This window comes from Mesocricetus auratus, unplaced genomic scaffold (genome assembly GCF_017639785.1).
Source record: "Mesocricetus auratus isolate SY011 unplaced genomic scaffold, BCM_Maur_2.0 Super-Scaffold_6730, whole genome shotgun sequence".
Taxonomy (NCBI): Eukaryota; Metazoa; Chordata; class Mammalia; order Rodentia; family Cricetidae; genus Mesocricetus; species Mesocricetus auratus.
The window spans coordinates 15,823,613-15,945,664 of record NW_024429184.1 but is presented as its reverse complement, the minus strand read 5'-3'; the positions used below and the strand labels follow the sequence as shown (position 1 = coordinate 15,945,664).

General features: G+C 49.0%; 9 protein-coding genes across 16 annotated transcripts; 4 read left to right on the top strand and 5 right to left on the bottom strand.

Annotated features, from left to right (window-relative positions):
- Positions 1-1,889: 1,889 nt before the first annotated feature.
- Npr2 (natriuretic peptide receptor 2) lies at positions 1,890-21,117 on the top strand. The gene is given in 23 exon segments (XM_005078785.4): positions 1,890-3,247; positions 3,956-4,161; positions 10,120-10,233; positions 10,494-10,629; positions 10,866-10,960; positions 11,122-11,211; positions 11,214-11,256; positions 11,460-11,544; positions 12,896-13,016; positions 13,171-13,245; positions 13,447-13,524; positions 13,726-13,830; positions 13,944-14,015; positions 16,162-16,321; positions 16,591-16,746; positions 16,822-16,990; positions 17,141-17,287; positions 17,728-17,851; positions 17,982-18,050; positions 19,851-20,025; positions 20,096-20,194; positions 20,590-20,681; positions 20,793-21,117. Coding segments are annotated over 23 exon segments (3,144 nt in total). The 5' UTR covers positions 1,890-2,580; the 3' UTR covers positions 20,859-21,117.
- A 90-nt stretch (positions 21,118-21,207) lies between these two features.
- Spag8 (sperm associated antigen 8) lies at positions 21,208-23,425 on the bottom strand. The gene is made up of 7 exons (XM_005078892.4): positions 23,265-23,425; positions 22,496-23,177; positions 22,197-22,371; positions 21,978-22,023; positions 21,786-21,900; positions 21,616-21,678; positions 21,208-21,527 (listed from the first exon to the last, which is right to left on the bottom strand). The coding sequence occupies exons 1-7, from the start codon at positions 23,294-23,296 to the stop codon at positions 21,333-21,335; spliced, it is 1,308 nt and encodes a 435-aa protein (XP_005078949.1). The 5' UTR covers positions 23,297-23,425; the 3' UTR covers positions 21,208-21,332.
- Positions 23,426-24,036: 611 nt separating this feature from the next.
- Hint2 (histidine triad nucleotide binding protein 2) lies at positions 24,037-26,233 on the bottom strand. Its single transcript, XM_005078784.4, has 5 exons — positions 26,086-26,233; positions 24,698-24,838; positions 24,496-24,600; positions 24,335-24,407; positions 24,037-24,220 (listed from the first exon to the last, which is right to left on the bottom strand). The coding sequence occupies exons 1-5, from the start codon at positions 26,164-26,166 to the stop codon at positions 24,129-24,131; spliced, it is 492 nt and encodes a 163-aa protein (XP_005078841.1). The 5' UTR covers positions 26,167-26,233; the 3' UTR covers positions 24,037-24,128.
- Positions 26,234-29,266: 3,033 nt separating this feature from the next.
- Positions 29,267-38,030, bottom strand: Fam221b (family with sequence similarity 221 member B). Of its 2 annotated transcripts, none has more exons than XM_040739340.1 (7): positions 37,746-38,030; positions 35,255-35,933; positions 34,958-35,101; positions 30,410-30,520; positions 29,951-30,148; positions 29,702-29,821; positions 29,267-29,551 (listed from the first exon to the last, which is right to left on the bottom strand). In XM_040739340.1, the coding sequence occupies exons 2-7, from the start codon at positions 35,931-35,933 to the stop codon at positions 29,370-29,372; spliced, it is 1,434 nt and encodes a 477-aa protein (XP_040595274.1). In that variant the 5' UTR covers positions 37,746-38,030; the 3' UTR covers positions 29,267-29,369. The 2 variants fall into 2 exon arrangements, with proteins under 2 accessions (XP_040595274.1, XP_005078948.1); XM_005078891.2 differs by having other exon boundaries at positions 29,267-29,339.
- Positions 38,031-38,315: 285 nt separating this feature from the next.
- Positions 38,316-69,028, top strand: Tmem8b (transmembrane protein 8B). 7 transcript variants are annotated; one of them, XM_040739315.1, is made up of 13 exons: positions 38,316-38,335; positions 43,450-43,639; positions 43,998-44,205; positions 51,121-51,254; positions 51,481-51,749; positions 53,773-54,098; positions 55,681-55,774; positions 55,907-56,030; positions 56,113-56,255; positions 56,431-56,609; positions 64,002-64,148; positions 64,269-64,385; positions 64,614-69,028. In XM_040739315.1, the coding sequence occupies exons 5-13, from the start codon at positions 51,692-51,694 to the stop codon at positions 64,968-64,970; spliced, it is 1,545 nt and encodes a 514-aa protein (XP_040595249.1). In that variant the 5' UTR covers positions 38,316-38,335; positions 43,450-43,639; positions 43,998-44,205; positions 51,121-51,254; positions 51,481-51,691; the 3' UTR covers positions 64,971-69,028. The 7 variants fall into 7 exon arrangements, with proteins under 7 accessions (XP_040595249.1, XP_012975079.1, XP_005078838.2 ...); XM_013119625.2 differs by lacking the exon at positions 38,316-38,335 and adding an exon at positions 38,610-39,175; XM_005078781.3 differs by lacking the exon at positions 38,316-38,335 and adding an exon at positions 38,610-39,175 and having other exon boundaries at positions 64,610-69,028.
- A 2,142-nt stretch (positions 69,029-71,170) lies between these two features.
- Positions 71,171-72,595, bottom strand: LOC101829363 (olfactory receptor 13C2-like). Its single transcript, XM_005078780.3, has one exon. The coding sequence runs from the start codon at positions 72,408-72,410 to the stop codon at positions 71,292-71,294; it is 1,119 nt and encodes a 372-aa protein (XP_005078837.2). The 5' UTR covers positions 72,411-72,595; the 3' UTR covers positions 71,171-71,291.
- Positions 72,596-80,054: 7,459 nt separating this feature from the next.
- On the bottom strand, positions 80,055-81,028 carry LOC101829100 (olfactory receptor 13J1). Its single transcript, XM_005078779.2, has one exon. It carries the CDS (start codon positions 81,026-81,028, stop codon positions 80,090-80,092), a length of 939 nt encoding a protein of 312 aa, XP_005078836.1. The 3' UTR covers positions 80,055-80,089.
- Positions 81,029-105,954: 24,926 nt separating this feature from the next.
- Positions 105,955-107,967, top strand: Hrct1 (histidine rich carboxyl terminus 1). Its single transcript, XM_013119587.3, has 2 exons — positions 105,955-106,221; positions 106,655-107,967. Exon 2 carries the CDS (start codon positions 107,197-107,199, stop codon positions 107,533-107,535), a length of 339 nt encoding a protein of 112 aa, XP_012975041.1. The 5' UTR covers positions 105,955-106,221; positions 106,655-107,196; the 3' UTR covers positions 107,536-107,967.
- A 1,058-nt stretch (positions 107,968-109,025) lies between these two features.
- On the top strand, positions 109,026-111,961 carry Spaar (small regulatory polypeptide of amino acid response). The gene is made up of 2 exons (XM_021232290.2): positions 109,026-109,982; positions 110,708-111,961. Exon 2 carries the CDS (start codon positions 110,902-110,904, stop codon positions 111,127-111,129), a length of 228 nt encoding a protein of 75 aa, XP_021087949.1. The 5' UTR covers positions 109,026-109,982; positions 110,708-110,901; the 3' UTR covers positions 111,130-111,961.
- The last annotated feature ends 10,091 nt before the right edge of the window (positions 111,962-122,052 follow it).

The following is a 122,052-nucleotide window of genomic DNA, read 5'->3' as shown; positions in this document are numbered from 1 at the left end:
GGTTATTTCTAAATAAGAAGATTGGAGCCCTTCTGCCTCTGGCATTCTGTGCGTCGTCAAAGTAGTTTCATTTTTAAACCTTCTCATGAGAATAATGATTTGGTTGTCTGGTACACACATGTCACTCCAGCATTTAGGAGATTGAGGCAAGAGCCTCATGAGTTGGAGGGCAGCCTGAATTACGCTTTGAGATCCCTGCTTATAAATAAATAAATAAATAAATAAATAAATAATCGAGAGTTAAGAGCCATTTTCTTGGAGACATGCTCTTGCTACTTAGCTCAGGCTGTCTCTGAACTCACTATGTAGCCCAGGCTACTCAAATTCGTGATCAGTTTGCCTCTGTCCTCCCATTCCCGAAATGACAGACTTGAGAGTCACGTCTTTTTCATATTGTCACATCACCCTTGTGACTGCGATTCTTTTTCTTGCCCAGATAGAAGACAATTCCTTTTCACCAGCAGTGCAGCTTGGGGCGAGAGAGCTCTTTCCTTGGTGTTAAAGAAAGGACCGCCCATAGGCTTCTGTCTGTATGGATCTTCAGGCAGGAGAACTTGCCGCTGGCGCCTGCCCACCGCCTCCGTGTTCTCTTGTGGACCAGGGGTTTCAGTTGTACGCCCCCAGAGGTAAGGGTTGAAACGGTTAGCTTCTTTCGAGCTGGTGCCTAAAGCAGTCGGAGCGCATGCCTTTGAATAAAATGACCCCCTTCTTAAGTTTCTACCCAGGCCACGAGGTGTCGCCTTCACCTCAGAGAACGAGTGTCGGTCCTCAGTCTGCAGTCACTCCCTCTCTGCTGGGGCGCTTCTAGCTTCTTGGCGCTGTGAATTCTGGAGAAGAGGCTTCAAGGGGGGAGAGAAACTGGCTGTCAGCACGGAGGAGAATGTGTTTATGTGCATGTCCTTTATGACAATTTGAGAACTCCCCAAGGTCCCATGGCAGTCTGTGCAGCAATGATGTCATCCCTCACAAGCTGTTCCTCCAGATGGGGTCAGCACTCCAGATGTGGGGTACCTGGATGAACTTTCTAGTCAGGAATCTTAGGAATGGGGTGGAAACCAAGGTGAGGCACAATGGGCCTTCATTGCTGGGGTCTGTTGGGCTTGGTCAATCTATACGCTCCCGTCCAGTGTGGCTCAGGGACACAAAAGGACGAGGCCCTGGTGAATCCAATAGGCACGAAGTACGGGCATGGAGACCAAAACAGAGTGGGGAGTCGAGTCCTCGGTAAGAGGAAGACTCGTGGACTTCATAAAGGCTCGAGAAGAATGTGGTCCTTTGGACCCACGAGGGCCTGTCTTTCAGCTGTCTGAGGAAGAGGCCCCCAGTATTTAGGAGCTTGATAGAGTTTTCCCTACCTAGGGATAGATAAACGGATACCCAATGCTTGGGGATTCCTGACAGCTTCCTGGAGACTGGAGCGTCTGCGGAAATTTGGTTGAGCGAATGGACCCCCAAGAAAAGCGGGGTGTCCCATCCGGGCAGGAGAAAGACAGGCCCAGGGGTCCCCGGCATGAGTGAGATGGAAGCAGCCCTGCGGGCAAGGGACTTGGGGCAAGCAGAAGGCGGCCCTTACAGTGTTGGGACTCCCGGGGACCTCGGTGGCCTAGAGGCCCGGGTGCGAAGCCCCTGGGGCGCTCGCCGGGTGGTTTGGGGCCTGGGAGGTCCCTGGGCGCCGGGCAGGGGTGGGGGGGCAGGCAGCAGCAGCCGGAGGGTGGGGCCGGGCCGGGCGGGGAGGGGGGGGAGGGGCGGGGTCGGGCGGCCTGCCGGGGAAGTCACACTCGGCCGCCGCCGCGGGCGCAGCGAGCGGAGACGCGCCGGGCCGAGGCGACCTGACCTGGACGAGCGGCGCGCGCGGGGGCCCAGGCGGGGGGGCGGGAGGCAGCGCCGGGCAGCGCGGGCCGCCGGGCCGGGAGAAGCGGAGCCGAGAGGAGCTGGGGACACGGGCGGGGCCGCCGCAGCTCCGGATGGGACCAGCGCCCGGGCCCGTTAGTCCAGGCAGGAGCTTCGGGAGAAGCCGTCCCTGGGAGAGTCACCCCGGCCTTTCCCTCCCCTCTGGCCCAGGCCTCGCTTCGCTCCCTGCCTGCCCATGTCCCAATCCTTCCGCGGCGGGCGCCCTCCCACCTCAGCCCGGGGCTCCGGCTTTTCGCAGCTCTTTGCCCTCCCGGCCCGGCCGGCTGTGAGGTGCCCCCAGGCCGTTTCTTTGTACCAGCCTCCCCCGAGTCCCCACCCCATCCCAGCCTTAGATCCCCCGCTTCTCGGCTTGGGATTGTCAGGCCCCTTCGCCCCTCGCTGTCCTCATCCCGGTCGCAGGCCCCCTTGGTCCCTCCCTCCTTCTGCCACCCTATCCTTAGTCCATGGTCCTTGCTGTAGGCTGGTAGCCCACTCCTTCCCGACCCAGGCTTCCCCCCAGCCCCTTCTTGCGTGGTCCCCAACACTTTCTGTGTCCGGGTCGACTAAGCTTGTCCCCACTTCTCTTCTTGGCCCTCTTCCCCAGGATCCAGGCTGGGTGGCGCTTGTGCCTGCCCACTAGGCCAGAGCGGCCCCTGGTTCGGGGGGCCGTGGGTCAGCTGCGCTATCTCCATGGCACTGCCATCACTGCTGCTGGTGGTGGCAGCCCTGGCAGGTGGGGTGCGTCCTCCGGGGGCGCGGAACCTGACGCTGGCGGTGGTGCTGCCAGAACACAACCTGAGCTATGCCTGGGCCTGGCCACGGGTGGGTCCTGCTGTGGCACTGGCTGTGGAGGCACTGGGCCGGGCACTGCCCGTGGACCTGCGGTTTGTCAGCTCCGAACTAGACGGCGCCTGCTCTGAGTACCTGGCACCACTGCGCGCTGTGGACCTCAAGCTGTACCATGACCCCGACCTTCTGCTGGGCCCCGGTTGTGTGTACCCTGCTGCCTCTGTGGCTCGCTTTGCCTCCCACTGGCACCTTCCCCTCCTGACTGCGGGTGCAGTGGCCTCTGGTTTTGCAGCCAAGAATGAGCATTATCGTACCCTGGTTCGCACTGGTCCCTCTGCTCCCAAGCTGGGTGAGTTTGTAGTGACATTGCACGGACACTTCAATTGGACTGCTCGGGCTGCCTTGCTGTATCTGGATGCTCGCACAGATGACCGACCCCACTACTTCACCATCGAGGGCGTCTTTGAGGCCCTGCAGGGCAGCAACCTCAGTGTGCAGCACCAAGTGTATACCCGAGAGCCAGGTGGCCCTGAGCAAGCCACCCACTTCATCAGAGCCAACGGGCGCAGTAAGTGTGGCCCGGTCTGTTTTCGGAACTGGGGAGGAGGGCCAATGTGTCCCTGGAGCGTAGCACAGAAAAGTAGAGAGAGAGAGACAGGCATGGAAAAGTCGCGTGCAACGGTTGGGATGGAGGAGCTTGTGAAAACAGAGCACCTGGGAGAGGCCTGGGTTCGGACAGAGCTTTCGAATCATAGGCACAGATGGGCAAGGCTGGGACTCGGGGAGTGAAGGGTTTGGGGGAGCGATGTGGGTGCCTTGGGTAGTAGATATGGGTGGTAGCTGCTCTGAAATGTGCACCTGTCTGTGAGCAGAGACTCCTTAGCCTGGTGCACCAAGGTCTCCTTGCATAGAGATGACTCTGTGGGTTTGGGGCTCAGCAGACTTGGTTGGGAAAGCAGATAAAGCTCACACAAAAATTGTGAGCACAAAGTGCTAATGAGCCTAGCGAGAGGCAGGCAAGAGAGGAACGCCCGGAGCTGTGAGATGGAGCTAACACAACTCTGGGGGAAGGAGTCATCACTCCTTTCTCTGGGTCTGGAGTCGGGCTCTGACTTTCGCCAGATGGCCCGTGTGGCCCACGGGCACTTTATGACACGGGCTCCGGGGGAGGATGGGAACATCTGTTGGGTGGTCGATAGGCAGGGCTGACCCAGACAGGGGGTGGTGGGGACCTGGGTGCTGTCTCAGGGTGCTCTTCTGTCATGCCCATTCCCAGTCGTGTACATCTGCGGCCCTCTGGAGATGCTGCACGAGATCCTGCTTCAGGCCCAGAGGGAGAACCTGACCAATGGCGACTATGTCTTCTTTTACCTTGATGTCTTTGGGGAGAGTCTCCGCGCAGGTCCCACACGTGCAACAGGCCGGCCATGGCAGGACAATCGAACCCAGGAGCAGGCCCAGGCCCTCAGAGAGGCCTTTCAGGTATCTTTGTAACCCAAACTAGAGATGGGGAGAGGCACTGGGTGGAAGGTCTTTCTCTCACGAGACCACAGAAGCCCCAGGAACAGGGCAGGACTTGTGAGCAATGGAAGGGTCAGAGAGTGTCTATGCCTGGTGTTTTTTAACTCTTTCCCTGGACTTGTGACTGTTACTTAGAGAGTTTGCCAAGGGCTGACTGGGCCCCTCCAGATCTTAGGGTGCTTTCCCGAGTGTCAGCAGGGAGCAGAAGGTCTGAGCCTTGCCCTGGAAAGGGCCGGGTGAGATTATAACACAGTAAGTGACGAAAGGAGACACATTTGTGTGTGAAGCAGATCTCGGGATCAGTGGGTAAGGGACAAAGTGGGGATATGGGATGAGGGAAGGCTTTAAAGGAATTTAGACTGTTGTAATTTTCATGGCAGATGCCATGTTCAGAGTGTCGGGATAGGGATCTGGAAACCCATGCAAGGGAAAGATAAGAGTTTACATGTTTGACCTGGTAAGAAAGGCGGGCTCACTTTAAAAAATGTTTTTGAGACAGGGTTCCACTCATGCCTTGACCTGGTTGCCCCAGCCTTCCTTCTGGAATCTTAGGCACGGACTTCTCAAAGTGTCCACCTAAAGCACATCTAGGAAATAAAGTGACAAAGACATAGATTAAAAGGATGTTGGCTGTTAAGGACTAGAATTTGAGGTTTAATTATTTATTTATATTTATTTTTTGAGACAGGGTTTCTCTGTAGCTTTGGAGCCTGTCCTGGAACTGGTTCTGTAGACCAGGCTGGCCTGGAACTCACAGAGACCCGCCTGCCTCTGCCTCCCGAGTGCTGGGATTAAAGGCGTGCGCCACTACTGCTGGCTGGATTTGAGTTTTTGTGTAACAACCCAGGTAGTGTTAGAAGAGCAGATGAACTGTAGGTTGTCAAGGGATGAGGTGATATGGCTTGAAGAGGAGGCCTATGCTAGGAAGAATGGAAAGAACTTACTTTATGAAAGAACTCGCAGAGAAAGTTGGTGTTACTGGGCATTTCCCATCTCTGCCCCAGACCTGCAACCTGCTCCCCACAGAATAAAATTCCAACTCCTAACCATGACATTTAAGCCCGGTAGCTCTCTGCTACAGTTGCAGAAGTCCAGCTGACCTGAGCCAGCCCAGGCTCCCTAACCTCCTGCCTCTGTGCGATTTGTTCCTTTTCTCTGCATTTTATTTTTCTTCTTCCCTCATTCTGAACCTCCCTCCTGAGATCATGTCCGTGAGTCTCTGTCTGGTTCCCTCAGCAGTTCTTACTGATTTGTGTATATAAGTGTTTCCTATTTGTTTATCCATAGCCCTCAAAGAGTATTTGAGGTGGCTTACGGAATGACCTTAAGATCCTTTCCACTCTGAGACTCTTTGGTTCTAAGCAGAGTGGACAAGGGCTGGGCCTGGGGGACCATTCTTCTCTAGTGAGTAAGTTTTATGCGGCTGTGATTATATATTTGGTTGTGACTGGTGAGCGAGTTTCACTCTGAATGGCATATCTGTTTGCATGCCTGCCTATGAGTCGGTGACTGTCATACTTGAACATGGGCAGTGATAGGACAGCTTTGGTTTATGTTGTAACTTTTTCCGAAAACAACCATCTCACCTGTGTCTATATAATGATTCTATGTTCTGTAAGACTCAGAGCAGTATTTTGCCTTCTAAGGAACAGTTCCTAAATCCCAGCTTGAGCTGAGTCTCTTACTCTGCCCACTATAGAGCATGTTATTTAGTTCTTGTTCAAGTCCCTTAGAGACCAATTCATTGCTAGTGTTCCCTGAGTGTCACCTAACTCAGTACTGGTCTGCAAATACAGAATATACTAGAACACTCTCTGTCTTTTTGGAGTTTACAGTTAGTAGGCGAGACAGACAAGAAACAAGCTTATTCATTGTTGATAAGGGTTACCGTAAGAAGAGAAACACATGGGAAGGGACTGTTCACTTGGCTAGCTCAGAAAAGGCTGGCCGACACCTTCCCTGGATCCTGGGACTCTCTAGCCCTCTGGGTGGGGATTTTTTGTTTCGTTTTTTCTTTGCGTTCCGGTGTTTAACCTAGGGCCTTATGTATGCTAGACAGGAGCCCTGAGCACTACATTCTCACCCTCAGGCTGTAGTCTTTGTGCGAAAGAAAAACTTCTTCCTTGTATGAGAATTACTAGCAGCCAAGAGACCCCAGGACTTAGAGCAGAGGAAGGAAGGTCTAGTCAGCTAACAGCTATATCAATTAATGAATTCTTGGTTCCTACCCTCATTGTAGGCCTCGTTCAGACAGAAAAAAAGGAAGGTGTTTGTTACGACTTAAGATAAAGGAAACAGGCAGGAAAGTATGAGCTGAAGGGAGACCAAGGTTTGGAGTGGCTGGGAGTGAGGCATTTGCAGGAAAAGCTTCTCCCGTTCAGGAAGGCAGTCCCCCTTTCTGGAGACTATTCATGGTTTCTTCAGCATAGAGGTCCGTGGTCAGCTCTGGAAGAACAAAGAGCAGTGAGCCTTTCCTTCAGAGATGCTCGTCCACTTGGGTCTGAGACCAGGCCAGCCCTGCAAAGATGGTAGATGAGGCATGAGCCCTTGTCTGTAGACGTCCAGAGCCTTTGTAAGCAGCTGGAGCTCCTGAGGCAAAGGTGCCAGCGCAGTCTGGTATTAGTCACTGGGGGGGGGGAGGGGGAAAGAACTAAATTCAAGTATTTGTTAGGAATCTTCTTTCCCATTCAGTCATCGATGTTCCAGGGCAGGGATTGTGTTCATCTTTGCATCCCCTGTGCCTAGCATGTAGTAGATATTTAATACATATGTATTGAGTCAAATTGATCTGTATGTTGGGGAGAGGGGAGATAGGCTAAGGGATTATTGTAGAGAGACCTTCCAGGCACTGTAAACCAAGATAATTAACCAGGGCACGTAAGAAAAGTCAATAGAGTAGAGCTTAATAAGCAAGCAGTCAGTCTGGGAGGATTCAGGTTTACACTGACCAACTGAGAATACTGGGTTAGAAATCCTAACCCACGCATGCCCACGATGGGAAACATTTGCCCTAGGCGTGGAGGAAAGAGCTGTGTGAGGCCGCTCTGGTCTGTCATCTCAGCACTTGAGAGACTAAGGCAGGGAGCTTGCTGAACTTCTGAGGCCAGCCTGGGTTACCTGGTGAGATCCCCTCTCAAAGCAAACAGCAACAAAACAACAACTAGAATGGAAGAAAGCTCTAAGGCCAAGGCTATGGAAGGCAGTCCCCCTTTCTGGAGACGATTCATGGTTTCTTCAGCCCATGGCTGGCATCACTTTCTGCTGTGCCCAGAGCAGGACTCAAGGTGGGTGGTGCACTCTTGGCTTGCCCCCCATTGAACTCCTTATTTTTGGCAGTGTTGCTTGTTTAGTTTTCCACTTGGGGGCCACTATGAATTAGTGGGACTCAATTAGCTACCTTTGCCTTCTTTTTAGTCCCTGAGTAAGTACAGAAAGTGTTTGGAGTTGTTTTTGTTTGGGGTTTGTTTTCCTTTTTTTTAGTAGCTAGTTAGTAACCTCAGCAAAACATTCTTGAATAGCCATTTTCTAAGTGTGGCCTTGGGATCCTGGGGCCCCCAGAAATCCTTTTAGGGGGACTGTGAAGTGAGAGTTATTTAAAAATAATGTCAAGATGTTATTCGCCGTTGTTACTGTTCTCCTATGACTGCACAGTGGGATTTCTAGAGGCCGCACAATGTGGGGTGATGTCACCTCTCTGACAGCCATGGAAAACATGCTTGTGCATTCTTGTGTTTTCATAATTTATCAGGCTCAGTTTTAACTTCTCATTTTGTAGCTATTGAGAGATATAACATTTCTTTGGGGTCCTCAGTAAGTTTCAAGAGGAGAAGAGACTCCTCTTAAAGTGGCAGGCTTGTAATCCTAGCACTCTGGGCCTAAAGCAGGAGGATCTGGAGGTTGAGGTCAACAACAAAACAAAGATAAGAGAACAAAACCAGGGCTGGAGAGATAACTCAGCATCCACTGTTCTTCCAGAGGACCCAAGTTCAGCTCCCAGCACCCACATCAAGTGCAGGAGTATCCAATGCTTTGAGGCTGCGTGTGAGGGCGCGCACACACACACACACACACACACACACACAGACACACAGACACACAGACACACAGACACACAGACACAGACACACACACAGACACACAGACACACACACAGACACACACACACAGACACACACAGACACACAGACACACAGACACACACACACACACACACACACACAGACACACAGACACACACACACACACACACACACATGAAAAGGGACTCAGATTTTTAAAAATTCTTTTTCTTTGTTTAAGATAGGGTCTGCTGTGTAACCCAAATTGACCTTGAACTTTCCATCCGCCTGCCTTGCCTCCAGAGTGTTAGAATTAAAGGGGCGTGTTACCACCATGGCAAAAAATTGGATTACTGACAGCTTAGGGGTGACTCTCCAAGCTGGAGAGTCAGTGTCCCGAAAATGTTAAAAACCATTTGTCAGCCTTTTTGAAGTATAAATCGGCTACTCTGATCTTTTCCAACTCTTTTCCCAACTGTCACTTGTCAACAGCACCATTCCTCTCTGTTCTTGGAGCAGGTGTCGGGGAATGAACCTCTAGCCTGGCCCTGAGGAGCACTTCCTGTCCTCCCCTTCCTTCCCTCTGGAGCCTCCCTTCTCCTTTCCCTCCTTCTCTTTCTTCTGCCTGGGAGTGAATATTAAAAGAGTACAACCAAGCACATAAATTCCCCAGTAAGAAACTCTAATCTAATGAACGCAATTAGAAACTGGGTTAATCATTTCCTACCTGGAACAAACTGATACCTGTAGATCACTTGTGATGTGTTCAGTATGTCTGTGTGGCCCACAAGCACGTTCTGTGATGAGAACAAACAAAACTGATAGGAATGGCCAGACTTTTGTTCTGATTTTGTTGTTGTTTTATGAAACGAGGTCTTGCTATGTAGCCCTGATTGGCCTGGAACTCACTCTGTAGGCAAGGCAGGCCTTGATCTTACAGCTTTCTGCCTCAGCCGCTTGGGGGCTAGGATTACAGATGTGAGCCACCATACCTGGCTTGAAACAGCTCGATTTTACTCTATCACTTCACATGGTTATATTTCACAAAATATATTGAAAGACATCTTTCTCTGAAGTTGTAAGACCAATTTCCTGTCTGCGCAGTCTCATTTAGTTGTGTGGTCCAAGGCTGAGCAGTTCTGCAGCTGGAGAAGAGGGGTATGAGGCTGGAGGAGCTAGGCAGGCCGTTTGTCCAGGGACAGAGATACGTTGATTCATGTTAGTAAACTGTGTGCACGGCTGACTGAGGCCACATGCATCATTTGCTTTATCTGTGCAATGTGTGTGGCCATGTGACTTACGCAGCACGCATCTGCTTCTTAGTGAGCATGCCGTTTATGGCAGGTGTTCCCTATATGCACAGTAAATTCAACCCATAGTTTTCACGGATGGAATCACTGCCTCAAAGTATTTCTCATGGGGCTTGAAATCTAATTCATCGAGAGAAGCCACTGTGTGCCAGTGACCCACTATGAAAAAGTCAACTTTTAGTGGATAACATCAACACTTAACACAGATGGGAGGAACTGTAGCCCTGGCTGGCCTGGAACTCACCGAGATTTGCCTACCTCTGCCTCCTGAGTGCAGGTGTCAAAGGGGTACCCAGAAAGTAGGGGCAGAGGAATTCCCATGAGTGTGGTTCCCATGAGCCTGATGACAAGGAAGGTGATGGGCTGAGTTTGTCGTCTCTCACACAGGAGTGCCACTACCTTCCAATCCCCGTACCCGCCACAGAATTTAGTACATTTCAGCCTTCAGACCCCCTCCCCGCCGTGTGCGTTTCAGCAAGTTTTCCTATAATGGTTTTTCTCCCATGCTCAATCTGAACCCTGTTCACTCTTCCCCACGTACCATGGTGTAGACTGTGCTGGTGATCACATACCGAGAGCCCCCAAATCCGGAGTACCAGGAATTCCAGAATCGCCTGCTGATCAGAGCCCGGGAAGACTTTGGTGTGGAGCTGGCCCCATCCCTGGTGAGTAGATCTCTGAGGGTCAGAACAGGCTTCATCACATTTGGGTCATGGAGCAAGCCCCACTTTGGGCTGTTGTGTCCGTCCAGGATGTCACCTCCTCCGGGTGGGACCAGGGGGGTAGAGGTGACCCTGGAGGGGTGAGAGAGGGAGAGGAGTGAGCTGGAGTGTGGAGAGCCAGAAGGTCACTGCGGGGTGGGAAGGGGACCGGGAAAGGGCCCTGCAGGACGTTTGGAGAGTGCTGCTGAAGTCGCTGTCCCCAGATGAACCTCATCGCTGGCTGTTTCTATGATGGGATCCTGCTCTATGCCCAAGTCCTGAATGAGACGATACAGGAAGGAGGCACTCGGGAAGACGGACTTCGAATCGTAGAGAAGATGCAGGGACGGAGATACCACGGTAATGACGAGGCGGGTGGAGGCCGAGGGCTGGCACCAGGCTTAGGAGTGGAGTGGACGAAAGAGGACACTGCAAGGCCACAGGAGAGTCAGTGGGGGGTCAGGGACAGGCACAGTGGACTCGTAAAAAGAACCAGGGCGGGGGAGAGACTCAGACAGGGAGATTGGGTGGACAGGAGGAGGGTGGGCCAGAGGGAGATCTCAAAGTGAGTGACCCCCCTCTTTTTTTAATCTTAGGTGTAACTGGACTGGTTGTTATGGACAAGAACAATGACCGAGAGACTGATTTTGTCCTGTGGGCCATGGGAGACTTGGATTCTGGGGACTTCCAGGTGACGGGGAGAGGACAGGGAAGAGAAAATGGACTCAGTGGGGGACAGCATGAGTGGTTCTGGGACAGGAGCTTACTCCCTTGCTGAACCTGTGTCATGGCGGGAGTCTCAGGGAGGAGGCTGGGGGCAGGCCTGTGGGTCCAGTGCTCTGTTCCTCACAGCCCGCAGCCCACTACTCAGGAGCCGAGAAGCAGATCTGGTGGACAGGCCGGCCTATCCCCTGGGTGAAGGGGGCCCCACCTTTGGACAACCCCCCCCCTGTGCCTTTGACTTGGACGACCCATCCTGTGATAAAAGTGGGTGTGTGCAGGGACTGGGAGCAGTCCCCCCCTTTTACCCGACCCCCTGCGCTCTGCCTTCACTGACACCCACTCCTAGCTATGATTTATCTCTGCAGCTCTCCTTCTTTCCCTCAAGAGCACTGTGCACCCGCTGACCTGTGTCTCCTCCCCTCAGCCCTCTCTAGACTTCCTCAGGGTCTCTCTCTTTCCTCCTTCAGCCCCACTTTCCACCCTGGCGATTGTGGCCCTGGGCACAGGAATCACCTTCATCATGTTTGGTGTTTCCAGTTTCCTAATTTTCCGGTGAGTTCTAGATTTTCCAACTCCTTACCTCCCTCTTGTCACATGGCCTCTCACATGGGGTGAGAGTGGCAAACCTAACCCAGTGTGGGTCTCTTGGGCTGTCACCTTTCTCTCTAGCCTCTCAGTTTGGCTGCCTTTCGTCCTAGATGCTTATTTTGCTGTTATCTGTAACCTGAGTAGACTAGTGATTTTTCTTTTTGATTTTTGTTTGTTTGTCTTGAAACAAAGCCTTGCTATGCAGCTCAGGCTGGCCTTGAACTCAAGATTCTACTCCCTTGGCCTCCTTGTGCTGGGATTATAGATAGGTGCCATAGTGCCATGTTTGAATACTGATTTATTTTATTTTTTTATTTTTTTGAGATAGGGTCTCATCATAGATCCCTGGCTGGTCTGGAAATCGATATGGAGACCAGACTGGCACTGAACTCTTAGAGATTTGCCTACCTTTGTTTTTCAAGTGTTGGGATTAAAGGCATCCTCCACCATGCCCAACTATGAATACTGAGTTTTAAAAATTATTTTTATTTATATATATCTATGTCTATGTGAATGTACAGGTGTCTGTAGAGGTCAGAGAGGCCATCAGAACCCCATGAGTTACAGGTGATTATGAGGTACCTGGAATAGATGCTTGGAGTTGAACATGGGTCCTCTGGAAGAGCAGCAGGCACTCCTAACCACTTAGCCATCTCCCCAACCCTTTAGTACTGACTTAGAGTAGAGTTAGGATCACTGGTTGCCACTGGCTCCCCCACCCCCACCCCACTCCCTCCAATATGCAACAACAACAACAAACTCACAGTTCTGGGTATTTAGGAAATCCAAGATCAAGTCGCCAACACATCCTATGTCTGGTGAGTGTGCACTTTCTGATTTGTGGAAAGTAGTGTTTCATTGTGTCTTCACATGGTGCAAGACTGGATGCCCAGATTTAGCTATAGGTTGGGGATGGAGCTGTCCAACTGTAGAACTCTTGCCTAGCATGTTCAAGGCCATAGGTTTGACTCCCAGCCTGGAAGAAGGAAACCTCTCTCCTGAAGACAGGGGGAGGTAAGGGACAAAAGGGGTGGGGAGAAAGGGAGAGAGAGAGAACTACTGTGTGTGGTGGTATACGTCTATAAGCTCAGCACTTGGAAGGCTGAAGCAGGAAGATCATCGTGAGTTTGAGGCCTACCTGGACCCTTTCTCAAGACCAAACCAAACTACTTTGCCTCTAACCCTGAGTGCACACAGGCGCTTGCTAGAATGTGGTGCTTGTTTCCTTATGTCCTAGTACTGACTCAGCCATAACAGTTGTAGCTCCCTTGCAGCTTAGTGGGTGGCAGCCAACTGAGCTGTGCAGTCCTTACAGAAAACTGATGCTGGAGAAGGAGCTGGCTAGCATGCTGTGGCGCATTCGCTGGGAGGAATTGCAGTTTGGCAACTCGGATCGTTACCATAAAGGTGCAGGCAGCCGCCTGACACTGTCGCTGGTGAGTCCTTGACGCTCTGCCTTCCTCGGAGTCCCTGCTCTCTGTCCTTTCTTACCCTGGACCTCTCCCAGCACACTGGCTTGTAATGATAGCCCCACCGCCACCATCTAATGTTCCTTTCATCCTTCCGCCTCCATGTTGCCCTTGGCCCCAGCGGGGATCCAGTTACGGCTCGCTCATGACAGCCCATGGGAAATACCAGATCTTTGCCAACACCGGTCACTTCAAGGTGAAGAGTCGTCTGCTTGTTCTGGTTCCCAACCATTTCATTGTCCCTCATGCCCATCTGCTACCTCTGCCCCTGAACCTCTTGCCCCTCCGAGTCCCCTCTCTATACCCAGCTAAGCTCTTGGATGTTCTCAGTTCCCAGTGTTTCTCAGACACTCCTTCTGATGTTCAATTCCTTTTTCTATTTCTACCCCTACCTTAGGGAAATGTTGTTGCCATCAAACACGTGAATAAGAAGCGCATTGAGCTGACCCGGCAAGTTCTGTTTGAACTCAAACACGTATGTACTTGGGCGGAAGGTGAGGGTAGACAGGGAAGGGGGAATGGAGACCATGGGATGGCCAACTGGCCAAGAGGGCAAGGGTTTATCTATCACTGGTTCCCAGTTGTAGGTACATGTAGGAGGAAGATCATTTCTCACGGTGGTATGTTTATCTAAATTTTAGTGCTGTCAATTCTCGTTCTCTTGTTTTTCTGCTAGATGAGAGATGTTCAGTTCAACCATCTTACTCGCTTCATTGGAGCCTGCATAGACCCTCCCAACATTTGCATCGTCACTGAGTATTGTCCTCGTGGGAGCTTACAAGTGAGGGACAGGTGTAGGAGATTGTGGTGGGGTAGGGGAGGACCCAAAGTCCATTGTTCCAAGTTATAGCCAATGAGACTTAGGATACTGATCTCTTCCACATCACTTGCCAGGACATTCTTGAAAATGACAGCATCAATTTGGACTGGATGTTTCGCTATTCACTCATTAATGATCTTGTGAAGGTGAGTCTTCTCCACTAAAATGCCTCCATTGTTTAGTCTTTGCTACAGATTCTCTCCTATACCTCAAACAGTCATGCCCTCCCCGTGTTGAGTGATGCTGGGTAAATAGGGGCTCTTGTCTTCCTGCCCCAGAGATCTTAAATGTTTCTCTACTGTCTTTTTTACCTCAAAGGTGGTGCTGGGGATATTAAAATCTCTAAACTATAGCTGTATGGGAGGCTGAGGCAGGAGGAATGCTATGATTTTTGAGCCCAGCCAATGCTTCATGGTGAGGTTCAGACCAGTTTAGACTACAGAACAAGATCCTATCCAGAGAAAGAAAATAAGCAAACAAAAACAATGAAAAGACATCCCTTAGCTGGGTGCAGGCAGTACACACCTGTAGTCCCAGCACTGAGGCAGGAGGACTGGGAGTTTGAGACAGGTCTGAGCATCATAGTAAGAATCTGTCTCAAAACCAAACAGAACCAAATCCCTTGAGCAGCAAAAAGACAAGTGAGTCTTCAAGTGTTTATTTTCTCTTATTTTATGCTTTGGCCAATATTTGGCGTGTCTATTCTTTAACTGTTGAAGACATGTCTATTCTTTAGCATATATAAATTTAACTGATCCTTTTGGAGACTGGGTTTCACTATGTAGTCCTGGCTAACCTGTAACTCGATTTGTAGACCAGGCTGACCTTGAACAATCAGAGATTTTCCTGCCTCTGCCTCCTGTGTTCTGGGATTAATAGCATGTGACAATACACTTGGCTTTGATTTCTTTTTGAGACAGGGTTTCATGATGCCCAGACTGGACTCAAACTTACTATATAGCCAGAAATTGCTTTGAACTCCTCTCTTGTCTCCACCTCCCAAATACTAACACTGTAAGTGTATACCACCACACCTGGTTAGAGACTGAGGTTAACATACACATATATATGAATGAGATGGAAGGAAAATTGTACTAGCTAATTGTTATGGTCTTTGTTATTCCAATGGTCAGTTATCTTTAAGTAACAGGGCATATGGGTGACTATTGTATGACTTAGTGTTCACAGGCAGGTCTCAGAGCCAATAAGCTCAGGAATGTGATCACCTAACTGTGCCTGACTCTGGTTCTGATTTTCTGCTAAATTCTCAGATTTTTAAAATTAATTTGTGCATATGAAAGCTTGCCATGAAGTGAGAGAAAAATATTAAGTAAACACAATGTAGTTCTCAACGAGAAAAGTGATGATAAACATAGGAAAAACAGGACCCCTTCTGCAGTTTTCACAGCGGCAAATTCCCCAGCTTAGGCATTCCTAAAGGTTTCTTGATACTCAAAGGAAGAAAGAGGAAGAGTTCAGAGACCATGAGTGATTCAAGGCCAAAGCTTAACATTTACACCATGGATTCCCGTTACCAGGCAGAGCCTTCTATCCTTTTTCTGACCCGTCTGCTCTGACTAGGGTGAGCTTCCAGAGTTTCTGTCTGGAAAGCACCACCTTGTCCTCCCAACACCCGCCTTGTGATTCCTTGGAGGCAAATGCTCTGACGTCTCAGCCTTCAGGAAGCCACGCTTCTGTACTGGCTTGTCGGCTATCTCCTGCCTGTCTGTTGTTTCCAGTTTTGCTGGTTTGCTGTCCTCTTCATGACTGTCTGGTCTGGCACTTCTCTGATAGGTCCCATTGCGCCCCCGCCACAACCTGCCTCCTACACAAAGCCGCACACTAGACTTCACAGCTGGCTGCTTCTCTGTGGCACATCTGGGGACTGGGCCAGAGTCTTAAGCTGTGTCTTCATTAGTTGCTAGGCGTGTGAAGCCACTTTAGGTGCCATACTAGTTTTGGCTGTTCCCTTTACCATTCAGAAGACTGCCATTTCCAGAATGGGTGGTTCTCCTTATCCCCATTCATAAGCATGCCCCATCCCTTGGGCCTGAGTACCTAGATGCTGTTTACTGTACTGGAAGGGCTCTCCTATTCTGCCTGCTTCCTTGAGTAGACGCTCTACAAGGGGCATCATCTCAACTCAGCATTTTTACTTTTTTCATCTCAAGGTCCTTCCATTTCTAGTGATTTTTGGTTAGTGGTCTGAACATCTTTATGCAGCCAGCTGGGCCATCTCATGGACTGGGGTGGCCCAAGCCACATATGATCCTCTTTCTCTGTATCCTGCAGGGTATGGCCTTTCTCCACAACAGCATTATTGCATCTCACGGAAGTCTCAAGTCCTCCAATTGTGTGGTGGATAGTCGGTTTGTGCTCAAAATAACAGACTATGGTCTGGCTAGCTTCCGATCAACCGCTGAACCCGATGACAGCCATGCCCTCTATGCCAGTGAGACTGCTCCCTTCATCATCACTCCCCCTCCCCCTCTCCTCCCTCCCCCATTCCCATCACCTACCTTTATATTGCTCTTCAGGCCTTGATCACTTCCTCTCAGGGAGATTATGAGCGGTAGACTAGTAGCAGTAACATGGGGATTCCCCCAAGGGAGTCTGTGAGACGCAGACCAGTAACAATAACATGGTAGACCAGTAAGTAGCCTAGGTAGAACCCAGGAACACCTATTTAGACAACCTAGCCAGCCTATTCACTCTTTGCAGAGAAGCTGTGGACTGCCCCAGAACTGCTTAGTGGCAACTCCTTGCCAACCACAGGCATGCAGAAGGCAGATGTCTACAGCTTTGCCATCATCCTACAGGAGATAGCGCTGCGCAGTGGCCCTTTCTACTTGGAAGGCTTGGATCTCAGTCCCAAAGGTGAGTCAGGTGCTATTCACAGCCTCGTCCACTAGGGGAACCTTGTTCTTCATCCAGATTTTCTGTCACCCTCAGAGATTGTCCAGAAGGTTCGAAATGGTCAGCGGCCATATTTCCGGCCAAGCATTGATCGGACACAACTGAATGAAGAGCTAGTTTTGCTGATGGAGAGATGTTGGGCCCAGGACCCAGCAGAACGTCCAGACTTTGGGCAGATCAAGGGCTTCATTCGCCGGTTTAACAAGTGAGAGGGCACTGAGGCTCAGAGGCTCCCAGAGATAGAAACCTTATTCTTAGTGGATGAGGCTGGTGGACCCTGAGGGTGGGGTGGACAGGAAGTCCTGTTAGTCTTGAGAACCCTGGCGCAGGTGTCATATCCTGGCCTCCCCCACAGGGAGGGTGGTACGAGCATATTGGACAACCTCTTGCTACGCATGGAGCAGTATGCCAATAACCTGGAGAAGCTTGTGGAGGAGCGCACACAGGCCTACCTAGAGGAGAAACGGAAAGCCGAGGCTCTGCTGTACCAAATTCTACCCCAGTAAGAACTTTGTCCCCCTTCCGAAATTTCCTTGGGTCCTGCCTCATCTGACTTCTGAGAATTCCTTTGCAAACCTGGGAACCCTACGATGCTAATTCATGCCACAGTGAGCCCTCCTGGTTACAGGCTGAATGCTCTCAATGTGTCTTCAAATGAGCTGTGCAGCCTTCGTTGACCTTCCTCCTTAGGGCAGTCTTCCTCACCTTTGGGTCAGCGAGCCTGCGCAGAACAATTCCAACGGAGCGCTTAGCCCCGCGGGGTCCCCTCACGCTCCCCACCACTGTGCTTCCCACAGTGCCCTAGGCAACATCATCTCAGCTACTCTCCTTTTCTCCCACCAAGGCCACATCTCATGTTACAGCTCAGCTGTGCTGCAGGCACACCGTCTTCCTCGTTCCCCCTGCTCTGGAGCTGCACTGATGGTGCCCCTTTCTTCCTAGTTCTGTGGCAGAGCAGTTAAAACGGGGAGAGACCGTCCAGGCGGAGGCTTTTGACAGTGTTACCATCTACTTCAGCGACATCGTGGGCTTCACAGCGCTATCAGCTGAGAGCACCCCCATGCAGGTGGGAGCCGTGGGCAGGCGCGGGTGGCGCTGGGTCCCGGGCCCCACTGCACTAGTTTGCTCTGAGTTCTTTTATAATGGTTAGGAATGTGGGCACAAATTTCAGAGCCTCTGCTTTCCCATCCTGTTAGGTGGTGACTCTTCTTAATGACCTTTACACCTGCTTTGATGCCATAATCGACAACTTTGATGTCTACAAGGTGAGAGCGGGAGCCCCCTACTTCTAAGACCCGTTTGAAACACGGTTTCCTGGACCCCACATACCATATCCACTCCACAGTCAGTGCTCCCCAGGTTTCTCCATCATCCAAGTGTTCTTTAGTGGATGTGATTCTAGCAAACATGGATACCTGGGTCTGACACCTGTGGTTCTCAGGGCTCCCTAATCACAGCCATGCATGCTTTAATTCCTCCCAGAGGATATGGGGTGAGGGGCAAGAAACAAATACATGTTACACAGCTCTCTGTTAAAGTCATTGAGTTGGCTTAATTGTCCTTGGAAGTAAAACTGTGCTAGATTTGAATACCGATTTTATAGATAATTATGCGGCCTTAGACAAGTACAGGGTTTCTCTGAGCCTCAGTCGTTGCAGTAATAGATTAGGTACATGAAAACAGATGGGCTGGTGAGATGGCTCAGTGGGTAAGGGCACCAAGCCTGAGGACTTAGGTTCAATCCCTGCTATGTATGATAGGAGAACCAACTCCCATAAGTTGTCTTCTGGTGTGTGTGTGTGTGTATGTGTGTGTGTGTGTGCACGTGTGCATAAAAATAAATGTGAGACATATTTCTTTTTTTGTTTTTTTACGAGACAGGGTTTCTCTGTATTATTTTGGAGGCTGTCGGTCCAGCCTAGCCTCGAATTCACAGAGATCCGCCTGCCTCTGCCTCCCGAGTGCTGGGATTAAAGGCGTGTGCCACCACCGCCCGGCTGAGACATATTTCTTAAAAGTATCTAACATTGAGTGTGGCATATGGCAAATAATGATGCTTGGCATGGTGACACCTGTCTATCATCCCAGTATTTAGGAGGTTGGGACAGATGGATCAGGAGGTTAAGGTCAGCCTTGGCTACACAGTGAGATTATATCTAAACATAAATAAGGATATTTTGAAGCTTACCCTACCCTCTCTGATGTTTCCCTAATAAAATGACAATAAACCCTATACCCAATTATTTCTTTACATCAGTTATTTCTATTTTTCATTTTATTTCAGATGTCTGTCTTCCTCTGTCCCTGGAGTGCTTGTGAATCAAACCCATAGCTTTCCCCATGCTAATCTGTTCTGATACTTGACAAAATCCAGGTCCTATTTTTTTAAACTTATATAATTATTATGTGGACCATTTGAGAGGAAGTCTTAGACACAGTTCCCCTTTATGCCTAAATACTTAGTATGGTTCCCTACACATTTCTCTGTGTGCCACAGGTTTGGTACAGTGGCTGTGTCCTACCTCTGACTGTCAGGCTGTCTGACCATGCCACTGAGCCTGCTTTCCTTCTTTGAGCCTTTGGGTTCTTTTGACTAGGATCCTGCTCCTGTCCACTTGTTCAGCACTTACCACTGAGTATTCAGTGCTGGGGTACTGAGGAGGAGTTACGTGCTCCCTGTCTGCCCTGCTCTTAGCTGCAGATCCTCAGGACCATGGCATGTCGTTCCTAGTCCATCTGGCCAGCCTGGTCTACAAGAGCTAGTCCCAGGCTGTTAGGATGGCTCCTGGCAGTGTACATCTTATCTCTTTCTCATTCCCACTGATATAGCTGGAGATGACTTCTTAAAAATAGTTTTATTAAAGTTTGTGTATCTATGTGACTATATGCTACGTGTGTGCGGTTGCCCATGGAGACCAGAAGGTGTCATATCCCCTGGAACTGGAGTTACAGGGATTTGAGCTGCTGTGTGAGTGCTGAGAACTGAACTCAGGTTCTCTGGAAGAGCAGCCAGTGTTCCAACTACTGAACCTACAGATGACCTTTTAATCTTCCCTTTAAATCAGGTGGAAACCATTGGGGATGCCTACATGGTGGTATCTGGCCTTCCAGGCCGAAATGGCCAGCGCCATGCACCAGAAATTGCTCGCATGGCCCTAGCATTACTAGACGCTGTTTCTTCCTTCCGCATCCGACATCGACCCCATGACCAGCTGAGGTTACGTATAGGCGTCCATACTGGTAAGGCTAATTCTCATCCAGCCCTAGTGTCTACTTGTCTGGATCTCTCTCAACCAGCTTGTTTTTATAGGGCCGGTCTGTGCTGGGGTTGTTGGTCTGAAGATGCCCCGGTACTGTCTTTTTGGAGACACAGTGAACACTGCTTCTCGAATGGAGTCTAATGGTCAAGGTGAGGACAGCAGCCTTTAACTCTCTCTCTCTGTCTCTGTCTCTGTCTCTGTCTGTCTCTCTCTCTCTCTCTGTCTCTGTCTCTGTCTCTCTCTGGTTTTTCGAGACAGGGTTTCTCTGTGGCTTTGGAAGCAGTCCTGGCACTAGCTCTTGTAGACCAGGCTGTTCTCGGTGCTCTTTTCTCTTTGCAGAATTCCTCCTGTCTCTCAGTTGAGTAGTCAGTTCTTTAGTGTCCCATCCTTGGGCATATATTGATTCCCATAAATGTGCACTGGGAGAACTGGGGGCTTTCTGGGGGGGGTGGCTGACGGGGAAAGTGCTCTCCAGCATGTCAATTTTTCTCTTGCCTTGTCTTTGACTTCTTTCTCCCTCTGCTCCTGGCCTACACTACCCCAGCTCTAAAGATCCATGTCTCCTCAACCACCAAGGATGCCCTGGATGAGCTAGGGTGCTTCCAGCTAGAGCTCCGTGGGGACGTGGAGATGAAGGTGACAGAGGGGCTTCGGGGTGGATCACGGGAGGATGAAAGTGCAGGGAGAGAGGGAGATAAAGGCACTAACTCAGAAGAATCTCAATTATGCTCACTCCCCTGCCTCCAGGGAAAAGGAAAAATGCGAACCTATTGGCTCCTAGGAGAGCGAAAAGGACCTCCTGGACTCCTGTAAAACCCAAGCCAGACAATCTCCTGCTGCTGGTACTAGGATGGGCAATGACCGCTGTCTCTCCACACAACAGACATTGTCATTTGAGATGGAAAACACACACACACACACACACACACACACACAAACCAAACCCCTGCCTTATATGGAAGTCATAGTCCTCTGCAGCTCAATCTTGTACATATACCTGCCCCTCCTTGGCTTCTTGTAAATATCTGTATCTAGACCAGAATATTTTGTCCAAGTATAAAACAACAACAAATCATGGTGTTATTGTCTGGGACCCAGGCCTTTGCAAGTGAAGAATATTGGGTATGGACACGGCTACTCACAGACTCAATGAATGAGCACCTTCAGGAGGAGAATGCTTTATGTGAACCCCTCAGCAAGCACAGAGAATTAACTCCTCCCACACCTACCCCTGCAGTATAAGCAGAAATAGATTCCAAATCCCATGTCTGCCTCCCTCCTCAACCCTTAGGCTGGAGGTGTCCTCGCCCCTCCATACCCCTGCCCTCCTCCCTGACAGGCAAGGGAAGACATTGCCCCCGTTTGGTGGGGGAAATTATCAAGTTCATAAGGCAAAGGCTGCCCCAGAGACAAGGGCACTGGTGTTGAGAAGCTGCAGTTCTTCCGGAACGGTGTGTCCAGGGTCCTGATGTTACTGACACCCTGGAGGAATGTCAGGATGAGGACAGTGCCACCCTTCCCCAAGCCAGAACAGAAGAGCCTCCCCCCATACCTAGTCCCCCCCCCACACCTGTAGCTGTGGTGCTCTCTGTAGCCAGAACGTTTCAGGCTGTTCCTGGCGGTAATCATGAGGCTGTGGGAGAAGAGACACAGTAACTCCCGGGTCTTGGCCTCTTCTCAATTTCTGGTTGCTGTTTCCCGGTGCTGGGCAGAGCCCAGCCAGGGCGGGCTGGTTCTCACCTTTGTGGGGGCTGGAGGCCCTGTTTGTACCAGCTTTGCTCTGTAGTCACCGTGTGTCACTGACTTGGCTTCAAAGAGCATCCTGGAAGGCTCTTGCTCTGCCTGGACCTCTTTACTGTGTAGCCCAGAGAGGTCAAGGCCAGGCCCAGTTTCCCCTCCTCCCTTCCCCCCTCCCCCTTCCCAGGCTCTCACCAGATCTGGTGGTGCAGGAGCCTCTCCAGCCTAGCTTCCCGCTCCCCTGTGGGAGGAGGCCAAGAAGCAGCTTCAGAAACAGTTGAGAAGGGAAATCCTGGGGTTTGCCCTTAGAGCCACCAAACCATCCACAGTCCCACCAGAAAGTCCTGCCCCCCTTTCTTTCTTTTGTTTTCTGCCTCCTGGGCTCTTTCTGGTCCCGTCTCCCATGCTTCATACCTCGAAGTGGCTGACAGACATATCTTGGGGGCCTGTATGAGTCTTTCTGGATGGTGCTAGAAGGCATGGGTGACTGGAATTGCGTGCTCAGCAGTCCCTGGTGTCCGTGTCGGAAGAAGTAACTTTCAGAACCATCCTGCAGTCTTGGGATTTGATCCAAGTGGTTGGTGGCTCTCTGTGGACCACATGTTCAGTGACTACGAGCTCCCGTCTCAGTCCCACCCTCATCACAAACTATTGGTTCCTCTAGGAAACTGGGGTCGGCCTTCAGGAGAGGGGAGCAGGCCAAACCTTCATACCTCTTCCTCCCAGTTGTAAAGGAGACACTGGCCACGCGGCAGTATTTTACAGAGCTCAGGTTTCCTTTCAACCCCTGGGGGTTTCCATGGCCCTCGGACTCCAGGTTCTCCGACTTGCAGAGGTTCCCAGGGTTGTTGGTATGGCTCATAGTAGCAGTACTGACTCCAAGGGAGCAGATCTGGTGGGATGCTTCTGAACCATTGAGGAATGCTGGCGCTGACCTTAGGTTCAGAGTCAGCAGGCTTAGGGGCAGGAGCAGGCTCAGGGGCAGGAGCAGGAGCGGGTTCGGGGGCAGGAGCAGGTCCAGATGTAGGACCGGAGCCCGAGCCCGAGCAAGGACCAGAGCTGTGATCAGAGCTACAGCAAGGATAAGAAGAGGTAGGCGCAGGGGTTGAACTGTGGTCTGTGGCACAGGGTTTCCGAGGTACATAAGAAACATACAGAGGCTGATAGCCAAACCTCCCATGGCCTATCTGACGGGATCCAGGGCAGGTAGCCTCGAGAAGGCTGTCGGAAGAGTGCTCTGTGAGCACAGGATACGGCCTACGAGCCGACCCACATAATACATCTGGGGCAGTTACGGCCCCGGACCTGCGGGGAGACCTAGGACTGCCGCTCGAAGAAAGGATAGGTTCTGAAGTGCTCTGAAGTCCTTCGGAGCTGGGCTGTGCATCTAAAGATCTGAAAGAAACAAATACGTCAAGGATGTCAAAATCGCTGCGAAATTAGTCCGTTGACCTTCCTTGTTCTGCGATCCAAAGCTCTTACCGCGACTCCTCAGTAGACTCGGCGGTCTCCATTTTCAGACGCTAGCTACCGGGTTGCCATGGAGACGGCAAACAAATCCAGGAGACTGCGCACAACTAGAGCTGGGCGGACCGAGGTGGAGGGTAGGACAGGAGATAAACAAACACTCCAGGGGCGGAAGTCTTAGATTTGGTGCTCCCCGAGTCTCAGCTCCATTCTGCCTCACATGGACTTTTAGGGTTCCGCTACTCTGAACCCTCGGTTCCGTGCCCAACTTGATTCGTTGTGACTAAGGTGACTTACGGGAATGCACTGGAGACAAGTCCAGTTCATCAATATGAACTCTTGTTTGCTTGGTTCATTCCCTAAATTGGAGAGCAGTCTTTTTTTTTTTTTTTTTTTTTAAGTCTAGGGATAAAAATACATGAGGTAGGGTCTGAGAATGCGGCTTGCCCAGTATGGGCCAGGTCCTGGGCTCTGTCCTCAGCACACACAGATAAAGAAATAACAGCAAAAGGAAAGGGAATATGGTAGGTAGATCTCTGTCCTGCCATCCAGGCAAATTTCTACTGATGTTTTTTTTTTTTGTTTTTTTTTTTTTGTTTTTGTTTTTTATCTTCCTAGAGGCCTGGCCATTAGAAACTAGCAGATCTGCCTTATGCACTCCTGTAACCTCTGATTAGGTCATAGGACCTTGTATTCTTACCATGGTCAAGAGAGATTATAACTCCAAATCAACTTCCTTTCACCTTTGTGGTATAAATGTTACATATTTAAGACAGGAATGCAAAACTGATGGGGAATAAGTTTTATTAATGCGACAGGATTTCTTTTCCCTTTCTCCACCCAAGCATCCAGGTCTGTGGTCCCGGGTCACCTGGCGGGTTAGCCAGGTGGCCACTGCAGCTGTCGGCCTCCAAGGACGTGAATATGCAGGTGATACACTGACTGCGCGCCCATCTTCCCATCATTCACCACTGAAATGAGCTTGAGGTTAGTGGTCAGTGTCGCCAGGAGAGGTCAAGGAATAAAGCTCACACTGAGGAACAGGGATTCATAGGTGAGCGGACCAAAGGACAAAAGTCACTCACCAAGTCGATACCCATCTTTTAGACCCTCGGCCTTTGCCATCTTCTTGGCCACAAGGAGTAAGTGTCCTAGAAGCTACAGGGAGAGGAGAGGGAGAGGTGGTCCCTTTCATAGCTTAATCCAGGGCTCCCCCCAGACAGGTCGCTGGCCCTGTTCTCCCCACCTGCTGGTCGTCTTCTTCAGCCTGGCTAATTCGAGGAATGGGCTTCTTAGGAATGACCAGAAAATGCACAGGAGCCTGAGGGGCCACATCACGGAACACTAGACACTGGGAACAGTGACAGGTGAGAGATCACTGTACCTTCATCAGACCCAATGGCACCTATGAAATTCTTAGGAGGGCTGGACCCTACAGGGGTCTTCACCTGTTGGTCTTCATATAGAATGTCAGCTGGGAGGCTTCGGTCCAAAATCCGGGAGAAGATGGTTGGCGCTGCTCCTCCAGGAGCTGCTTTCTGGGCCTTGGCCACTTCACCCCCGTCAGCCACACCTGCATGTCCCCGGACCTTCCGGTGGACCCAAGGGAGAGAGCTGGCAGTAATTTCCCCATGCACTTAGCTGGGGCTGGAAGAAGCTGGGCTCTAAGAGTGATTCTAACGTCATTCCCCTAAGAAGCTGTTAGTGGTTCCACTTAGGGAAAGTCCCTGGGTTTCAAGGCCTGCGTAGCAAAGGGTGGGCCAGATGGTGGTGAGCCTGGTTACAGAGCACGCAGTAATCACTATGAAGGGTTGAGGAGTGCAAGTGTTTCCTGCAAATGTGCCCAAAGAAATCCAGCACTGTAGGAAAAAAGACCCAGAAATCGGTCATGCCAGCAGCACCCGGGATGGGGAGGCAGGAGGATCGGGAACTCTAGGCTAGTGTGGGATACATAAGACACTGTCCCCAAAAGCAAACAAAATGACATTGAGGTCTCAGTTCCTATGCTACCATTAAATACATCAGATACATCCCTGAGAGCTTCAAAGAATGGTTTGAGTCCTGTCCTAGGAGAACTTGAAGCTCTTTATTTACTGTGTTTCCACTTATTTCTACTATGCGTTTTCTGATCTTTAAGCCTTGGTTTTTTTTTTTTTAATATATTTGTCCTATCTGACATTGGCTGAGCTCTCATTTGGGTGTCACATTTGATATCTTATTGTGCTATTTTGCCTGGTGTTGTTAGCCCTGGTAATTTTGCTGCCTCACTCTCTTAAGTGCCGGGATTACAGATATGTGCCACCATGCTCGGCTTCCTACACTGGACTTTAATTTCAGCAACTAGAGTCAGCTGAGTTATGTAAGAATTCAACTAAGTGAACTCGGCTCTACCATAGGGGGCAGGAAGTAAGACTATCCCAGTTTCCCTCCGGTTCAGAAGGCCGGAATCAGTGCGTTACACTGATGGGAAACTGTGGGATAAATTAAATCACTGTTGGAAAATGAAAGAGCAATGCTGGCTCGCGTTACAGGGCTAGAGATTCGAGAACAGCAGGCTAGCTCCCGGAGGGAGAGCTCACTTCCTGGAGGGGGCACAGCAGAGGCAGGCCGGAGCACGCTCCCGGCCATCATCATCACCAGCTCCGTCCCAACCGGGATGCCCCCGGCTGTTCCGGGAAGCGGTCGCCGCCAGATCGCTTCTCGGTGACTCGACCGCACAGTCCCAGACATTGACCCTTGGGAAAGGCAGTGGCTCTGCAAAGATGCGCGACGCGCGTGCCGGCCCTGGAATGCGCCAGTGCCCGCAAGCCCCCTCTTCCCTCCTGGTGCTTCTCACCTGCGCCCCCCGGGGCCACGCGGCCGCCAGGGTTCTGCGCGCAGTGCGCAAACCCACTGCCAGCAGCACGGCAGCAGCCATCTTCCCGGAGCCGGCGGCCGGGCAGGCGCAGCCCCATTGGCCGCGTCCGTTGGGGGCGGATCCCGCCGTGCAGCTCATTGGCTGCCTCTGCTAAAGCAGGGCCAATTTTTGTTTAGTAGCGTGTAAATTCTTTTTCCATTGGATCCCTACTTTCGCTCTGAGATATATTCCTACGCCATTGGAAGAACTAAAACTGGGGGTGGGATTTTTTCTAATGGGTTCAGGTTCACCACCTTGACCGAGCTTTGGTTGAGGATCCTGAGTGGGTGGGACTTGCTCGTTCTAGGCCCGTTCCCTTTTAGCTCTGCCCCCCATTGGAAGAGGGCGAGGCCTCGCCACCTGCTGCACAAAAGGCTAAACGTAGTGCGGACCCTTCTCCGCACTGGCCAGGAGGGCGGGGTTCTCAGGACATTCGGCGCTTATTGGTTCCAGGAGTCACACGGGCGGGGCTCAAAGTGAACGTGGACTAGGTCTTTTTAATCTGTAGGGTAGGTACCTAACCATTCCAGTTCTTTGACCACTTCAAAGATCTAAAGCGTATTGTAGGAAAGTCTTTTTTTAAATTTCGGTCAATTTGTTTTATGTTCTTGTTCCCATTTACATCAATACTATGCAGTCAGTTTTCAGAACATTCCCCCCTCCCCCGCTTAAACAGGCGAGGATAGGAGCATCCTATGTATACTGTATTGTGCATTAATTACCGTTTATTTTTCCCCACTTCATAAGTGGTGTGTGGTGCCGTTAGCTCTGTGAGGCAGCAAGTTTGTTTTGTATACATAAACGTTTTTATCGTTTATGCGTCTGCCTGTGGGTTATGTACATGCGAGTGAGGGTGTCCATGGCTGCTAGGAGGCATAGGATGACCTGGAGCTGGAATTACAGGCTGTTGGGAACCTGATGTGGGTGCTGGTAGCTGAGTTTCAGTGCTCTCCAAGAGCCCTTAACTGCATAACCATCTCTTCAGCACCTAGAGATTGGTGTGTATGTGTACGTCCGCGTGGGTGCCTGACACAAGAGGGTGTCAGAGATTCTGGAGAGCTGGAGTGACATGCAGGTGCTTGGGAGCCGCCAGATGTGGACCACGTTTCAGTACTCTCTAAGAGTGGCAAGCACTGAACCATCTCTCCATTTCCACTTGAGGGGCAGAAGCAGAAGGATCATTCATGCATTGCAGGCCAGCCTGGTCTACGTAGCAAGACTCAGCCTCAAAATAGATCAGTATTTCCCCAAATACTCACCATCTGGTGAGTTCTGGTCTGGCACAATAGTGTAAGTTACCCCTATGTCTCTAGAGGCTGTTTTGTTTTTGCACATGGCCTGTTATATAAATGCTCAATAATTGTTGAGTATTTGGTGTTTCACTTTTCCATTTTCTTATATATAGTAATAAATGGCATGTTTATTATTCACATATTTTTTCAAATTAGTATAGTTTATATATTTTACAATGACTACATACCATGTCCCCAATGACCTGATCACAGTAACTCTTCTATAATTGAATTATTTTTATATGAGTATCATAGCACATACAACCAATGTTGAGAAACTTGTGGCATATTAGCACTCTGTTTTACACAGATACATTACTCGCCCTTTCTTCTTCCCAGGGTTGATATGTGATCACATAATTTTGCTCTGGGGTCCTAGCAATCCGGACTGCAGCCTTTCCTTTTCTAAATATCAGGAAATGTAGGGTCACCTTGCCCCTGAGCCCTAGGAGTGAGACTTGAAACTTGCCCCAGAGAAGGGCAACAGTTCATTGGAGCTGAGATGAGAAGGGGGTGGAAATCTAGAGGGCACTGAGCTGTCAAGCTGGATATTTCTTTGGGTTCTTATGGAGTGCAGGCAAGCCAGGCTATACCTGTCATGGATGTAGCAACTGAGGCCCAAAGAGGGAACCTGGCATCTCGAAGCCCACCAGAGTCAGTCTGTCCTGTGGCATAAAATCACCTGTGGAGTTCTCGTGCTCCCTGGCTTTCACAACGTTGATGCAGACCACAGCCTCCTTATTCCAAACACTCGCCGTCACCTGCAGCTGCTTTCTGAAAGCGGCATGCTCTGCAGACCCCACCACCGTCCCCTGCGCTGCAGCCGATGCCAACACACCTGCTCCCGGACCTCACTAGAGCTTTCTTACTCCCGTGACAGCTGTTGTTTCCCGGCACCTCTCCTCCCCGTTGTAACATCCCTTCACGTCTTCAGGCCCGTTGCTTCTGCCTTCTTTTCCTCACTGTCCTGAAACCATTCCATCAGCAGCCGTTGGCCTAAGCAGTGTTGCCTCTGTCCTCTAACCAGATTCTCACTTCCAACCACAACAAACGCTCAGCTATGCGCTGGCCATGACTTTCTCGGATTCCCCGAATCAGCTTCCCCAGTGCTCACCTTTCTCTTCCAGTCTCCCATTCCCCACCAAGCCCTTTCTCGCTTCACAGAGAGTGTATAATGTCTCCAGAGGGGAACTTCTGGGAGGTCCTACTTTCTGCAGCTCAATTCCCTTCTTTGTCTTAAGAGACGAAGTCTCTCTTCATCACAGCAAATGCCTTCACCTCTGCCCTGGCCTCGTTCCCTGTTTCCTCCATGTCTGAGATCTTGTCTCATCAAGCATCTCTTTTCCCTTCTGCATCCTTCAAGATCTTTTTGTATATGAGCCTCTTCCTCCTGTCCTTCTTAAAAAGTTGCTTCCTTCATTTACAACCTGGGTATCGCCTGATTTCTTTCTTCTAATTCTTACCCAAGCTCCTTGAAGAGACCCCTTTCAAATTAATGGATATTTATTTGGCGTTTACTTCCACCATGCCTGTGTGAAACCACACTGTCCAAAGCCTCCAAACACCTACTAATTGCAATGTTTTTGCCTCATGGAGCCCCAGCTACATCTGAAATCTCTGCCTATTCTATTCTTCAAACATTCTCCCTCCTTGGCTTTCTTGAAGCTAGTCTCCTAGTGTCAGAGCTGGCAGCTTGAATGGTCATGACAGAGGAAGATGGCTGGAGTCAGCCTTCATTTTGCTTGGTGCTGTCTCTTGCCTGTAGTTAGGCCTGACTCTAAATTGAGTCTTGATGCTACCTGTCCCATATAGAGCCAGGTCAGATTCTATTGGCTTCCACTTTTATTGTTGACCTTGGCCAGGCTCAGAAAGGCCTGAGCCAGGTGTTGACAGTGTCTGTCCCTGGAGGAGGGAAGAGCAGAGGTGAATGGGTCAGATATGGGGGTCAGGTTTAGAGCGAGGCTGGAGGCTGCTTGGGCCAGGGAGTTCAGGGGATCTAGGGTGGGAACTGGGCTGGCCAGAGACACCCTGCATCTGGAGGGCCTCAAGGTCAGAGTTGGTGAGGATGACATCTCGGAGGGCAGGCATCTCTGCAAAAGGTACATAGTCTGCTCCTGGGGGTGGAAAGCAGTGCAGGCATGGGCTGTGGGGAGGGCTGGGGATGAGAGACCTGGAGAGGATGGGGAGAGGTGGGAGAGCCTTTCTGCCTGGCCTTTCTGATTACAGATGCTGGCATGGTCCCCTGTCCCATGTCGCCCCCTTACCATAAGGTCTCCCTCCTCTTCGCCTGGTCTCCTCAGTCTCGAAGAAAGTCTCGTGTTCCTCCCAGCGCCGGTCACAGGCCGCACAGAGGAAATTTGACTCAAAACAGTTGCAGGAACACCCTATGGCAAAAGTGCACCAAGAAGAATATAAGGAATTGATGGTGGCCCCACGAGCTGACATGTTCTCACATCATCTTCCTCTTAAATTTGTCTCTCCCCACCCAAGCACCCCTGTGCACTACAAGTTACCGCGGTGCCTGCAGGGATGAGCTCCGGTGGCCGCATGCTCTTCATGAGTATGTTTGCAACGACATTGGGCTCTCCAGGCTTTGGGATCGAAGGTGGCCCGTCTCTTAAGCCAGAACTCACCTACCTCCTCTGGGCGTGACGGGATGAAACAAAACATGAGGCACCTGCACTGGCTCATGCCGCAGGGCACCGACAGATCTGGGAGGATGGGGTGGTAGAGAATTAGACCAGCACCTGGAGAACCTGGCCTCCCTGTAGCAGATCCATGTTCATCCCTCCCTGTGCAGATCCATGCCTGACCCATGATCCTCCCTCCCTGTGCAGATCCATGCCTGACCCATGCTCATCCCTCCCTGTGCAGATCCATGCCTGGCCCATGTTCATCTCTCCATCTCTCTCTCCAAGACATGAAAGAGTACAGTAGCCCCTCCGTACTTGACAAGTCTGGCAACTTCTTACCTGAGAGGATGTGGTGTTCTTTCAACAAATGTCCACAAAAGCACTTGGACTCATTTCCAATCCGGAAACAGTCCCATAAGTAATGGGGGCAGCGCCAGCCAATGTAGAGACCTACATATAGAGGGATTAATAGGAAGAATGAAAAAGAAAAAAAATCCTAAGCTCCCTACAAGTGTCCTGATGGGTCCCATGGAGTGGGGGTGAGGAACCACCCCCCTCCATACACTGCTATATCTGTCTCCACTAGGGAGCCCTCACCTCTGGCCCTCAGACTCTTTTCATTAGTTTTATTATCCCAAGGTATCATTGTTTCCCTTCCTATCTCAGGATCCACCCCATGTCTGTCAGTCTAGCCAAGATAGCCGAAGGCAGTCTCCTGTTTCAGAGCAGGGAGATTAGAGGTGACACTGAAGATGAACACGAGGCACCAGTGTCTGTAAAGTGTCCTACCTCCTCCCCTCTCCGTGCTAGTGTCCAACCTTTCTGAAGTGTTTATAGAGAGCCAGAGAGAAGCTAACTGGCCAGGTGGACAGTAGGTCACAGGGACTGGCTCCTGAGGAGAGTTATTAGTGAAGGACCTGGAGAAACGGCGGAAGTTGGGCGGAGCTGGTGCCAAGAAGCAGGAGGAAGCTTATCCCCTAACTCTCCAGGCTGACACCTCTGTCACCCCTTCTGTGTCCTAGTGCTACGTAGCTGATGCCCTCTATGATCCTGAGAAGGGTGGCTGATGGCTGATGGCCCTCCAGAGATCAGGAGAAAAGGGGCAGGCCAGAAGTCATGGCTGGAAGATCAATAAACAAGCAAGCAGACAAACAAGCAAATAAAATCTAAGTTTCGAGGAATGGAAAGGGACTATTGAAAGGAAAGTGAGGCAAGTGTCCTCGGATACAGGCACCAGTAGGTGGCTACAAGTTCTTGGTGTTAGCAGTGGGGTCTCAGAGACTCCAGCTCCATGGCAAGACCTACCATAAGTCAAGGGCAGGGCTAAGAGGTGACAGGAGAACAGGACAGAACCTCCTACTTGTCTTCTCATTCTTCATGAGAGCAGAGAGAATCTCAATTCTTATTCAGAATCTTGCTCGAGTCCCTCTGGGGGACTGTAGTTGTAGTACTCTTATACCTGTTAGAGGCCTCAACAGAAATGTTGCCTCTTCTAAAAGTTGTCCCTGGCTTCCCCACAAGAGAAGGGTCTATATTTTCATCCATATCTCTAATCCTACCATGAAAGAGACGTCAGAGAAGATAGACTGTCTGACTGAAAGTGAACACGTTCCTTTAGAGGCAATCCACAGTTCTGTGCCTCGAGCCAGGTGTTCTTATCTTACCCATAGTGCATAAGGCTCTAAATCCTGTTTAGGTGTGGCTTTGGCTTGGCTGCTTCCGGCATCAGGACCCTGCTGTACCTGGAATGTTTGGTTGAGGGCACAGGCAGAAGCAAAGTCACAATGGGTGGGTGGGAGCCAGGACTCCATGAGAGGAATTCTGAACTCTACAAAAGCTGAACGTAGTGGCTGAGCAGGTGATGTGCAGGCTTGAAGCTGAATTTGCCTGAAGATCAAAGTTTGGTTGGTCTAAGCACGGATGTTGGAATCAGTGTCTTACATTCAGATACAGAGTTTGAGTAGAGGCTGGAAAGAACACCCCAGATTATATCATTCTATTCTATTCTATTCTATTCTATTCTATTCTATTCTATTCTATTCTATTCTATTCTATTCTGTGTCCTTAGAGTGGAGAAACTGACTTTTGACTCAGGACTCCATTTTCTGATTCCAAACCCTCTTCCTGTTGAAGTGGATTAGGCATACAAAGGAGATATTATCTTGGATGCCTTTCTGACTTGGTACAGCTGCATAGCCATGCTTGTATATCAGCACCTGACTTCTAGGTTTCCTTACTGCATACAGCTGTCTTTACATGGAGGATGCATCTCCATCCTAGCTCTCTCCTGGGCTTCAGATTCACAGGGTCATCTGTCTATTACATTCTCACCAGCATGTTCCATTAAGCACGTGCCCAGATTTCACCTCTAACCTCTCGGCCTTTGTCCTCAGTTCACCAGGTTTGCATGTGCTCCAAATGTTCTCACTTCACTTAGACAAGCCAAAAGCCTAGATGTTGTCACCCCAGGCATTTACAATTTCTTAATTACTCTACACACCCAGCAATCCTTGTTAGTGCTTCCTGGACCTTTCCATCTGTCTCTGCCGTCACCCAGTGACTCTTGGATTATTACCAGTGGAGTCTTCCTGTGTTCAATCTTGCCTTCTCCTGTCTACTCTAGTGCCAGAGTGATAGTTTAAAAGCACAAATCTGTTAGTTGTCCTATTTTAAAATATCTTGGTGATTCTCAGGTACCCTTGGGATGTAACTATGACTCCACATTGGCACAAAAATCCCTGCACAATTCTCAGTTTCCAGAACTGAGTTAGTGCTGCCCCCACCAATATTCGTGCGCAAGGCAAAACACTACAGTTCCCTAGATTCCTTGTTGTGTCATATCTCTTTTATTTTAATTAAACTTTTTTGATAGGCTCCTTTTATTGTGCAGTTCAGGCTAGCCTGGAACTCACCATGTAGACTGTGACAGCCTCAAACTTGTGATCCTCCTGCCTCAGCCTTCCAAGTGCTGGGTTCATAGTTGTGCACCAGTATACCCAGCTTGTCTGTCTCTTCTTACCATCTCACAGATATTAGCTTCAACAATCTTTCCTTCCAATGCTTATCATTTCTCTAGCACCCTCAACTGGGTGCCTCTTTCCTCTGTCTCTGCAGGACTCTGGTCATAGCAATTTGTTGCCTAAATTATAATGGTCATTTTACGTATTGGAATTGCTTATTAGAGAACATGTTGTCTGAGGGATCTTTGTTATTTGTTTTTTTTAAGGTGGGGTCTCTCTGTACATTTGAGGGACAAGGCTTATCTTTGAGACCTTTCTTGTCCTACTGCTTACACAACTATAACTCAACAGTTGGCATATAGTTGGTGCATAATAACTGACTGTTGAAAGAATTTTTGGAAAATTTCACAATTCAAATTTCTCGGCACAAATTCTTAGGGAGTCTTGACTCAAGATCTTCAACATCAGAATTGAGTACACAAACTAGTTGTTTAAGCAGGAAAACACAGGCATTTAAAACAAAGAAGAAATACAGAGGTCTCGAAGAATAAGGAATGGACAGGAGGACCTAAAAGAGTAAAGAGGGGACTGGACAGAAACTGTATTTGCAGAAAAATGTAACAGCAATGGATGTTAACATAACCAAACAGAGATTTCACTATCAGTGGAAACTCAGAAACAGAGATGAAGGGCACGGGGAAGAGGGCATGGAAGTGGGGTGAATAAATTACATAAAGGAGGATAAGAATATAGGATGTTTTAGTTGTTTTTAAATCTTGGTCCTGTTGATGCAGTTACACTTCCATCATAAGCAGAAGAGAAGTTTGAGAGGCCTGAGAAAATGCAGTGCTTTCCTTTCGATTCACCGAGACAGTTCGGAATCATAGAGGAGCAGAGTGGCCCTCCTACTGAGACTGACAATCCTTAAGATGGTGATATCCAATAACACGGGTTGACATGCCGTGTGCCTTGTGTCTACACAGCCCATCTGCACACCCATTACACAGATGCAGCTTCTGCTCACAGGCCTACCGAGAGTTCTCATTACATATAGCTCAGTGGGTAGTGGGCTTGTCTGGCACTCACATAAATCCCAGCACCACGTAAAACCCGTTGTGGTAGCACACAGGAAGTAGAAGCAGGGGGTCAGGAGTCCAAGATCATCCTTAAAGGTCATCATTGACTATAGGAAGTTTGAGACTAGTCATGATCTGGACCACATGAGACCCTGTCCCAAAAGGGGGTTACTAATTCTGAGACGGTACTTGAACTCAACAGGGTTATTAGGACATATATCTCCTTTGATGGGGACCCTCAAGGGTTTTGGATACTCATATGGTCATGGATCTGGCATGCAGAAGTGACAGTCTTTAATGGAGTAAAAGGACCAAAATCTTTTGCCATGTCCATATGAGAACAAGGTTCTTAGAGACTGCCCAAGGTCCTGGGGCTACTCTTTTTTTGTTTGTTTGTTTTTTTTTTTTTTTTGGCTTTTTTGAGACAGGGTTTCTCTGTGGCTTTGGAGACTGTCCTGGAACTCACTCTGTAGACTAGGCTGGTCTCGAACTCACAGAGATCCGCCTGCCTCTGCCTCCCGAGTGCTGGGATTAAAGGCATGTGCCACCACCGCCCAGCCTGGGGCTACTCTTAAGGGTTGTTCTGGCATAGACTATCTGGCTGCTACATCCAGTGCTGGCCCGCAACTCTTCTGTTGGTGACAATTTTAGTTATTTTAGTACATCTCTCTATTGCTACTTAGACTCTTTATGAAATCTCCAGTGCTTTCAGGCTAGCCCACCTGCTCCCCTTCCAGATTCCAGGCAGGTGGATTGGCCATTTCCACATTGAAGGGGCAGGTTCCCAAATCTGTTGGACTGGAAGCTGTCCATGGCCTGTTACAGGTCTCTGGAAGGCCACTAGAGCTCACCTGTCTGGATGGCCCTCAGGGCTGAATCCTTCTCCCATTGGAAAAGATTGTTCACTTGAGCTCCAAATTTCTCTCTGTGCATTGTCTTAGCCACATCCGCCAGCTCGACCCGCTTAGCAGGGACCACTGGGCGGCTTGTATAACCTGAGAAAGGAGGGGTTGAGTAACCAGTGGGGCAGCGAAAGGGCCTTAAAACTAAGAGGAGCCACATGTAAGAGTAGCCCAGTCCCCCAACTGCTGGGTAAGCCAAGGACAGTGCCAGAGTCACAGGGACAGGGGAAAGGCAGGAACAATTACCACTGACTCTTTTCTCCTTCTTCTTGCTCGCATGCGACTCAGGCCTGGCTACACGAGCAGTGACGTCGCTGGTCCCCACTATCAGCTCATCCTCTTTGGCCTCCTCCGGCTTTGCAGATGTGTCCACGCTGGCCTGGGTGGAAGGCCCTAAAAGGGGGTGCATTGGGGAGGGCTCATATTCGGGGACCTGGCTCTGTAGGGCTTCATTAGAAGAAAGCTTACGGGAAGACTCAGGGATGTTGTTTGTTGGTGAGGCCTGAGGAGAAGGTTTTTGAACCTCAGAGATAAGAATCTCCTCTGTAGCATTCTCCAAAGGGATCTCAGTGATGGCTTTTTCTAGAGAGGCCACAGAATGGGAAGCGTTTGAAAGTCTTTCAGAGACTTGGGCCTTTAAGGAATCCTGAGATGCTCTGGAAGGAAGCTTAGTGGTATGGGCCGTTAAAGGCGGTTCAGAGAGAGAAGATTCCCAGAGGTCCTCAGAGGCCTCAGCCTCAGGATTCGGTGGAGTAGATGTCACATTTAAAAGGGCGTCGGAGTCAGGAGGCTGTGAACTGGGAGGCTCCAAGGCAGTTTCAGGGCTAGTGGGTTCCTGCAAGTCTTCAGCAGAGGGGTCCTTTAAGGAAGGTTTCTTTGCATCCTTGGTGGCCTGAGGACCTTCTGCGATCTCATTTGCTTCCATCTAGTGGTAGAATAAGGTACAGACTTCATTAGGCTGAGGCTGGAGGGTCTGTAAGTCAGGGCAGAGTCCCAGAGTTCACATATGTTACAGGATAGGGGAAAATTAGTACACCTAAGGCACCAGAAGGAAGAAGAATTCTGGGCTTCAGGGTACAGTACCGGGAGGTTCACTCATGTGCACGCACACGGCATACTACTGTAGGCTGGTAGGGAGCTGGAATTTAAAGATGGAAAGAAAGACAGAAGCTGCCAGAAGCCTATCAGTAGACTGTAGCAGAGGACCACACCCCTGGAGGGGGTCCCAACAAGGTACTTGGCTAATCTAAGGGCAGAGTCTAGGGCATGCCTTAGGACCGTGGAGTTATAGCCATGGAATGCCAGAGTCTGAAGAGGAAGCCAGAGTTGTGGCTTCTAGGAGTACAGGAGAATACTACAGGGCACCCAGCAGGACTTTCTGCATTCTGCTTTTGTCTGGGCACCTCTTCTCTCCCTCCCTCCCTCCCTCCCTCCCTCCCTCCCTCCCTCCCTCCCTCTTCCCTCCCTTCCCCCTCCCCTTCCCTCCCCCTCCTCTTTTTTCCCTCTCAAGACAAGGTTTTACTGTACAGCCCATGCTAGGTTTCTACGTAGTCCAAGCTGGTCTGAACTCCTCATAGGTCTCCTGCCGCAGGCTCTTGAACATGGTATTCTAAAGGTGCATCACCATGCCCAGCCGGCTACTGCTGACTTCCAGATCCACACCGCTAACTCGCTCTCTTTATTCCCTTGCGCTTTAGATGCTTCAGGCCAGGGATTTCCAACTGGATGCTGACTTTGGAAATACATCTTCCAAACACTCCCTAAGTGTATCCCTGTCTGTATTTCCCCCACGTGGTTCCTGTTCTCATGATCGTCCACCTGATTGTATAGTAGCATTGCGTCTCCGCTACCATCCTCAATGTATCTCTCTACTCCGTCTTCCATTTGTGAAACTTACGTTTCCTAACAGCCTAAACAAACACTTTGCTCAGGCACCATGCTGAGCATTGGGGCCAGGTGAACTTGGGATAGAGTCAATGTGACACACAGTGACAATATGAATGACTCATCTCCAGGATGCTGTGGGAAGGGAGGATGCCTGCTCTCTTTCTCCTTCCAGCAAGATCTTTTGAACACACAAAACACTCTGACTCAGACTAAAGGATTACACCCAAGTTTCTTGGTCCTGACATTCAAGGTCTGTTATGATCATGCCCGATCCCCTTCCGGTGCTAAGGACTGAGCGGTGGCCTTTGTACGCTGGCTAGTACTCTATCCCTGAGCTACACCCTCAGCCCTTGGTCTTTTGAGACAGGGTCTGGCCCTAGAATTTGCTATGTAGACCAAACTGGCTTTGAACTGGTAGCAATTCTCCCGCCTCTCCTTCCCAAGTGGCCTTCCAAAGTGCTACCCGAGGGTTCTTGTGTTTCATGGCTCCCTAGTTTTCCCCAGCCATCAGAGACAGTAGCTATCTTTAAGATGGTGCATCTTAAGCTCATTAGAGAGATGGTTCAGCAGAGGACCTGGGTTCAATTCCCAGAACCCATGTGGCAGTTCACAATTGTTTGTAACTCCAGTCCCGAGGGATCTGGCCCTCTTTTCTGGCCTCCACAGGCAGTGTATGCATGTAGTGTACAGATATCCATGCAGGCAAAACATCCATATGCACAAAACTAAAGGCAAAAAGAAGTAATTAAGCGAACTGGAGTCTTTCTAGGGCAAAGTAGGGCAGAGCAGAGGTAGGATGATAAGGATGGATTTCAGGGCTGGGGTGCGGGGCTGTGGAAAAACTACTTACCTCTGGATTTAGGCTTCGGTGGTTGCAAGTCCTTTCTTAGGTCAGGATCTTTACCTGGGTTGGAGGGGGTAGTGTTGGTCCTGACCGAGGGAATGAATCGTTTTGTTTTTGATGAACCAGGCTGTAGTTGCTAAGTGAGAGGTCGTGTTAAGTTTATTGGGGAGACTTGGGCATGTGCAGACCTTCGCAAAGGGACTCTGGCCCGATTGAAGGAAGGGCAGTGAAGGGAAGGGACAAGAGAGGTCCAGGGCAGATGAAGGATGTACTTGACTGAAGCCTCTAGAACCCAGGCCGGGAAGGGACCGGCATCGATCTCCAGGGCAACCGGAACGCCAAGTAGTCTCCATGGCAACAGTAGCCTGGTCATCTGCGTGGGTGAGGTTTTCTGAGGGGACTGCTTTGGATCTAGTTGGGACCTTAGTTGGGCGAGTCTCTGTGTAGGTTGTGCATAGGGGTGGGAGGAACATGGTCTGAGAGGAACCTGGTTTTGTGAGTTTCTGGAAGGTTCCTGTACCATTCTGACATTCACTGGAAGCTGTATCTGAGAAGTCACCCGGGCTCTGTGATTAGGGCGAGAAGGAGGCTCTCTGGTAGGTAGCCCAGCAGGGTTAAGTTAGAGGCCAATAAAATTGGGTAGGGCGGGCTTTGCTGAGAGGGACCAATGGAATGGGGCGCGGGGCGGAGCGCCAGACGAGCGTCACGCCGAGGACGCCGCGGGGCCTGCTTATCGCCGGTTCAGCGCAGCCCGGAGTCGCCCAGGCCTGAACTCCTACCCAGGTCCCGGTCCCGACCCTGGGCCCTCGAGGACGCCGGAGGCCACCCCCTGGGGGTGGGGAGCGGAGCCGCGGGTCAGCTCTGCGAGCGTCCCGTGCTGGCCTGGCCGGCCCCGCCCCCGCCCCGGGCCATGGCCCAGCCCTTGTCCCGGCCCCTCATCCTATCCCAACCCCAGCCTTGGCCTCCGGCCACGCCCTCGCCCCTCTTCCCAAACCTGCCCCGGCCCAGGCCAATGTCCCAGCGAAAGCCCAGGTCCAGGTCTCCGCTCCAACCCCAGTCCCTGCCTCTGACTTGGCCGCTATCTCCGCCTCGGTCCTTGTTCCAGCCCTTGTCACAATTCCCAGCCCAGCATCTGACCCTGTCCCATTCCCAGCGTTTGCTTGAGCCCCTGGCCCAGCCCCAGCCCTTGCTCCCGTCCCCGTCACACCCACTCCCCCCATCGCATCTTCTGCCCTTGTTTGAGCCCCAGTGCTCAGTCCAACGCAACCCGGTATCCCAGCCTTTGCCCCCATCTCTGTGTTTGCCCAAGCCTCTTCCACTGGCTCCCCGCCTCTCTCATACTCTGCCCCTCTCCCAGCCTCGACTCAGGTCTGGGCTCCAGCTGCCGCCAGCCCTATTGCTGCTGTTGCTGTTTTCTGTCTTTGGTCCAGGGGCTGGTGAGTGCAGAAACAGGGAAGATTGAGAAAAGGACGGGGTTCCAGGGAGGGGTGGCCCGGAAGGAGTCAGGCAAGGTGGGACTTGGGGAGCTAGGTCACTGGGGAAGAGGTGGCGGGGGCGAGGGGGGGAGAGGAGGGCTTGCACCAGAGGTGCATTGGCCGACTTCAGGAGTGGTGTTGCTCGGCTAGTTCAGCAGGTGGCTACGGTCCCCAAAGTGCTCCGGGAGATCTCATGTCCATCCTGACCCCTTGGGCCGGCTTTCCATGGGAAATCTTGGGGACTTTACTCCTTCTGCAAAGTTTTGTGGAGATGACATAGTCCTGTAGAATAGAAGCTTCGATTCTAGCCCCAGATGTGGCCTAACCCTTTGAAATACCAAGCACACATGCAAAAAGGGGTTAAAAACCACTTTTGGGGACACTACGCTGCATTGCACAGATGGATTGGGCTAGTTGTCGTTATCATGAGCTTTCTTCTTGGGCTGGGTCTTCCCCCAAGCAAGTGTCACTGGGCTACAGATAATGCTGGGTACTTTTAAAGCGTGACTGAGGCTCAGCAACGTTCTACAGATGGGGAAACTGCGGCTCAGCGAGGGAGTCATTTGTTCGAAGTTGTATTGTGTGTGGATGGCAATAGTAGGGCTAGAAGAAAGGTTTCCTAGTTCCTGTGACACACTGGTCACCTCCATCCCCTCCCCGGCCTCCCTCTGACTGCATTCCAGGTCCAAGTACTCCTCCATCGGCCCAAAGCGTAATCTCTTTTCTCCCTAGTATGTCTGCAGGGAGGCTTAATTCATAAACTGCTTCTCATTTGGCAGGTGTCAACCCATATCCATCATGTAGCCTAGGAAGTCACTTGGTTGGGAGGGGTGGCCCAGCCTCTTAATGGCTGGGCTGAGGGAAGCAGAGAGGGCCCTAGCCTGAGGGCAGAGAGGGCCTCCTCACGGGAGTGGCTAGTGTTCATGACCTCCGCCCTAAGCCACCTTTGCTGAGTGGCACTCTAGCGAGGGCAGAGATGAGCTCAACAGCCGTTGGCAATAGCAGCTGTGGCTGGAGGCGGGTTCCGTTGATCTCAGTGGTACAGCTTCGGTGTACAGCTTGAGATCAATGCATTCATAAGGTCACGGTCCCGCAGAGATGCGTGGGCATTGTGTAGCTGTGTGCATAATAGGAGTCTGTGTGTGCGGCATGTGTTCATGCTTACATGTTGGTGACATGGATTTTATCTGCGTGTGTATGAGCTGGTGTGTCATTGGAGTGCATATGTCATTGTATGAGGGCGAGGGACATGTGGTATGGCCCACACACTCCTCAGCTTGGCCGGCTCGCCTTATGAGTGGATCACTGAAGTGCTGCTTTCGAAAGGAAGGGCCCAGAATAGAGGAGCAGACAGTCATTGTTGACGACAGTGCAGGTTGGGCAGTCGCAGAAGCGATCAGGTTTTCGGTTTTGATGAGGGGCGTTTGCACACACACACGTGATTTTACCTGGTGGCAAAGCACCTTCACATTATTGTAGAAGGAACATCAGGGCAAGTTCATTTAGACTTGGATGGGGCCTTGCTCATGCTTTTTCTGGGACATGGTTCTGGTAGGTCCTGTTTAAATCTCAAAGTGTGAGGCCATTAGGGCTGTTCCCCAAGGCTCCACCCTACCTCCAAACTCCTAAGTTCCTCTCAAAGCTCCAGGCTGCTACTTATTCATTTTCCTACAAGCACATCCTGTCACACCCCATCATCCCCAAAGCCACTGGTTTTCTTGTTGGCTTAGGCAGAGTTAGTTCCCCTGATTCTCCAGGCCAAGCAAGCTCTTTGTGCTAGCCTGGTGCTAACTTTAGGAGGAGCAGCCCTTCCCTAATCCCAGCAGAGGGAGCTCCAGAGCTCTTATTTCCTATAACAATAGTATTCAAGGCTCTTCAGCTTTGGGCCTCTTGGAGGCAGAGCCCCTAGGAAGCTGTCTTCTGCAGTGTAAGTCCCGCTGCGTTCCGTCTGCCTCGGATACCCCCTCTGCTGTCTGAGTGCAGTTCTGAGCTCTCTAGGTTGCTGACCAGTGCTCAGCTTGCAAGCTGGTAGTTTTCCCTGTTGAAATTGGTCATGTGGTTGGCACAGCAGAGCCTAGTCCTTTGGTGCTGTCATGGCCTTTGATCCATTCTGACCAGTGCCTTCTACCTGTATAAGGCAGTTTAGTGTGGCCAACCTACCCTCCTTCAGCAGCCACCTTTTTTTCTGACGCCCCATGTCTCTGTTCCTTTAAATACCTCATTCTGGGGGGTCAAGACTCCCATCTCCAGAGGTAGGGATCATCAAATTAGGTAAGCCCTATGGGTATTTCTTGTGTAGCTGGAATCTCTTGTCTCAGAGTCCTCCCTCCAGTCTCTACGGCATCTTGAAGATGCTAGAGTTTCCCCAGCTTTCTACCTGTCCAGGGCACATTCCTGAGCTTCTTTGGAACTGTTTAGAAATGGAGGGGGGCGGTGAGAGGCCATTACAGCACTTTATATGGGGATACTGCATTTTGGAGTTACCTTCTCCTACCATCTGAGCTACGAATTACCTTCACTGCTGTGACACTCCTGTCCCTAATGTACTTGTCTGGTAGGGCCTGTGGCTTTCCTGCCCACCCCGGCTCTGCTCCTGACAGCTGTCATCAGACATCTGAGCATTTGGGCTGGAGATAATCACCTCCTCCCCAGCCTGGTCTACTCAATTATTCCCAAGTGATTTAGGGTACCACCGAGTTACCGAGTGACTGCCTTCCAGGACCTCTTCCTGGGAGAACACCCTGGTTACTCATTTTGACCCTAGAGGTTCTGATCACTCTCCTTTCTTGGGCACTGTCTCGGTGGCCTGCCAGCTCCTGTTCTCGACTCCTCCACCCAAGCAGCTCCCTTGCAATCCTACCACACCTTCCCCTCCCTTCTTCTGCCCTGAGCTAGTATACAGACGGCTCTTGTGAAGCTTCTGAGAATTTTTACTGCTCCTAACCGCTGGGGAATAGAGAAGGGCAGAACACAAACAAGTTACACAGTTCTGTGCTGACTCCTAAGCCCCACAGGTGGAGTTCTAGCTTGCTCGGTGGCTTAAGAGCCTATGCCAACACACACACACACACACACACTTGCACACCCTGTTTTGTTAGGCTTGGTGAGGGGAGAATAATACCTCCTAAGTGACTGAGCATGAAGTCATATGAAAGGCCCAGGTTTGAAATTCTTAGTTTTCCGTTTTGTGATATGAATTTTCTAAGAACAAGGTTTTGTGAGGAATAAAGCAGAAGCTGGCTAGGGTAGCACAAGCCCAGCTCCTGGCTGGTTGATTGTGCTGGTTGACTTGGTGCTGTCTGGTTGAGTGTGCTGGTTGACTTGGTGCTGTCTGGTTGAGTGTGCTGGTTGACTTGGTGCTGTCTGGTTGAGTGTGCTGTTGACTTTGTACTGTCTGGTTGATTGTGCTGGTTGACTTGGTGCTGTCTGGTTGATTGTGCTGGTTGACTTGGTGCTGTCTGGTTGAGTGTGCTGTTGACTTGGTGCTGTCTGGTTGAGTGTGCTGTTGACTTGGTGCTGTCTGGTTGAGTGTGCTGGTTGACTTGGTGCTGTCTGGTTGAGTGTGCTGTTGACATGGTGCTGTCTGGTTGAGTGTGCTGGTTGACTTTGTACTGTCTGGTTGATTGTGCTGGTTGACTTGGTGCTGTCTGGTTGTGTGTGCTGGTTGACTTGGTGCTGTCTGGTTGAGTGTGCTGGTTGACTTGGTGCTGTCTGGTTGAGTGTGCTGGTTGACTTGGTGCTGTCTGGTTGAGTGTGCTGTTGACTTGGTGCTGTCTGGTTGAGTGTGCTGGTTGACTTTGTACTGTCTGGTTGATTGTGCTGGTTGACTTGGTGCTGTCTGGTTGAGTGTGCTGGTTGACTTGGTGCTGTCTGGTTGAGTGTGCTGGTTGACTTGGTGCTGTCTGGTTGAGTGTGCTGGTTGACTTGGTGCTGTCTGGTTGTGTGTGCTGGTTGACTTGGTGCTGTCTGGTTGAGTGTGCTGGTTGACTTGGTGCTGTCTGGTTGAGTGTGCTGGTTGACTTGGTGCTGTCTGGTTGAGTGTGCTGTTGCCTTGGTGCTGTCTGGTTGATTGTGCTGGTTGACTTGGTGCTGTCTGGTTGATTGTGCTGGTTGACTTGGTGCTGTCTGGTTGAGTGTGCTGGTTGACTTGGTGCTGCTGTGAGGAACACGGGCTTGCCTGCTACGGAAGGGACATGCCTGTGTCCCTCCTGCTGCTGACTTCTTCTGCTTCCCAGGAGGCCTTTTCCTGACTGATTACTCCACCTGCTCGCCCCGCAAGCTCAGCCCATTTCGCTCCTTTGCCAGCACCGAGCTGTTCCACTTCCATGTCCCTGAGGACACGTTCCTGGCTGTTTGGAACCTCATCATCTTCAAGGAGCAGGGAGGAACCTTTGGGGACCACTGCCCAGATCAAAGTGTGACTGTGTGAGTGTTTGGCCTACCCTCTGTAACCCCATTTTCCAACCCTAGTACCCTAGTTACTTTTCCAAGTTGAAATGTAACTTTTTTGGGGTCAAAACATGCTTTCTGACCCTTATCCAGGTTGAAGTATGACTGGGGGCCATGACCTCTGTCACATGACCACTTGTAACTAGTGTGAATGCCTGAGCTAACTTTTTGCCCCTTATGAACTTGACCCTTAACCTGGAACCGTTTTGTGGTATATGTCAATATAGGGAACCTGTTTGTTTACTAGTGATAAATGACAGTTCTGTCTTTAAGTGCTATTTCCTAATTCCTGCCTCACTGCCTGCTTCTCTCTCTTCCTAATTCTCGTCCCCAGGTATTTCCGCTCTGGAGCGCCTCCTGTCATCAATCCCCTGCACACGCACTTCCCAGCAGACACGGCTGTGCCTGGGGTGTTCTCACTCACTCTCAGCTGGACACTGCCCAACAGGACCTCGGGCATCTTTAATGTCAGCAGCCCCTTACCTGGGGACTGGTTCTTGGCTGCCCACCTTCCCCAAGCCCATGGTCACATCTCTGTCAAGGTGGGTTGATGCCTCCAGGGACAGGAGGGGTCATATCTTCTCCTCCATCCCTGTTGAGTGCTCACTGGCATCACAGCCTTGTTGCCAGAATGAGCAACAGCACCAAAATGGCTGGGGTGGGCACTGTTATAGGCCAGCAGGCTACCCTGTGGCATGGCCTGTGTAGGAAACTGGGACATAGTGATTCCAGGTAGGTTGGAGAGAGACTACAGATTCTGGAATGAGGCTCTGGAACTGGGCATCTGTGCCTTTCCTACTAGAGGGCACTAACGGTAGTAAAAGTGGAGCCACAGGCTATCTGGGTCCTGTGGAACCTGCTGAACACACCCAGCACTGGTTTTGTTTTTTATTTTGGTTGATAATAGCCCTGAAACTTCTCTCAAGCCACATCCTTGTTTCTAGCCCACGTGTCACGGTTTCTGGCTCTCCTTTGCCCTCTGAGAAGCCATAGAAGGTTTTTCCTAGTAAGCGAGGCTTTGGGTAGCTGATACCCTTCCTGACTGTTACCTTCCTTTCCTCTGGATGTCAGCACTGACTCTAACACAGTGGAGATTGTCAGTCTGAAGGGCAGGGTCAAAGGTCAGGATGCTTCTTTAGTTTGGAGTGAAAGGAAGTACCACAATGTTTCCCTGCCACTCTAGTGTGTTAGACAAGTTGGGAGTGAGGGAATGCATAGGTCTCTTGTTGCAGGAGAGGAAGATGCGATGAACTTTCCACTGTTGGTCCCGTAGCCACGTGTGGTGAGGGACAGGGCATGAACGACGAGGGTTTACAGAGGGTTATAAAGTAGGAGTGCTACAAAGCAAGAAAGCTAGTGGTTTCTGGCCATTGAGGATTAGGAGGACAGAAATTCCCAACCAGGTGAACATTGCCTCTAAATTGGCAAAGTGTCTAGACTAGTCTAGTTTTGTGACTTCCAAGAGGGCCTTGGAGCCCTGTAGATGAGAGCATGCTGGCAGCTCACCTGGAAAAATCGGTGGGCTCTTGATTCATGTTGCAATAAGGATTTTTTTAACTAGGAAGAATGTCCCCATTGATCTTTGGCTGAATCTCAGAGAGCCTGCTTCTTAACCAAACCACGAGCTTGCCTTACTTTGTAAGAACTGATGGGGGAATCTGATATACCAGTGGTTCTCAACCTTCCTAATGCTGAGACCCTTTAACACATATTCTCATGTTGTGGTGACTCTGACCATACAATTATTTCAAATGCAGGATGTCTGATAACTGACCCTTGGAGGCTAGAGGCTTCTTCCTGGGCTAGAGTCTAGCTCTGTTTTAGGCATCTCCCTTTCTAAGTAAACAGGGAGCACATGGAGCCTAGATATGTGCAGGATTATGGAGCTGAGACCTGGACAGGACTGGCTGGGATTGCTTGGGGACAGCACTATAGAGCAAGGCTTCTCAGAACCTAATGTGTGATTCAAAGTATGTGTCTAAACCACCGGGGAGTGAGAAAACAGCCACCACTGGTATACATGTTCTGTCTAGAGAGGATTTTCAGTCTCGGTGAGACTTGGTACTGCAACTGGAGGCCTAGATAGCCATGCTCCCAGAAGTGTGGTAAGACCAGGGAGAAAGGGCCCACAGTTCCATCACTGGAGGCTGCAGGTCTTGGCACTGTTTGGATGTGCCTGTTCTAGAGGTTGGAAGGACAAGTATCTTGGGTGTGGCTCTTCTAATACATTGATCATCTTCTAGAATCTTGTATGGACCTCTAAGTATTCTTGTGCTTCCTGACCCTGGCTAGTTTCCTAGACTTAAACCTCTGGGTTTGCTGTCTAGAACCTTCCTCTGCATTCCTAACTAGTATCCTCTTTGTATTATGGTTCTTCTGTAATGTGTGGTAAGCACAGGCAGTGCTATGGCTTAGGGATCACCCTGGTTGGGGCAGGAAGGATCCCAGGAAGATGAGGCAGTACTGTTTCTAAGGTTCTCCTGGACTTTGGGGATGAGCTTAGATCTCCCGTAATCTATTGTCCTTCAGCTGCTTTATACTAGGCCCTGGGTTGGGTGCTGGGAACACTGAGGTAAATATGGCATATTTGGTGAGATGTGAAAATGCTTTAAAAAGAAAAGGGATGGCTAACTCAGGTTGGTAGGATGGTGGAGGTTGTGTTCGGAGACTTGGCAGTGAGGCCTCAGTGGGAAGTACCTCAGCTGGTGGGAGTATTGTGCACCAGAGCTCAGGACTGAGGAGGCATGGGCAGAGGTCAGACCAAAGAGGGCCGAGAAGTTTAAACTGTCCTGAGAGTGACAGGGAGCCTGGAAACAATGCCCTTCTCTAGTCCACATGTTCTCCTGAATCCTGTGTTCCCAGCACCAAGCTGGCACGTGGTGGCCTTGGCAAGTTCTTGTTACCTTTCTTTTACCTTCTCAAACTCCTGCTGTCCTAAGCTGATCTAATGATTCCTCCTCCTCTGTCCCGTTCTTCCTGTCAGTCTCCTCATCTTGTTATCTTCCATGGCTTAGCAAGCGTTTATCCCAAGGCTCCCGTTCACCAGTGTGCCAGGGATGGCTGGCTTTGGGACTGTGACAACAGCTAGCACCCACTAGTTCACAACAAGAAAGTTCTCCCAAATATCAGGGTATGGATCTTGAAGACTTTCTCTTTCCAGTCTAGGATTTGTTGTAAATAAATCAGGTAAGATAATGAAAACATAGCAGCAGATAGTTCAGAAGGCAGTTCACCGATGAGGACCAAGCGTTTCCACATCTCGGCCACAGTAGGTGAGATATCTAACAGTGCCCCCTCTGCTTTCTCTCCCCTCTAAGTTATTTTATTTATATTTCAAATAGGTGACAAATGCACCTGGTACAGCCTTTGAAAGGCACAAAAGGCCCACAGTGAAAAGTAAGTCTTTCTTCCCTTCTGTTAGTTTTGAGTTCCTCTGCCTGTAGGTGACTGGTACCCAGATCTCAGCTGCTTCTGTGTCTTGGGTTCTCTGCCTGTAGGTGACTGGTACCCAGATCTCAGCTGCTTCTGTGTCTTGGGTTCTCTGCCTGTAGGTGACTGGTACCCGGGTCTCAGCTGCTTCCGTTTGTTCCTCTTTCTTCTTGATCACTCTCACCTTGGCAGTTATGACTCCTGGCTCCGTTGTTCTCCTGCTTTTCCTGACCACTGTCCATTCTCTGCTTTGCACTAAGCTTTTTCTTTTGGGTCACCAACCAGCTCCCTAATCATGACACAGAGACTTACTAGTTTTGAATGCTCGGCCCAGCTTAGGCTCATTTCTGGTTGGCTCTTGTAACTTAAGTTACCCTGCTTCTCTTTACCTTTTGCCTTGCGGCCGTTTACCTTTCTTACTTTGTGTATTTTACTCTCACTGCTTCTCATGTCTGCCTGGCTTCTCATCCTGGGCATCTCCCTTATTCTCTCCTTCTTCTGTTATCTTTTTTCTTTCTAGACCCTTCCTCCTATTTATTCTCTCTGCATTCCAGTCCTGCCTATCCCTCTACTGTCTAGCTATTGGCCATTCAGCATTTTATTAAACCAATCTGATGCCTTAGGCAGGCAAAGTGAAACCCCACATCTTTATATAATTAAACACACATCCTTACACCATTAAACAAATACATTATAAGCAGATGTAACTTATCTTTACACAGTTAAAGTAATATTCCTCAGTGTAAACAAATGTAACACATCTTTGCCTAGTTAACAATATTCCACAATGCTTTTTGTTCTGACTTCTCTGCTACGTCTGTGTGTGTGTGTGTGTGTGTGTGTCTGTCTGTCTGTGTCTGTGTGGGTATCTGTGTGTGTGTGTGTATGTGTGTCTGTCTGTCTGTCTGTCTGTCTGTCTGTCTGTCTGTGTCTGTGTGGGTATCTGTGTGTGTGTCTGTGTGTCTGTGCGCATGCTGTTGTGACCTGAGGCTTGGTCCCAGGAGAACTCCTTTTTGTTTTTTCATTCTCTTGTTTGGTATGTATGCACAGTTGTTTTAAATATCATCTATGAGTTGATGGCTCCTAAGAATAGACAGACAGTCCTGTATTCTGTGAATCTCAAACTTTATATTTACCAGCTTTCTCGACACCTTCAGTTGCTTCTAAGAACAGTCCAAGCTTAATATGTACAAGGAAAAGCAAAGTCCCACACCCTTTGATTCCTGCTTCATCTCCAGGCTAGCCTCATCCTTCTGGCTGTCTTCTTCCGAGCCGTGTTCAAGCCTCAAATGTCTCATCTTTGAGTCTTACTTTCCTCTTCCTTCCCATGACCAGTTAGCACATCTTCTCTAGTGTTCTCCTGGGCCACCACAGTGACCTCCTGTCACTCTGCTTCCTCTTCTGCCCCCTGCAGGCCACCCTGCCCGTAGTCACTTCCACATTGATTGATGTTGGCTGACTGAGGACACGAGGAAGTCACGTGTCTGGAGTATCTTCAGTCTGCAAGTCTGTTTTAGTGAGGGATTCCATTGCTGATAGATAGAACACCACGGCCAAAAGCAGTGTGGAGAGAAAGGGGTTTCTTTCAGTTTGCAACTCTCAGGTCATACTCCATTGCTGAGGAAAGCCAGGGCAGGGACTCAAATAGGGAAGGAATCTGGAGGTGTAGGAGCTGATGCAGAGGCCATGGAGGATGCTGCTTATTGGCTTGCTTCCCCTGGCTTGCTCAGCTTGCTTTCTTATAGAAAGCAGTATCACCAGCCCAGGGGTGGCCCCACCCACAGTGAACGAGGCCCTCCCACATTAATCATCAATCAAGAAAATGCACCACAGACTTGCCTACAGGCCAACCTGGGGGGCATTTTATCAATTGGGCATGGTGACTCATATCTATGAATCATGTACCTGTAAGAGGCTGAGGTAGGAGGATTGGCATGAGTTGTAACCAGACTGCACCACAAGGTGAGGTCAAGGCTAAACTACAGACTAAGACCCTAAAGAACTAAAAAGAAGAGACATTCCTCACACTCCACACAATATGGGGCATTTCCATAATCCAGAGTCCTCCTGCAAGGCCCTCCACCTTCCTTGGTCTCTGCTTCATGTTGAAGAAGAGACTGGATGTTGAGGGAACACAACCAGAGCACACATACGTCCTGTACCTTTCCTCAAACAGCAAAAAAGGAGCAGTGTTTCTTTGCCTAGACCATGAGGCCAGGAGATGGCTGCATCCTGAGCGTGAGCTTGTGGCGATCCCTGTGTTCATGGGCGTCCTCTGAAGTGTATTGCCAGAGTATTTCTCATCCATAGGGTTACATCAGAAATGGAAAATTCTGGACAATTACGTCACTTAAGAAGTCTCTCTGGACACCCATCCTTCAACCTGACAGCTGCTTTGTTCTCAGCACCTCAGATGTGGCAGGCCCTTGCTAAGCATCGAGAACGAAGCAGTGAGGTGGTCCAGAGAGGGACTAGCACAGGGCAGCTGCCTCTTCTGACAAGGCCTCCTCACAGCACTGCGGACTTAGCCCAAAGTCCGAGGTTGACTGACATGGCCCACGGCATAAAACACGGTGCAGTGTCAGGGCCTGGGACTTCCCCAGAGCAAGGCTTTAGAGGCACATCTCATGACAGTAACCACCTAAACGAGCCATACTCTCTAGTTTACTGACCAACTAAAGGCCTTACCTAGAAGGCTAGAGAAGCCTCATTCAGAGACCCTCATGCCCCTTCTGCTGATAGGCTTGTAGGGCATAGAAGGCTGCTGTGGAAGGAGAGCCGTGTCATGAAGGGATGGGGTGCTGTGAGGATGGTCTCAGTGAGGTAGGACAGAGGGGCTTGGGAGTTGTGAAGTACGAGAGAAGCCTTGGGAAGTGTGATGGCTATCCCTCAGTGTCTGAAGAGACTGTCTGAGGCTGCGGGGCAGGTCAGAGTAGTTACGAGGGGACGGGTTTTAGCTTCATAAAGGTCAGTGCTGTCTGCAGCAGGGCTGATTCATGTGTTTGGCAAACATTCATGGTAAGTTGTGCACACCACATTAGGCCTATTGGGAGGGCCAAGTCCTGTTCTCAAGTTCCAAATAGTCTGGAGGTTGCTTGGGAGGTAGTAAGTAGTGATGGAGCAGGGTCAGACAGGCAGACGTCAGAAGGGCAACCTGGGGAACAGGGACAGTTAAAGGTTCAGACTACTAGTGACTAGAGGCCCAGAAGCAGCTCTCCAACTTCCCAGCAGAGCCAGTGTTCAGCTGGGTAATGGCATGGTTTGCTGTTACAGGTGGTGTGGGGGAATGTCCTGTCTAGGGATGTCACAAGGAGAGGGTGTGGGTTGGGATAAGGTACAAGCAGAACCACGTTATCAGTTGGGCCTGAACTTCATTCAGTGTTGAGATCTTGGAGACCCAGATAGGACAAAGGTGATCAGAAATGACTGCCCTGAGAGCTGGGGGACGGGTGTCAGTGGGTAAAGCCCTTGCTGTACAAGCATGAGAATACGAGTTCAGATCCCAGAACCCATACTGAATGAAGCTGGACAAATAGCACCCATCTAGAACCCCAGCGCTTCTGTGGCAAGATGGTGGTGGAGACTGGAGATTCTCCAGAAGCTGGTGGGCTGGGCTGGCTACCCTGCCTCATACTGCTGCTAACAAGAAGAGGCCTGCCTCAAGCAAGGTGGACGGTGGAGAAAAACATCTGAGGTTCCTCTGGCATGTGGCTGTATTCAAGCTCATGAAGGCACATGAATAAAAAAGCAATTCCCCCTTGAAGGGCCTGTACCTGGGTATGTCTTTCTTCAGAGCGTTGTTTTTCCCTAACCCTTGTAGTTAAGCCTAATTCTAAAATACTTTTAATAAACAGTCCTTGATGAAGTGACCACTGAGTTAGATGTTCAGACTTGGAGACCAGAGTGGGAGCCCTGGGAACCAGAGGTTAGGGGTTTCTTCACGGCCCTCGCCACCCCCACAGGTTATGCTGGCCTTCTTGCTCTGGTAGCATACACACTGTCCCTCCTGCTGCCCCTCTTTGTTTCAGGGTCTCCAGGATGAGTGTCAGTACCTCCTTCAGCCACAGCTGATTGTCCGGCGTTTGCTGGATGTGGCTGTACTGGTTCCTGGCCGCCCCTCAGAGCAAACCGTCTCCCCCCACAATCGTTCAGCCTTGTATAAGTAAGTAAACACTCCAAACCAGGCCCCACCCTTTCCTCCTCTGCCTTACACAGGGGCAGTCTTGCTTTCCGAGTCCCCAGGGTGGGTCCTATCCGGGCCTCCTCTCCCTCACACAGGGAGGGAGACCTGGCCAGGCCACCATCCATTCCCTTTCTTCCTCTTGTTTCGCTCCTCACGATTCTCTCCCTCTGTTTTTTTCCTTGCTCCCAACCTGTCCTCTGTGCAGGGTCTTTGTGCCCAGTTTCACATACAGGGTCTCCGCACAGCTGGTGTGTGTAGGGGGCCGGGGGGCGTCTGTCTGCCCCCTGACACTGCGCCTACGTCCCAAGGCCCCACCCCTACACAACTCAAGCTCTGTGGCCTGTGGAGGTGCCTCAGTATGCCAGCTGGAGTTGGCCCTGCCCCCCTGGGGGCACTGGGTCTATGTGCGTGTGGAGATGCCGTCCCGCGGCTCTGGCAGGATCATCCGCTTCCAGCTGTGTGTACGGGTACAAGGTCAGAACCCCTCATGTGCCTCAGCTCCCCAACCTGTGCAGGAATCCATGGCTGGGGGTCATCTGGATGGCTGTGTTCTGAGACCCTCAGCCACGTTTCTACAATTTCCCCTACGCCACCCAGGTTCCTTCACACCCCTGAGGTCCCATGTCCTTGGAGCTTCAGGTCATTGAGCTGCCTTCATGGTGTGTCTTCGTACCTGACATGGGACAACTAAAGGCTTGCTTTTTTTTTTTTTGACTTAATGTCATTGTTTCTTGGGGTAGACAGGGCCAGCCAGGACTTCAAGAACTGCCCTTGCCACAAGCTCACAAATCATTAGGACAGCGTGGCACATTAGCTTATATTGAAGTATAAGCCCACAAATCATTAGGACAGCGTGTCACATTAGCTTATATTGAAGTATAAGCTCACAAATCATTAGGACAGCGTGTCACATTAGCTTATATTGAAGTATAAGCTCACAAATCATTAGGACAGCGTGTCACATTAGCTTATATTGAAGTATAAGCTCACAAATCATTAGGACAGCGTGTCACATTAGCTTATATTGAAGTATAAGCTCACAAATCATTAGGACAGCGTGTCACATTAGCTTATATTGAAGTATAAGCTCACAAATCATTAGGACAGCGTGGCACATTAGCTTATATTGAAGTATAAGCTCACAAATCATTAGGACAGCGTGGCACATTAGCTTATATTGAAGTATAAGCTCACAAATCATTAGGACAGCGTGTCACATTAGCTTATATTGAAGTATAAGCTCACAAATCATTAGGACAGCGTGTCACATTAGCTTATATTGAAGTATAAGCTCACAAATCATTAGGACAGCGTGTCACATTAGCTTATATTGAAGTATAAGCTCACAAATCATTAGGACAGCGTGTCACATTAGCTTATATTGAAGTATAAGCTCACAAATCATTAGGACAGCGTGTCACATTAGCTTATATTGAAGTATAAGCTCACAAATCATTAGGACAGCGTGTCACATTAGCTTATATTGAAGTATAAGCTCACAAATCATTAGGACAGCGTGGCACATTAGCTTATATTGAAGTATAAGCTCACAAATCATTAGGACAGCGTGGCACATTAGCTTATATTGAAGTATAAGCTCACAAATCATTAGGACAGCGTGTCACATTAGCTTATATTGAAGTATAAGCTCACAAATCATTAGGACAGCGTGTCACATTAGCTTATATTGAAGTATAAGCTCACAAATCATTAGGACAGCGTGTCACATTAGCTTATATTGAAGTATAAGCTCACAAATCATTAGGACAGCGTGTCACATTAGCTTATATTGAAGTATAAGCTCACAAATCATTAGGACAGCGTGTCACATTAGCTTATATTGAAGTATAAGCTCACAAATCATTAGGACAGCGTGTCACATTAGCTTATATTGAAGTATAAGCTCACAAATCATTAGGACAGCGTGTCACATTAGCTTATATTGAAGTATAAGCTCACAAATCATTAGGACAGCGTGTCACATTAGCTTATATTGAAGTATAAGCTCACAAATCATTAGGACAGCGTGTCACATTAGCTTATATTGAAGTATAAGCTCACAAATCATTAGGACAGCGTGTCACATTAGCTTATATTGAAGTATAAGCTCACAAATCATTAGGACAGCGTGTCACATTAGCTTATATTGAAGTATAAGCTCACAAATCATTAGGACAGCGTGTCACATTAGCTTATATTGAAGTATTTTCAAGGCTTTGAGGAAGGACACATGATCTTAATTCCTTCTACTATGACCTTGGGGAGGGAAAATGACTTTTATACTCTACAACATGGTAATGGAGTAGCTGTGACAACTAGGAAACATCTGGACCCTGTGCAATGATCTTGGATGCTTCCTTTCTCCAGGCCCATCCTATTCTAGTTTATATACCTTCCTCCCCTTTGCTGAGTCCTGTCGGGCCCGGTTCTGGTTTGTGGTGGGGCTGCAGGGCTATGTGGACCACATGTCTCATCTTTGGTTTCTTCTGTTTCACAGAGTGTCCACAACCCAGCCTGTCCCGTGCCTTGGTCCCTGGGGCCGCCATGAATATGCCCCAGTCACTGGGCAACCAGCCACTGCCCCCGGAGCCACCATCCCTGGGGACTCCTATAGAAGGGTCTGGAGCCGCAGTGCCAACTGAGCATTGCTGGCCAGTGCGCCCGACTCTACGCAATGAGCTGGATACCTTCTCTGTTCACTTCTACATCTTCTTCGGTCCCAGCGTGGCCCTTCCACCTGAGCGCCCAGCTGTGTTTGCCCTGAGGCTGTTGCCAGTGCTGGACAGTGGAGGTGTTCTTAGTCTGGAGCTCCAGCTCAATGTGGTACTTCCTGGGAGGGGGGTGGTTTCTCTGTTGGGGGGTCTGAAGGGGAGAGTTGCAGGAGTGTAGGGGCCCTAGTCTTCTTCAGGAAGTCTTTCCAGGTTGCTTTTATGCATGGCTCCAGTTCTCAGCACAGTTCCGGTGAACAAGCTTGTTCTGGGTATTCATTGCACTGTGAAGCTGCATCAGTGGGGCTCAGACTGGCCCAGTGTTTCTAGTTGTAGGCTGGCCTCCTGTTAGAGGGCCGATCTCTGCGGTAGTTCATTTCTGTAACTGGAGGCTATCACCTCTCGAGGTCATGCAGCTGGGTGACCAGTGTGGCAGGCAAGCTATTTACCCACTTATTATTTATTTTTCAGGCAGAGTCTCATTAAGTAGCCCTCGTAGTCTGGAACTTGCTATGTAGACCAGGCTGGCCTGAAACACAAAAAAATCTGCCTGCCTCTGCCTCCTGAACATTGGGATTAATGGTTCGCATCCACAATTCACAAGTTTGTCTTTAAATTGTTGCATCCCACTGAGCAACAGTTGTGGAACTGTGGTGGACTAAGAACCCAGAGTCTTACTCTTTTCTTGCAAGTGTGTTGCTTGTTCCCCCGGATCAAGCGCTGTATACCTGGAGCCTGCCTTTGGCTGTTGCCATAAATCACTTTTACGGGTGGTCCTTGTGCACATTGCCCTCCCTGGCCTTCCATCACAGGAAGCGATAAAGCAGCTCTCTGAGACTCACTCTTGTGTCGAGGACAGGTGCACAGACACAGCATTGTTTGGTGGGAACGCAGCTGAAGGGCATAATCCCAGCACAAGGAGGTCATCCTTGGCTCCATAGTGAATTTCAGGCCAGGCCAGCCTGGGTTAATGGAATGCTATCTCAAATACCCAAAATGGTAGTAAGATGAGCTCACAAACCAGGAAACCCACCTAGGTTCCTTCTCCACTTGACCATTCAGCAGGCATCAAATACATGGCTCATGTCTAGGGACAGACTTATTTTTCTATACTCATTAGAATGTTCTCATAAGCATTTATTTTTTATCCTGATTTAATATACCAAGCTGCCTCAAATCTTTCTTGATGAGTTTATGGTATCCGGTCTCTACCTGGAAGACAGCCCCTTACGTCCACACCTGGGGATACCTGCATCCTTTTAATCCCAGTCAGATTGCTACATTTAGTCTCTCTGGCTTCAGCTACCTCTGTTTCTACTTGGGGTTATTTCACCTAGGAGTGAGTTTTCTTAACACGCCTCTTACCTTCAGCCCCAGGCATAGGTGACCGAGAACCTTAAATTACAGCTGGTTTCTACATCTGGCATGAGGTGCCCAGTTCTCCCCATGAATTGAAGGGGAGACCCAGAGTGGGGCCTTGCTCTGTTGCTAGGCTCTGAGAGTCTGTCTGTGAGGGTCTGATGGACCTCAGCCTCCTACTCAGTAAGAGCACAGCTTTGATGCGTTGATCCCCGGAAGAGTGGGCCCACCTGGAGGACAGGACTGCCCAGCCATAGGGAGTGGGAGAAGAGACAGGTCTGGGGTGGCCACCCCAAGGGTCTGACAGCCTGCCTCATTTGCATATTCACCCTGCTCAGAGCTCTCTGCGCCAAGAGAATGTAACAGTGTTTGGATGCCTGACTCACGAGGTACCCTTGAGCCTGGGGGATGCTGCCGTGACCTGTTCCAAAGGTGGGGAGAGAAGTGGGGAGTAACGGGAGGCTGGGTGCCCTCACAACAGGGGGGCAGCCGAGGGGTCCCCAGACGTGGGGCTGACTCCATGCTGACCACTTCTTTCCCCTGCGCCTTCTTTTCCCCTTTTAGAGTCCCTGGCAGGGTTCCTCTTCTCAGTCAGCGTCACGTCCAGGGTGGCCAGGCTTCGAATTCCATTCCCACAGACAGGGACCTGGTTCCTGACCCTCCGCTCTCTTTGCGGGGCGGGACCTCGGTGAGCAAGAGCAACCTGGGGCATAGTTGGAGCTGGCCTGGGGTGGCTCTGGCCTCAGATAACCAGGAGTGCGTGCTCGCAGGTTCGTGCGGTGCCGCAACGCAACGGCCGAAGTGCGGCTGCGGACCTTCCTGTCCCCGTGCGTGGATGACTGTGGACCCTATGGCCAGTGCAAGCTGCTGCGCACCCACAACTACCTGTACGCGGCCTGCGAGTGCAAGGCTGGTGAGTGTGCTGGGGGGGGGGGCGGGCCACACCGGGGGGCGGGGCTCCTGGGCACGGGGTGGCCAGCAGGGGCGCCCCAGGAACTCGGTATGGGGGCAGGGGTGAGTACAGCTGTCGGTAGAGCCCACTGGTGCCTTCTGCCCCCTCCCCCACCTTGTCCTTTCCTCACCTGCAGGGTGGCGGGGCTGGGGCTGCACAGACAGTGCCGATGCGCTCACCTACGGATTCCAGCTGCTGTCCACACTCCTCCTCTGCCTGAGCAACCTCATGTTTTTGCCGCCTGTGGTCTTGGCCATTCGGAGCCGCTATGTGCTGGAAGCTGCCGTCTATACCTTCACCATGTTCTTCTCCACGGTATGCAGTGGTACCTCTGCTTCACCGTGTTCTTACCTCAGGGTGGGGGAAGGGCCGCGTTTCTGCCACACCCCCTTCACTGTGCCTTCTAGAGCAGAGCCCCCCCCCCCCAACATGTAGAAAGCCACTGTTTTGTCAGGCGGCTTGTGGAATAAATGGCCAAAGCTGCCTCCAAGTTAGCAAGTGTGAGGCTTCCCGTCCCCCACACTCTGCGCTCATGGACGGTAGAAGAGACACGGGCTGAGCGCAGAGTGAAGTGTGGGGTCGGTCCTCGCCGTCTCCAGGTCTCTGCATGGAGTCTTCTCTTAGACTGTAGAAGGCGCCTCTGCTCAGTGGTCTCCACTGTTCTCTGCCCAAATGCCACACCCCCTCTCATCTTTTTTGACATAGCGTTTTAATCTATGGACAAGGTTGGCCTAAAGCTCTCCATGTAGCCCAGGCTGGCATTAAACTCTTAGTACTCCTCTCACAAACCTCCTGAGCTAGGATTACAGACATGTTCCATGATTTCTGTCTGTAGCATGTTCATTTTTATGGCATAAAAACATGTCCCCCCAATTCTGTCACCATGGCCTTCTTGATTTCCATGAGAGCTTTTGGAAGGCAGGGAAATCTCTATATTGGGCAGTTTATCAAAATTTTGTTTTAGAGTCTTGAGAAACTTTGTTCTAAGGCATCATGGGAAATGGCAATGTAATATAAGATCCCAGCTCAAAGGAATGCATTCTGATGTCGATTTATAGGGCTTTTGTTTTGATTTGAAACAAGGTATCACTATGTAGATGGGCCTAGCCTAGAACTCCCTGTGTAGACCAGGCTGGCCTGGAACTCACAGAGATCCACTTGCCTCTGCCTCCGAGTGCTGAGATTAAAGGTGTGTGCCACCACACTCAGCTAGATTACAGTTTTTAGGTCTCCCTGTTCCCATTATGGAATCTTTACAGTTCCTTCTCCGAAGTTTCCAACTTCCCTACAGCCAGAAAGGTTCATATTACAAGCAAGCCTCTGTGACAGGAAGGCAGAAGTACAGCTCCTGCTGTGACTTACCTCCCAAATAGGCTGCTCCCTGCCAAGGCCCGGTGTCTGTGGAGCTTGGTCCTTGGCAAACTGTGACACACAATGCCTGCCTGTGAGCACTGCAAAAATCTTAGATGGGTTTTGATTCTCCGTGAGTTTTGGCAAGAAGAATATCATACAAGACCATATCTGTGGGTTAACTCAGTGAGCAAAAGCACTTGCCCCTAAGCTTGACAACCCAAGCTCAACCCCTGTGGCCTACATACAGGAAGGCGAGAACGACTGCCTCAGCTTATCCTTTGACCTGAACATGCTCGTTGTGATGCACACGCACGCACATGTGTGCGCTCACGCGCGTGCGGGCACACACACACACACACACACACACACACACACGTAATTAAAAACTGAGTAACACAAAAGTCAGTATGTACTTCCCTGGGTTCAGATTACAGAAGTCATACTGGTACCTAGGAGAAAGTAGGGGAGTATATGTTCACATGAGGGTCGTGGGACTTCCTGGGCACTCAGCTATAGAGGAGCAGAGGAAGCTGTGCTACCAGATGGGACCAGTGCACCCCAGTTTAGCTGGCTCCCTTTCAGGCATGGTGTGACAGTCTTTCTATTTTTATATTAGATTCTGTTCCTTCTTATTACCAGGTGCCCGTCTACTGTTGCTCACGGAACCCCCAACAGCTGTTCTGCCAGCCCACTCTTGGCCTCATGGAGCTCTAAAGTGACTCAGAACTAGCAAGAACACTTTAATATAGCAGGGGCTGGAAGAGAACATACTCATTCCTTGCACTCCACACAAGCATCCTGTCCTGGAATATTCTAGGCCAGATGCCTCTTCATTATCTAGATACAGGGGCATATCAGCCTGGAGCCTCATTCCCTCATACCAGAGAGCCCCCTCTTTCTTTTAAAAGATTTATTGTTTTTTCTGGGTATGCATGAATTTTGTGCACCCCACGGAGGCCAGGAGAGGGCATTGGATCTTCTAGAACTGGAGTTGCAGGAGGTTTTGAGCCTCAGTGGGGCTGCTGGGAACTGGACTGGGGTCTTTTGCAAGAGCAGTCAGTGCTCTTCACTGACAGACTCGCTCTCCAGCCCGACCCTCTTTCTAAAAGGAAGGCAGTGAGTGGGAGACTAAGAAGGACTTGCACTGTGTCTGACAGTCCTGCTCTAACTCTGTTCCTTTCCACGTGGTCAAGAACTAGTGTCATCCAGTTTTCCTCTCACAGGGTCTCTCATTCTTTTCTTTCTCATTCTTGACTCAGACTTATTTCATTCACAGACATGCCTGTCTAAGGACTTGTTGATTAGTTTGCAGTTGTCCGTACAAGGATAGTAGATGAGTGTCCTCTTCCTTGTCTTACTATCTAGGACAGTTTACCCCTGGAGGTGGCATGGTGGTGCTTATCTGGGGTATAGCAGCAGTCAGCAAGCTGTAATTCAGGAGTTTATAGATATAAAATATATCCTTTAAAAACAGGCCAAAAAAATCTAGCATTGATTCTGTATGTAACCAAGCATTCCAGGTAACAGAAACAGAAACTGACAGCTATTGGATATGTGCTGTGTAAGATTGCTAATTAATTCTCATGATTGCACTAGAATATTAGGTAGACATTTTAATCCTTATGTTCTGTAGATGAAGGAAGTTGAAAGCATTGCCCAGGGGGAAGGGTGGATGGTAGAGCCTGAGCTCTCACTCAGCCTGGCCCTGCTTCCCTGCATCACTCCTCGTGGCTCAGGGCCTTGAATATGTTTCCCTACAGCCAGGTTCTTCCAATATTCCTCGGCTTTTCCTCCTTCCCGCCATCTCTCACTTTCCTTTCTTCCTCTGAGAGTGAATCTCACTTTACTACCGAGCATATCTTGAACTTCTCAAAACTCATGAAAGATAAAAGCCAATTAGGAAATCTAACCAAATTAAAAAAACAAACACGTCAGTACTGCAGCTGCGCAGTCCAAGCCGCATACCCTCACCGGAGATCAGATCCCCAGAAGCCCAGATAGAGCCCACATCCTGGAGCTGTGTACAGCCTTCCTGGGTGATTGCTGGCGTCCTGGCTTCAAGCCCACCTTCTGTGACTTCTGCTGCTCCTCAGACCATCACGAATAATGCTTAGTGGCTCTTGGTAAAATCCCATGACAGAAACAGAAAAGTAAGTGAGCAGCACTAAGTCTCATCATACTCCAAGCACAGGTAACCCCATCTGCATGAGTTAAAGATGTTTCCATTTCCAGATTAATGCCTGAACACCCTGTTTTGAAGTGCTGGATAAACTATATAGTTATAGTCCAAAAATGTAAAATTCTACAATTTAGTTAATTATTCCAGATTACCTTATGCATAGCATCCAAAGCGAGGAAGTCGTCAGTACAGATTAGAATGATATTAGCAGAGCAAGGCTGTGGTATTAATTTTTCTTACACCCCCACCCCCACCCCAGTACAGAGAAGCTGCTAGGAGGAAGGCCAGTATCTCTCCTTAGACATGGCTTCAGTATCTGGAAGGCCAGTGTCTCTCCTTAGACATGGCTTCAGTACCTGGAAGGCCAGTGTCTCTCCTTAGACATGGCTTCAGTACCTGGAAGGCCAGTGTCTCTCCTTAGACATGGCTTCAGTACCTGGAAGGCCAGTGTCTCTCCTTAGACATGGCTTCAGTACCTGGAAGGCCAGTGTCTCTCCTTAGACATGGCTTCAGTACCTGGAAGGCCAGTGTCTCTCCTTAGACATGGCTTCAGTACCTGGAAGGCCAGTGTCTCTCCTTAGACATGGCTTCAGTACCTGGAAGGCCAGTGTCTCTCCTTAGACATGGCTTCAGTACCTGGAAGGCCAGTGTCTCTCCTTAGACATGGCTTCAGTACCTGGAAGGCCAGTGTCTCTCCTTAGACATGGCTTCAGTACCTGGAAGGCCAGTGTCTCTCCTTAGACATGGCTTCAGTATCTGGTGACTCAGCTCCACTTTTGTCCTGCCGTTTCTCCTTTGTGTGAGGCGAAAGATTCATCACAGCCCCCCCCTTCTTTCTTTCTGTATTCTTCAAAGACAGGTGCAAGACATTGATGAGGCGTGGAATGTGGAATTAATCTTGGAAAGTAAACCCAAGTCAGAAACCGATGTCTGATAGATTATTTAATGGCTCATATTTTACATCTGATTTTGAAAGAGGAGAATAGCCAGATAGCCACATGCAATCCGAGAACTCAGGATGATGCTAGCTTGAGCTGCATGGTAGGTTCTAGGCCAGCCTGAGCAACCGTCAGACTGTCCAGGATGGGTCTGGGAGAGAGATTTAGGAAACAATTTATGTCCAACGACTTGGCATTCAAATGTTAATTCTCATGGTTTAGAAGACGAGGGCATGTCCCTTTGCCATATGGTGTGTGTGCCATGCTGTTCTCCATAGCCATATCAGCACTCTCCGTGACCATACCATGACCCGCTCCGTGACCATACCATGACCCGCTCCGTGACCATACCATGACCCGCTCCGTGACCATACCATGACCCGCTCCGTGACCATACCATGTCTCTCTCCGTGACCATACCATGCTTCTCTTCATGACCATACCATGACCCGCTCTGTGACCATACCATGCCTCTCTCCGTGACCATATCATGTCTCTCTTCGTGACCATACCATGTCTCTCTCCGTGACCATATCATGTCTCTCTCCATGACCATATCATGTCTCTCTCCATGACCATACCATGCCTCTCTCCATGACCATACCATGCCTCTCTGTGACCATACCATGTCTCTCTCCGTGACCATACCATGCCTCTCTTCGTGACCATACCATGTCTCTCTTCATGACTATACCATGCCTCTCTCTGTGACCATACCATGCCTCTCTCCGTGACCATACCATGCCTCTCTCCGTGACCATACCATGCCTCTCTCCGTGACCATATCATGTCTCTCTCCATGACCATACCATGTCTCTCTCCATGACCATACCATGTCTCTCTCCATGACCATACCATGTCTCTCTCCATGACCATACCATGTCTTTCTCCGTGACCATACCATGCCTCTCTTCGTGACCATACCATGCCTCTCTCCGTGACCATACCATGTCTCTCTCCATGACCATACCATGTCTCTCTCCATGACCATACCATGTCTCTCTCCGTGACCATACCATGCCTCTCTGTGACCATACCATGTCTCTCTCCGTGACCATACCATGTCTCTCTCCATGACCATACCATGTCTCTCTCTGTGACCATACCATGTCTCTCTCCGTGACCATACCATGCCTCTCTCCATGACCATATCATGTCTCTCTTCATGACCATACCATGTCTCTCTCCGTGACCATACCATGTCTCTCTCCGTGACCATACCATGTCTCTCTCTGTGACCATACCATGTCTCTCTCCATGACCATATAATGTCTCTCTTCATGACCATACCATGCCTCTCTTCATGACCATACCATGCCTCTCTCTGTGACCATACCATGCCTCTCTCCGTGACCATACCATGCCTCTCTCTGTGACCATACCATGTCTCTCTCCATGACCATACCATGTCTCTCTCCATGACCATACCATGTCTCTCTTCATGACCATACCATGTCTCTCTCCGTGACCATACCATGCTTCTCTTCATGACCATACCATGACCCGCTCTGTGACCATACCATGCCTCTCTCCGTGACCATATCATGTCTCTCTTCGTGACCATACCATGTCTCTCTCCGTGACCATATCATGTCTCTCTCCATGACCATATCATGTCTCTCTCCATGACCATACCATGCCTCTCTCCATGACCATACCATGCCTCTCTGTGACCATACCATGTCTCTCTCCGTGACCATACCATGCCTCTCTTCGTGACCATACCATGTCTCTCTTCATGACTATACCATGCCTCTCTCTGTGACCATACCATGCCTCTCTCCGTGACCATACCATGCCTCTCTCCGTGACCATACCATGCCTCTCTCCGTGACCATATCATGTCTCTCTCCATGACCATACCATGTCTCTCTCCATGACCATACCATGTCTCTCTCCATGACCATACCATGTCTTTCTCCGTGACCATACCATGCCTCTCTTCGTGACCATACCATGCCTCTCTCCGTGACCATACCATGTCTCTCTCCATGACCATACCATGTCTCTCTCCATGACCATACCATGTCTCTCTCCATGACCATACCATGCCTCTCTGTGACCATACCATGTCTCTCTCCGTGACCATACCATGTCTCTCTCCGTGACCATACCATGTCTCTCTCTGTGACCATACCATGTCTCTCTCCGTGACCATACCATGCCTCTCTCCATGACCATATCATGTCTCTCTTCATGACCATACCATGTCTCTCTCCGTGACCATACCATGTCTCTCTCCGTGACCATACCATGTCTCTCTCTGTGACCATACCATGTCTCTCTCCATGACCATATAATATCTCTCTTCATGACCATACCATGCCTCTCTTCATGACCATACCATGCCTCTCTCTGTGACCATACCATGCCTCTCTCCGTGACCATACCATGCCTCTCTCTGTGACCATACCATGTCTCTCTCCATGACCATACCATGTCTCTCTCCATGACCATACCATGTCTCTCTTCATGACCATACCATGTCTCTCTCCGTGACCATACCATGCCTCTCTCTGTGACCATACCGTGCTGCTTCCCATGGCCACAGATACTGCACCTTTGCTCCCTGAGCTCCCCGCCCTCTTGGCCCGGGGGCGGGCAAAGTGGGTCAGGTGAGGTAAGTGAGGGTGAAGCTAGTCTGCAGCTGAGCTGCTGAGGAAACTGGGATTGCTGGGGGAGAGCAGAGCTGGATAACATGGAGGCTTGAGATGGGATGAGATTGAGTAAGCCTGAGAGGGTAAGGCTAGGGGCTGGTCTCAGCTTGACACATGTGAGCCCCTGGCTGGATACTCTTCAGAGCATGTCCCAGAAGCAGGGAGATGGTGGTGAGGACCAGTGTCTGAATGGCCAGATATATTTGACTGTAAAGCAGACCAGACCTAGCTGCCATGTTTTTCTCAAAAATGAAAGAATCAGGGCTGGAGAGATGACTTGGTAGCTAAGAACATTGACTGCTCGTGGAGACTGGTGTTTAATTCCTAGCACCCATATAGTGGCTCACAATTCTCTGTGTCTCCAGTGTGCATGCATGTGTACACAGACATACGTGCATGCAATATACCCTTACGCATAAAACCTTAAAAAAAAGAATGAAGGAGTCTGGTGTTTCCTGGTATTGCTCACTGGTGACCTCCGGCCTGTTTCTCTGACAGGCCTATAGGATCTTTCTTTGACTTCATAGCTCCGAACTTGTGGCCTCAAGGGATTTTAACACCTGCTGTTTTTTTCTTGCAGTTCTACCATGCCTGTGACCAGCCAGGCATTGTGGTTTTCTGCATCATGGACTATGACGTGCTTCAGTTCTGTGACTTCCTGGGCTCCTTAATGTCGGTTTGGGTCACCGTCATTGCCATGGCTCGTTTGCAGCCCGTGATCAAGCAGGTCAGTGCAGAGTGGGTCCTGGGGGACAATAATAGCTAGCCTGTATTTAAAATCCACTCATGCCTGGGGCTTCCCCAGTGCCCCACATCCGGGCCCAACGCTGGACTCCTGTCTCTGTAGGTGTTGTATTTGCTAGGGGCTATGCTGCTGTCCATGGCTCTGCAGCTTGACCGGCATGGACTCTGGAACCTGCTTGGACCCAGTCTCTTTGCCCTTGGGATCTTGGCCACAGCCTGGGTAAGAGTGGAGAGGCATGTGACGGGCAAAGGAGGGAGCAGGAGTGGACACAGGGCGCTGGCTATCTGTCCCCAATTTCAGGTCATCACCTGCTGTTCACAGTAACCACTCAAGTCTTGGCAGGTGCCTTTTAGGTCACACCTAGGGCTGAGGGGAAGTCTGAAGTATTTCTGGCTTGGATTATAGGCCTCATATTCCTGAATCCCACTTTCTGCTTCCCCCAGACAGTTCGCAGCGTCCGGCGCCGGCACTGTTACCCGCCAACATGGCGCCGCTGGCTCTTTTACCTGTGCCCGGGCAGCCTTATTGCAGGCAGTGCGGTCCTACTGTATGCCTTCGTGGAGACCCGGGACAACTACTTCTACATTCATAGCATTTGGCATATGCTCATTGCTGGCAGTGTGGGCTTCTTGCTGCCGCCTCGTGCCAAGACTGACCGCCGGGTCCCATCTGGGTCTCGGGCGCGGGGCTGCGGTTACCAGCTGTGCATCAACGAACAGGAAGAGCTGGGCCTTGTGGGCCCAGAAGGGGCCACTGTCAGCAGCATCTGTGCCAGCTGAGAGCGGCTTTGGGCCAGGCTCCTAGGGGTTAGGAACCCTGCCTAGGGTTCCTCCTGGGGCTGTGGAGCCCTTCTAGGAACAAGGGACAAGTTGTGTTTCTTAAAGACACACAGTCTTTCTCAAGGATGACTTTTCAGGGACCAGGAGGCCTTTCCAAGACACGGAGAATTTCCTGAGAGCCTAGAGTCCTCCTGTACTTATGGAGTCCTTCTTAAGGATGAGCTATGCAGGACACAGAACCCCTCAGGACCAAGGAGCACCTAGGGGTGTGGAGCCCTTCCCAGGGATAGGGAGCCCTCCTACGGACATGAGATACTTCCAAGGAGACAAATTTTCATCAGGAATAAATCATCAGAGGGAAAAGGAGTCCATCTTGGAGAAACACATCACCAGATTTTCCTAGAGGCTCAGCACCACTGGTCACATCTGTGCTGGGCTGGGCTGGACAGAGGGCTGGGAGAGACAGCTGGGACGGGGCTAGGCAGCTGGGGTCCTGATCTGATACAGGTGGAGTCTGGGATGTCTCCAATGAAGTAGGTACTGATTCTGTGCTGCCTTTTCTTCCCTGCTGGGGCAGGGTGTGGGGAGATGGAGGGGAGGGCCATGGAGGAAAGTGCTAGAGTGACAGGACCTGCCTGAAGAAGATGCTGTCTGACCTCTGCCCTAAGGTTGGCCCTCTGCATCCCTCTCATATGGTCCCTGTGTTTAATGCCAAAAGCTCCCTGATGTCCAATTCCCAATTGTTAGGATCCTCATCTGTAGTAGTGAAGAGGGGTGTGTGCACGCCTATGTGCGTGTGCTTGCTGGGTATATGCAGAGATGAATTAGTAAAACAGGCATCCCCATGACTCCTACACATGCAGAGAAGGAAGCTAAGGTGCCAGGAAATTGGAGTAACAGGTACAGATTTCAAATGTATAAGGCATTGTAAGAATGGAACTACTATTTTAAGATTCCATTTTTTCTTGCATGCCAGAAATAATTGAGATTTCTTACCAAGTGTGTGTGTGTGTGTGTGTGTGTGTGTGTGTGTGTGTGTGTGTGTAACTGTGTATATAGTTTGGTCTGGTCTGGGTATCATGATCCCCTGGGTCCTGGAATTACAGACACTGACATCATGCCTGGCAACTGGACTCTTTTTTTTCCCAGGAGCTCATAGCTGGGTCTTGAGGATTTTGTCTTATGCTGAGATACTAGAAGACTTCTTTCTGGTCCCCAGTTTCATACTTCACCCATCTTCTGAGAGCTCTGTCATCCTATCTGGTTCCCAGTCAGCAGCTAGACATGCTGCTAAATGCTGAGCTGTGTTTTGTTCTGTCTGCATTAAGCCTCGAGTTTCTGCCCCCCAGGTCTGTGTCATGGGAGGCGTTCATACTGGGCTGTCCAGACACAGCCTGAAGTTAGTTCTTGGGGGTCCTGTGCTGGGTTTTACTTAGTGGGGCAAAAGATGAGTTGTTTTCTCTTTTAAACCCCACGGACGAAGCCAGGGTGCTCATGGCTTCTTTAGGGAATCTGGGACAGTGCTCACACTTCCTTCCGTCCTTCGCCCCTCCCACTTGTCAATCAGGAGACGACCTCACATTTCTACCAAATCTTTCCTCTGTGCCTTAAGTCCTTTCTATTCTTTCCACAGCCTGGGCCCATGAAGCTCAAAGCCTAGAAAATGCCACGTTATTCTTTACTCTCTGCAACCAGATCTCTTCCCTGAGGCACGTGGTAGGGAATAAAGTATCTGGCTGAGTGGCAGGCAGTGAGAGTGTAGGGGCTGGGTGTCCGTTCCTGTATCAGAAGCGCTGCTCTTGGGCTGGCCCAGGTATGGTGGTGCATGCCTTTAATCCCAACATTCTAGGGGTAAGAGCCGGTGAATTGCCATGAGTTCAAGCCAACCAAGGTTACATAGACCCTCTCAAATAAAATAAAATGAAATGGCTGGAGAGATGGTTCAGCAGTTAAGAGCATGCATTGCTTTCCCAGAGGTACTGAGTTCAATTCCCAGTACCCAGTTACAGGCTAAGATGCTTGTAGCTACAGCTCCTGGGGATACCACACCTCTGGACTCCATGGGTACCTCTCCACACAAGTGTTACACATTCACCTAGACACAAACACACATACACATGATTAAACATAATAACTTTTTAAAAAAGAAATGCTATTCCTTCCCTTATCTGTGACCATGCTGCCCTGAACATATCTGAACTTGGATGATCAAAGAAGCTAAGCAGGGCTGGACTGGTTAGTGCTTGGATGGGAGATAAGCTGTCCTCACCCTGGAATAGGCAGAATCAGGCCATGAGGATAGTTGACCCAAATAACCAGGACTCAGGACTCACTCAACTGAGAGTATAGAAGGCAATGAAGAGGAGGGGACTGGGGTTGCCATAATGCCAAGATGTTGTAGTTCTCAGTGCCCATCTTTTACTCCTTTCCTGAGATACTCCTTCTGTCTGGTCCCCAGTCACTGAAGAGCTTAGGACACTTGATATGTGCCCAGCCTGTTGCACATATGACAGACAAAGGTCACAGCGTGTTGGGAAAGGGTTACAGTGATGGGGAGTGACAGAGCAGGAAAGACTGATATTTCAGGAGCTGTAAAGAGTGAAGTGGGCCTGGAGAGGTGTGTGTGTTTATGTGTGTGTGTGTGTGTGTATGTGTGTGTGCGTGGGTGTGTGTGATGAAGGCCAGCAGCTCACGGTGCTTTGGACAGATGGGTAGTGTGGCCTTTACCCTATGGGAAAAGGGAAATGAGGATCTCCTGGAAATGCTTAGGTAGCAGAGTAGCATGAAGAGGCCGTTTTGATGGCTGGTGTGGAGGGCGTGTCTGGGGAAGCGCAGTGACAAAGCTGCTACACTAACTGAAAGGGAGACAGGGAGGGCTTCTTTATAAGGTACCGGTAGAGGGAGGGGACCTGCCTGAGAGCTGCAGGCGGCAGACATCAGAGCACTCAATGCCTGGTATGGTGGGGTATGAAAGCCCAGGATGACCTCCATCTTTTTGACTTGGGTGATGGTGCCATTCTCTGCTATGGTGACACTTGTGATTGGGGATGATGAGTACAGTTTGGGACATTTTGGATTTGAGGTGTTTGTTCGAGTACTGGGGGAGACAGCATTAAGACAAGACTGGGCAGTGCAGCTGAGTCAGGCCTACAACCCTGAGTTGTTTGCTGACTTGAGTCATTGGGAGAATCTAAGATCCAGCAAGCCTGGCCTGCCTTGGACACATGGCTGTGGCCAGCAGCTACTACTGCTTTCTTGCATGTATCTGTACATGCAACTACACTGAGTTCCCTGCCCGCCTACTACTGTTTGGAGTATGCTTAGTAACATGGGCTCAGTGTTACCTGGTGGTGACGTGAGAACATCCATGTGGCAATTCAGTTCCACAGTCACGTAAGAAAAGCCGATAGAGCTATGGGGAGGAGTCAGAGTTGGTGGCACCTGGCCCCAAAGGAGCTCTCATATTGGTAAGGATTGGATGGATCCCAATGAAGAGTCCCAACAAAGTGCTGTAGGATATGAAGAAGACAGCCTTCAAATGCACCAAGAAAGAATGCGTGACGAAGATAATGTTTAAAATGACTTGACAACTTGATCGTGGTGTGATTCATGGATAGCATGAGCAAAGACCTCAGGCTGGGACAGGCTGACCCACGTGGAGGGGGGAAGTAACGCTGCGTGTGGTCCAGACTCCTAAGGGCCTTGAGGACTCAGCCAAAGAACTTCAGACTTAATGCTGTGACAGTAGGAGGTGTGAAAGATGATTCCAGGAGTTTATTGTGAGATCATGGGGAGTTAACACACTAGACATAACCCCAGAGAACGCTAAGTGTGTCAATGCTGCATTAAGGAATGGAAACAAAACACTTTCTCTTGATTTAATTTTTTTCTTATTTTTTGAGATAGGGTCTCACTGTGGAGCTCTGGCTGGCCTGAAACTCACTATATAGACCAGGATGACCTCAAACCCGCAGAGATCTGCCTGCCTCTTCTTCCCCAGTGCTGGTATTAAAGGAGTGCACCACCATGCTCTACTCTCTTGGATTAATTTGATCAACAATGAGCCAAAATTTGAAATCTTCACTTGTCTTCTCGTGTCTTCTCTCTGTAGTTTGTAGTTATTGGCATATCTATAGTTTTTCTAGTGTGTGCATGTGTGTGTGTGTGTGTGTGTGAGAGAGAGAGAGAGAGAGAGAGAGAGAGAGAGAGATGTCCTTGTTTCCTATCTGTTCTGTGTCTGAATGTATGCCTGTCCCTGTGTCTGTCTGATCTCTGACTGGCTTTGAACTATATTTTATAGAACAGCACAGACAATAAAAGCCTGGCTAGCTCAGTTGGTAGATCATGAGACTCTTAATCTCAGGGTTGTGGGTTTGTGCTCCACGTTGGGTACCATATGTAAATAAATGGAGGTTTGTCTCCCGCCTGCCAGTTCCCAAATAAACACTAAGAGGCTTAATATTAATTATAATTGTTTGGCCAATGGCTCAGGCCTATTACTGACTAGCTTACACTTAAATTTACCAATTTAGTTGATATTTTACCACAATACTCATGGCTCGTTACCTCACATCTTGCTTCTCTGGAGCTACATGGCATCTCCCTGACTCCTCATCCTTTCTCTCTGTATCTTTGTTTGGATTTCCCACCTGGCTCTATTCTGCCTGGCCATTGGCTAAATCAGCTTTATCAACCAATAAAAACAACACATATACACAGCATACAGAAGGACATCCCACATCAGGCATAGGGCAAAAATGAGGGATTCTTACCAAAATCTTAGAGATTTAAAAGGGAAGTAACAGGCTGGAGGGATGGCTCAGTGGTTAATTACACTGGCTGGGCTTCCAGAGGTTGTGAGTTCAATTCCCAGCAACCACATGGTGGCTCACAACCATCTGTCTGCAGGGATGAATGCAGACAGAACACAGTATATACATAATAAGTCCTAAAAAATAAATATAAAAAGGAAGTAACCTTACTGTTCCCAACTGACCCAGGATAGTAAACAAAGCCACACAAATGTTACCAACCTATATACACATGCTTCTTTCAACTTTTATGGTGGTCTTTTGTTTTAAAGTTGCTTCCAACCTGTTAGCTATTTGCAGAAAATGATTACTGTAACATACACATAATTCTGGGTCAGTCAAGGGCATGGACCAGTACACAACAAGATTAAAGCTATGCATTAGGTTAGGATGAAACGCTTATTGCATGAGGAATCCAAGCCTAGTAAGACTGGTTTACATTGTTCTCTTAAAGGCAGGTAAAACTGAAGCCAGCTGAGTTCACAGTAGGGTAGGGGGTTAAGTATACGGTCTTGAATAATCTCCAAGGAGTAGTACTTTACTAGCGGCCTGCCAAAAGTCCAGTCTTTAGGGTATGAGACGTTTTCACAAAAATTGTGTCAGTACAAGATCAGACTTCCCCAGGCATGGCAGTAGTTAGACCCATCAAGCTGGATTTCTGCATTTGGCACTGGACCTGAAGCTTTTACAGGCCTGTTTGGCTGGTGGTCGGTTAAGACCGCGGCATGAGGGGAGGAGAGTAAAGGTGGATTAGAGCTGAGGAGACACATGAAAACTGCGTCCAGCCCTCGCTGTCTTCAAGCTTTAAAGATACACACGGCCTGCAGGAGAAGCAGGCACCGTTTGGCACATAACTGCGCTTGGCCCAGGCTGAGAACTTGGCCCAGCTCAGGGAGGGCATCTGGCTTGAACCAGATGGGCCACTACCAATGGGCTTCAGCATGTTAGTGATAGGAGCGCTCCTGCAGGATGCGTGTTACTCATTTTGGCATCCAAGTTTCCGTACCTGTCCCGTGGGCAACTCTAACCAAACCCGTATGGGAAGGAACGCTGGAAAGCACATTGGATAGTCTAGTTTCCTGGTACAAAGCTGCCATGAGTAAGTTAACTTACTTCACAGACCAGTGTGGGTCTGTGAAGGCGAGATCAGGGCAGAGGAAACTAAGTCTTACTTCCTCTTGAACTGACTCTCTAGTTTTGTGAGCTGGCCATTAGGTTTTCAAAGGTCTCTGAGCCCTCTCTCTTCTTCCAGGCAGGTGCCAGGCTGGGCCATGTGTGGGCTAATGAGGTGAATCTGAGTGGAAGCTGTAAGAGCCCACGCAGGCTGCGTTGCTCCTCTTTTCCCTTGGTCATGGTCACCCGCAGTGTTCTGGATTGAAACTGCTTTGTAATCCTGAGTCCCAGGAGGCTGATGCCGAATAGCACCCTAGCCAAGCTCTAGTAGACCTGAACCATACGTGAAAAACAAACCTTACTGAAAGATTAAAGCCATCTCCCCAACAGAGCTTACTCTCTGCTGACTGACAGGATAGGAGTTAAAAGTGGGACATTTTCCTGGCTAGTAGACCGCCCCCCAGCAGGGCTGTGACAGCAGCTCTCACTTCCATGTTCCTCAGACTATAGATGAAGGGGTTTAGTGAGGGTGTCACAATCCCGTAGAAGAGTGTGATGATCTTATCCACGCTGGGGTCTTTGGCTTTGGGTTTGAGGTACATGAAGGATATGGTTCCATAGAAAATCACCACCACTGTGAGGTGGGCAGAGCAGGTGGAGAAGGCCTTGGCCCGGCCTGCAGTAGAGGGTACCCTAAAGATGGCGGCCAGGATGAACATGTAAGAGAGGCATATGAGCAACAGCGGGGTCATTGTCAGGACAGCTGTGGCCACCATTAATATCAGTGCATTGAGAGAGATGTCCCCACAGGCCAGCTTCAGCACTGCCAAGATCTCACAGAAGAAATGGTTGATGACATTGTGGCCACAGAAGGGGAGGCGCCACACAAGGATGGAATGGAGCAGCGAGTTGGCGAAGCCTGTCCCCCAGCTTACTACCGCCATCCGTACGCACAGCGGCCCATTCATGAGCTCCGAGTACCGAAGGGGCTGGCAGATAGCCACATACCGGTCGTAAGCCATCACAGCCAGAAGCAGGCACTCCGTAGCACCCAGTGCCAGGGTTATGTACATCTGCAAGGCACAGCCAGGGAAGGAGATGGTCCTCTGGACATCCAGGAAGTTGATTAGCATCAGAGGTATGAAGGAAGTGGTGCCGCAGATGTCTATGAGAGAGAGGTGGCTGAGGAAGAAGTACATGGGGGTGTGCAGGCGGGGGTCCAGCACGATCAGCCCCACGAGGAGGGAGTTTCCCAGCAGAGTGGTGCAGTAGATGCCCAGACAGAGCACAAACAGGACTATCTCTAGGCTATGGTGCTCCTGGAGGCCCAGTAGGATATACTCTGTCACAGCTGTGTGGTTTGCCCAATTCATCTCTTTCCTCCTCTTGCCACCTGGACCACACAGCTCTGGCTGACTGGGAAATGAGTGGGATGGGCGTGGGATCCGCAGCATTTCAGCCTCTCTCTGGAATTTAGTTCCACCATCTGTAGAAAGAGAGAGATGGGCTTTAGACCTGCAGCTGGTCCTCTCAGCTGCCATGCTACTGAGATAGCCAGGGGAGAAGGTGGGACACTCTGGTCCCCGAAACTCCTCCCTGTTCTCCACAAGTGATGTTCAGAGGAGACAGGAGACTCAAGTTTGACATCTTCTTTTGGAATGTAAGTGATTTTTTTTTTGAGATAGGTTCCCCCTAGCCTGGCATCCTGAGTGTTGACATCAAAGGCAAGTACAACCATACCCAGCTGGTCAAGTGTCCTTGACTGTTCAAAGGAAGCTCTTTTTCAGATTACTTCATATGACAACGGTGTCCATAGCATTTCAGCTTCATTCGTTCCCTGGGTATTTCTGAGATACCTACTCTGTGCTAGGTATTGTTTCAGATGCTGTGGTTCCAAAAAGAGAGTGGGAAGAAAAAAAATTCACACCTGTCATAGTTACTGCCCAGCTCCCTTGACAGAGGCAAGATGAGCCCGGGAAGGTATGTGATGGATGGGTGCTGTCACCCCCCAGGATGTGTAAATTGGATTGCTGGGCACCTCCCTCTAGGAGTTGCAGGACAATCTCTTGACTTTGAAAGGGAAGCGCCAGGGCGTGCGCACCTCGGTAGAACGGCTGCTGGTCACGGGCTTAACCTGGCTCTGCAAGTCTGTGCGCCTGAGCTGTGCTGCGAAAGCAGCAGACTGCTCCTGCTCCCCTGAAGTTTAAAACTCCACACTCTTGCTCTTGGTGACCTGGGGCACAGCCCTCCCTCCCTCCAGGTCTTAGACCCTCGAGAGTCTAAGACATGAAGAAACTGACCCTGAAAAGACTAGCTAGCTTAGTCGTCGTGGGGTGTGTGATCACAAAAAGCCCTTGTTCAGCTCAGCTCCTGACAGCTGTAAATCAGGGAACTCTCACAAAAATACCAAGTGGGAACGGCAGAGGAGCTCGAGGTGTTTGTGAGCACACCGCTCTATTTTCCTGCCTCGTGAACCGCATCCTTCTACACTTGCTTCTGTCTTGTTAGAGCACGTCCATCATGAGACAGCGCCCTCAGCTCCAGGCTCCTCCCCCTCCCTGGGAGAGGTTCGTGGACTGGACTGGCACTTCTCAGTTGCACACTGTCTCTGTGTGGTCGCCTCACATGACTCTGGACACCCTGACGGATAACAGGGTGTTTACCTGGTTGTTGGCAGATGCATTTCACTCTGAATTGTGTTATGGTGCTTTTCCCACACTCCCCACGCTCCTCTCTGACTAGATTATTGAATAGCGAGTTATTAAAGTGAAAGGGATGTATCCACGTTGTCACTGTCACTCTCCAGTGTCCTGTTTCCAAGATGACCAGTGACTGCCACTCCAACTGAACTATGTGTTGAGATGACTGCTAAGCTATGCCCCAGATACTGATCTCTACTAGGAACACCCCTCCCCCTCCACTAGAAAGATGTAGCTGCTGAGGTTTGCTAGAGGAAATGTTGGGGAGTGGCAGTGTTCTCCCTAGGGGACAGCTGCTTTTTCTTGGGGACCACATCAGAGATATGATGGGTTCCATCGCAGCGTAAGGGTCCTGCTCGTGACATAGGGCTGAGAACTAGTCCAATCTAAGTGGAGAAAATACCATGGTGCCAGGCAACCAGTGGCTTTGACTCACAACTGGGCACATGATGGGACACCAGGGCCAACAGTCAGGATGTGCTGGGCTATGCTGCAGTAACACAACCTCATAGCTTTAGCTAGCTTAACATGACACACATGTCTCAATACACGTATACCGCGGATCTCAGAGGGCTAATGGGCACATCACCCAGAAGTCCGGCACACTGTACGTACATCTGCCCACAAACCACTGGGCCTGTGAAGGAAGAAAATCGGTTACTGAGCACCAGCACTGCATTTGGGCACCTTGGCATGTCGGCACACACAAATCCATTCTAAATGGGGCATGGTGGTACATGCCCATAATACCACAAACGACACCAAGGCATGAGAATTGTAGGTTTGAAGCTGGCTTGGGTTACATGGAGAACACAAGGCCAGAATTTTTAAAAGTGATTTTAGCATCTGTCTAGATGTCACCCACTGTTATGTCCCAGAAACACACCATATTCAAAGAGCTATGTGACACTGAGTGTCTCCAAGAGCCACGCCTCTCCTTCCATTCTACCGTCTGACAGCCCACTGAGGCGTAAGACAGCACGGCTGGGTCCTGGAATGTAAAGGGGGAGACCTGGGTGTGAGCTGTCTTCTGTTCTGTTCTGCTGAGTGACCCTGGCCAGGTTCCTCCAACTCAGAAACGGAGTCATTCAATTAGGTGATCTCGGGTACTCTAATCTCCCAAACAGCCCCTCACATTGTTCCAGAAACCCCTAACCCTGAGGCTTGGCAGACTAGTGTTACTTTGCAAGGTAAATATCACATAAGTTTCATTGCTGGTGAACCTAATGGTAACCGCTTAATTCCTAAAAATTCAGGTTTCAAAAACTATTTCCATAGAAAGGAAGGGCATAGTAAATAGAAAGGCCCCATTCTTCAAAGTGCCGGGAGGTGGGGTTTTTGCACCACTAATTCTGCCACCACCACTATGTGAGAGGGTAGTGAGAGGGGCCCTGGAATCAGGCTGTCCGGTCACACCCAGCTTTGCCGATTGCTAACATGTCGCCTCTTGCTCCAACGTGTCCGTGTGCGCGTGTGCGCGTGTGCGCGCATGTGCGTGTGCGTGTGTGTGTGTGTGTGTGTGTGTTCATTTGTTTGAGACAGTGCTATTGACTGGTCTGGAACTTGCTATATAGACCAGGCTGGTCTTAAACTCATGGTTGTCCTCCTGCCTCTACCTCTGTTTGCTAACCGTTTCTGAGCCTCAGTTTCCTTACCTGTCATTGAGATGCTGGTGTTTCCTTGCAAATGGTGAGATACTAGGGTTGCGTTGGGATGCAGCAAAGCTGTTCATACAGGGCCTGGCTCGTGGTAAATATTCAGTGAATGCGGATATTATTAGTGTCATGTAATAAGTGCTTTAGCTTTGAAATGTCTTGAAGAAGAGTTACTGAAAATAGCATGCCAGAGGAATTCCTGCTGCAGTGACAGAAGACTAGGTAGGAGTCTGGAGCCATGCTAGCTGACCAGATGCTTGCGGGAGATGGTGGCGTAGTCCTGAGTTCATAACTAGCAGGTGTAATGTGCTAAGGTGGGTCGGGCTGAGGGCCCCAAGGATTAGCGTCCTGGTCCCCTGCTACACAGCCCGCCTGCTCCCTTTTCAGGGACCACAGGTCCCTACCCAATTTAAAGTTCAACTCTACAAGCTCACAAACTTTCGGGTTTGCCAGCTGAGGGACTCAGGCTCCTGGGACTCCAGGTTCCTTGCCCTGTCTCAGGAGGTCTCTGCTGGTGTGAGGTGGACAGAGAAGGCTGTGCCTTGTTGTACTCCGCAGGCTCTGGGTCAGGAGTGGTCCTTTACTAGGCCTGGGCGCCTGCACTGGAAAATGAGTTATCTCCTTCCAAGATTGCTGTGTGGCCTTAGGTCCCTCCCTCCATCCACCCAGCTTTGAGGAAGGCTACTTACTGGGGTGAGGGTATGAGACCCCCAGATGCATGTAAGGGGTGTTTTAAATGCTCACTTCCGGCTTGTGAGTTTTTACAGGTGCTCCTCTTCCCTTCCTGGCCTTTTACAATAAAGATACTATTCACAATTTAGATGCTAAAATACAGCTGTAATTCAGACAATAGAATTTATAATTTCTCATACTATATGCCATTATTTGTCTTCTGGAATTTTATCAGGAGCACAAAGTAATGATTAGCTCTGATTTTCTATCTGCCTCTGGAATGGTCTAGGCCTGTTTGCTGCCTGGGAGACACTTGAATCCAACAAGTCTGAGACCAGGACCAGTGTCTCCTCAGCATCCCTCCCACACTTGTTTTCTGCACCATAGTAGATGGTGGTAGCATCTCTATCCATCCCCAAAGTCCCCTGAATCCCACAGTCTTCCTCCTCCTTACCTACTTCTGCAATGCCAAACAGTACAGGCAAATCACAACTCCAGCTATTTTACCCATGCCTGTCAACAGTCCCAGTTTTATGTTCCGTCTTCCTCCTCTCTGCCCACATGGCCGAGGCTGCATCGCCAGCTCCCTAACCTCTGCCCCACCAGAGCCCATCTGCTCTGGAACAAGGTGGACTCCCACTTCTTTAAAAGAATATCATCATTTCTCAGGCCCAAGGTCATATTTATTTAGAAATACTGAGCAGTATGGAAAATGTGACGAGAACACAGCAGTTCCCTGCAACCCCACCCGTTGCTCGGAGAGGAAGCAACTGTCATTAACATCTCATCACAGCTTCCCAGAATTTTCTACAGATTTAATCATATATCCATGCGACAGCTAATTAAAAATTAAGATTAGGGAGACACTGAATGCAATGTTTCCTGATCTGCTTTTCCCCCTCCTGTTGATTACATTTTGATAATTTCCTATCATCTGGTTTTTCTCAAAAAATGTTTTCTTGGGTCTGTGTTGCATTTGACCATTGACTCCATTGGACATCAAGATTGCAATTTTTTTGTACTGTGGATTAGTGTTTTGTGCTGTAATTAATATTGTTATGTGTAAATCTTTGACTTGCCCTATGTGCGTGCGTGTGTGCGTGTGTGTGCGTGTGTGTGTGTGCGCGTGTGTGTGCCTGCATGTGTGTGGGGGGGCATCTCATGTGGCCCAGGATGATCTCAAGCTTGCTATGAGGTTGATGAGTACCTTTGACTTCTGACCTTTCTGTCTCTATCTCCTAAATGCTAAGATTACGGGCGTGTAGCACGCTGCCCTTATGTGCCCTTCATTTTTTTCTTAAGCTAGATTCCTAGACATGGCAGTGTAGGATTAAAAGATCTGAAGTTTTTACGGTCCCTGGTTCATCTTCCCACTTCTGTATGTGTGAGGCCCATATTGATTTATTACCGCCTCCCACTCATTTAACAATAGGCCCAAGAGGAGGAAAAGCTGATTCACTGAGTGTGTGAGGGAGGATGGTATCCTGTCAGAAACCGAATTAACGGTAGCATGGCCTGACTGTTGCCAGCCCCCACTCGTGCATGTCCAGAAGGTGCCCAGGAGCAGTGGCGGCTTCCCCTTTGGTCAGCTTCAGTGGGGAGATGCAGCCCAGCATTGCTATCAGTGGCTTGAGGAGCTCCCTGCATAGGAACCTCTGCTTGGGTAAAACTGAATCCTTGGCTACACCACAGGAAAAAAGATGTACAATTAAGGTGAGCACCTATTAGAGAGAGAGACAGAGACAGAGACAGAGAGACAGAGAAACAGAGAGACAGAGAGACAGAGAGACAGAGACAGAGACAGAGAGAGACAGAGAGAGAGAGGCAACTGCTTAGATGTCTTTACATTGGATACAGAAACTTTTGTCACATTCCTTACAAAGTTTAACTTATAGCTGGGTCTAGTGGTATATGCCAGCACTCAGGAGGCAGACGCAGGCAGATAACTGAATCTGAAGCCAGCCTGGTCTTCATAGTGAGTTCTAGCTCAGCCAAGGGCTACTACATAAGACTTTGTCTCAAAAAATGTAATTTATAAAACTTGAAGATTAAGCAAAACTTGAAAGTAGTATATTATTTAAAAATGTATTTATTTTTGTTTCATGTATATGAATGTCTGCCTGCTTGTCTGTCGGTGCACCACATGTGTGCAGTGTCCCTGGAGGCCAGAAAAGGGCATCGGATCCCCTGGAGTTACAGACAGTTGTGAGCCGCAATGTGTGTGTGGATCCTCTGTAAGAACAATAAGTGCTGGACCATCCTTCCAGCTAATTTCTCATCCTCAAGTATTTCCTTTGCAAATGAAATTGTAAGATGCATTATTTAGATGTAGAGATGAGAAAGGAATGCTAACATAGTTAAACTCAAGGCACAGACATTCTGGCCCTGAGTAAGCAGAGTTCTTGATAGTTCTGTGTTTTTCCCCCCAAGACAGGTTTTCTCCATGTAATTGCTCTCTCTGGCTGTCCTGGAACTTGATTTGTAGACCAGGCTGTCCTTAAACTCTCAGAGATCCGCCTGCCTCTGCCTCCTGAGTGAGTTCTGGGATTAAAGACTGCACCACCAGTGCCCAGTTTGAGCGCTTGATTGTTTTGAACACTGGGTTTGAAACGTCTTCAGGAAAGTGAGTACCGCCTGTACCGCCTCTACAGGCAGTTTGGGTTTCATCACTTGTGTTGAAATTTCTTGACTCTTGGCCAGCCAGACAAGCAATCTAGATCCCAGGGGGAGCGGCTTCTGTCCCTTGCCCTGTTCCTTAATTTCCTCTCTCCTTTTAGCCTGGCTCACTGAGAGTCCCAGAGGAAGGAGGCAGGCCCAATAGGGGAACAGAGGGCTCGTGTGGGGCTGTGGTGGCCTGCAGCCAGCTAGCAGGAGGCCCGGACTGCTGCTTGGAGGTCCAGCCTGGCTCACTACGGTGCAGGCGATGCCTGCCACTGAGGCCAGAGCGTGTGGGGATGGATGTCCTCAGTGACTGTGCAACTTCACGTGCTCGTAAGCGCTCAGAAAGGGAAACTGTGGGGAGGCTGAGCGCCAGCAGGGACAGCTATGGAGGCCTGAGGGATGAGGTGATGAGGTTCAAGCAAGCACCCTCAGATGAGGCAGGGACACTGGAAACTGCAGCTGCTGTTGTGTGGGGTTGGAGAGGAACCCCAACTTACGGTTGCTCTTGGTGGTTGGTGTCCTGTGACCAGACAGGTCTGGACTCTCGTCCAGACTTTCAGACCTAACTTCTGCCTCTCCTGTCGTCTCCCAGGGGACTAGGCATGCCTAATCTCTATGGGTGTCATCCCAGCTCTGTTCAGATTTGGGAAGGACCCTATGCTGTCAGGAGTGTCTCTACATTCTCATGTTCGTTTATGTACTTCGTAAAGGTGTTCAGGGCCTGGAGTTGAGCCAGGCTGGATGTTGGGACAGAGTAGGTTGTGATGTCCCCCGCTCCTGGTGTAATATTGGAAACCAAGGACACAGGAGGGACGTAATGAGAGGAGCAAATGGGCGTGAGCATGAAGGGCAGGAAGTCCACCTGCACACGGGGTGTGTGCTACAAAGAGCGGCCTCCCAGGAAGAACACAAGAAGAGCTTGGAGCAGGCAGCGTAGGGAAGGGCGAGGCTCACATTTGGCTGCTGCTCTATGAGGGTGTGGGGAGAAAGCTGGGAGCTAGGCAGGCAGGCAGCTGCGAGGGCCGGCTGAAGAGCATCTGCCTCATCTTGAGAGCAGCGAGGAGCCATTTATGGGTGTCACTCAGGGGAGTGATGCAATCTTAAGTGGTTCTTAAAACGCCCCTCCCCCCAGCGCCCCACCGAGGAGAGACTCAAGAGGACAATTCTAATGACTAGTATCTATTTATTCAAGACTGGGTCTTACTATGTAGCACAGGCTGACATCAAATTTACCCTCTTGCCTCATCCTCACAAATGCTATGTTATAAGGTGTGAGCCGCACGTGGCACCTAGCCAAGGCTGAAGTCTTGAGATCAGCCCAGAGGCTACCGTGGAGGCCCAGGGACAGACGCTGGGCACTAGAACAGGGAAGGAGCAGAAGATGAGTCATTCTGTGTCAGGGTTAGTGAGACTTGGTGCTGTGTCTCTGGAGTGGACGTCCCCATAGTTCTGTGCTCTGCCCTACAGTAGTATTGGCATATGGTGACCCACACAGCAAGCCAAGAGCCCTACCCGCGTAGAGCCCTGCCCCCCTCACCTGCAGGCCCATCTACTGCCCCAGACTTTCCTGGCCGCCTCCTTCACCTCCTTGTTCCTCAGGCTGTAGATGATGGGGTTCAGCATGGGGGTGACCACAGCGTAGAGGACTGTGAAGACCTGGTCCGAGACTCGGGCCTCCTTGCTCTTGGGCTTCATGTACATGAAGATGATGGTGCTGTAGAAAAGCAGCACCACGGCCAGGTGTGCAGAGCAGGTGGAGAAGGCTTTGCGGCGCCCTGTGGCCGAGGGCACCCTCAGGATGGTGGCCAGGATCAGCATGTAGGACAGGCAGATGAGGCTCAGGGGTACAGGCAGGAGGAGGATGGCTCCCACCAGCAGGAAGGCATCGCTGACTGAGGTGTCACCACAGGCCAGCTTCAGCACAGCCAGGATCTCGCAGGTGAAGTGTCTGATCACACGGTGGCCACAGAAAGGCAGCCTCATGGCAATGACTGTCTCTGCCACCGACTTGAAGAGGCAGAGTGCCCAGGAAGCTCCTGCCAACATCAGGCAGAGCCTGTGACTCATGAGCACAGGGTACCTGAGTGGCTGGCAGATGGCCAGGTAGCGGTCGTAGGCCATGATGGCAAGCAGCAGGCACTCTGTGGAGCCTGTGGAAAGGCTCAGACACATCTGGATGGCACAGCCGGTAAAGGAGATGGTCTTCCGGGGTGACAGGAGGTGGACCAGCATCAGGGGAACAAAAGTAGACGTGTAGCAGATGTCCAAAACTGAAAGATTACCCAGAAAAAAGTACATGGGCGTGTGTAAGCGGGCATCCAACATGCTCACCGCCACGATGGCAGTGTTCCCCAGCAGGGTCACCAGGTACATAGCTGAGCACAGAGGAAAGAGTAGGTGCTCCAGGGCCGGGTAGCCAGAAAAGCCCTTCAAGATGAACTCAGAGGCTGCTGTCCTGTTGCTGGGCTCCATACTGCCGGGCTCTGGCTGGATGTGCGGTGGGAGGAAGGATCTAGGGTGCAGGGTGGTGGACCACAGAGATTGTTAAGGTCTTTTCCGGCTTGGACACACTTTCTGGGACCTTGGGACAGTTTCCTCACCATCTGTAGGCTTCGGTGCCTTCACGTGAAAAGTGAGCATGGCTTAGAGTGGTGTTCCCCTAACGGGGTGTTCACAGAAGTACGAATGGGCAGTCTGAAGAATCTCTGTGAGCCAATGCTGAGTGAGAAATATAGGTCTTTACTGTAGGACTCGTCAAAGTCTTTATTTTTAATGTTTATTGGTGGCTCTCCAAAAACAGTGGAGATTATGTGCTCCCAAAGTTATCTGAGCCTAAACCCCCTTTTACCCCTTAAAGTACCACAGACAAGTGATCTATGGACAGAGTTTGGGAGCCGATAAGCTGAGTCGGAGGTCCTCAAACTTGAACACACCCTGGACTTTCTTGGAAGGCTGTCAAAACACAGCTCATTTTCCTTCCAGAGTTTCTGGCTTAGGGTTTCTGTGTGTTGCTGCTGCCCTACTTGCCTAGGCATGAACATCTCTGAAGGTTCTCCTGGCTTTGTGGCAGCCTCTGAGCCATTGCTTACCTGTTCCCACTATCTAGAACATCCCGTCCCCATTCATCCCTCAGCCGCAGTAGTCTGACTTGTCTCTTCAGACCTGCGGTAGTCTGACTTGTCTCTTCAGACCTGCGGTAGTCTGACTTGTCTCTTCAGACCTGCGGTAGTCTGACTTGTCTCTTCAGACCTACGGTAGTCTGACTTGTCTCTTCAGACCTGCGGTAGTCTGACTTGTCTCTTCAGACCTGCGGTAGTCTGACTTGTCTCTTCAGACCTGCGGTAGTCTGACTTGTCTCTTCAGACCTGCGGTAGTCTGACTTGTCTCTTCAGACCTGCAGTAGTCTGACTTGTCTCTTCAGACCTGCAGTAGTCTGACTTGTCTCTTCAGACCTGCAGTAGTCTGACTTGTCTCTTCAGACTTGCGGTAGTCTGACTTGTCTCTTCAGACCTGCGGTAGTCTGACTTGTCTCTTCAGACCTGCAGTAGTCTGACTTGTCTCTTCAGACTTGCGGTAGTCTGACTTGTCTCTTCAGACCTGCAGTAGTCTGACTTGTCTCTTCAGACCTGCGGTAGTCTGACTTGTCTCTTCAGACCGGCAGTAGTCTGACTTGTCTCTTCAGACCTGCAGTAGTCTGACTTGTCTCTTCAGACCTGCGGTAGTCTGACTTGTCTCTTCAGACCTGCGGTAGTCTGACTTGTCTCTTCAGACCTGCGGTAGTCTGACTTGTCTCTTCAGACCTGCAGTAGTCTGACTTGTCTCTTCAGACCTGCGGTAGTCTGACTTGTCTCTTCAGACCTGCAGTAGTCTGACTTGTCTCTTCAGACTTGCGGTAGTCTGACTTGTCTCTTCAGACCTGCGGTAGTCTGACTTGTCTCTTCAGACCTGCGGTAGTCTGACTTGTCTCTTCAGACCTGCAGTAGTCTGATTTGTCTCTTCAGACCTGCGGTAGTCTGACTTGTCTCTTCAGACCTGCAGTAGTCTGACTTGTCTCTTCAGACCTGCAGTAGTCTGATTTGTCTCTTCAGACCTGCGGTAGTCTGACTTGTCTCTTCAGACCTGCAGTAGTCCGACTTGTCTCTTCAGACCTGCGGTAGTCTGACTTGTCTCTTCAGACCTGCAGTAGTCTGACTTGTCTCTTCAGACCTGCAGTAGTCTGACTTGTCTCTTCAGACCTGCAGTAGTCTGACTTGTCTCTTCAGACCTGCGGTAGTCTGACTTGTCTCTTCAGACTTGCGGTAGTCTGACTTGTCTCTTCAGACCTGCGGTAGTCTGACTTGTCTCTTCAGACCTGCGGTAGTCTGACTTGTCTCTTCAGACCTGCGGTAGTCTGACTTGTCTCTTCAGACCGGCTCTGGTCTCCACACTCTATGCTTTGTGTCTTGGGTGGGTGGGTGGCTGCTGGCTCTAACCCTGTGAGCGGGCCCGCCCCACCCCCACAGAGACGCTCTTTCAGCAGCTTTGTGGGGGCTGAAGCTTTAGAAGTTGCCTCTTTGCGCACTCCCTGTTGAAAAGTCAAGGGACCCTGAGACCCGGTCCCCAGTCTTATTTTCTCCCAGCCAGAGCAAAGGATGTTTTGGCTTCCTTACCTCCAAGGTTATTACACAGCATAGGAAGTGCCCTGACCAGTTCACCGGGAAGCTCTCTTGTAGCAGATGGGAAAACTGAGCTCACACAGTGGCTGCCAGGGGGGTGAGCTTCCAGGAGCATCTTCCTAGCATTGTAACCCCTCACCATATGGAACAGACATTTGTTTCCAGCAAACTCATTCACCTGCTGTCCTAGCTGGACATTTCCTGCTTCCTCCACATAATCCTCATGCCAGAAAAAAGAAAAAAGAAAAAAAAGCAGATTTTAACCCCTCCTCCATGTGTCAGGGTACATGGGATGATGTCACCAAAACATGGAACATAGCGCCAAAATCCAGCTCCTCTCTGACACTCCTCCTAGAGACTGTCCCCTCCATTAACTTGCTCCTTATTTATTCTTTCCCAAAGCAAGGAGTGACATAGGATGTGCTATACACCAAACACTGTGCTAGGCGTTAGGGGAACAAGTGAGGACATAGGCTAGGCACTGACTCCAAACCTTCCCCAGGTGAGGGTCTCCACTCTCCCATGCCTGGCTGCCCCTCCTCTATCTGCCCTAAGAGGCTTACAAACTTCTTTTTGATAATGGGGCACCTGAAGGGCCTCTTGGGCCTCCGCCATACCTCCTGTCAAGGCTAGGTGGCCCCAGTCAGTGACTATTCCTTCTTCCTATTCACTGTTAACACAGAGCCCAGAGCTTAGCCTGCACTGAGCTCCACCTCTGGGGCCATCAGGGGTCACATTCTGCAGCCAGGAGAGCTCTGACCTAATCCTAGGGCCTCGGGAAGAAGTTCTGGTCTCAGCCCGACTGTGTTCACATCACCATGGACGCAGCAGGAGTATGAGCTGTGAGCTCCTCACGAAAGTTTAGTAGAGACGCTCTGAGGCTGGGCGTTTGATGGGCATCTCTTCTAGCAGGGTGCCATCAGACACGCGCACTGGCACAGAGATGGTCCTGCCTTTTCCTGGGAGCTCCGGTGACTGGAGCAAGCCAGCCATGGCCTCCTCTTTGTGTGGTTGTGTTCCACGGTGATTTACCACTTCAGTCACTAGGAAGCATCGGCCCCCGAGGCCTTGGGCTCTGTGCTGGAATAGACACACCCACATGGGGTCGTCTCCTGTGCACACATTCAGGTGGATGCACAAACATCTGTCTTACACACTGGTACATATGCACCTGTGAGTGCTCATCCTACACATAGGTTCATGTGTGTAAATGTGACCATTCACATATTCACATGAGTGTATTACATAGGTCTCTCTCTCTGTCTCTCTGTCTCTGTCTTTCTCTGTCTCTGTCTCTGTCTCTCTCTGTCTCTGTCTCTCACCCCCTCTCTCTCTCTCTCTCTCTCTCTCTCACACACACACACACACACACACACACACACACACACACCAGGACTTCCAGACTCCTGGACCCATAGCCAAAGTGCTTTACTGAGCTAGGCAGGAGACCACAACTTGGCAGGGGTTTCAGTGGAGTCAGTAGGAAGAAGCCTGGGACAAGTTGACAAAACTGATTGTGTGTCCTGTCTGCTTCCTAGCTTGCTTGCCGAAGACGAGTCTCTCTGGCTCTGACTTTTCTCCTACAGCTGGGGAAAGGAGGAGGGGGACACAGGGCAGACATCTTTGTCTGTGGAGCCCACAGTGCCCTTTCTGTCCTTTCTCCTGACCTGCTCCCCCTAAGACCCAGTTCACAAAGTGAGCCTTCCTTTCCCTCTGAGCCAGACTGGGCTTCCCCCTTCATGTCCCATGTGTTCCCTTGTGCCGTAGCTCAGGGTGACAGCCATGTCTCCCAATTCTTGCCAGCTGCCACCCCTGCCAGCCCACAGTGATGCCATCTCTTTCCCCCTCCTCTCTTAAGTTCTGAAGGCCAAGATGTGGCTCTAAGTAACTTCTTGCTATCTTCCTGCAGCTCCCTAGGACTAAGGAAAATGGAATGGGCAACTGGCCAATTATGGACTGCTTGCAGTCTAGGGGACGCTCTTGCAGAACTTGGAAGGGGCTCTCACGTCAGCTGGTCCCTTAAACTTGGGGAAACTGAGTCCCAGAGATGGGAAGTAGCACAGTGAATTAGAGGGGGAAGCCGGGGCCCCAGCGATTCCTCAGGGCTCTCCCTTCCTTCTATCTACGAATCCGATCTCACCTACCTTCAGCCTCCTCCTGATCTGTGCTCTGGCTCCCTGGAAGAAGTTTTACTCCTGCCTGACTTTCCAAATCTTGGAAACACGCCCAGGTTTTTGTGGAATTCATGAAGAGTTTTCAACTTGATAAAATCAAGTGGCACATTTAGGATTTGGAAGAATTATTTTAAGGACTCAGGACCCAGCAGGACTCTCTGAAGTAGGAGGAACTAGCACATTCTTGTGGGCTCAGGGATGAACGGGTCTCAGTGATTTTCTGTGAGCAGGAGGGGCTCCCCATTCTGGGCAGATCTCAGTGCCATCCTGATCAACAGTCTTCTAGGGAGCGGGTGGGTCAAATGGAGGTGGCGCCATTCAAAGTGCCCTGTGTCCCGAGAGATGGCGCAATCCCCAAGGCAACCGAGAGCGAGGAAAGGAAATGTACCCCGCTTACAAACTTTGGGGTGCTTCAGGGAGGATGTCCCAAAGATCCAATTACACAGTCTAGTTAGAGATCTTAATTAGCGTGAAGAAGTTAGAGAAGGTGACTCAGGGCTCAGGGATCCACGTTTGCAGGTCAGTCCCCAGCCAGAATCAGTCCAGGAACACTTGTGTTAAATCAATGAATGAATGGATGCTTAATCACTGGAACGAATACATAAGCAATTTTAATCCGTTTACAAATAAACCAGTGAACATGTGAACAAATGATGTTGTTGCCTTCCAGGTGCAGTGTGAGGAGTCTTGGCTCAGTTCTCATCAGGAGTTTACAGAATTATAAAATCTGGAGTGTAACAGAGAGGGGTTGGACAAAGAGACCATAGTATCATTTGTGGTGATATATGTTTATGGTTTATTGAAGCTTGCCTGAGGATTCAGAAAGCAAAGTCAGCCTCAAGCTATAGAGATCAGGCAGTGGTGATACACATCTCTAATCCCAGCAGCCAGAAGCTAGGAGGTGGTAGCACACACTTTTAATCCTAAAACTGAGGATTAAGAGGTAGACATATCTCCGTGAGTTCAAGGCCACCCAGATCTACACAAGATTGATCCAGTCCTAAAGAGAAACAGCATCTGGGATCACACGCCTTTAATCCCAGCATTAGAGAGATATATAAGACAAGAGCAGGGTCTCAGTATCAGGCATTCATTCTCCAGCACATTGAGGACAGGAAGACATTGAAGTCTTAGGAGTCTCCAGCCACACTGAGGAGAGCTTACGGTCTGAGGTTTGGTGGAGTCAGGATCCCTTTCAGTCTGGGGTAGAGGAAGAGCTAGTATCCATTTACTTTGCTTTTCTGGTCTTCAGCTTGAAGCTTGAACCCCAACATCAGACTCTGGGTCTTTTATTTTTTGTGTTACAATTATTTTATTTTGGAACTGAGCTTTGGTTTTTTGTTGTTAGATTTTTATTTAATCATTTTAAAACTGCAGGAGCTAGACATGTTGCTCTATCAGTAAAGTACTAGCCATGAATAAGGCCCTGGATTCCATCCCCAGTGCCATAGATGTTGGGCATGGAGGCACACACCCATCATCCTTGCACTTTGGTGGGTGGAGGCAGGTGGATCAGAAGTTTAAGGTCATCCTCTGCTGCATAAGGAGTTTGAAGTAAGCCCAGGTTATATGAGACCTTGCCCCATAAACAAAAAAAGTAGTAATTTTACTAGCTTACTTATGAAGTAATATAGAAAGCATTCTTGTAAAATCTTTAAGGAATCTGGTGGCATAGGCCAGTTGTAACATGAAAAATGAAAAACCCAGAGACTGATACTGGGGTTCAAGCTGAAAGGGTGATTTGGCTAGCTCCTTGAATCCTCAGACTGCAGTCCTGTCTCTGCCAAGTCTCAGACTGCGGTCTCTTCCTTCTATCCCTCTCAAATCCAGGCTTTAAAGGTGTGTGATCCCAAGTGCTCAGATCACCTTTGTGTGAGCTGTTCCTCTTTAGGACTCTTAATCACTGAGCCACCTCTCCAGCCCATATACTTTTTAAGCTTTTACTGCTATATTTTGTTATACGGATGCTCAGCTGTTTGGAGCACACGGCTCTCTCTAAGCCTGGAACTCATGGCCACTTTCATTCCTCAGTTTTTTCAACTTTTTTTGACTTTGACTCTTATTTAGAATGCATTTTCTCTGCACCGAGTAAAGTTGGGTTACCTTATTTACTTCCTACAACAGAATTTTTATAAAGACTGTATCGTCATAGACCTTAAAGCGCTACTTTTGGGGTGTTTGAAGTCAGCCTAGACTATATGGCAAGACCATGACTTTTTTTTTTTTTTTTTGGTAAAGATACCTTTGCCATACACTAATTTCACAGGTACTTGTGCGTCTCTGTGCCTCTTTTGGGACATGCTGGTCCATTCTAAGGAAACGCCTCTTACTGTCCCCGTGTCATATTGTTGTAACTGCTGTGGTCACTTTAGGGCAAAAGAACAGCTTTAAGCTGCAGTGTACCAGGCCCAAGCCCCGTCAGGCCTGTCAGGCCTTTTCAACAATTTCTTGGCTATTCTTGCACATTTCTTTTCCACATAAATTTTGCAATCAGCTTGTCGTATTTCATGAAAATTCTTCTGGGACCTTGCCTGTGGCTGATTGGCTGATTTGGGGCAGGACTTGATACCTTTACAAAATGAAGTTTTCTCAAGCACGTCTTTGACTTTGTTCTGATCATATGGCTCTTATTCTGATGTGTCAACAAAGTGATTTACACCAATATATATTTTTTGGGATGTTGAATTCTCTTTCTGTTTCCTCCTGTTGTATGTAGTTTATTCTCATCCTGAGTGCCGGATTGGTTTGAAGGGCGGAGAGGGTAGCTGACCAGCTCCCAGGCTCCCCCTGGTGGCCACCAAGCCAATGCTCATGACCTTTGAAGATGGGGGTTGGAATTCCTGTAAAATCCTGGATTCCAGGAGCTCAGACCCAGACAAATTACCATGGCAGCAGGAATTGTGGATCTAGGAATGTGGTAGACATAGAATTTGGTTATTCCTGTTGGGTGATTATCTATATTGCCTCTGGGGGAATCCACTAGTTTCTGAATAGTAGGAAATCCTGAAGAAAGGCATCTGCTGTCTGCATGGGAAGAATTCAGTCTTCCAGGGACAGCAAGAGGATGCAAAGTGCTGCCTTCTAGAAATGATGTTGCTGCTGCGCTCATGAACTCATTGTGGTTGTTACCTGCTCCAGACTTCAGTGAGATCAAGCTAACTGGATCAGTCAACATTTCAGAAGCGGGTATGGGGAGGAAGGGGGAGGGAGGGAGGGAAGGAGAGAGAGAGAGAGAGAGAGAGAGAGAGAGAGAGAGAGAGAGAGAGAGAGAGAGAGAGAGAGAGAGAGAGAGAGAGAGAGAGAGAGAGAGGCCATCGCTCAGCAGGTAAGGCCCTTGCTGCCAGCCAGTGCAGATTTGCACTGCTGGGATCCACATGACAGACAAAGAGAACCAAAGAGAACCGACTCCCAAAGGTTGTCCTCTGACCTCTGCACACGAGCTGCTGTGCTATGCTTGGCTAAATCACAGGAAAGATTTTCAGGGTATGCTCTGTTTGACTGATTATTCGTTAGTTTGGACTGTGCCTGTCTTCTGGCCGTTATAAACAATACCACTATCAACGTTCGTGCTGGAGGCGTGGACACACATCTCCTTTTCTTGGGCTTCCATCTAGAGGAGAGGAGAGCTGCAGAGTCATACGGTAACTCGCTGTTTCACGTGTGGAGGAACTACTGGGCCCTTTCCCAAAGCAGCTGCCTGAATTTGCACCTCAGCAGCTGCACACGAGTCTTCCGGTTCCTTGGAATTCTTGTAATATCTGGCCTTTTTTTTCCCTGTAGCTCTGCACTAAAATAGCGGTGGCGCGCATCTCCTGCATTTTATTTCCTTCCAATTAGTAAGGACATTGGACATCTTTTCATGTGCTCATTAATGCCTCTTGCCTTTGAAGAAATTCTCTTTATATAACTTTCTTTTAAAGTTGTGCAAGTGCTTTGCATGTCCTAAGAGTGAGTGAGTCCCTTGTCAGGTGGGTTCTTTGCGAACACCTTCCTCCATCCTTGAGGTGTCCTTCCGCTTTACGATGTGTCTTTAAATGTCCCCTGGCACCCTTTTCCTAATATTCTGACCAGTTTATGGGGAATTAGTATTGTGCCTTTAAATGTTTAGTAAATTGACCAGAAAAGCTACTGGGCTTCTTTCTTTCTCATATTACCAGCTTGGTCTGCTTTTGACTGAGGTGAGGGCCACCACGACCAAAAACCACATAGGGAAGAAAGGGCTCATTCCGTCTCCTGGAGGCAGGAGCTGACGCAGAGGCCATGGAGGAGTGCTGCTTACTGGCTTGCTCCTCAGGGCTTGCTCAGCCTGCTTTCTTACAAACCCAGGGCCACCAGCCCAGGAATGGAACCACCCACAATAGACTGAGTCCTCCCATATGAGTCGTTAGCCAAGAAAATGCCCTATAGACTTGTCTACTGTCAACTGTTTCTCAGTCGAGGTTCCTCGTGCCAGATAACTCTAGCTTGTGTCAAGTCGATGGACAACAAATCAGGACAAAAAAAGTCTACTCAGCATTTCTATTTCTTTTTGGGTGAGTTTGGATGTGTACAGCATGCATGTATGTGTGTGCATGAGTGTGGTCGTGTGTGTACGAGTGCTGATGTATGCACACCATGACACATGTGTGAAGGACAAAGGACAACCTTGGATGCTGGTCTCCACCTTCCACCTTGTTTGAGAGGGCTTTCTGGATTGTTCTTTTGTTGCATGTGCCAGGCCAGCTGGCTGACCAGCTCCCAGGATCCTCCTGTGTCCACCTCTTGTCTCCCTGTTGTAGGGATGCTGGGGTTGTGGACATTAGCACACACTCGGGCTGTGTGTGTGTGTGTGTGTGTGTGTGTGTGTGTGTGTGTGTGTGTGTGTGTGTGTGTTTTGGGAACTCAAACTTACAGACCTCAAGCTTATCTGGCAAGCACTTTTACCCATCGAGCCGCCTCCCCAGACCTTCTCCCCTTTCTTCTTCAGTAAGGACTGAAGCTGAGAACTAACTCATCCTTGCTAGGCAAGAGCTCTCCTGCTGATCTACATGCCCAGCACTCTTTTACATTTTTTAAAGACAGGCTCTAGCCAATTTGCTCAAGTTGGCCTTAAACTCATTCTGTAGCCCAGGCAGGCTTTAATCAGAATCCTCCTGCCTCGCAAACCAGCTGCTATGACATGCTGGTGCCATGAGGCCTGGCTTTGAGAATTTTTGTTGTTGTTTATAGAAAATTGTCCATTTTGTCTAAACTATCTAATTTTTTGGCATATAACTTGAACAACTTATTTGACTGATGACAATGTGTTTTAATCTTATATAATGTGAAGGTATGAAATATATGTGTTAAATTAAATTAAGCTAAGTAACAAACATCTTCCTTCACATATTTGGGGTAATAAAATATTATAGTCACTCTTTTTACATTTTTCTTTTTTAACTAATTTATTTATGTGTATGGGTGTTTTGCCTACAAACACTTCTGGGCACCATGTGCGTGCCCGGTACCTTTGGAGGCCAGAAGAGGGTGTTGGATCCCCTGAGATTAGAATTACAGACAGTGGTGAGCCTCCATGTGGGTGCTGGGAATTGAACTTGGGTCTCCTGCAAGAGCCACTAGTGGCCTGAACTGTGGCGCCATCTCTCTAGTCCAACATTCTCCCATAATACATTAGTTCTAGTCACTGTGCTCTTTCAAATGTATTTCTTCTAGTCACCTTCTCTCTACCTACCTAGTAACCTTTCCCAAGCTTCTGGTAACCATTACACTCCCAATTTCTAGGGGAACTCTTTAGACACAATATACAAGTGTACTCATGTGAGATTTGTCTCTTCATGCTTGGCATATTTCACTTAAGGTGGTGTCTTTTAGACTCAAACACATTGTTGCAAGTTGTAGGCTCTCATCTTTGTAAGTCTACAGTTGTTACAATATTCCCTTATGATCCTTATTATGCTATAAAGTTTGTAGTGGTGTTTCCCCTTTCTTTTCTGATTTTAGTAACTTTAGTCTCTTTTTCTTCCTAAAGATTTTGGAATTTGGTTATTCATTTCAAAAGAATCACATTGTGACTTTGTTGCTTTTCTCCTTTTTTTTTTTTTTTTTTTGGCCTGCCTCTGCCTCCCGAGTGCTGGGATTAAAGGCATGGGCCACCACCACCCGGCTGCTTTTCTCCTTTATTGTTCTATTTTATATCATCAGTTTCTACTCCAATCTTCTTCCTTGCTGTTGTAGGCATACAGGCATTATACTTGACTCCTCCTCAGTTTTTCAAATCAACTGACTCAGAAAACCACACTAATTCCATGTCACTATAGATTGCTCCCTTCCTGTGTGTTCTGGGAAGAGACTCGGGATCCTTCTGCAGGTTAGCATCCATCCTGCACCCTCAGTGCTCACACCCTTACCCGTGCTTCAGCCAAGCCTTTCTAAGGTCTGATGAGTTTGGGGACCTCCAAGTATATAAACCCAAGTTCTAAGGGTCATGAGCTCATACCATTCTGCTCCCATAGCTCCAGCCCCTGAGATTCAACCGGAAGGGCATGTCATTTCCCCTGGGTGCTGTCCCTGGAAGTGTTCTGTTGCTGTGGCGTTTCATGCTGGGCTCCAGGGACAAGGTCACAGACCGTCAATTAGACTGGGCTAATTGAACATTGCTTTTGGTGATCTCCATAATCACACAGATGTCCTGCTGGGAACCAAGCTCTCCAGTGTTCTGAACGCCCTGGGTGTTTTTCATACTCTCAGGGAGAATTATGTGATCCCAGGGAGTTCCCTGTTCTTACCATAAATAAATAAAAACTGGCTGCTGAGTGTGGGTTGGAGAAAAGGCTTCAGAGCCCTGAAGCAGGAGGCAGAAACAAGTGTTTTGTCCTACCAGCAGGCTTCTCAGAAGGTGCACCAGGGGCGCTTTGGGGAGGGCTAGTCTGCCTTCTGCTGGACGGTGACATCATTGGAGGATATTTAGCTGTCTCTCACTGTTGCACACGAAGTGTGGGCTCCATCGTCCTGATAAGTTCAAATGTAGTCTGTGCCTCCAAGTGCTGTCTAGGAAAATGGCTATGCCCAGGCCTGATCTAAAAGACCCCAAGAGGATGTCCTCAGCGAGACAGCCACTGACACTCCCAGCAGCAAAAAATCCCCTGCTGTTCTCAGGTCCTTTCGGCTTGGTCCTGGATTTTCAGCTCTCTGACTTCAGTGACAGTTTTGTTTTGGATTCATCCTTGCTTCCTCCAGAACAGAACATGGCTTGGAATGTTGTGTGATATTTTGTTTGTGTTCTGACAAATAAATCTTGCTTGGAACCAGAGGGTGGAGCTGGCCTCTAGTTAACAATGGAGGTCTGGAAGTCTGTACAGAGAGGAGACAGGAAGTGGAAAGGCAGGGTGGAGAGAGGATCTAGACCCTCTTGGCCGGAGGACCAGCAGAGATAGGAAGGAAGTCATTGTGGGAGCTCCTCTGCTTCTCTGATCTTTGAAGTTTTTAGTCTGATTTCTGACTTCTGGTTATTATTGATAGGATTAATTAGATTAACACTTCATTGGAGCACAGGGTGTGAGGTATGGTATTGTCTAGCAGTGTGCCATTTAGCTTTTTGTCTGGGTGATATAAGTTAGTGTTATCTGGGAAGAGTGAATCTCAACAGAGGAAATGCCTCCATCAGGTTTGGCCTATAGAGGACATTTTATTGATTAGTGATCTATGTGGAAGCACCCAGGCCACTGCGGGTTATGACACACCTGGGCAGGTGGAGCAAGCCATGAGGAGCAAGCCAGCAAGCAGCATTCCTCCATGGTCTCTGCTTCAGTTCCTGCCCTGACTTCCTCAAAGATGGGTTGTGACAGGGAAATGCAGGTCAAATAAACGTTTCTTACCCAAACCATTCCGGACATGGTGATTTATCACAAAAACAGAAGGCAAACTGGGACAAGTCACATTTCAAACTGTTTGGCCCACACCAGAGAGGCAGAAAGATCATACATGCATACATGCATACATACATACATACATACACACACATACATACATGCATGCATACATACATACATACATACACACACATACATACACACACACATACATACATACAATGTGTGAACACAGTCAGAATAGTTATTGGTAATGTATTTACATTCCTTTGTGTACTAATTTTTGGAGTAGTGTACAACACCCATACAGTATCTCAACTCGGTGTAGCTGTGTCTCCTCACTGACCATGTAGTTAGTGGCTGCAATATTGGGCAACACCACAAGGTTCTACTTACCTAACTACTCCACAACAGTTGCCTAGTTTTCTTTCAATTTTTGCCTATTCTTCCTCCCTCCCTCCCTCCTTCCCTCCCTCCCTCCTTTCTCTCTCTCTCTCTCTTTTCCTTTCTTTTCTCTCACATACAGGTATGAAAAATTTCAAATATATTAAAAATGAGATAAATCTTCATTGTTGGTTAGTTTCCAGTAGCTGTGACAAAGACACCCATGAGAATGACTCAAGGACAGAAAGAGCAGAGTTTCAGAGGATCCAGTCAATAGTTGTGTCAATATAAAAACACAACTCCCTCCAAAAAAGGACAAGAAATGGTTTATTCTAGAGCTAAAAGTGAACAACCAAGGTACGGGTCTCCCAGAAATCCGTGTTCCAGCAAGGCAACAGTTTCATGAGGTTTGTTTTTTTATAGAAATAGAATAAAAAGGGCATACATCAAGACACTTTTAAAATACACTGGTGAAACTTTGGGTATGTGGGTTAGATCCAAGGATGGAGACCTCTGGGTTGGTGGAAATGAGGGTTTGTTAGCTAGTACATTCCAGAAGGTTTTATCTACTATTGCAAGGGTGTTAGTGAGACACAAAAGTAGACAAGAATGGCATGGTGGTTTGCGCGAGAATGCTCTCCATAGGCTCACGTATTTGAATACTTGGTCATCAGGCAGTGGCACTGCTTGGGGGGGATTAGGAGGCGTGACCTTATTGGAGTGGGTGTGGCCTTGTTAGAGAAGTGAGCTAATAGGTGTGGGCCTTGAGCTCTAAGAGCTCAAGCCAGGCTCTCTCTCTCCCTGCTGCTGTAGATCTGAATATAGGACTCTCAGCTCCTTCCCCAGCACTGTGTCTGCCCGTGTGTGCCATGCTTCCTGCCATGTTGAAAATGGACCGAGTGTCTGAAACTATAACCAAGCCACAATGAAATGTTTTATTTTATAAGAGTTGCCATGGTCCTGGCATCTACTCACAAAATAGAACAGTAAGACAAATGCCTGTTAAGGGGATGAAAGATAATCCAAGGTAAACTAAGAAGGCTCTGGCCCTGCATCATTTCAACCTCCCCACAATCACTGAGCTTCTAATCCATTAATCAACCTTGCAGAGGGCCTAGTGTAGAGCGGCTCCCTGCCGGGAACATCTGTTCATACTTGCTCAGCCCTGTGCCCTGGGGCAGAAAATCTCAATGGCTGGGTCAGGCGGCTGAGGTCAGAAAGCAGAGGGAAGGAATATAGGAAAGGCCAGGGAAAGATGAGACTCCCAAGACATATCTCCAGAACTCCACCTCCTCCAACTAGGCCCTGGGCCCTAAAGACCCCACAGCCCCCTAAAAGGTGCCACCATCTGGAGAAGCAGGCATTAAGCACATGAGTCTGTGGGGACATTTCATGTTCAGGCTGTGACAATGGCCATCCACTCCACACCTAGACTTCGGTTGTTAGCCATTCAATACGTTTTTCTCACCACGTATCGATGTGCTCATCCAACATCCATCCATTCACAATTTTTTTCATTGCCTGTTCTTTTAGGAGGCATCTGCGGGCCCCGGGGAGATGGTAAGGTGCTATATGCAAGCAAGGGGATGTGATTTTGGATTCCCAGAACCCACATAGAAAGTCAGGTTGTGGGGTCTGTGCCTGTAATCCCAGCTCCGGGGAGGCGGAGACGAGAGGCTCCTTGGGGGTGGACGGGCCAGAGTAGGAGAATCAGTGAGCTCCAGTGTGAGACCCTGTCTCAAACAAACAAACAAACAAACAAACAAACATAGTGGAGAGCAATTGAGGAAGACCCTTTATATCAGCCCCTGGCACAGCACTTTGGAGGCCCCTCTCTAAGTTACATGAAACTGTTGACCTTGTTCGTGTAGCTCTCTAAGTGTTTATCTGTTCCTATTTATATCTGTAACCCTAACACTCCCAGCTAATGAGCAGCATTTATGTAAAAATGAGGTCACAGTTTCACAAGTACCCAGGTTTTGTGTATTTTTGTAAATCAACTCCCTTTCCCAAGTAACATCTGCACTCTGGCTGGTTCTCGCCATGCCATCCTCCCGAAGCTCCCCGTTTATCTTTGGGGTTCAGAGAAGCTCTGCACACGTTTTGTATTTCCTTCTTCTCTCTCTTTCCATCATCCCCGGGGCCAGAAATAGATCACAGTTTCCATCTACCTACCTTGGGATGGCTTTCTACATCGTGGGGCAATGTTGTGGGGTCTCAGCTTGGCTCTCTTTTTTCAGTATGCTAAAACAGAGAGAAAGAAGGATGTAGACGCATCCCCAGGAAAGTGGCTTGACTTAGAAGGCAAGGTTTGGAAAGTCAAGGCAAATTCCTACATTCTGCACAGTTCAGATCTCTCTCCAGATTGCTGCCCTGGGCTACCTGGGAAAAAATCCCATGTATTTGGAGAGACAAAACAAAAAGAGCATCCCATCCCCTTTCCAACCATTACCTCTGCCCATGCACCCCACCCCTTTCCAACCATTACCTCCGTCCATGCAGCGGCTCCTCCAGCTGTTGCTGGTTTCACAGGGCCAGTGTGCACTGAAGGGAACCCTGGGTTTGGGTCATGAGCTCGGCCTTGGAAACTCAAGGTGGTCATCACAGCTGCTTGCATTTTCCTTCGTGGCGCTTGACAAAGCATTGGATCGTGCACCCACGATATTTTTGGTTTTAAATTTCGTACTTACTTTTTTATTTTCTTAACACTAGGTCCCTCACAGCCCTGACTGCTCTCAAATTCACTATAAACTTGAGCTTACCTTGGTCCTGGCCATCCGTCTCTGCCTCCTGACTGCTGGAACACCTGCCTCATATTTCGTATCTCTCGTTAAGTTTATTAATAATTTTATGTTTTTTTGGTCACCAATGGTGTGGAAATGTTGTCTGTGCACTAATAAATAAAGCTTGCATGAAGATCAGGCGCCAAATCTAGCCACTAGTTAACCATAGAGGTCTGGAGGTGTGTGCAGGCTGACAGGACGTGGCAGGAGACAGAAGCTCACTCTCTTTGTTGGCTGAGAAGTTGGCAAGGTAAGGTGTGGCTGTGGCTTGCTCCTGCGTCTCTCTGATCTTTCTGACTCTGTTTTAGAACAACCAATGTCAGTGATGTCTTCATTTTACTATATTTTTGAGTTAGTTATTACTGCTGTGCAAGAAAATAACTGGTATTTGCATTTTTAATTTTAAATAATGTAATTCTGAGCTGGGGCTATAGAAACCTGATTGGTAGAGTGTCTGTACATACAGGAGGCCCTGGGCTTGATCCCTGGTGGGGCATAAGCCATGCTTGATGACACAACCCTGTACTCCCAGCACTCAGGAAGTGGAGTCAGGAGAACCAGACATATTGAGTTCAAGGCCAGCACGGAATACAAGAGATGCTGACTCTAAATAAATAATGAGTAAAAACTTGGTTCTCATTAGGATTAATAGCTTTTCAGAAAATTCTTTTGAATTTAGAATGCAGTCACAGTCCCACCTTTTCTAACATACTCTAATTTGGTAGTCCTAAACTGAGTGAAAATGGGGGGGTAAACAATTAATTTGTTATTGCTTTTAAAGGAATGCTTATGTTTTTAAACTAAGAATAATGATGTGAGCTATTTGACTTAAGATATTTTTCTTGTAATGGCATTAAGAATGTAGTCTTCCTTTGCTCGTTCATTTGTAATACTTATCAAGAATGCATAGCTAATTTTATCAAATGCTTTTTTGGGGGCCATCTGTTCGCATGATGTGGTCTCACCTTTTTTTTAATCCTACTTACAGAATTAATTACATCAGTAGATTAAAAAAATATCAAACCACCCTCGCCTTCCTAGAATACCCGTTACTTTTTCGTGGATATTCATCTCTCAATATTCCGCTAGAGACAGAAATACGTTCACTAGGCAGGGCCCTGTGGTTTGTTTGTGGTGTATTGTGATGGTGCTTTCCGCTCTGGTGTCAGGGTTTGGTGGACTCAGAAAGTAAAAAATATATGTTAAAAAATGATGGGATGATGCTCCCAGCTTTAATCCCAGCACCTGGAAGCCTGAAGCAGGAGGATTGCCACAAATTCGAGGCCAGCCAAGGCTACAGGAGATCCTGTCAAGAACCTGTGAACCATGAGTACCTCCTCCGTGGTGTCTAATTGAGTGCTTCCTACTGTCCGTGGGGCATTCTTCATCCCTCTCCTATTAAGGCCAGCCTTTCCTTAGAGTAGTGGTGTGAGGATCGCAGAAAAGTTAAGCGAAAGAAAAGAGATATCCCCTACTGTCCCGAGCCTTATATGCTCAGCCTTCTCCACCTTTGACATCACACACTACGGTAGTACATTCGTTAACAGATGAGCCTACATCAACACGTTGTCACTCAAAGACATGGCTACATTAGGGCTCACTCTTGGTGGCGTATGCTACAGATTTAAGGAAAAACTATACGATGTCACGTGTCACCATTAAAAATAGACACCTACTTTAAGTGTTTCTGTACTCCACTGTTCTTCCTTCTGTCCCCAGCCCTGACAACACTCATCCTTTGTTTTGTTCTCTCTGGAGTTTCACATTTCCATAGAGTTGGGTCCACAGGGTGTGTAGTCTGTCCTATCGCCTTCTTCTACTTAGCAAAAGATGTGTACTTCGTGTCTGTTGGCGCGTGAGTTGATAGCTCATTTCTTTCCCACAGTGAATCTTGCTGCCCCTGAAGTTGCTTGCATGCTCACTACTGAAGGGTGTCTTGACCACTTCTGGGGGTTTTTATTTGGCAGTTATGAATAAGGCTGCTAGAGTATAGCATGCTGGGCTTGGGGCAGGCATATTCTCAACTCATATAAGTAAACTGTTGAATTATTTGGTAGACTGTGCTTGTTTGTAAACAAAACTGTTGGCCTGCCAGGGGCACAGTGTAAGCCAGCTGCACTGCTATGAAAGTACAAGAAGCTCCCAGAACACCAAATAGCCTGGCCCAAAAGAAAATGTCCCCTTGCCACATAATAATCAAAATATTAAACACACAGAATAAAGAAAGAATATTAGGAGCCGCAAAGGAAAAAGGTTAAGTAACATATAAAGGCAGATCTATCAGAATTACACCTGACTTCTCAATGGAAACAATAAAAGTTAGAAGTTCCCCGGTCAGGAGTTATGCAGACACTAAGAGACCATTGGTGTCAGCCCAGACTACTTTACCCAGCAAAGCTTTCAATAACCACAGATGGAGAAAACAAAATATTCCATGACAAAATCAGTTTTAAGCAATACCTATGCACAAATCCAGCCCTACAGAAAATATGAAAAGGAATACTAAAAGCTACATACACAAAAAACATAAGCAATAGATAATCCCACACCAGCAAATCCTTAAGAAGAGAAATGCAACACAATGCCACCATTAACAGCAAAAACAAAAATAACAGGAACTAACAATCACTGGTCATTATTATCCCTTCATATTAATTGACTTAATTTGCCTATAAAAAGACACAGGGTAACAGACTGGATATGAAAACAAGCTCTATCCATCTGCTTCATACAAGAAACACACCTCAACTACAAAGACAGACATTACCTCAGAGTAAAGGGTTGGGAAAAGATTTTTCCAATCAAATGACCTAAGAAACAAGCTGGTGTAGCTATCCTAATATCTAACAAAATAGATTTCAAACTAACATTAGTAAAAGGTGATGAAGAAGGACATTTCATATTCATCATGGAAAAATCCATCAGGATGAAATCTCAATCCTAAACATTTATGGCCCAAATACAAGGGCACCCTCATTTGTAAAAGAAACATTGCTAAAGCATAGGTCACACATCAAGCCACGAACACTAACAGCAGGAGACTTCAACACCCCACTCTCACCACTGGACAGGTCTACCAGGCAGGAACTTAACAGAGGAATAAAGGAACTAACAGATGTTATGACTCAAATGTCTGTAACAGACATCTATAGAACATTCCACCCAAACACAAAAGAATATACTTTCCTCTCAGCACCCTACAGAACCTTCCCAAAAATTAACCACATACTTGGTAACAAAGCAAACCTCAACAGATACAAAAAAATTGATATAATCCCCTGTATCTTATCGGATCACCATGGTTTAAGATTAGAATTCAACAACAACACTAATTACAGACAGCCCATAAATTCATGGAAATTGACCAATACTCAATTGTATTACCACTGGGTCAATGAAGAAATAAAGATAGATATTAAAGGCTTCCTAAAATTTAGTGACAATGACAGCACAACATGCCCAAACTTATGGGGCAGTAAACTTATGGGACAGTAAACTTATGGGACAGTAAACTTATGGGACAGAATGAAAGCAGTAATAAGGGGAAAGTTCATAGCACTAAATGCCTACATGAAGACACTGGAAAAATCTCACACGGATGAATTACAAAACAACTGGAAGCTCTAGAACAAAAAGGAGCCAAGTCGCCCAAGAGTAGTAGCTGGTGGGAGATAATCAAATTGAGGGCTGAAATCAATAAATCAGAAACAAAGAAAACAATACAAAGAATCAATGAAACAAAGAAAAGAATCAATGAGACAAAAGAGTTGGTTCTTCTCAAAAATCAACAAGATAGACAAACCTTTATCTAAACTAATCAAAAGACAGAGAGAGAACATGCTAATTAACAAAATTAGAAATGAAAAGGGGTACATAACAACAAACACTGAGGAAATCAAGAGAATCATCAGGTCATATTTCAAAAACCTATACTCCACAAAATCGGAAAATCTAGAGGAAATGGACAATTTTATGAATAAGTACCACATACCATAATTTAATCAAGACCAGATATTAAGTAGACCTATAACCCCTAAGAAAATAGAAACAGTCAAAAAAGTCTCCCAACCAAAAAAAGCCCAGGACCATATGATTTCAGTGCAGATTTCTACCAGAACTTCAAAGAGCTAATGCCAATGCTCCTCAAATTGTTCTACACAATAGAAGCAGAAGGAACACTGCCAAACTCTTTTTATCAGTCTACAGTTACCCTGATACCCAAACCACACAAAGACACAACTAAGGAAGAGAATTACAGACCAATTTCCCTCATGAACATAGATGCAAAAATGTTCAATAAAATGCTGGCAAACGGAATCCAAGAACACATCAGAAAAATCATCCACCATGACCAAGTAGGCTTCATCCCAGAAATGCAGGGATGGTTCAACATATGAAAATCTGTCAATGTAATCCACCATATAAACAAACTGGAAGAAAAAAATCACATGATCATCTCATTAGATGCTGAAAAAGCCTTCGACAAAATTCAACACCCCTTCATGATAAAGGTCTTGAAGAGATCAGGGATACAAGGAGCATACTTAAACATAATAATGACAATATACAGCAAGCCAACAGTCAATATCAAACTAAATGGAGAGAAACTCAAAGTGATCCCACTGAAATTAGGAACAATTCAAGGGTGACACTCTCTCCAAATCTATTCAATATAGAACTTAAAGCTCTAGCTAGAGCAATAAGACAACAAAAGGATATCAAGGAGATACAAATTGGAAAGGAAGAAGTCAAACTTTCACTATTTGCTGATGATATGATAGTATACATAAGTGATCCCAAAAATTCTACTAGGGAACTACTACAACTGATAAAAGTAGCAGGATACAAGATTAACTAAAAAAATTCAGTAGCCTTCCTATATACTGAGGCTGAGAAAGAAATCAGAGAAACAACACCCTTTACAATTGCCACAAATAATATGAAATATTATTGGGGTAACTCTAGCCAAGCAAGTGAAAGACCTGTATGACAAGAACTTTAAGTACTTGAAGAAAGAAATTGATGAAGACATCAGAAAATGGAAAAATCTCTCATGCTCTTGGATAGGTAGGATCAACATAGTAAAATGGCAATCCTACCTATAGATTTGATGCAATCCCCGTCAAAATCTTCACAGACCTTGAAAGGACAGTGCTCAACTTCATATAGAAAAATAAAACCTAGGACAGCAAGCAAACAATCCTGTACAATAAAGGAACTTCTGAAGGCATCACCATCCCTGACTTCAAGCTCTACTATAGAGCTATAATAATGAAAACAGCTTGGTATTGGCATAAAGACAGACAGGTGGAACAATGGAATTGAATTGAAGAACCAAATATAGATCCACACTCATATGAACACTTGAATTTTTGACAAAGACGCTAAAATTATAAAATGGAAAAAAGAAAGCATCTTCAACAAATGGTACTAGCATAACTGGATGCAGAAATATAGAAGATTGCACATAGACCCATATCTATCACCATGCACAAAACTCAAGTCCAAATGGATCAGAGACCTCAACATAAAACTAATCACACTGAACCCTATAGAAGAAAAAAAAGTGGCCTTGAATGCATTGGCACAGGAGACCACTTCCTAAATAGAACACCAGTAGCACAGACACTGAGAGCAGCAATGAATAAATGGAACCTCCTGAAACTGAGAAGCTTCTGTAAAGCAAAAAACATGACCAATAAGACAAAATGGTGACCTACAGAATGGGAAACGATCTTTACCAACCCCACATCTGACAGAGGACTGATCTCCAAAATATATAAAGAACTCAAGAAACACAACATTATAATAACCAAATAATCCAATAAAATATGGGGCACAGATCTAAAAAGATAACTCTCAACAGAGGAATCTCAAATGGCTGGAAGACACCTAAGGAAATGCTCAACATCCTTAACCTTCAGGGAAATGCAAATCAAAACAACTTGGCCAAGATAAAAAAACTCTGATGACAGTTTACGCTGGAGAGGATGTGGAGTAAGGGGAACACCCCTCCATTTCTGGTAGGAGTACAAACTTGAGCAGCCACTTTGGAAACCAGTATGGTCCAAGACCCAGAAGTACCACTTTTGGGCATATACCCAAAGGATGCACGTTCATACCACAAAGACACTCAACTGTGTTCAGGCAGCATTATTTGTAATAGCCAGAACCTGAAAATGACCTAGATGCCCCTCAACCGAAGAATGGATAAAGAAAATGTGGTACATTTACACAATGGAGTACTACTCAACCGTAAAAACATGGCATTTTGAAATTTGCAGACAAATGGATGGAACTAGAAAAAGCCATCCTAAGTGAGGCAGACTCAGAAAGACAAATATAACAAGTATCTCTCATAAGTGGATATTAGACATAAAGCAAAGGACAACCAGCCTACAGACCACAATCCCTGAGAGCCTAGGTAACAAAGAGGACCCTAAGAGAGACATACGTGGATCCGTCTAGGAAGGAGAAAAAGACAAGACCTCAATAAATTGGGAACGTGGGGTGTAGGGGGGAGGGTGGAAGGGGAGAGAGGAGGAGGGAAGAAGAGAGGGAAGATATGTAACTCAATAAAATTAATAAAAGGAAACAAACAAAAACCAATGTTTTCCTATGGTAGTCCTACCTTGTTGCTTTGAAGACTATTATCATTATTCTAGTGACATTAAGCTCTCATTGGCCCTTCCCATGTGGCTTGGCCCCTTTCAATGGTGGATCCAGTCTCAGCATATCTTTTGATTAGAAGACTTACATCTTCAGGTCAGAGGATTTTCTTTATGTTTTTAAAGTGTTGTTTATTACATTTTATTTGTTTTATATTATATGTATTAATAATGTTATTACATTGTGGTACATTCTACCATGTGAATTCTGGGTCAATTCTCTCCCTCTACCAGGTGAATCCTGGGGGTGAACGCAGGTCACCAGACTTGGTGGCAAGGGTCTTTACTCACCAGGGCATCTCACTGGCCCCATTTTCTTTGTTTCTTTAATCATTATCTCTCCATAGGTTCTGGGCATGGTTGTGTGTGTCATTCACATTTTGGAAGGCTGGTGTGGGAGGATTGCTGCCTGAAGTCAGCCAGGCTGTCATGTGTTCAAGACCAGCCTGGAATGCACAGAAAAAGCTGTCTTAAATAATCAAAAATAAAGAAGCATGTTTGATTTCCAGACCTTTCTTCTCCTCCTCTCATTGCCCTTTAATGCCATTCTTTTCTGAGTTATAAAGAATGTTCTGGGTTGAGTTCCTAATTAAAAGTAAACATCCTGGGCTGGTGAGATGGCTCAGTTGGGTAATGGTGCTTGCCCCCAAGCCTGAACATCTGATGTGGGTCAGGACCCACATGGTAGGAGAAAACTGACTCCTGCAAATTATCCTCCACACATACACACACACACACACACACACACACACACACACACAAACACACACACACACACCAACAGCATCAGCATTTAATTTAATATGTAAAATTAAAAAAACCTGGTTGCATAGATTGTCCTTGTTCCATAGAGTACAGATGAGAGAGTTTTTTTTTTTTTTTTTGTTTTTTGTTTTTTACTGTCTCTGCTACTCGGAGTCCAGTGACTCTCGTGATAAGGATACAATAACTTGTCTATTGATTCTTCTCTATATGTTTACTGAATGGGGGGATTTTAGTCTTGGTTTGCTTGGGATGAGGGTCTAGAAACATTTATATAGAACAATTCCAAGCACATTGCTTTGAGGCATGAAGACCCTGCTTGCTTGTCTGTGGTCTTGTTTCCAGCAGCCCTAAGTTCACTGGCAGAGTGTTTCCTTTCTCCAACTGACCTGAGTGCCCAGCTTAGGAACCCGCTGGCCACTGTCCCTGCATTTCTGTCAAACCAAAGGATGGGTGGAGCCCTGGCTGGATTCTCTGGGACAGACACTCTCAGTGGTCAAGGTCAGCCAGCTGCTTGTTGCTGCAGCCAACCTCTGGGCTGTTCTTCAGCCTGGCTGCTCTTCCATAGCTTTGGACAGCCCCAGGAGAACATACGTTCAACTGCTTCCCAGGAATGTCCTAAAATTGACCTAAGTTCCGGGACCAAGGATGTGATGGCTGACTTCTGTTGCAAAATAGTATTTCCCCATGTTTAATTCTTCTTTTTTTGTTTTTTGTTTTTCGAAACAGGGTTTCTCTGTGTAGACCTAGCTGTCCTGGAACTAGCTCTTGTAGAACAAACGGGCTGGCTTTGAACTCAAGGAGATCACCTGCCTCTGTCTTCCTAGTGCTGGGATTAAAGGCGTGTGCTACTGCTGCCCTTCCCCCACCTTTAATTCTATGGTTATATTATTGATAATTCAGAATGGTGAGGTAGTTAAGTGTATGGCTGTTAATTATGATCTACCAACAAAAGTCAAGATAACAGAAAATTTTGATGGGTCAGAATACAAAAGTGGTTTATTCACTGTCACCACTAGGTGGTGCCACCAATTAGTGAAAACAATGTGGTTGTTCTTGCTGACCAACCAAGAACCACCCACACACAACCTTGCGTGGAACATGTATGAACAAGTGCATGAATGTGCGCACACATAAGTAAGGGGATCATGAGTTCCTGCAGGGTGACATCGGCTTTAAAGTGTGCATGCGAAGTCGTTCGTTGAGTTGAGGCACGTTGGGAAGCACGGGACTGCAGCAGACAGCGAGAGCCCCCAAAGGCTTGTGCGTCAGCTGGTCGTCGGAAGCCCTGTCTGAGAGCCACCCGTGCAGTGCTGCAGAAGACTCAACCGCAGGAGGAGCTACAATGACAGAGCCACAGCTTTTCTGAGGCTGCGACTGCTTCATCATAGCAGTCCCTCTGAGGTCATCAGTCTAGCAAACCCTACGTCCAGTCAGGCCATTCAGAATTATCAGTGAAGCAGTCATGGGATTAAAAGTAGGAAAACGCTATCCCATAGTGGACTTGAGGAGTTACTTCTGCGCCCTGCAGACTGCAGCCTGCTACCCCTAAGTAACCAAAGCAACCAATGAGATGGCCACTTCAAGGTCCTAGCTTTTATCCAAGAGGCGAGAAAAGGTGTACCCCATAAATAAACATGTATGTGTGTACCTGAGTGTCTCTCAAGCCCTGGCCCCGAGAGATCTCACCCTTACTGCACAGCATCTTCCGTTGTCTCTGGCGAATCCAGCAGCAGGTAACGTTTTCAACCCTGGACAGCTCTTCCCATCACCGCTAAAACTCTACCAATGGCTTGTGACAGACATTAACCCACAAAGGTGAGACGCGGCAAGTTCCTTCCCTTCTCTGCCCTCAGTTTCCCTAAGGAGGGCTGGGGTGGGATAATTCCCTGGGGCCCTAAGGAATGACTGAGGGTCTTCAGTTCCAGGCTGTGGAGCGGGCATCTCCTTGGCGGAAGTCTGGGAGAGAAGTTCTCTGTCTAGCCTTCTCTCCCTCTTCCCCACGCCCCCAGCTTCTAGCAGGCTTCCTGTTCAATGTGCCTCTAGGGAAGACAGCTGGTTCCAGAGCCCCAGAAGGAGGAGCTCTTTACTCAAGCCTCATTAAAAGTTTAAGTGACTTCTCCAGAGGGCTAGGGATGCCTCTGGAGTCATGAGACCTGCAACTCCTGAGATCTACTTGGCCAAAGGTGACATTTAGCCCTCTGAGCTGCTGCAGGCTTTCACAAAAGATATCAGAGAAAACAGCCACGATTGTGATTAGAGGAGGGGACGTGTCCTCAGAGGTCACCTCTGCCATGGGACCTCACAGAGGAAACAATGGGCCCTTGGAAGAGCCTTGCCAAACTTTACAGAGTGGAGCTACTGTGGAGCCTGAGAGCCACCTCCTGGTTAGGTAAACACTCCTGTTGGTGGGGAGCACTCACCAGTGGGAGGAAGGGGCTGAAGGGCCCCTAAGGGTCAGGGCACAGAGCTGGAGCTTTGGGGAGCCCCCACTCCTGCATATGAGATCCCAGTCAGCTTGCAGACAACAGGAATGTTTTGGAAGACCATGAGCCTCATCTGTGATGACTGGGGAGAGGGGGGTAGGTGGGAGATTCATAACCAGTAATGACAGAGTTGAAGACTGCACATTCCAGTCACTGTCCTAGTCCCCAGCCAGTAGGAATTACCTGAGCTTTGTGACAGGGAGAATGAGACAGCAAGGAGGGGGCCAACCATGGAGATTGTTGATCTGGGAGCCCAGTGGCTGGCCAGCGTGACCTCAGGTGGCTTTTGTTCTGCTTCTGATTTACCCAAGACTGACACCCAGCCCTTTGGCGTCCTAGGTCCAGCAGGAGAGGCAAAGACCGCTTTGGATGGTGGACTTCTGGTGGCCCTCATCAGGATCCAGTCAGTCCTGACCGATGTTCACAGGCCTTGGGGCTAACTCACTAGGCAGACACAGACCCTTAGCTGTGGAGGCGGTTGCAGGCTGCCGTCACAGAGCTTGGGAGTTGTATAGGCCCAACCCTACACCTTAAATCTCTGTACAGTGTTTTCTCGGAAACTGAAGCCCAGAGGAGGGCCCTCCCTCTGCCAGGAGGCAGCAATAGATCTTGACCTCTTGTCCCTAAATTCAGGGCCCTCCCCTCAAGCAAGCCCGTCCCACAGCTCCTCTGTCTCCACCCACTCTTCCTGCATGGCCTCCCCTCAAAGAGCCTTCTGGCCCTGCTCTTGGTCGAGAAGCTAGTCCAAACAGGCCTCTCCCACATTTCCTGGCTGCTCTCCAGCCTGCAGAAGCCGAGACAACCTTAACTTCAGGGACCGTGAGGGCCGAGCAGAGGCTGCTAAGGGAGCCACCGAGTGAGGGGGACCCTCCGGCTTCACGATGTTAGGCCCTCTGGGGAGCACAGCCCTTGTGAGCTGGATGGCCGGCACTGTGGTGGCCATCTTGCTGCTGCTGCTGCTGCTGGCCATGTGTCTTTTCCACAGATCACAGGAACATGACGTGGAGAGAAACCGAGTCCGGCAAACCCGGCCTCGACTCTTCCATGGCCGGCGCCGGGGTCTCCTGGGAGCCTTTCACCATCACCATCATCCCCGTGGCCACGCGTCTGGGGTGACCAGTGCAGGCTTTCACCACCACCACCACCCTCTCCATCACCAGCGCCTCCACTCTCCTCATCGCCACCACCACCACCACCACGCTCACGGAGCCCGCCGCTGACGCCAATGGATGGCACCTACCTGGCCCTGCCCTCCACCCCACACCAAAATGAGTGGACCCTGATGTTTCCAGAGAAGAGGATGTGTCTCTGGGGTGAATGGGGTGCTGGGACCCGAGTCCTGTTTGGGTTTCACTTGTGTATGAGCCCTTTGCCCACTGAACAACAGAGACCTGGGAACCACTTGGGTAGCTCTTACAGTGCAGGACTTGCGTTTGGAACTGGGCTGCTGACTGGACATCCTAGCTTGTGACTGCAGTTCCTGATGACCCCAGGTGTATCAGGGGTGTCTGTTAGAACCAGTGTCCCGGTGGATATGAGGTTCTCATCTGACTGGGGAAGCCTGTGATGTCCTCCCAGGGGCAGACTGTGTATGGGGCAGGCGGCCCATTCATTGTTGCTTGTCTATAACAAATAAAAGCCACCAGAAAGCATGTATATATTTTTTTTTTGTGAGAGTGTGCTTAATTGTAGCACCGTGGGAGGAGGGAGGCCCTGGGAACTCTTCCATGGGGAGCTGGACCCGCGATCTGCCTGTAGAATGGGGAGAAGTGAGTGGCCCCTGCCTACGCTAGAAGGAAACATCGGTGTGGACACCCAGGGTTTTAGAGAAAGGACGGTTGAGACCACGTAGACCAGTGTCCTGAGCACTCTGCCTCCAGTGCTCCTCCGAGCATGGTCCAGGGCAGGCGCCACCCTCTGGCCACACTGGGTGGTGTTTCTTTGGGCACGGGGTAGGGATTCTCAACCTTGAGTCTCCAGCCTGCATGTTTGCAGATTCACAGTAGTGGCTGATAAGACCAGAGGGAGCAGCAGTTATTTAAATTGCTTGGAGTGCTGGGTGGCCTGGACCTCAGTTTCCCCTTCGTTAAAATGACATAGATTGTAGGGACTTCTACCGAAGTCAACAGACAGGCAAGGGTCCAAACGCTACCTGTGAAGGGAAAGGAAATCTTGTCCCAGCCTAAGCCTGGGAACAAGGGAGAAGCAGGGCAAGGCTCGGTGGGGGAGGGAACTGGCCAGACAGTCAGGGTGACTCACAGGAATAAAATGTCCCTTTCCTTCCCTCTCCCAGTGGACTCTCTGTGAGGACTAGGCGAGGAGTGACCAGTGGGGAAGCCGGAGGAGAGACGACAATGCCGACCACATTAGATTTCTGTGATGGGAAAGTGGACAAGAGGTCTGATGGGTTGATTTCTCTCTGGAGAGTCCATCATACCCATCTCTCCTCCCTCATCACCGTGTTCAGCTCAGCCCAGCCCTAGCCCCGCCCCTCCCTATTCGCAGCCTCCTGCATCCTGCCTGCTGCAGACCTGCCCGCTGCTGTGGCTTCAAGGGGACAGATAATTCAAGAATGGGACAGAGGGGAAAGAGTAGGTAGGAAATTATACAAGGTAGAAGGTAACAGGGCTGGACATTCCTGCTGGAAATGCCAGGTCGTTCTCCCCACCACTCAAAGAACAGGCAACGGAGAAGTGAGATAAACAAGCTCCCAGCAGTCTCCAGGGCTCACCTCCCAGCCCCACCAGGGGACGCTGGGGGACCAGATGTCTCTGATGTGTGCTTCCTGTTTACGTCTCTCGACTTCCGGTTGCCCCAGTTAAAGACAAAGATTGCCAAGGGCTTGACTCCCTGTACCCATGAGGAGGATGAGCCCAGATTGTTGGAGCATCTTAGAAAAGAGGCTGGGCTAGAACAAAACAGTGCATTGTTTGCTCTCCTCCCGAGTAGCTGTTTACCCATAATGCCACTGAAGTTCTCTTGGGCCTTGGAGAATCTGGAAAAGATCCAGGCTGCGTGACCTTGGGCCCTGTTCTCTCTCTTCTCAGGGGCCCTGGGGTCCTGATCGGGGAAACGGTGATCTGGTGATCACTCTGTAAGTTCCCTGTGAAGTTGGAGTACAGGAAGGGAGTCCCTGCTCTGCCCTTTGGTGCTGTCCTTATCCCGACTCACTGGCCAGGAGTATCTGTGACTGTACCTGTGAAATGGAGGTTCCGATCGCTGCACAGGGCTGTGGGACCGGTGTTTATTAGACAGGCCTGGCTGTGGCCAGTACCTGGAAGACTCCATGTTTCATAATATGGTAAAGGGCAGGCTGATACCACAGATCCCTTTCTGGATGTGGTGCAGTCTCAGGAGGTGCCAGGTATAAGTGGGCATGGGCGGGGCTCCCTCCCTGATATCCAAGGGGCAGTTAAGGATTGATAGTACAAGCAAGTGTGTGTGTGGGGGGCTGAGTGCGGTAACTGAGGAGGTGGTGGCTATGGGTCACAGGCCTCCAGTCACAATCGGAGGAAGGGATTCAGGAAGTACTCACAGCTGCTCAGACATCTCCCTGCCAAGTTCCAGGCCGCACCAACGAAAACCACTGCGGGCTTCGGGGAAGAGCCATGGCCGCCTGGGGTGGTCACCAGACAAGGAGGGAGAGCTGGCAGGCCTGAGATCTGGGGTAAGTCCGCCCAGTGTGAGCAGTGGGCCCCGGGTGGCAGCAGAAAGGGGGCCCTTTTGTGTATAGAAAGTGAGAGGGCCCCATGAGGTGTCACTGAGGGGTTGGAGACGGTCCTTCCCTCTCCGTACCATACTTCCCAGCCCTGCCCAGAAAGCGAGGTCAAGCACAACCAGCCTCTCTCTGTCTCGCTCCCTGGAGGCCCCTGGCATTCGTAATGGGCTGGGTGTGCTGCCTCACCGAGCCTCCACGTTGCTAAGAGCTGGCAAGTACCCTTCTCCACACCTGCCTTCCAGCCCGGGGCCAGGGGCAGGGAGGGCAGCAGAGAGGCCAACGGGAAGGCTGCCTCGGGTACCTCCCTCGGAGGAGCCAGGCTCCTCCTGGGTACACCGACGGGGAGGCTTTGTCTTCCCAAGTATATAGCTGCTCTTTCTTTCTTTCTTTCTTTCTTTCTTTCTTTCTTTCTTTCTTTCTTTCTTTCTTTCTCTCTCTCTCTCTCTCTCTCTCTCTCTCTCTCTCTCTCTCTCTCTTTCTTTCTTTCTTTCTTTCTTTCTTAAAAGTCAGTCGCTCTTGAAACTCTTGAAGTCCCGAGGCATTGCAATGGACCAGCGCTGGCCTGGCATCTCTCTCCTTCCCTTGCTCCATCCATGTCCAGGGAACCATGCGCTTACATCTTCCCTGATGGTGCTTCTAAAAGCTGCCAGTGGAGCTGACCACATCTCTTGCAGGTCTGACCTGAAGTTAAAAACTAGACCAAAGACCAGCAGAAGGGTTAGGATGGCACAATCCGAGGCCTCGGACCAGAGTCTTAGAAGACCGAGGAGGGGCAGCCGTCCAGCCCCTGTGACGACCAGTAGCCCTTGTTGCTGATGGGACACTGAGGCTCAGAGGCCGCCGGCGTGTGACAAGTGTCACTGGAACCATGGAGACAGCAGTGATTGGAATGGTGGCGGTGCTCCTTGCTGTCACCGTGGTCATCACTTGCATCCTCTGCTACTTCAGCTATGACTCAAAGACCAGTGACCCAGAGATGGGCCCCCGGAACAGCTTCACCGTGGCCACGTTTCACCAGGAAGCGTCCATCTTCACAGGGCCTGGTCTCCAATCCCGGCCATTGCCGACTGCCCGGAACTTCTGTACCGTTGCGTGAGGGTGGCCATCCCTCATCATTTGTTCAGCCAGGCCCGGCTACCCCTTCAAGAAGCATTGTCTGGTGTCTCACCCCTCCCAGGCCTCCATCTTTGTCTTTCAATGTTCCACAGACTTCTTACCTTCCCTCATTCCGACTTGCTCTGCCCTCTATTCTGGGGGAGCTGAGTGTGGGGATCAGGTGTGAGTTACCCCTAAGCTGGGCCCTACTCACAATGGAGCTGAGGACCTAAGGAGGTGTGGACAGACACCGTGTGGCATCCTATGGTGGGGTAGCTCCAGGCGGCTATGGAACCGCACCAGAAGTTAGCATCCTGTCAGCAGGATGCCTGTGCAAAATCTATTTGCCACCCAAGGAACCAGCGCCCTCAAGTGGAGATTTTGAGGAACTACTTCTTGTTTGTTTGTAGTTTTGGACACCTAAACCCTGATCAGCACTGAAATTCTGACACCAAAGGGCTGTTTTCTGGGAATACATGCCTTATTTTATAATTTTGAATGCATATCCTTTTATGGGTCTTTCCAAATCTGCTTTGGAAAATCACAGAAGGAAGCAGAATAGAAAAAGAGTCACAGAAAGCCCAAGGAGTTTCATTAGCCGGAAGGCCACCGAGAAGACTCGAAACACATTTTGAACAGACTTGCCTTATTGCTATAGTCCGACAGACCGCGTCTATTCTTAGCAAATGTGAGCAATTTGTGTCACTTAGGAATGACGGAAACATTGTGAGCTGAAAGATAATTCCAAAAAAGTTAAATGTTACATTTCAGCACATGCGAAGAAGTTGCTGTTTTTTTTTACCATAAATAAAGGGACATTTGTTTTTTATTAATTAGAAAATCTGCTTTCTCCATGATCACAAAATAGATGCCATATTTAAAGACTATGATCGGAAGAGTGGAAAACTGTGAGCTGCTGAATTGTGTCTGCAGCTGGCCTGAGTAGGGGACCTCTTAGGACCTGACTTGTCAAGGGGGACAAGATTGAACGAGGCCTCTGGGACATAAGGGCGTCCAGACATGTGTCTGCCATAGGAAGGGTCCAGAGAGACAGGCTTGGGTCTGGAGATGTGTGGCCGTGGGGGTGGAGGGAACGGGCGCAGTGAGGGAGGGAGTCAGGCTGATAGATGGGGTGGGGGTAGGGTGAGTCTGGGGAGGTCATAGAAGCCCCTGGAAACGTGCCCTCATCACTCTGGATACCAAGTCCCTGACTGGAGCTTTCATAGATTTGCCAGAAGGGAGGCAGGGGTCCTGGGGACTAAGTGAAGGGACTTGCTGCAGGTTGAAAGTCAGTGTTGTGTTAAGATGTCTGCTAAGGATGAGGGAGAAAGGCAGAAGCAGGACTGGGCAAAGAAGGAGCCAGACTGAGTCACCCCTCACCTTAGCTCCCTCTGAGTGACTGCTTGACAGGGGTCTGACTTCACCCCAGGCAGAGCTCTGGCCTGAGGCCACCTCTGAAGACCTTCCTTGGAGGTCCACAGGAACTCTGCAGAGCCCCCTTCCCAGGGACACCTAGACTGCTTGGAGGTTGGTGAGTCCCCAGATGCAATGAAACACTTGAACACAGGAGCCTCTGTGTGTGTGTGTGTGTGTGAGTGTGTGTGAGTGAGTGTGTGAGAGTGTGTGAGTGTGAGTGTGTGTGAGTGTGTATGAGTGTGTGAGAGTGTGTGAGTGTGTGAGAGTGAGAGTGTGTGAGTGTGTGAGAGTGAGAGTGTGTGTGAGTGTGTGAGTGTGTGAGTGTGTGAGTGTGAGTGTGTGTGAGTGTGAGTGTGTGTGTGTGTGTGTGTGTGTGTAGCGGAGGCCCTTCCCAAGCGGCTTTTGGTTAAGGTGTTTTATCACACCAATAGATTCCCTAACTATGACACGGTCCATCCATCTGCTCAGTCCATCATGTAAGGAGTCCTATTTCTTCACTCCCCCATGCGTTTTATTCATTCATTCCACAGTTCCTTCTGTCCTGCAGTCAGTGAGCATGGACAGAGCTCTGCATGCTCAGAGACGGGAATCAGGCAGACCTGGTCCTGCTTTGGGTGCTGGGGGGTGGGGTGGGAAGCCCAGGAAAATTTGGGAAGAGGAGGTCCCCCAAGCTGGACTAGAGGGGAGAAGAGACCAGTGAGTGGATCCAGGAAGGTGTTGGCATAGGGAACCTACTGAGGCAGGCAGCCTTGCTTGTTTTGGGGGGCTAGGCAGGTGCAGGCTCCAGGGCAGGGCCACCTGCTGCTGCTGCTGCAGTAGGGAGCTGGCTCTTGAGGCAGGACATGGACCCCAGGCTCCCAGAGGAGTGTGGAGGCAGGTCTGAGGGCAGGGGGTGCTATCCAGAGGAGTGTGGAGGCAGGTCTGAGGGCAGGGGGTGCTATCCAGAGGAGTGTGGAGGCAGGTCTGAGGGCAGGGGGTGCTATCCAGAGGAGTGTGGAGGCAGGTCTGAGGGCAGGGAGATGCTATCCAGAGGAGTGTGGAGGCTAGTCTGAGGGCAGGGGGTGCTATCCAGAGGGGTGTGGAGGCTAGTCTGAGGGCAGGGGGTGCTATCCAGAGGAGTGTGGAGGCAGGTCTGAGGGCAGGGGGTGCTATCCAGAGGAGTGTGGAGGCAGGTCTGAGGGCAGGGAGATGCTATCCAGAGGAGTGTGGAGGCTAGTCTGAGGGCAGGGGGTGCTATCCAGAGGGGTGTGGAGGCTAGTCTGAGGGCAGGGGGTGCTATCCAGAGGAGTGTGGAGGCAGGTGTGAGGGCAGGCGGATGCTATCCAGAGGAGGAGGACTTAGAACAGGGATGGTTGTCCTCCCTGTGATAAAACACCATAACAAAGGAAAGGGTTGAGGGGTGCAGCTAGAGCAGGGGTGGGAAAGTAGGGAGAACACACAATAGAGAATCTGGGGGGGTTCCAGATTTAACAAATAAAAACACAACCCTGCCAGATAAGCTGGAGATTCATGTAGGTGATAAATAACGTCGAGTATAAATGTGTTTCATGAGATATTTGAACCATACACCGGGATGTCCATTGTCTATGTAAGATCAAGTGTTACAGGGCATCCTGCATGTTATCCGGTAGCCCTATGGGGACAGGATGAGTCTGAGAGGCTGGGAACTGGTCAAAGACAGCAGGGGGCTGTCAGAGGAGAGCACAGAGAAGAGGTCCCTGAAGTTTGCAGCGTAACGGTCGACAATGGCATGGATGAGTAGAGTGGACGGTCACTTTTTAGGTTGTGATGTGTACATGGTGTGTTGTATGTGTGTGTGTGTGGTATGTATATGGCTAGAGATACATGGTATGTGTAATGTGTGCAGTGCCTGTGTAGTGTATGTGGTATCTTAGCTAGGAAACACCATGACCAAAGCAACATGGGGAGGAAAGGGTTTATTCAGCTCACACTTCCACATCACTGTCAGCACTGAAGGAAGTCAGGACAGGAATTCAAACAGGGCAGGGTCCCAGAAGCAGGAGCTGATGCAGAGGCCATGGAGGGTGCTGCTTGCTGGCTTGCTCCTCATGGCTTGCTCAGCCTGCTTTCTTATAGAACCCAGGACCGCCAGCCCAGGGATGGCCCCACCCACATTAAATACTAATTAATCACTGATTTAAAAAATGCTGTACAGGCTTGCCTACAGCCCAATCTATGGAGGAATTTTCTCAGGCGAGGTTCCCTCCTCTCAGATGACTCTAGTTTGTGTCAAGGTGACCTAAAATTAGCTAGTACATGTGGTATGTGTATGATATGTGATGTGTGTATATGCAGTATATTTTGTATGTGTGGTATTAGTGTGTGTGTTTTATGTGTGTGATGTATTGTGGAAGTCTGGTGTGTGTGTATGTGTGTGTGTGTGTGTGTGTGTGGTTTGACTGTGAGTGTGTGGTGTATTTCTGTGCTGTGCTGTGTGTGTCTGGAATGTGTGGTATTTGTATGGTACATGAGGGATATGTTGTGCCATGCTCTCTCTGTTGCAGCCTGTTGCACAAGAAGGACAGGCCCAGCAACAGCCAGCAGGGAGACCCTTTACTGCTGTCTTCCACTCACTGTTCCCAAGAGAGTAAGGCAGCAGTGTGAGGTCAAGACAGAATGGCACCAGAATACCAGAAGGGCAGCAGCTGTCCCAGGCCAGCCTAGGAATCCGGCGCAGAGCCACTCTGGCACCCGGCCCTCCCCGTTCCAAATCCAGAACTTTCCACGCGCTCCCGAGCTGCTGCTAGTCTCCTCGGATTCTTGAGCTGCAGCAGGCCCTGTGGTCTCAGCACACATCACGTTGTCAGTGCCGCAGAAGCCCCACGATCTCCATCGCACAGGTGGAGACCCGAGCTGCCGTTTTTAGTGAGTCAACAGCAATTCTGCCGGAGCAAGGTCGGGTTGCTTATAATGTCTGTGTCACCTCAGTAGGACCCAGTCCACATCTTCAGGACGAATGGAAGCTGGGGGACCTGGCTCCTCAGGCTTACCTAAGCAGAACTGACTGACACCATCCCTAGCTTGCGCACTTGCTTTGAAGATAGGGACTTTGCTACCTGCAATCTCTCTCGGCAGCTCCTGAGTTCCGAGCATCCTTTGAGGAGCCCTCCCCCTCCTGGAAGAACAGACTTCGGTCCACTGACATTCCTGCTCAGATTAACAGCCTCTGGCTCCCACAGCTCTAACTCCCTCCCCCTCCAGCCTCAGGCTTCTTTGTCGGCTCCGGTCTGAATGTGTCCTGGGTGCTCTAGCCAGTACGTGATAGTCCCGGGCCTCTCCCACAACTCGCTGGGGTGCAGAGATGAGAAGCCCACCTAGTTTGTTTGCAAGATGAAAGATGGAGATCCCGAGCTGCAGGAGGCAGGCAGAAGGGCGGGCACCCCCACTGCGCCCTCTCTCCGCAGCCCCTGGCTCTGAAACCTGGCAGAGTTTCTCTGTGGGACTTGCTGCATTCTGGAATCAAGAGGCCTTGAAATAACATGTTTTCCGGAAAAGTACCTTCCTTAGAGGAAACCACTTGTTCCAAGGAGTAGAAAAGGGTCATTGTGTCTTGCCAGGTCCCCATTCCTGAGGTCATGACACTTGAAAAGGCAGGCACAATTGGAGACTTAGAGGCCTGCAGCCTCTCCCACCCAGATGCCCCCGTCCAGCACATCTGCAGTTAGAACTGCCTTGAATGCCAACAGGAGGGCCTGATTGGCACACCCTAGCATGGCCACAACGATTCACATTAGGCAGGCTTCAAAACAATGAGGTGAGTTTAAACTCCATACAAGAGATCATTCATTACTTATTAGCCAGCAAGAAGTCGAGTGGTCTGGAGGACCACACCACCGTGTGGTAAAACTTGACTTTTGGTAGAATACACTTCTCTGCATAGTAGATGTGGGGAACTCTAGGCCCTGGTGAACCACTGTCTGGGTGAGTGAGGCTGTGTGTTTCGTCTCAGGCAGCCCCCAAAGGCCTAGGTAGTAGAAGCTGGCTCCTCAGGACTGTACTACTGGCAGATGGCGCTTTAAGAGGCGCTTGGGCGGCTGGGAATGTGCTTTTGAAAGGCACGGTGGGACGTGGGCTTTTCTTCATCCCCTCTTATATATGGGTGGTTTTGTTCCACCATGATGTGTGGCCTCAACACAACACAGGCCTCAAAGCATCAGTGTGGACGACTCTCAGAGGCCTGGACTCGTTCAACCTGTGGGCCTTCTTCTTGAGACTGGGATTCACTCCGTGGCTCAGGCGAGTCTTTAACTCTCGGTTCTTTGCTTCAGTCACTTGAGTCCTGCAGCAACACCATACCCAGCTCTGAGAAGGGTTTGGGAAGACTGCAGAGATACAAGGAACTGTATAGAAGTCGCTGGCCTGTGGGAGAGGCTTGACCGTGCCTGTTGGCCCCATGCCTTCTGAGACAGGGCATTGATCCCAATTCCAGGTCTCCAGAACCTACCTGGGCAGCTCCGTGTGTACCCTCGTTGTGGAGAAAGTAACAGAGCCCACCGCTAGGATGTTCCTTGTGGCTACTTCTAATTTCCACACAAGGCCTTTCCAGCCGCCAATAGCCCTCATCTAGGAAGCTAGTGCTATCATGTTTCAGAGGTACCCTGTCCTGAGATCTGGGAGCCTTGGCAGCCTAGCCACAGGTACAGGTGATGATTCCAGCGTCAGTTAACTTAACCCACCTGTCAGTCATTGTCCTTGCAAAGAGCTGGCCAGCCCTCCTTCCCTTCCACGCCCCAGGACCAGAGGGTGTTCCTCATATGCAGACCTGAAATCCTAGAAGTTTCGGGGAGGCCTCTGTGCCACCTTCTAACCCCTGGTGTCTGTAGTTGGTGAATAATGTTCTCCTAAAACGTTCATGGCTTACTCCCCAGAACCTTTAGATGTGGCTTATTCACAAGGATTCAGACCACAGATGACAGACACTAATCAGTTGACCTTGAAATAAACAAGTTTATCTTGGCCATGTGGGAGGATCCGATACAATAAAAATATATTCTTCAGTAAGGAAGAGGGAGGTGGAAGAGTTGAGTCAGGGCGATGAGATGTGAGAAGGATGTGAGGGGTTGGATGCCAGTTAATGGGTGGTGGCTTCTAGAAGCCGATGGAAAAGGTAACCACTTACATCACCCCTGGAGCCTCCAGTCAGGAATGCAGACAGCGATGCCTTTTGTGGTTGTTAACATTTTTGTTTGTTGTTTTTAACTCTTAAAGACTGTTCTTTTAGTACTTATTACTTTCCAGGAGCTATTTAAGCAATCATACATGAAACAGGGACTGTCATTTACAAATGTTTACTCTCATTTGGTACTACTCAAGTGTAGAAACTCTGACAAAAATATTTGGTAGTTTGTATGGCTTCAAATACAGACCTTTCTTCTCATGAAAGGCAGGTTTTAATAACAACGATGTTTGTTTTAGAACCAATTTTATATTTATTGGGGATGGAGTCTTGCTATGTAGCCCAGGCTGGCCTTGATCTCACTGCAATTCTCCTGCCCGAGCCTCCCAGTGCCGAGATTATAGGCGTGTACCGTCTAAGCAAGGCTTAAGGATGCTGAGAAGTGCCACCTTTTAGCCTGCCTTGTGTATGCACCAGGATATATATTCATATATTTCTCTGTTGCTGGAATCTTGTGCTCAACCAGCCACACAGGCTAAGATGTCCTTGCATCAGCTCCTGTACATGGGTGGCTTCTGATGGGCAGGTCTGAGCACTACAGAGGGCTGTGAGCTTGGGAGATGTGGCCTTGGACTGTGTAGGGGTGAGGCTAGGAAGAGAGGAATGCACTCCACTGAGCAGGGTAAGAGCAGGAATGGCAGGGTGGTCAGGCCAGGCCCTGGGCACTGGATAGTGTGCACACTTAACACCCCAGTCATGTCCTGTGGAAACAGGGTGCCTGAGTGCAAGCAAAGTGTTCCTGGAGTATCGTTTTAACTGCTAAATGTTGTAAAGATCCAAGTGTTCATCAGTAGAAATACATGAGCAAATTATGGTACATCTACAAAGTGGAATAAAAACTCAAAATAAATACGGGGAAATACAGCAAGTTACAGAGTGGCTTCAGGAAAGGCAAAAAGAGCACCAGCCGGGTGTGGGAGCGCTGCCTGTCATCCCAGCTTTTGAGGTAGGAATTTTAGCTCTCCAACTGTATCAGTGAATTTGAGGCCAGTCTCAAAAACAAACCAAGAAGCAGAGGAATAATAACAAAAGAGACTTAAAAACAAAAATGAAAATTCCTCCTCCATAAAAAGAAAAAACCCACAAAGCCTTCTAACTCAGGACGGGGTAATAGCTCCGTGGTTAAGAGAGCTCACTGCTCTTGAGCTGGCGGGGGGGGGTAGAGGACAGCAGTTTTGTTTTCAGCACCCAAATGGCAGCTTGGAACGTCTGGAACTCCAGGATCCACGAAACCTGGCCACCTCCAGCCCCTGCACACACATGATGTATACACATACACTCGGGCACACACGCTTACACACACTTTTAGAAACTTTGTAATTTACACACTGCATAGTGCTTGCGTGACTATGGAATAAAAGTTCAGAATGGTGTGACGCCTCCCGCGGGCAGGTTTGGGTGGGGTGAACTTGCTTTTACTTTGCTGAGTGTCTGATCTTATTTGAACAAGTGTGTGTGACTTTTTAGTCATGTGCCATCATTTTAAATTAATTATTAATTAATTAATTAATTGTAAGAGAGGGTTGTAGTTGTTTTTTTTTTACTCTTTACTTTTTGGGGGCCCACTACCCAGCTCCCAAATAAATCACACATGTAGACTTTTAGCTTGGCTTATTTCTTAACATTAATGATTCCATCTACCTTTTGCCTCTGGCCTTTTTCCTTTCCCTATTTCTGTATATCTTTTCTTTCCTTCTTATTCCATGTCTACCTGTGTGGCTGGGTGTCTGGCCTCTTCTTTTCTCCCTCCTCATCTCTTTTTTTCCCCAGATTTCTCCTCCTATTTATTCTCTCTGCCTGCCAATCCTGCCTATCCCTTTCCTGCCTGGCTATTGACCATTCAGCTCCTTATTAGACCAATCAGGTATTTTTGACAGGCATAGTAACACAACTTCACAGAGTTAAACAAATGCAACATAAAAGAATACAACACGTCTTTGGAGCATTAAACAAATGTTAAAATAATATTCCACAGCAGAGGATCTCTCTACATATACCTGACGATCCTAGACCTCACTATGTAGACCAGGCTGGCCTTGAACTCCCAATGTATCATGGCAGGAAAACGTGGCTGGATATAGCTCTGTCCATGGAAGCAAAAAAAAAAAAAAGCGAAACCCCACCGTCTTCCTGTGTCATCTTGAGCTGGTAAGCAAGCGTCTAACAGGTTAGCCATTGGAATGCAAGTCAAATCCAGGCTACAGCACAGATGCCTCTTCCCCACAGGAAGTTATGTGACCAGAGAGGTCAGTGATGAGCTGTGGAAGAGGGACATGATGTCTCTCACACGAGACAGCCTTCCAGAGAGCTTCCACTTGTGCAAAGCCAACCCCCCTCTCCCGTGCCGCCCCCCAACCCTCCCTCCCAAGACGGCCTCTTAGTCCCCTCCACAAGCCTAGATCCAGCATTTGTATTAGCAACAGTTTACAGAGGAGGACACAGACCCAGAGACCCCAACCCCTCTGCCCTTACACGGCAAATTGGTGTAAAGTTGAGCTCTTTATTTTCTATGTCTTTCAGATGGAGGCTCATTTCTGTCACTCATGCTTCTTAAAGAAAGGCCTCAAAAAATACAGGGTCTCAAAGCAGCAGCAGGAGCAAAGAAAAGCAAACTCCAGTCTCCCTCTGTTCTGTCGTTTCCAGGGTGCAGCCTTTTTGTTTTGGAAAGGATCTGCCACTCTACAAGAAGTTTGAAAACCTGGGCGTGGCTCAGGAGAATGTTTCCAGATTGAGCTGAGCTGGGCGAGGTGGCTTGTGCCTGAGATCCCAAGGCTTGGGAAGGAGACAGGAGGAGCAGGAATTCCAGATCAGTCTGAATTAATCAGCTTTAATCTCAGAAGGCAGAGGCAGGAGGATCTCTATGAGTTCCAGGCCAGCCATGGCTGTGTAATGAGACCCTGTCTCAAAAAACAACAACAATAACAACACCCCCAAAACAACAACAATAACAACACCCCAAAACAACAACAATAACAACACCCCAAAACAACAACAATAACAACACCCCCCCAACAACAACAATAACAACACCCCCCAACAACAATAATAACAACACCCCCAAAACAACAATAACAACACCCCAAAACAACAACAATAACAACACCCCCCAAAACAACAACAATAACAACACCCCCAAAACAACAACAATAACAACACCCCCAAACAACAATAACAACACCCCCCAAAAACAACAACAATAACAACACCCCCAAAACAACAACAACAATAACAACACCCCAAAAACAACAACAACAATAACAACACCCCCCAAAAACAACAACAATAACAACACCCCAAAAACAACAATAACAATAACAACACCCCCAAACAACAACAACAATAACAACACCCCCCAAAAACAACAACAATAACAACACCCCAAAACAACAACAATAACAACACCCCCAAAAACAACAACAATAACAACACCCCCACAACAACAACAATAACAACACCCCCCAAAACAACAACAATAACAACACCCCCCAAAAACAACAATAACAACACCCCCAAAACAACAACAATAACAACACCCCCCAAAACAACAACAATAACAACACCCCCCAAAACAACAACAATAACAACACCCCAAAACAACAACAATAACAACACCCCCAAAACAACAACAATAACAACACCCCCCAAAACAACAACAATAACAACACCCCCAAAAACAACAACAATAACAACACCCACAAAACAACAACAATAACAACACCCCAAAACAACAACAATAACAACACCCCAAAAACAACAACAATAACAACACCCCAAAAACAACAACAATAACAACACCCCCCAAACAACAATAACAACACCCCCCAAAAACAACAACAATAACAACACCCCCAAAACAACAGCAACAATAACAACACCCCCCAAAACAACAACAACAATAACAACACCCCCCAAAAACAACAACAATAACAACACCCCAAAAACAATAACAATAACAACACCCCCAAACAACAACAACAATAACAACACCCACAAAACAACAACAATAACAACACCCCAAAACAACAACAATAACAACACCCCCAAAAACAACAACAATAACAACACCCCACAACAACAACAATAACAACACCCCCCAAAACAACAACAATAACAACACCCCCCAAAAACAACAACAATAACAACACCCCCCAAAACAACAGCAATAACAACACCCCCACAACAACAACAATAACAACACCCCCCAAAACAACAACAATAACAACACCCCCCAAAACAACAACAATAACAACACCCCCCAAAAACAACAATAACAACACCCCCCAAACAACAATAACAACACCCCCCAAAAAC

Excerpts from the sequence above, each read along its gene's own strand:
- Spag8 (XM_005078892.4), bottom strand. The coding sequence starts at position 23,296 with ATGGAGACCGCCGAGTCTACTGAGGAGTCGCG. Across the intron at positions 23,178-23,264 it reads GAGTCTACTGAGGAGTCGCG|ATCTTTAGATGCACAGCCCA; the intron begins GTAAGAGCTTTG and ends TGTTTCTTTCAG. Across the intron at positions 22,024-22,196 it reads TGTCTGTCAGCCACTTCGAG|GGGAGCGGGAAGCTAGGCTG; the intron begins GTATGAAGCATG and ends CTCCTCCCACAG.
- Hint2 (XM_005078784.4), bottom strand. The coding sequence starts at position 26,166 with ATGGCTGCTGCCGTGCTGCTGGCAGTGGGTTTGCGCACTGCGCGCAGA. Across the intron at positions 24,839-26,085 it reads CGTGGCCCCGGGGGGCGCAG|GTCCGGGGACATGCAGGTGT; the intron begins GTGAGAAGCACC and ends GTCCACCGGAAG. Across the intron at positions 24,221-24,334 it reads AAAAGATGGGTATCGACTTG|TGGTGAATGATGGGAAGATG; the intron begins GTGAGTGACTTT and ends AGCTCATTTCAG.
- Fam221b (XM_040739340.1), bottom strand. The coding sequence starts at position 35,933 with ATGGAAGCAAATGAGATCGCAGAAGGTCCTCAGGCCACCAAGGATGCA. Across the intron at positions 30,521-34,957 it reads CCTGAGGGCCATCCAGACAG|GTCTCTACATTGGCTGGCGC; the intron begins GTGAGCTCTAGT and ends CTCTATATGTAG. Across the intron at positions 30,149-30,409 it reads AGAACACCACATCCTCTCAG|ATCTGTCGGTGCCCTGCGGC; the intron begins GTAAGAAGTTGC and ends CCATCCTCCCAG.
- Tmem8b (XM_013119625.2), top strand. The coding sequence starts at position 38,650 with ATGGCCCAGCCCTTGTCCCGGCCCCTCATCCTATCCCAACCCCAGCCT. Across the intron at positions 54,099-55,680 it reads TGGAGCTCCAGCTCAATGTG|AGCTCTCTGCGCCAAGAGAA; the intron begins GTACTTCCTGGG and ends CACCCTGCTCAG. Across the intron at positions 64,386-64,613 it reads GGATCTTGGCCACAGCCTGG|TTCGCAGCGTCCGGCGCCGG; the intron begins GTAAGAGTGGAG and ends TCCCCCAGACAG.
- LOC101829363 (XM_005078780.3), bottom strand. The coding sequence starts at position 72,410 with ATGGCAGCTGAGAGGACCAGCTGCAGGTCTAAAGCCCATCTCTCTCTT.
- LOC101829100 (XM_005078779.2), bottom strand. The coding sequence starts at position 81,028 with ATGGAGCCCAGCAACAGGACAGCAGCCTCTGAGTTCATCTTGAAGGGC.
- Hrct1 (XM_013119587.3), top strand. The coding sequence starts at position 107,197 with ATGTTAGGCCCTCTGGGGAGCACAGCCCTTGTGAGCTGGATGGCCGGC.
- Spaar (XM_021232290.2), top strand. The coding sequence starts at position 110,902 with ATGGAGACAGCAGTGATTGGAATGGTGGCGGTGCTCCTTGCTGTCACC.